The sequence below is a fragment of the Pristiophorus japonicus genome, chromosome 26, assembly GCF_044704955.1.
Source record: "Pristiophorus japonicus isolate sPriJap1 chromosome 26, sPriJap1.hap1, whole genome shotgun sequence".
NCBI lineage: Eukaryota > Metazoa > Chordata > Chondrichthyes > Pristiophoridae > Pristiophorus > Pristiophorus japonicus.
The window spans coordinates 5394733-5538911 of record NC_092002.1 but is presented as its reverse complement, the minus strand read 5'-3'; the positions used below and the strand labels follow the sequence as shown (position 1 = coordinate 5538911).

General features: G+C 50.7%; 2 protein-coding genes across 2 annotated transcripts; one reads left to right on the top strand and one right to left on the bottom strand.

Annotated features, from left to right (window-relative positions):
* Positions 1-23450: 23450 nt before the first annotated feature.
* map3k10 (mitogen-activated protein kinase kinase kinase 10) lies at positions 23451-100620 on the top strand. Its single transcript, XM_070867571.1, has 10 exons — positions 23451-24371; positions 72796-72976; positions 74062-74210; positions 76172-76347; positions 85311-85551; positions 86475-86597; positions 90098-90236; positions 93183-93295; positions 95823-96557; positions 99561-100620. The coding sequence occupies exons 1-10, from the start codon at positions 23582-23584 to the stop codon at positions 99959-99961; spliced, it is 3048 nt and encodes a 1015-aa protein (XP_070723672.1). The 5' UTR covers positions 23451-23581; the 3' UTR covers positions 99962-100620.
* Positions 100621-119072: 18452 nt separating this feature from the next.
* On the bottom strand, positions 119073-140806 carry ttc9b (tetratricopeptide repeat domain 9B). The gene is made up of 3 exons (XM_070867570.1): positions 140308-140806; positions 124194-124376; positions 119073-119167 (listed from the first exon to the last, which is right to left on the bottom strand). Exons 1-3 carry the CDS (start codon positions 140804-140806, stop codon positions 119073-119075), a joined length of 777 nt encoding a protein of 258 aa, XP_070723671.1.
* Positions 140807-144179: the final 3373 nt, after the last annotated feature.

The window sequence follows — 144179 nt, the reverse complement described above, 5'->3', positions numbered from 1 at the left end:
TGCCCTCTAGTTCTAGTCTCCCCCATCAGTGGAAACATCCTCTCTGCATCCACCTTGTCAAGCCCCCTCATAATCTTATACGTTTCAATAAGATCACCTCTCATTCTTCTGAATTCCAATGAGTAGAGGCCCAACCTATTCAACCTTTCCTCATAAGTCAATCCCCTCATCCCCGGAATCAACCTGGTGAACCTTCACTGAACTGCCTCCAAAGCAAGTATATCCTTTCGTAAATATGGAAACCAAAACTGCACGCAGTATTACAGGTGTGGCCTCATCAATACCCTGCATAGCTGTAGCAAGACTTCCCTGCTTTTATACTCCATCCCCTTTGCAATAAAGGTCAAGATACCATTGGCCTTTCTGATCACTTGCTGTACCTGCATACTATCCTTTTGTGTTTCATGCACAAGTATCCCCAGGTCCCGCTGTACTGCGGCACTTTGCAATCTTTCTCCATTTAAATAACAACTTGCTCTTTGATTTTTTTCTGCCAAAGTGCATGACCTCACACTTTCCAACATTGTACTCCATCTGCCAAATTTTTGCTCACTTACTTAGCCTGTCTCTGTCCTTTTGCAGATTTTGTGTGTTCTCCTCACACATTGCTTTTCCTCCCATCTTTGTATCATCAGCAAACTTGGCTACGTTACACTCAGTCCCTTCTTCCAAGTTGTTAATATAGATTGTAAATAGATGGGGTCCCAGCACTGATCCCTGCGGCACCCCATTCATTTCCAACCAGAGAATGAACCATTTATCCCGACTCTCTGTTCTCTGTTCGTTAGCCAATCCTCTATCCATGCTAATATATTACCCCCAACCCCGTGAACTTTTATCTTGTGCAGTAACCTTTTATGTGGCACCTTGTCAAATGCAAGAATCCGCCCGGCCGTGTTACAGCAACGTTTCCAGCCACGCTGCCATCGAGGCCAGGCTTGTGGAGAATGCTGCCCCACTGCTGCCATTGAGCACCGGGGAGTTTTCCCTCTCATCATTCAACACAGCCATGAAAGCTTGCGATGCGGTGGACACAGAGAAGATGTTTCCAGCTACAGACATGTCCAGAACTAGGGGGCCATCAATATAATAGATAATCACTAATCAATCCAATGGGAAAACCTCTTTACCCAGAGAGCGGTGAGAATGTGGAACTCGCTGCCACAGGGAGGGGTTGAGGTGAATAGTATCGATGCATTTAAGGGGAGGCTGGATAAACACATGAGGGAGAAAGGAATAGAAGGATATGGTGATGTGGTGAGATGGAGAGGGATGGGAGGGGGCTGGTGTGCAGCATAAACACCAGGCTACCTGTATTTATATAGCGCCTTTAACGTAGTGAAACGTCCCAAAGCGCTTCACAGGAGTATTATGCGATAAAAATTTGACACCGAGCCGCATAATTGGAATTAGCGCAGGTGACCCAAAGCTTGGTCAAAGAGGTGGGTTTTAAGGAGCGCCTTGAAGTAGAGAGGCGGAGAGGTTTAGGCAGGGCCTGTTGGGCTGAATGGTCTGTTTGCGTGCTGGAACACAAGGCAGAAGGGAAGAGCTGAGCTGAGCTGAGCTGGCCTGAATTCTAGTCACAGGTTGCAGAGCAAAAGAATGTGTTTCGAACATTTTACACCTACAAAGACCATAAAGTGCAACTTGTTACATCCCAGAACGGCAGAGCCAGAGGACAGGCCAGCGTTTGAAGGGGAGGGTAAATCCAAAACAAATCAAGCTGAAGCTGTGGCTCAGTGGGTAACACGCTCGCCTTCTACATCAGATTAGATCGTGGGTTCAACTCCCACTCCAGAGACCTGAGCCTATAATCCAGGCTGACACTCCCACTGCAGTGCTGAGGGAGCGCCGCACTGTCGGAGGGGCAGTGCTGAGGGAGCGCCGCACTGTCGGAGGGGCAGTGCTGAGGGAGCACTGCACTGTCGGAGGGGCAGTTCTGAGGGAGCGCCGCACTGTCGGAGGGGCAGTGCTGAGGGAGCACTGCACTGTCGGAGGAGCAGTACTGATGGAGTGCCGCACTGTCGGAGGGACAGTACTGAGGGAGTGCCGCACTGTCGGCGGGCAGTACTGAGGGAGCACCGCACTGTCGGAGGGGCAGTACTGTCGGAGGGGCAGTACTGAACGAGCACCGCACTGTCGGAGCGGCAGTACTAAGGGAGTGCTGCACTGTCGGAGGGGCAGTACTGAGGGAGCGCCGCCCTGTCAGAGAGGCCGCCTTTCGGATGAGACATTGAACCGAGGCCCCGTCTGCCCTCTCAGGTGGACATAAAAGATTCCACGGCCACTATTTCGAAGAAGAGCAGGAGAGTTCTCCCCGGTGTCCTGGCCAATATTTATCCCTCAATCAACATTACTAAAACAGATTATCTGGGACATTATCACATTGCTGTTTGTGGGAACATAAGAACATAAGAATTAGGAACAGGAGTAGGCCATCTAGCCCCTCGAGCCTGCTCCGCCATTCAACAAGATCATGGCTGATCTGGCCGTGGACTCAGCTCCACTTACCCGCCCGCTCCCCATAACCCTTAATTCCCTTATTGGTTCAAAATCTATCTATCTGTGACTTGAATACATTCAATGAGCTAGTCTCAACTGCTTCCTTGGGCAGAGAATTCCACAGATTCACAACCCTCTGGGAGAAGAAATACCTTCTCAACTCGGTTTTAAATTGGCTCCCCCGTATTTTGAGGCTGTTCCCCCTAGTTCTAGTCTCCCCAACCAGTGGAAACAACCTCTCTGCCTCTATCTTGTCTATCCCTTTCATTATTTTAAATGTTTCTATAAGATCACCCCTCATCCTTTGGAACTCCAACGAGTAAAGACCCAGTCTACTCAATCTATCATCATAAGGTAACCCCCTCATCTCCGGAATCAGCCTAGTGAATCGTCTCTGTACCCCCTCCAAAGCTAGTATATCCTTCCTTAAGTAAAGTGACCAAAACTGCACGCAGTATTCCAAGTGCGGCCTCACCAATACCCTGTACAGTTGCAGCAGGACCTCCCTGCTTTTGTACTCCATCCCTCTCGCAATGAAGGCCAACATTCCATTCACCTTCCTGATTACCTGCTGCACCAGCAAACTAACTTTTTGGGATTCATGCACAAGGACCCCCAGGTCCCTCTGCACCTCAGCATGTTGTAATTTCTCCCCATTCAAATAATATTCCCTTTTACTGTTTTTTTTCCCCAAGGTGGATGACCTCACATTTTCCGACATTGTATTCCATCTGCCAAACCTTAGCCCATTCGCTTAACCTATCTAAATCTCTTTGCAGCCTCTCTGTGTCCTCGACACAACCCGCTTTCCCACTAATCTTTGTGTCATCTGCAAATTTTGTTACACTACACTCTGTCCCCTCTTCCAGGTCATTTATGTATATTGTAAACAGTTGTGGTCCCAGCACCGATCCCTGTGGCACACCACTAACCACCGATTTCCAACCCAAACAGGACCCATTTATCCCGACTCACTGCTTTCTGTTAGCCAGCCAATTCTCGATCCATGCCAATACATTTCCTCTGACTCCGCGTACCTTTATTTTCTGTGCGCAAATTGGCTGCCGTGTTTCCCACATTACAACAGTGACTACACTCCAAAAGTACTTAATTGGCTGCAAAGCGCTTTGGGATGTCCTGAGAATGCGAACGGTGCTATATAAATGCAAGTCTTTCTATTTAGATTAATCATGGTACAAAGAATGCAGCATTCAACCGTCACCTTCCTCGGTAACTTTGAACGTGCTGTGGTTAATCGTAGGGTGGCTGGGTCAAGCGCCACTTGCAGGATGGAGGGTGTCTTGTGATTCTGTTTGGGAAATACTCCCGTTAACTAAGGCTGCCCTCTGGTGGTTCTCTTGCTTATTACCGTCACGTTTTCCCTCATTTGTGCTGAAGCTCAGAAAGAAGCCATTTCATGTTGATTAAAATCAATAAAATCATCCAAAAATGCAACTTTCGCAGTCAGCCTTAAACTCTCAGGCAGCAGAATGAGTACCAGTATTAAGGGTTACGGAAACAAGGTGAGATACAGATCAGCCATGATCTAAGTGATGTGCAGCCATTCAGCCCCTCTTCTGCACATCACTTAGATCATGGCTGATCTGTATCTCACCTTGTTTCCGTAACCCTTAATACCGAACGAAAATCTATCAATTTCAGTTTTGAAATTTCCAATTGACCCCCCCACATCCCCAGCCTCGACAGCTTTTTGGGGGAGAGAGTTCCAGATTCCCACCGCCCTTTGTGTGAAGAAATGCTTCCTAATATCACCTCCTGAACTGCCTGGCTCGAATTTTAAGCTTCTGCCCCCTTGTTCGTGACTCCCCCCCACCAGAGGAAACAGTTTCTCTCTATCTACCCTAACATCTTCAACACTTCAATGAGAACACCCCTTAATCTGCTGTACTCCAGGAAATACAAGTCCTGTCTTCACAAAGAAAGAACGGACATTTCTGTCTGAAAAATGACCAAAAGGCCAAGATCAGCTCTGTAATGGGAAGTAGGCATGCCGATACAGTAGGCAGTAAAGGCAGCAAATGATATGTTGGCCTTCATAGCGAGAGGATTTGAGTATAGGAGCAGGGAGGTCTTACTGCAGTTGTACAGGGCCTTGGTGAGACCTCACCTTGAGTATTGTGTGCAGTTTTTGTCTCCTAATCTGAGGAAGGACATTCTTGCTATTGAGGGAGTGCAGCAAAGATTCACCAGACTGATTCCCGGGATGGCAGGACTGACATATGAAGAAAGACTGGATCAACTAGGCTTATATTCACTGGAATTTAGAAGAATAGAGGGGATCTCATAGAAACATATAAAATTCTGATGGGATTGGACAGGTTAGATGCAGGAAGAATGTTCCCGATGTTGGGGAAGTCCAGAACCAGGGGTCACAGTCTAAGGATAAGGGGTAAGCCATTTAGGACCGAGATGAGGAGAAACTTCTTCACTCAGAGAATTGTGAACCTGTGGAATTCTCTACCACAGAAAGTTGTTGAGGCCAGTTCGTTAGATATATTCAAAAGGGAGTTAGAAGTGGCCCTTACGGCTAAAGGGATCAAGGGGTATGGAGAGAAAGCAGGAATGGGGTATTGAAGTTGCATGATCAGCCATGATCATATTGACTGGTGATGCAGGCTCGAAGGGCCGAATGGCCTGCTCCTGCACCTATTTTCTATGCTTCTATGTAACACCGTCACCTCCAAGTAAAATAACATCCCTGTCGCTGGGTCAAAATCCCAGAACTCCTCCCTAACAGCCCTGTAGGAGCACTTTCACCACACATTCGCGCCACACAAGTGCCAGGCAATGACTGTCTCCAACAAGCGAGAGTCTAACCACCGCCTCCTGACATTCAACGGCATTACCATCACTGAATCTCCCACCATCAACATCCTGGGTTCACCATTGACTAGAAACTTAACTGGACCAGCCACATAAATACTGTGGCTACAAGAGCAGGTCAGAGGCTGGGTATTCTGTGGCAAGTGTCTCACCTCCTGACTCCCCAAAGCCTTTCCACCATCTACAAGACACGAGTCAGGAGTGTGATGGAACAATCCCCACTTGCCTGGATGAGTGCAGCTCCAACAACACTCAAGAAACTCGACACCATCCAGGACAAAGCAGCCGCTTGATCGACACGCTACCCACCACCTTAAACACTCACTCCCTCCACCACCGGCGCACCGTGGCTGCAGTGAGCACCGTCTACAAGATGCACTGCAGCAACTCGCCAAGGCTTCTTCGGCAGCACCTCCCAAACCCCGCGACCTCTACCTCCTAGAACGTCAAGGGCAGCAGGCGCATGGGAACACCACCACCTCCACGTTCCCCTCCCAGTCACACACCATCCCGACTTGGAAATATATCGGCCGTTCCTTCATCGTCGCTGGGTCACAATCCTGGAACTCCCTCCCTAACAGCACTGTGGGAGCACCTTCACCACACGGACTGCAGCGGTTCAAGAAGGCGGCTCACCACCACCTTCTCAAGGGGCAATTAGGGACGGGCAATAAATGCCGGCCTTGTCAGCGATGCCCACATCCCGAGAAATTATTTTTTAAAAACATGGCTGAGTGATACAGGCTTGACGGAACCTGCTGGTCTTTTGTTGCCTGTCTTTTTGTACGTTTGTTTTACTGCTCGGAACCTCCTTTAAATGGCGGGAGAGGAGGTGAAGACTTGTACCAGTCACTCTACGTGCGATATCTCCGCAAGATCCTGCAAATTCCCTGGGAGGTCAGACGCACCAACGTTAGCGCCCTCGACCAGGAGGCCACATTGTTCGTATGCCAGACACGAGACTCTCAAAGCAAGCGCTCTACTCGGAACCTGGGGCTTCACCTCTGACCCTGGGGCCTCACCTCCGAACTTGGGGCCTCACCTTTAACCCTGGGGACTCACCCCTAACCTTAGAACCTCACCTCTAACCCTGGGGACTTACCTTTGACCCTAGGGCCTCATCTTTAACCCTGGCTAACTGCAGTGATGTGCCTTCCCTACAATAGCCGGCCATTTTGACAGTGTCGGTACATTTTCCCCTCCAGCTCCCCCTCAGTCTGACCAGGCCATGGTCCTCACTGTAGTCGAGGCTCAAGGGCTGTCATGTTACAAGGCCTCTGATGTGTCTCTGTCTTTGACTCCTCCCCAACTGTTATGTCACCAAATGTGCAAAAATCTCGAAAGCAAGGAAAGTCCAGCCTGGCTGTGACTCTTTCATTCACATTCGCTCAGCTCTGGCGTGGGAACAGAACCAGAAGGACTGCAGGAGCAACAAGTGGGTTTAAAGTGAAGTTTCTGATATGGAGGCTGCTCCTCTCGGAAATCTTTAGAAAATTTACTGGATTATCCTCAATCCCTGAGTGTTGGTCAATGCCTGTCAGTCATCCCATGTAACCGTAGCTACGCTGATGACAGATGCTTTGTGTAGATTGAAAGGACATTTGACAGAGGTGTTCAAAATCACGAGGGGGGTCTGGACAGAGTAGACAGAGAGAAACTGTTCCCATTGGCGGAAGGGTTGAGAACCAGAGGATACGGATTTAAGGTGATTGGCAGAAGAACCAAAGGTGACACGAGGTAAAATCTTTTTATGCAACGAGTGGTTAGGATCTGGAATGGGTGGTGGAGGCTGATTCAATCATGGATTTCAAAAGGGAATTGGATAGGTACCTGAAGGACAAAAAAATGCAGGGCGAGGGGGAAAGGGCGGGGGGAGTGGGACTGGCTGAGATGCTCTTGCAGAGAGCCGGCACGGGCTCGACGGGCCGAATGGCCTCCTTCTGTGCTGTAACCGTTCTATTTCTATGTGAGACTTGTTCAGCCCCAGCGACATCGTGGATGAGAGTGGTGGGCACGGGTTGGCTGCGATCTCCTAGACTGATTCCCATCGCAGAGGAATTTTCCAGAGTAGTTTTCCCTTATTTTTCCTGGGATTTGTTTGCCTCTCCCAGGAGATCACGCGACTGCGGACGAGTGTTTAATGAGCAAGTTCCAGCCATCACGTTGCAGGGCAGCCATGATGGACCAGGTGGTCTTTTCCTGCCTATTCATTCCATATGTATGTTTGTTAAGCGCCCCCCCATCCCAGGTAACAGTTCATGCAGAAGTCCCTTCCCTTTGTTAGACCCTCAAACAGTGCAGGTCTGATACCATTCGTGCTTACAATGTGGTCTCGGACAATGCAATGTGCTGTATACATACATTATTTAAAATGGTCTCAGCCATGTTTTCTTTCTTCCTTCCAAGTTAAAATTAAACTAGCTCAAGACATTCAAAAGAAGGCACCCATTAACAAAGATACCAAATTGCCTGAAGGCCGGGATTGAAGAGGTCTGAGGCAACTTCTACAAAAGAATCTCCTTCAACTCCAAAATTGTCATCTGCGGAGAGTCCAAAGGAGAGTGCCATGGATGGTCGAAAGGAAAGTTCCGTGGATGGTCTAAAGGAAAGTTCCGTGGATGGTCTAAAGGAAAGTTCCTTGGATGGTCTTAAGGAGGGTCCAAGGGATGGTTCGAGGAAGAGTTCAATGGATACAAATTCCACGGATAGTTCTACGGAGGGTTCAAGGGATGGTCCGAGGAAGAGTTCAATGGATGGGTTGAGGAAGGGTTCAATGGATGGGTTGAGGAAGAGTTCAAGGGATAGTCTGAGGAAGAGTTCAATGGATGGGTTGAGGAAGAGTTCAAGGGATAGTCCGAGGAAGAGTTCAATGGATGGGTTGAGGAAGGGTTCAAGGGATAGTCCGAGGAAGAGTTCAATGGATGGGTTGAGGAAGAGTTCAAGGGATGGGTTGAGGAAGAGTTCAAGGGATAGTCCGAGGAAGAGTTCAATGGATGGGTTGAGGAAGAGTTCAAGGGATAGTCCGAGGAAGAGTTCAATGGATGGGTTGAGGAAGAGTACAAGGGATGGGTTGAGGAAGAGTTCAAGGGATGGGTTGAGGAAGAGTTCAAGGGATGGGTTGAGGAAGAGTTCAAGGGATGGGTTGAGGAAGAGTTCAAGGGATGGGTTGAGGAAGAGTTCAAGGGATGGGTTGAGGAAGAGTTCAAGGGATGGGTTGAGGAAGAGTTCAAGGGATAGTCCGAGGAAGAGTTCAAGGGATGGGTTGAGGAAGAGTTCAAGGGATGGGTTGAGGAAGAGTTCAAGGGATGGGTTGAGGAAGAGTTCAATGGATGGGTTGAGGAAGAGTTCAAGGGATAGTCCGAGGAAGAGTTCAATGGATGGGTTGAGGAAGGGTTCAAGGGATATTCCGAGGAAGAGTTCAATGGATGGGTTGAGGAAGAGTTCAAGGGATGGGTTGAGGAAGAGTTCAATGGATGGGTTGAGGAAGAGTTCAAGGGATAGTCTGAGGAAAAGTTCAATGGATGGGTTGAGGAAGAGTTCAAGGGATAGTCCGAGGAAGAGTTCAATGGATGGGTTGAGGAAGGGTTCAATGGATGGGTTGAGGAAGAGTTCAAGGGATAGTCTGAGGAAGAGTTCAATGGATGGGTTGAGGAAGAGTTCAAGGGATAGTCCGAGGAAGAGTTCAATGGATGGGTTGAGGAAGGGTTCAAGGGATAGTCCGAGGAAGAGTTCAATGGATGGGTTGAGGAAGAGTTCAAGGGATGGGTTGAGGAAGAGTTCAAGGGATAGTCCGAGGAAGAGTTCAATGGATGGGTTGAGGAAGAGTTCAAGGGATGGGTTGAGGAAGAGTTCATGGGATAGTCCGAGGAAGAGTTCAATGGATGGGTTGAGGAAGAGTACAAGAGATGGGTTGAGGAAGAGTTCAAGGGATGGATTGAGGAAGAGTTCAAGGGATGGGTTGAGGAAGAGTTCAAGGGATGGATTGAGGAAGAGTTCAAGGGATAGTCCGAGGAAGAGTTCAAGGGATGGGTTGAGGAAGAGTTCAAGGGATGGGTTGAGGAAGAGTTCAAGGGATGGGTTGAGGAAGAGTTCAAGGGATAATCTGAGGAAGAGTTTAAGGGATAGTCCGAGGAAGAGTTCAGGGGATATTCTAAAAGAGGATTCAACGGATGGTTCGAGGAAGAGTTCAAAAGATAGTCCGAGGAAGAGTTCAGGGGATATTCTAAAAGAGGATTCAAGGAATGGTTCGAGGAAGAGTTCAATGGATACTTTAAAGGAGGGTTCAAGGGATAGTCCGAGGAAGAATTTGATGAAGGAGAGAAGGAACAATTCACCAAAGGATGAGTGGGAAGCAGGTGCAGTTTTACCTCAGAAAGTCGAATTGCCTCATATGATTAGCCCAGTTGAATCAAGACCTCATATAATCAGTTTCGAGAACCAAGATGACACAATTGGTGGTGACATCCTGAGTAACATCGAGGAGCTTTCAGTGTGTTCGCAAATCAATCCAGACCAATATTATGCTGCGCTCCAAGGCAACTGGAGAGAGAGTCTGCACACCCTAATCAGATGTTATGGATTCAAGTCACACAAAGAGACTAATGTGACAGAGTGCACGGCCGCCACGAGACCCTTAGTGCTGCTCAAAAATCCCCCGAATAACCAAGTCCATCGGATATCACACGGCCAAAGAGTCGTGAACAAGATTGCTTTGGGGAGCACCAAGAAGCGGCCAGATACAAAGTTCCGACTTGTATACCCAATGCCGTGGCAACAAAGCTTCTTCACTGTGACACAAGGTGGTACCAGTCAGTTTGGTGCTTTAGAACTGAACTGGCTGTCGGCCAAATTGGATGACGGCACCCTGAGTCCCAAGCACTGCGGTTATCAAACTCCTTGCCACTGTCACAGAGGACGTTGAAAAACAAACAAATCGTTAATAGAACATGTACATTTAAACCACGGTAGCGCGTTAAAATAATTTCCCACTGTAATGTCTTTGCTTCATGGGTTCTTTGCTTAAGAAATCATAGGAACACATTGCTACTGAGAACTAGCTGGTTTATTAGCAAAAGATTTAAATCACACTACACATTACCAGTTTATCCACCAGGCTCACAACTACCTGCCGAATCGTGGATTCCCCGAACCCAACTGGCTGGGGTTTTAGTGAGTCTTGTGAACATCACATGACTGGCGAAGCCACTTCACTCAACAGCTCTACAACTATTTTAAGTAGAACTTTAAATCAAGTGCCCCCTTTTGGCAAGGGCACTAGAACCCACACATTTCCAAATAAAGCTCTAACGAAAACTTAAATCACATTAAAATTTGGATGCCGGGGTGGGAGGTGGTGATGCACTCCGGTCCCCCGGTGCCCACCTCTCGCGGAAGGCCGCGAGCGTACCGGTGGACACCGCGTGCTCCATCTCTAAGGACACCCTGGCGCGAACGTAGCCGCGGAAGAGAGGCAGGCAGTCGGGCTGAACGACCCCCTCGACCGCCCGCTGCCTGGACCGGTTAATGGCCACCTTGGCCAGGCCCAGGAGCAATCCCACAAGGAGGCCCTCCGACCTGCCCGCTCCCCTCTGCCCCAGGTGCCCAAAAATCAGCAGCGTGGGACTGGGGCTGTAGCCCAGAAATTGAGGAGCAGCCCCTTCAAATAATGGAAGAGGGGCTGCAACCTCACACACTGAACATACACGTGGAACACGGACTCCTCCAGACCGCAGAAATTGCAGGCGGCCTGGGAGTCCGTGAACCGACTTAAAAAATCTATTACACGGGACTGCTCCGTGCAACACCCTCCAGGCCAAGTCCCCAATAAATAGAGGGAGGACTCACGCGTAGAGAGCACTCCATTGGGGACCCCCGCCTCCTCCGGACGGCAAAATGGTGCGCCAAGGCGTGTCCGGACGGCAGATGAGGATGGAGAGTGCGCTAGAGCAGCCCGTACAGGAATCCCCTCCGCGCAGAACTGAAAGGCACGGAGGGGATTTCCCCGAGGAGGCTCAAGTTGTGAGGCGGCGGCTCCCGAGGGAGGTGTCGGGGCTTGGCCACAGGTGCGTACATTACACCCACCGACGGTTCAAATACACGATGCTTGTCCTCGCTTGGAGAATTGAGGCTCAGGTGCGGGTGCCCTCTCTCTCTCCGAATTAAACAAAAGTGTTTCATTCGCCGTGTCTTCTACCCCACTGCAACAACAACTTGCATTTATACAGCGCCTTTAACAAAGTAAAATATTCCAAGGTGTCATCAGGAGTGATTATCAGAAAAGCTTTGACAGCGAGCCATATAAGGAAAGGTCAGGACAGGTGACCAAAAACTTGGTCAAAGAGGTAGGTTATAAGGAGCTTCTTAAAGGAGGAGAGAGAGGTAGAGAGTTATAAGAACTTAAGAATTAGGAGCAGGAGTAGGACTTTCGGACCCTTGAGCCTTCTCCACCATTCAATAAGATCATGGCTGATCTTCTACCTCAAATCCATTTTCCTGCACTATCCCCATGTCCCTTGATTCCCTTAATATCCAAAAACCTATCGCTCTCAGCCGTAAATATACTCAAAGACTGAGCCTCCACAGCCCTCTAGGGCAGAGAATTCCAAAGATTCACCACCCTCTGAGTGAAGACGTTTCTCCTCATCTCAGTCTTAAATGGCCGATGCCTTAGGGCAACAATTCCAGAGCTTGGGGCTCAAGCAGCTGAAGTCACGGCCGCCAGTGATGGAGCGATTAAAATCAGGGGGGTGGTGCGCAGAAGCCAGAATTGGAGGAGCGCAGAGATCTCCGTGGGGGGGGGTTTGTAGGGCTGGAGGAGGTTACAGAGACAGGGAGGGGCGAGGCCATGGAGAGATTTGAACAAAAAGGGATGAGAATTTTTTAATCGTGGCATTGCCGGACCGGGAGCCAAAGTAGGTCAGCGAGCACAGGGTGTGATAGGATGATGTCTGACATCAAGGGCTTTGTTCCCTCACCCGGGCTACTCGATTTTAAAAAGCAGTAAGGTTCTCAATTTGCAAAGTTTTGCCTGATGATCACCAGATTACATTTCATTTCATATCCTCATAGCTGGCAGTCAGAAGACATTCTCGTCTGTTTAACATGTGTTGGATTCACATCCAGTGCTACAGGTGAAAGAACACAGCTATGATACGCTCTGCTACTCAGTGCCAGATGTGCAGCCTGTAGAGATTGGTTGGGCTGGAGTTGTTTTCTTTGGAACAGAGGGGAGTGACGGGAGATTTAATTGATGTGTATAAAATTATAAGGGGCCTCGATAGAGTGGATAGGAAGGACCAATTTCCCGTCTGCCAGATGAGACATTAAACCGAGGCCCCGTGTGCTCGCTCACGTGGACGTAAAAGATCCCATGGCACTATTTCGAAGAAGAGCAGGGGATTATTCCCGGTGTCCCGGTCAATATTTATCCCTCAATCAATAATTTAAAAAAAAAACAAGATCTGGTCATAATCACAGTGCAGCGTTCCCTCAGTATTGCACTGAGAGAGTGAGAGCGCGAGCCACTGAGCCCACACTGACACACACAGGGAGAGGGAGAGAGAACCAGAGATGCACACATCTTCAACAGTGCAGAACCTCTGCACTGGGCTGCCAGCCAGGATTCTTCACGCAAGCCTAGGAATGCAGGCTGACCCCACAACCTCCTGGCTTCAAGGCAAAGACAGGGCTATTGACCGAGCCAAGCTACCACCATGTCCATCAGTCCCTGGCAACCCGACAACATTGGCCATTGTTGATTTAGTTGGAGGACAAGGCTGACCTCTGTTACCAGGCCTGCGATACAACTGAATACTTTGCATAGTGATGGCTGGGGGCAGTTTCATCCATCAGTGGAACGCTTTTACAGCGCCACATGAATGCACTGATGCGACGTCAGGCCTGCAGCTTAAAAGTGAAGAGGATTTTGAATGTTTGGGACAATCTGGCTCCCATCACAGAAACAATAATCTGCACTGTGCGTCTCTGAAATGTTACACGCGTGTTAAATATGCTCTTGTGTTTCACAGAGATTAGCCAATAATGAGTGATTCATAGCGCAGTTCATGGGCTGGCCACAAGGCGGAGCCACACCATACATTTTTAGGGGCATTTTAAAAAAGATATATTTATTAACCTTCTGGGGAGATGGAATGTTTCTTTTGTCTATATCTGCAGTTTGACACCCTCCAGCCCCGAAGACTGGGATTCCATTCCAGCAGCCAATGGTCGTTCCTCCTCCTGTGAGAGTGTCAGTGGGCTATCCGACTGTGGAAGGCAGCACAGCCGCATTCAAATTTGACCTCACCCCGCATCTACACACGTATGGCAGGGATCAGCGCGCTGGGGGAGGAACCCGGCAGGGCACTGAGTCCAACTGCAACACCCACCCTATACCTGGATGAAATTAAGGGAACTGTGTATATCTCTGTCTCCCTCTCCCTCCCCCCTGTGTGTCTCTCTGTCTGTCTGACTCTCCCGCTCTCGCCCCTACCCGTGTATATATATTTCTCTCCCTCCCTGTGTATGTCTCTGTCTCTCTCTATCCCTGTGTATTTGTCTGTCTGTCTCTCTCACTCTTCTCTCCCCCCACCCCTCCTCCCGTGTATATATCTCTCCCTGCCTGTGTATATCTGTCTCTGTATCTCTCTCTCGCTCTCTCTCTCTGTATCTCTGTCTCTCTCTCTCTCTCTCTCCCTGTGTATATCTCTGTCTCTCTCCATGTCCCTCTCTCTCTCTGTATCTCTCTCTCGCTCTCTCTCTCTGTATCTCTGTCTCTCTCTCTCTCTCTCCCTGTGTATATCTCTGTCTCTCTCCATGTCCCTCTCTCTCTCTGTATCTCTCTCTCGCTCTCTCTCTCTGTATCTCTGTCTCTCTCTCTCTCTACCTGTGTATATCTCTGTCTCACTCTTTCTCCCTGTGTATATCTCTGGTTGTCTCTGTGTATAACAAGTTGGTACTTTGGGCTCCAGAGAGTTTGTGTCAGGCAAAATTAATGATGTGCTCTACTCCTGAAATCAAGACTCCTGTCAATGCCCCACCTTCGTCTACAGCTCAATATTCTGTGCATGCCTCAAGGCCCAAACAGCCCCACGTTGGGTTCACTTATAGAATAACAAGCCTTATTCCAGCTCTCCACTCAGCTGAATCTTTTGACCAAGCACATTAATCTCCGACAACGCTTTCTTGCTGACTACTCATTTTCCGCTCCTTGCATCAGTTTGGGAGAATCTCAGTCTGTTTACCCAGACGTTTCGAAACTCAATAACAGACAATTAAATTACAATAGTGATGTTGATGAATGAAGACGATAAATCCAGTTTCGTTACATTCTGTAATATATTCACCAACAATTATTCATTGTGTATTTTTGCTATTCAAATTCCTGATTCACAATCTATTGATTTCCTGTCCTTATATTTCTGCTAACTTTTTGATCCAGCTGTTCATCTTTTTGGGATCTTTCTTATTGATTTATAAAATTTTCATTTCCGTTCACTGGCTCTCGATTCAGACTCCCCCCTTTCCCCATCCTGACTCTTCAACCATCTTTCAGTTTATCCCCATCCCATAATATTCCCAGACTCCTGTTCAGCATGCTGTTGTTACAGCAGCGTTGGCAAGATCATATTTGTTGCCAGTCTCCTTGAACCACTGCAGTCCTCGTCGGAGTTTAGAAGAATGAGAGGTGATCTTATTGAAAGTTGCATGATCAGCCATGATCATATTGAATGGTGGTGCAGGCTCGAAGGGCCAAATGGCCTGCTCCTGCACCTATTTTCTATGTTTCTATGAAACATATAAGATTCTGAGGGGGCTGGACAGGGTAGATGCAGAGAGGATGTTTCCCCTCGTGGGGGAATCTAGAACTAGGAGGCATAGTCTCAGAATAAGGGGTCGCCCATTTAAAACGGAGATGAGGAGGAATTTATTCTCTCAGAGGGTGGTGAATCTGTGGAATTCTCTGCCCCAGAGAGCTGTGGGGGCTGGGTCATTGAATATATTTAAGGTGGGGATAGACAGATTTTTGAACGATAAGGGAGTCGAGGGTTACGGGGAGCGGGGCAGGGAAGTGGGGCTGAGGTCAAGATCAGATCAGCCGTGATCTTATTGAATGGCGGAGCAGGCTCGAGGGGCCGAATGGCCGACTCCTGCTCCTATTTCTTATGTTCCTTGTGGTGATGGTGCTCCCATGATGGTTTTAGGTGGGGAATTCCAGGAATTGACCCGGTGACGATTCAGGAGCAGAGCTACAGGGAGGGGAATTTTGGAAGTGCTGGTGTTGCCATCACCTTGCTGCTCTTGGTCCTCTGGGCAGTGGAGGCCATGGTGGAGGGAGGTGCTGCCGAAGAAGCCACGGCGAGTTGCTGCAGTGCCCACGGTGTGCCGGTGGTGGAGGGAGCGGGTATTGTAATGTATTTGCTTCATGGGCTCTTTGCTTAAGAATTCATAGCAACACATCGCTATTAACATAGAAACATAGAAATTAGGTGCAGGACTAGGCCATTCGGCTCCTCGAGCCTGCACCACCATTCAATATGATCATGGCTGATCATTCACCTCAGTACCCCATTCCTGCTTTCTCTCCATACCCCTTGATCCCTTTAGCCGTAAGGGCCACATCTAACTCCCTTTTGAATATATCCAACGAATTAGCCTCAACAACTTTCTGTGGTAGAGAATTCCACAGGTTCACCACTCTCTGGGTGAAGAAGTTTCTCCTCATCTCGGTCCCAAATGGCTTACCCCTTTATCCTTAGACTGTGACCCCTGGTTCTGGACTTTCGGGAACATTCTTCCTGCATCTAACCTGTCAGAATCCCGTCAGAATTTTATATGTTTCTATGAGATCTTTTCTCATTCTTCTAAATTCCAGTGAATATAAGCCTAGCCGATCCAGTCTTTCTTCATAGAGAGAGAGAGAGAGAGAAAGGATGAACTAATTGGTTTATTAACAAAGGTTTAACAATCACATTGCACATTACCAGTTTATCCACCAGGCTCACAACCACCTGCCCCATCGTGGATCCCACAAATCTTGTGAACATCATGTGACTGGCTGAGCCACTCACAATGCAACAGCTGCACAAACCTGTGAGCATGCTCATGGGTGCATATATTACAGGCGTTGAGTCCACTGACAGGGGTGCCGATCAAGACAACAGGCTTGTCCTGGATGTTGTCGAGCTTCTCGAGCGTTGTGTGTGGTATATCTTCGAGCATGCTCCCAACTTGAGATCTGTAGACAGTGGAGAGGCTTTGAGGGGATCAGGAGGTGAGCCACCCAGTGTAGAATACCCAGTCCCTGACCCGCTCTTGTGGCCACAGTTATTTATGTGGCTGGTCCAGTTCAGCTTCTGGTCAATGGTGACCCCCAAGATGCTGATGGTCAAGGACTCGGTGATGGTGGTGCTGGTAAAGTCACGGGGAGGTAGCTGGGTTTTCTCTTGTTTGAGGTGTTCATTACTTGACATTTACGTGGTGTGAATATTGTCAGCTCAATTCTAGATGTTGCCCAGGTCCTGCTGTAGGCTGGCGTGGGCTACTTCTAACTCCTGCCATTACCATTTCAATTTGGCCCATCATCCCTTTTGTCTCTCTAATCTCTCCTGCTTTCCACCCTGTCACAGACCTTCCCTTTTGTTCTTTCTTCCCCTCCCCCTTTCAGTGCTGGTTAAGAATCTGCTCTTTCCGAACACTCCCCAGTTCTGACGAAGGGTCAACGACCCGAAACATTAACTCTGTTTCTCTCTTCACAGATGCTTCCTGGCCCGCTGAGATTTCCAGCATTTCCTGATTTTATTCCGGATTCCAGCATTCCACGGTATTTTGCTTCTGTATGTGTGTGGAGGAGTTATGAGTGGAACTGAAAACTGTGTAATCATCAGCGAATGGTCCTAACCCTGACCTTATGATGGAGGCAAGGTCATTGACCAAGGAGCTGAAATGGTTGGGCCCAGGAAGCTTCTCTGAGGAACTCTTGCACCCATGTCCTGGAGCTATGATGATGGGCCTCCAACAACCACCATCACCTTCCTTTGCCTCAGGTATGCCTCCAACCCTGGAGCATTTCCCCTTTGATCCGCATTGACTTCCGTTTTGCTCGGGGTCCTTCATGTCATACTCAGCCGCCTTGGCATCAAATGACAGCTACACTCATCTTGATTACCACATTACAAGCGACGACTTCAAAAGCACTCCATTGGCTGTAAAGCGCTTTGGGCCGTCCTGAGGTCGTGAAAGGCGCTATTTAAATGTAAGTCTTTCTTTCTTTGTCTCCTCTGGCATCCAGCTCTTGGTTTCACATCTAGATCAAGGCCGGGGTGGGGTCTGGAGAGGAGTGGTTCTGCGGAACTCAAACTGAGCACCAGCGAGCAGGTTTTTGGCGAGTAGGTGTCACTTGATGGCTCTGTCAATAACTTCTTCCATCACTTTATTGACGATGTGTGTTATGTCTGTAATGCACTTATGAATGACTCCACGAGGCAATGTGTTGTGCTCAAACTGTAGTGACCTTGGTCCTTTATTCGTAACTCCAGAGTGAGGCACAGGTATGGTGGGCAGCCTTTTATACTGGGCCCTGCACACCTATACAGGTGACCCTCAGGTCTCCCACTGCAGTGCCCTCTAGTGGACAGCCTCTGCCTCAGGGGCAGGAACCCCCTGTCTCCACCAGTTGCACCCTCTAGTGGTGCCAGCAAAGTATATACACAGTGTAAACCTTATTGATAATACATCAGGTAACAAGTCTCCATCTTATGCAACTATACAGTTACTACACAGAGAGTATATCTATAGTCTGTATATATAACTATGTGCTTGGAAGGACTGTGACACACGGAATGGGTTCCTTATAGAGGAGCCCACGGTGCAACCTGAAGGATCAAAGCTTCCTCGCAAACAGTGGACAACCATCGACCGCCTCAGAACTGGGCACGGTCGATGCTGCCACCTTCTCCATAGGTGGAAGATTAAAGCCACCCCGTCATGTGACTGCGGAGCCCTAATCAGACCCTGGAGCACATCATCGAGCACTGCCCTCAGAGGAAGCTTTGGCCTGGATATCCAACTTGGATATCTGTAACAGTGACACTTATGTGGTACCAATGTTGTCAGCTCAAGTCGAGATGTTGCCCAAGTCCTGCTGTAGGCTGCTTCATTATTGGAGTAACCTTTTCATAGAACAGCACGGCACAGAAGGAGACCAATCAGCCCATCGAATCTGCGCCGGCTCTTTCGAAGAGCAACCCAGTCAGTCCCACTCCCCGCTCTTTCCCCATATCCCGGCAATTTTTCTCCTTCAAGTATTTATCTAATTTTCTTTTGAAGGCTGCTATTGAATCTGTATCCACCGCCCTATCAGTGCTAACCATCCTAACCACTTGTTGCATAAAAAGGTTTTTGTTATATATGTAAACTTGTATTTACACTGTACAGCCACCAGAGGGCTCATCCCCTGGAGTCCCAAGGGATCCCACAATCCCTTGGGAGCACAGGTATTTAAGGAGGCCTCACAGGTTGGAGAGGCACTTTGGAGACCTGCAATAAAAGACTAAGGTCACATTTAACTTTGAGCTCACAGTGTTCAGTCTGACTCTTTCTCCATACATAACAGTTTTTCCTCGTGTTGCCTCTGGTTCTTTTGCTGATCACCTTAAATCTGTGCCTTCTGGTTACCGACCCTTCAGCCACTGAGAACTGTTTCTCATTATTTACTCTATCTAAATCATTCATGGTTTTAAACACCTCTCTCAAATTTCCTCGGCCTTCTTTGGTCTAAGGAGTAGTTATAATGCCTCTCCTCATTCTTCCTACCAAAATGCATCACCTCACACTTGTATGCATTAAATTTAATCTGCCACGTGTCCGCCCATTCCACCAGCCTGCCTCTGTCGTCCTGAAGCCTATAATTTCCTCCTCACTGTAAACTCCACTTCCAAGTTTTGTATCATCTGCAGATTTTGAAATGGTGCCCTGTAGCCCCAAGTCCATGTCAATAATGTACATCAAAATCAGCAGTGGTTCAAGTACTGAACCTTGGGGAACACCACTGTGTGCCTTCCTCCAGTCCAAACAACAGCCATTCACCACAACTCTCTGTTTCCTAACCCTTCGCCAATTTTATGTGGCACCTTATCAAATACCTTGTGGAAATCCAAATACACCACATCCACTGGTTCCCCCTTATCCACCCTGCTCATTAAATCCTCAAAGAACTCCAGCAAATTTGTCAAACATGATTTCCCTTTCATAAAACCATGCTGACTCTGCCTGACTGAATTATGCTTTTCCAAATGACCCGCACTAATTTCTCCTTATGTGGCTCTGTGTCAAATTTTGTGTCTTATAAAACCTTGGGACGTTAAATACAAGTTGTAGTTGTTGATTGAGGAAGGAATGTTGGCCCACACTCCGGGAGAATTCCCTTTCTTCTTTGACGGGAAACTTTACAACCAGGTAAATCGGGGCCTCGGTTTAATGTCTCACCGGAAAGATGGTACCTCCGACAATGCAGAACTCCCTCAGTATTGCCCCTCCAACACTCCCTCAGTACTGCCCCTCCGACAGTGTGGCACTCCCTCAGCACTGCCCCTCCGACTGTACGGCGCTCCCTCAGTACTGCCCCTCCGACAGTGCGGCGCTCCCTCAGCACTGCCCCTCCGACAGTGCGGCGCTCCCTCAGCACTGCCCCTCCGACAGTGCGGCGCTCCCTCAGCACTGCCCCTCCGACAGTGCGGCGCTCCCTCAGCACTGCCCCTCCGACAGTGCGGCGCTCCCTCAGCACTGCCCCTCCGACAGTGCGGCGCTCCCTCAGCACTGCCCCTCCGACAGTGCGGCGCTCCCTCAGCACTGCCCCTCCGACAGTGCGGCGCTCCCTCAGCACTGCCCCTCCGACAGTGCGGCGCTCCCTCAGCACTGCCCCTCCGACAGTGCGGCGCTCCCTCAGCACTGCCCCTCCGACAGTGCGGCGCTCCCTCAGTTACTGCACTGCCATCATTTTAATGAGATGTTAAACTGAGGCCCCGTCTACTCTCTCAGATGCACGTAAAAGATGACCTTTGGAGTTCTCCCCAATGTCCTGGTCAATATTTATTCTTCTTCTTGGGCAGTCCTCCGGAGTCGAGGATGACTTGCTTCCACATTAATATGAGTTCTCGGGTGACTGATGAGTCCAATGCGGGACCTACAGTCTCTGTCACAGGTGGGGCAGACGGTGGCTGGGTTGTTGTGAGCTCCTTTCGCTGTTTGCGCTTGGCCTCCGCGTGCTCCCGGCGACGAGACTCGAGGTGTTCATAGAAACATAGAAAATAGGTGCAGGAGTAGGCCATCCGGCCCTTCGAGCCTGCACCATCATTCAATAATATCATAGCTTCAGTACCCCGTTCCTGCTTTCTCTCCATACCCCTTGATCCCTTTAGCCGCAAGGGCTATATCTAACTCCCTCTTGAATATATCCAATGAACTGTCCTCAACAACTCTCTGCGGCAGGGAATTCCACAGGTTAACAACTCTCTGAGTGAAGAAGTTCCTCCTCATCTCAGTCCTAAATGGCTTACCCCTTATCCTTAGACTGTGACCCCTGGTTCTGGACTTCCCCAACATCAGGAACATTCTTCCTGCCTCTAACCTGTCCAGTCCCGTCAGAATTTTATATGTTCCTATGAGTTCCCCTCTCATCCTTCTAAACTCCAGTGAATACAGGCCCAGTCGATCCAGTCTCTCCTCATATGTCAGTCCTGCCATCCCGGGAATCAGTCTGGTGAACCTTCGCTGCACTCCCTCAATAGCAAAAACGTCCTTCCTCAGATTAGGAGACCAAAACTGAACACAATATTCCAGGTGGGGCCTCACGAAGGCCCTGTACAACTGCAGTAAGACTTCCCTGCTCCTATACTCAAATCCCCTCGCTATGAAGGCCAACATACCATTTGCCTTCTTCACCGCCTGCTGTATCTGCATGCCAACCTTCAATGACTGATGAACCATGACACCCAGGTCTCGCTGCACCTTCCCTTTTCCGGATGCTTCTCCTCCACTGAGCGGTATTGGGCCAGGGATTCCCAGGTGCCGGTGGGGATGTTGCACTTTTTCAAGGAGGCTTTGAGGGTGGTCCTTGAAACGTTTCCTCTGCCCACCTGGGACTCGCTTGCCGTGTTGAAGCTCTGAGTAGAGCGCTTGTTTTGGGTTTCAAATTCGGCTGCTGTCAAAAGTTTGTCACCATCATCCGCCTGCTCCACGATGACATGCAAATCGTGATCCTGACCAACGGTTCCAGCACAGCCTCAGTTCATGTATGGTCAATATTTATCCCTCAATTAACATCTAAAAAACAGCTTATCTGGGTCATGATCACATTACTGTTTGTGGGATCTTGCTGTGCACAATCGGCTGCTGCTTTCCCCACATTACAACAGTGACTACACTGAATAAAGCACTTTGGGAAGTCCTGAAGTCATGAAAGGTGCTATAAAAATGCAAACCCTTCTTTTTTCAATTCTGATGAAGGGTTACAGGCCTGAAACATCAGGAACCCCTCTTTCCTCTTTACAGATGCTGACTTGCTGCATAATTCCTACATTTTCTGTTTTTAGTTCAGAGGGAATTTTTCCAACAGATTCCAGTCCCGGGGTAGCCAATTCCACCTGGAAGGGATGTGAAAAGAGAAGGCTGAGAGGTGACCTGACAGAGGTCTTAAAAATGATGAAGGGGTTCGACCTGGTAGATGTAGAGAAAATGTTTTCAATTGTAGGCGAATCTTAAACCAGGGACCATCGATATAAGACAGTCACTAATAAATCCAATGGGGAATTCAGGAGAAACTTCTTTACCCAGAGAGTGGTGAGAATGTGGAACTCGCTGAGGGGTGGTTGAGGCGAATAGTATAGTTGCATTTAAGGGGAAGCATTTAAGAGTATCCCTGATTATAAATCGCTCAAGCAGTGGTGGCTGTGCCTTCTGTTGCCTGGGCCCTAAGCTCTGGAATTTGCTGCCTAAACCTCTCTGCCTCTCTACCTCTCTTTCAGATCAGCCATGGTCTTATTGAATGGCGGAGCAGGCTCGAGAGGCCGAATGGCTGACTCCTGCTCCTATTTCTTATGTTCCTCCTTCAAGACGTGTCTCTCTTTGACCAAGCTTTTGGTCGCCTGCCCTAATTTCTCCTTATGCGGCTCGGTGTCTAATTGTTTTAATCTCATAATACTCCTGTGAAGTGCCTAGGGATGTTTCACCACGTTAAAGGCGCTATATAAATACAGGTTGTTGTTGAAGCTAGGTAAGTACATGAGGGAGAAAGGAATAGGTTATGGTGATGGGGTGGGAGGAGGCTGGTGTGGAGCATAAACCCCGGCACGGAGCGGTTGGGCCGAATGGCTTGTGTCTGTGCTGTAAATTCGATGTCATGTCTGCCACAATTCTTGCAATGTAATATCTCGCAGTGTTGTGCTGTTGTTTTAGACATTTTAAAATGCATCCTCAACAAGGCCGCACGCTGCCAAACGCCCTTTCACTGTCGCCAGCCCAATTTTAAATTGCAAATGCTGTGCTGGGGAAGAAATTCCAAAGCCAGCCTACACCACCCCTAGGTTGAGGCGACTTTAAATAGACCTTATGCAAAAATGCAACACTTTTTGCAACGTGGAGAATTAAATCATTATAATGCACGCATATTTCCTACACACATATATATGTATATTTATATAATTAAATGCATGCACAACCAATAGATCCAATAACTTAAAAGTTTCCACCGCAGCAGCGATTGGCCAGCCCGCACGCCCATCAAAAGCTGACATGTCCCCGCCGGTCCCGGGGCCAAGCTGGAAGGCTGCCCGCGCGCGGCACGCTGGGAGTTGTAGTCTTCGCCGGGCCGCTGACAGTGGCGGCGGCGGGGGGCGGGGACTACAAGTCCCGGCGGGCGCCGCGGCTCTCCCCTGCGCATGTATCCACTTTGCCTGTAACAGCTGAGAGCCGGAGCGGTGACAATCCAGCCAGGGAGCCCTTGTTTATTTCAACGCGGAAGTGATGGCCCTTTAAATAGGGTTTTTGTGTTTTTTTTAAAGGGAGGGGAAGGGGGGAAGAATATTTTAGGAAAAAAATGCAAGCCAAAGCAAAGATTGAACGTGCAATTCCATAAAATGATCGCCCCCTTTTTGCACTGGGCTCTGCTGGAGATGCTTGCCAGAGAGATGGGGCGACAGCCCTGTGCTTAAGTACACTCAATGGCAAGCCCGATCTATGGATGCACAATCCAGCATTTTCTGCAATGGAGCCGTCGGGAATGAGTTGGACCCGATCCCCGGCAGCACAGGCTGCCACTTGCAATGGGGACCACCGACAGCCCGGCTCCGTTCCCCCTCCCCTTGCCCCGGGCAAGCTGCCTCTCCAGCCGCAGCCCCCTGCTCCCCCCGGCGCCCCCAGCCTGTGGACGGCGGTGTTCGACTACGAGTCGACGGCGGACGAGGAGCTGACCCTGCGGCGGGGCGAGCCGGTGGAGCTGCTGTCGCAGGACGCCACCGTGTCGGGCGACGAGGGCTGGTGGACGGGCAAGGTGCAGGGCAAGGTGGGCATCTTCCCCAGCAACTATGTCAGCAGCCGGCCGGATTGCAGCCCCCTGCCGCCGCTCATCGACTTCAGGGAGCTGCTGCTGGAGGAGATTATCGGGGTGGGAGGCTTCGGCAAGGTCTACAAGGGCATCTGGCGGAGGGACGAGGTGGCGGTCAAGGCGGCCAGGCAGGACCCTGACGAGGACGTCAGCGTCACCGCCGACAACGTGCGCAAAGAGGCCAAGCTCTTCGGCATGCTGAGGCATCCCAACATCATCTCGCTGAAGGGCGTCTGCCTCAAAGAGCCCAACCTGTGCCTGGTGATGGAGTACGCCCGAGGTGGGGCTCTGAACCGTGCCCTCTCCGGCAGGAAGGTCCCCCCACATGTCCTGGTCAACTGGGCGGTGCAGATCGCCAGAGGGATGAACTACCTCCACAATGAGGCGATCGTCCCGGTCATCCACCGGGACCTTAAATCCAGCAACAGTAAGTAGAGACAGTAGCAGTACCCTGGTTCAGTGATGGGCAAGGCGGCGATTTTAAGGACTTGCATTTCTATAGCGCCTTTCACGATCACCGGACGTCTCAAAGCGCCTTACAGCCAATGAAGTACTTTTGGAGTGTAGTCACTGTTGTAATGTGCGAAACGCGGCAGCCAATTTGCGCACAGCAAGCTCCCACACACAGCAACGTGATAATGACCAGATCATCTGTTTTAGTGATGTTGATTGAGGGATAAATATTGGCCCCAGGACACCGGGGAGAACTCCCCTGCTCTTCTTCGAAATAGTGCCGTGGGATATTGTGGACCTGAAAGGGCAGACGGGGCCTCGGTTTAACGTCTCACCCTAAAGACGGCACCTCCAACAGTGCAGCGCTCCCTCACTACTGCACCGGAGTGTCAGCCTGAATTTTTGTGCTCAAGTTCCAGGAGTGGAACTTGAACCCACAACCTGACTCAGAGGCGAGGGTGCTACACACTGAGTCACAGCTGACACAATAACTACAGAGACAAGGTATTTCTACCACAAGGTATTTCATTCAGCAGAGAGGTCAATAACCAGGGGGCACAGATTTAAAGTAATTGGGGGAGGTTTGGGGGGATTTGAGGGGAACTTTTTTTTATCCAGAGGGTGGTGGGGGTCTGGAACTCACTGCCTGAAAGGGTGGTAAAGGTAGAAACCTTCACTACATTTAAAAAGTAATTGGATCTGCACCTGAAGTGCCGTAACCTACAGGGCTACGGACCGAGAGCTGGAAAGTGGGATTGGGCTGGGTAGCTGTCTGTCGGTCGACGCGGACACGATGGGCCGAATGGCCTCCTTCCATGCTGTAAATTTCTCTGATTCTATACCAGTGTCCATCAGGCATTTCAAAAGGGACAACTTTAATATACCCAACTAACGGCCGGTGCGGACACGATGGGCCGAATGGCCTCCTTCCGTGCTGTAAATTTCTATGTTTAAGATTTAACAGTTTAGAAGTATAAGATAATTGGCAAAAGAACCAGAGGGAGAGATGAGGAGAAAGACTTTCACGCAGCGAGTTGCTGAGATCGGGAACGCGCTGCCTGAAAGGGCGGTGGAAGCTGATTCGATAGTAACTTTCAAACAGGGAATTGGATAAATACTTGTAAAGGAAAATATTGCAGGGCTGTGGGGGAAAGAGCAGGGGCAGCGGGACTAATGGGATAGTTCTTCATTGGAATAGTGGCCATGGGATCTTTTACGTCCACCTGAGAGAGCAGTTGGGACCTCGGTTTAACGTCTCATTCGAAAGACGGCACCTTGGCCAGAATTCTCTGCTGGAGAGATGAGCAATGGTGACTCTCCCTCAGCCTCAACAATGACCACATCACAAGCCGGAGTTCAGAGTCGCATCAGGCTGGCCTGTGAGGTCCTCTGAGTGTTGCGTTGAATTTTTCCATTTTTAAAGCGTTTGGAAGCAGATTCAATAGTAACTTTTAAAAAAGGAATTGGATAACTACTTAAAAAAGAAAAAATGTTCAGGGCTACGGGGAAAGAGCAGGGGGAGTGGGTCTAATTGGATTGCTCTCTCACCGAGCCGGCACAGGCAAGATGGGCCGAATGGCCTCCTCTGTGCTGCAACATTCCAGGATGTATTGAATTAATTTTCAAAACATTGTCCTGATGGCATTTGAACTCAAGACCTTTGCATTGCTAACCTACTACCATAACCACAACACTGCTACATATATCATATTACTCCTGCTGTAACCATTCTATCCCACCGCAGTCAACGAAAGTTCCAGTTCTGATCCTAGGCACGGCCAAAGCCGCTCTCTCACTGTCCAGTTACGCAGTAGGAATGCCCGAGAATGATCACCCTTCCCTGAAGGGGAACTAACTGACCTCCATTCCGAGCATCTTGTGCGCGATCTTGAAATAAACCCACATCCTAGCATATCGGAGTTCTGTGCAACTAGAAAGGAAATAGCACCTTTCACAGCCACCAGACGTCTCAAAGCGTTTTCCAGCCAATTAAGTACTTTTGGAATGTAGGAAACGCGGCAGCGCAACTTGTGCACAGTAAGCTCCCACAAACAGCAATGTGATAATGATCCAGATAATCTGTTTTAGTGATGTTGATTGATGGATAAATATTGGCCCCAGGACACCGGAGAGAACTCCCTGCTCTTCTTTGAATTAGTGGCCGTGGGGTCTTTTACATCCACCTGAGAGAGCAGACGGGGCCTCGGTTTAATGTCTCATCCGAAAGACGGCACCTCCGACAGTGCGGCGCTCCCTCAGCACTGCCCCTCCCGACAGTGCGGGGCTCCCTCAGCACTGCCCCTCCCGACAGTGCGGGGCTCCCTCAGCACTGCCCCTCCCGACAGTGCGGGGCTCCCTCAGCACTGCCCCTCCGACAGTGCGGCGCTCCCTCAGCACTGCCCCTCCGACAGTGCGGGGCTCCCTCAGCACTGCCCCTCCCGACAGTGCGGGGCTCCCTCAGCACTGCCCCTCCCGACAGTGCGGGGCTCCCTCAGCACTGCCCCTCCCGACAGTGCGGCGCTCCCTCAGCACTGCCCCTCCGACAGTCCGGTACTCCCTCAGCACTGCCCCTCCGACAGTGCGGGGCTCCCTCAGCACTGCCCCTCCGACAGTGTGGGGCTCCCTCAGCACTGCACTGGGAGCGTCAGCCTAGATTTTTTTGGGGCTCAAGTCCCTGGAGTGGGACTTGAACCCACAACTTTCTGACTCTGAGGCGTGTGTGCTGCCCACTGAACCATGGCTGAAGCTTTATAGTAGTTTCAAAACTAAATGATTTAGGCAGTTGGGTAGCTTGGTGTGTCAAGCGAGGAACTCGAGGCCTGAAAGACCAGGGCTGCAATCAAACCTGGTTTGGATCCCCCAGTGCTTCATGGTTCCAAGGAGGTGAAAATGATTTCCTGGAATGTAGAAGTTTACGGAGTGATTCAATTGAAGTTTTTTCAGATTTGAAACTGGATAGAAACTTTTTCCGCTGGTGGGGAACGTCTCGGACGAGGGGACATAATCAGAGCCAGGCCGTTCAGCAGACAAGTTAGCAAACACTTCTTCACACAAAGGGTGGTAAAAGTGTGGAACTCTCTCCCACAGAAAGCAGTCGATGCCAGTGCAATTAATAATGTTAAATCTGAGAGAAATTTTTTTTCTAGACCAGGAAATGGAGCCAAGGACGGAGTTAGGATCAGCCCTGATATCATTGAATGGCGGAACAGGCTCGAGGGACTGCATGGCCTCCTCCTGTTCCGATGTGGGGTGCGGTGGGGGGGGTGTGTGGGGAGAAGAAGCAGAAGGAGGAAGGGATTTTGCCCAGTGACACTCTTGACTTCAATAGAAATGAGGTTGAGCACTCCACCCAGTGGGAAGACATCTGACTGTAACAGCGGGCATTCAGACAGACGTCTGACCATACCATTGGGCATTCAGACAGACATCTCGTGGTACTCTACAGCTTTCTCTGTAGTTTTCATAAGAACATAAGAAATAGGAGCAGGAGTCGGCCATAAGGCCCCTCGAGCCTGCTCCGCCATTTAATAAGACCATGGCTGATCCGATCATGGACTCAGCTCCACTTCCCTGCCTGCTCCCCATAACTCTTTACGCCCTTATCGCTCAAAAATCTATCGACCTCCGCCTTAAATATATTCAATGACCCAGCCTCCACGGTTCTCTGGGGCAGAGAATTCCACAGATTTACAACCCTCTGAGAGAAGAAATTCCTCCTCATTTCCATTTTAAATGGGCGGCCCCTTATTCTGAGACTATGCCCCCCTAGTTTTAGTTTCCCCTATGAGTGGAAATATCGTGTCTGCATCCACCTTGTCGAGCCCCCTCATAATCTTGTAAGTTTCGATAAGATCACCTTTCATTCTTCTGAACTCCAATGAGTATAGGCCCAACCGATCTTCATAAGTCAACCCCCTCATCTCCGGAATCAATCGATTTCAGCACATTCGAATTTGCTTTGAAACACTGACAGAAGTGGCTTCCCGACTTGCTGCTCCGCGGGGTGTAAACCCCTGCTGGCTGCGTCCCCCAGGGTTTGTGTCGAGAGCTCCTGGATCCGATCAGGAACCTTAACCCTGACCCTAGCAGAGCGCCTCTACTCAGTTGCCATATTGCGAGCAATCCTGTTCTTCGGGTGATGGATCCGAGCCACTGGGTTAACAGAATCCCAAACTCACTCCGCACAGCATCCTGAGACAAGACATTCATCCTACCCATTCCAGCGGGATTCAAATACAGGTCTGAGTTAATGTAAAGTCCTATATATATATATATATATATATATATATATATATTCTTGGAATTATAATCAGATTGCATTGTATGTATGCAAGTTCTGAAATTCCTGCATTTTATGTCAAGGTATAGGCTCCCCTCATAGCCTCATCCTTCATCTGTACGGGAGATGTCTGGGGAAATAAGCTCGGATTGGTCACTCAACAAATTGTATTTGTACAGCACATTTACAAAGTATCACATCGAGTGTTACAGCCCAGGAACAGGCCACTGGGCCCCACCGCTCCGTGCCGGGGTTTATGCTCCACACCAACCCCCTCCCACCCCTCTCCATCTTCCGCCCCCGCCCCCCCCATCACCATATCCCTCTATTCTTTTCTCCCTCATGTGTTTATCCAGCTTCCCCTTAAATGCTTCGATACTATTCCCCTCAACCCCTCCCTGTGGCAGCGAGTTCCACATTCTCATCACTCTCTGGATAATGAAGTTTCTCCTGAATTCCCCATTGGGTTTATTAGTGATTGTCTGATATTTATAGTTCCTATTTCTGGTCTCCCCCACAAGTGGAAACATCTTCTCTATGTCCACCCTGTCAAACCCTTTCATAAGACTCTATCAGGTCGCCCCTCAGCCTTCCCTTTTCTAGAGACAAGAGTCCCAGACTGTTCAATCATTCCTGATGGGTATAACCTCACAGTTCTGGTATCTTTCCACTAAATCTTTTTTGCACCTCCTTTTTTAATAATACGGAGACCAGAACTGTTCACAGTCGTGTTGAAAAACATCTCCAGGGGCTTTACACAGGCTCATGAATAAAATGGATGCTGAGCAAAAAACTGAGAGGGGTGAATTTTGATTAGAGATAGGGAGGATAGAGGAACTGGAGAGGCTTAGGGAGGGAATTCCTGGGAGTGAGACCAAGGTGGAACATCAGTGAAAATATCCTCTCTGCATCCACCTTGTCGAGCCCCCTCATAATCTTATACGTTTCGATAAGATCACCTCTCATTCTTCTGAATTCCAATGAGTAGAGGCCCAACCTACTCAACCTTTCCTCATAAGTCAACCCCCTCGTCCCCAGAATCAACCGAGTGAACCTTCTCTGAACTGCCTGCAAAGCAAGTATATCCTTTCGTAAATATGGAAACCAAAACTGCACGCAGTATTACAGGTGTGGCCTCACCTTATATAGCTGTAGCAAGACTTCCCTGCTTTTATACTCCATCCCCTTTGCAATAAAGGCCAAGATACCATTGGCCTTCCTGATCACTTGCTGTACCTGCATACTATCCTTTTGTGTTTCATGCACAAGTACCCCCAGGTCCCGCTGTACTGCAGCACTTTGCAATCTTTCCCCATTTAAATAATAACTTGCTCTTTGATTTTTTTCTGCTAATGTGCATGACCTCACACTTTCCAACATTGTACTCCATCTGCTAAATTTTTGCCCACTTAGCCTGTCTATGTCATTTTGCAGACTTTTTGTGTCCTCCTCACATATTGCTTTTCTTCCCATCTTTGTATCGTCAGCAAACTTGGCTACGTTACACTCAGTCCCTTCGTCCAAGTCGTTAATATAGATTGTAAATAGTTGGGGTCCCAGCACTGATCCCTGCGGCACCCCACTAGTTACTGGTTGCCAACAAGAGAATGAACCATTTATCCCGACTCTCTGTTTTCTGTTAGTTAGCCAATCCTCTATCCATGCTAATATATTACCCCCAAACCCCTGAACTTTTAGCTTGTGCAGTAACCTTTTATGCGGCACCTTGTCAAATGCCTTCTGGAAATCCAAATATACCACATCCACTGGTTCCCCTTTATCCACCCTGTTCGTTACATCCTCAAAGAACTCCAGCAAATTTGTCAAACATGACTTCCCCTTCAGAAATCCATGCTGAATCTGCCTGACCAAATTTTGCTTTTCCAAATGTCCTGCTACTGTTTCTTTAATAATGGACTCCAACATTTTCCCAAACACAGATATTAGGCTAACTGGTCTATAGTTTCCTGCTTTTTGTCTGCCTCCTTTTTTAAGTAGGGGCGTTACATTTGCAGTTTTCCAATCTGCTGGGACCTCCCCAGAATCCAGTGTATTTTGGTAAATTACAACCAATGCATCCACTATCCCTGCCGATGTATAGTACACAATAATATATTGACTCAGTAAAAGCTGAATTTTTATATAATATTGAAATATAACCAAATCAACAATTGCATTGCTACAGCACCTTCAATGCAGTAAAATGTGCAAAGGTGCTTCACAAGAGTATTTTCAGACAAAATTTCACACGGAGTCACACAAGGAGATATCAGGACAGGTGGCCAAAAGCTTGGTAGGTTTAAAGGAGCGTCTTAAAGGAGGAAAGAGTGGTAGAGAGGCAGAGAGGTTTAGGGAGGGAGTTCCAGAGCTTGGGGCCCAGGCAACAGAAGGTATGGCCACCAATGGAGGAATGATGGAAATCAGGGATGTGGAAGAGGCCAGAATTGGAGGAGCGCAGACATCTCGGGGAGTTGTGAGGCTGGAGGAGATTACAGAGATAGGGAGGGGCGAGGCCATGGAGGGATTTGAAGATAAGGATGAGAATTTTGAAATCGAGGCATTGCTGAACTGGGAGCCAATGTAGGTCAGCGAACACAGGGGGTGATGGGTGAGCGGGACTCGGTGCAAGTTAGGACACGGGGCAGTGAGCACAGGGGGTGATGGGTGAGCGGGACTTGGTGCGAGTTAGGACACGGGGCAGTGAGCACAGGGGGTGATGGGTGAGCAGGACTCGGTGCGAGTTAGGACACGGGGCAGCGAGCACAAGGGGGCGATGGGTGAACGGGACTCGGTGCGAGTTAGGACACAGGGCAGTGAGCACAGGGGGTGATGGGTGAGTGGGACTTGGTGCGAGTTAGGACACGGGGCAGTGAGCACAGGGGGTGATGGGTGAGCGGGACTCGGTGCGAGTTAGGACACGGGGCAGTGAGCACAGGGGACGATGGGTGAGCGGGACTCGGTGCGAGTTAGGACACGGGGCAGTGAGCACAGGGGGTGATGGGTGAGTGGGACTTGGTGCGAGCTTGGACACGGGACAGCGAGCACAGGGAGCGATGGGTGAGCGGGACTCGGTGCGAGTTAGGACACGGGGCAGTGAGCACAGGGGGCGATGGGTGAGCGGGACTCGGTGCGAGTTAGGACATGGGGTAGCCAGCACACGGGGCGATGGGTGAGCGGGACTCAATGCGAGTTAGGACATGGGGTAGCCAGCACACGGGGCGATGGGTGAGCGGGACTCAATGCGAGTTAGGACATGTGGAAGCGAGCACAGGGGGTGATGGGTGAGTGGGACATGGGGCAGCAAGCACAGGGGGCGATGGGTGAGCGGGACTCGGTGCGAGTTAGGACACGGGGCAGTAAGCACAGGGGGTGATGGGTGAGCGAGACTCGGTGCGAGTGTATGTGTTAAAAATACACAGCAGAATTAATAGCCCAGTAAATGAGTGTGTTTTTAGTGACTATTTCCTGCCTTTCAGCTGATGCCATTAGGTGGGTCTCAGCCCCCTTCATCCCAGACTCTGCAGTGTCGAATCCAGGCCGGTGTCTGGGGCAAGGGTATCGTTTCCTGTTGTATAACAGCACATTGTTTGATCTTACTGGCCTGGAAACCTCACGTGCCTGTCCCGTAGTGCCGCTGACTATCGGGACATACAGAACAGAAGGAGGCCATTCGGCCCATCGTGCCTGTGCCGGCTCTGTGACAGAGCGATCCAATCAGTCCCACTCCCCCCATAGCCCTGCAAATATTTCCTTTTCAAGTATTGACCAAATCCCTTCTGAAAGTTACTATTGAATCTGCTCCCACCGCCCTTTCAGGCAGCGCGTTCCCGATCACAACAACTTGCTGCTTTATAATAAAAAGGTCTCCTCATTTTCCCCTCTGGTTCTTTTGACAATTAACTCAAATCTGTGTCTTCTGGTTACCAATGCTCCAGCCAGTGGAAAGGGTTTCTTTAATTTCTTTAACATGCCAATTAAAATTGGCTAACTCTGAGGTATTCTACTTCCTGGCAAACCTCAGTGCAGACACAGTCTTGGGTCCAACAGTGACTGGCGACAAACTGAAGGTGGACAAGTCCAATATCGAAACAGACATGATAAAAATCTCAGAATTGGGGAATCGTGTACCCATACTATATTGTGGCTCAGTGGGCTGCACACTCGCCTGAGTCCGAAGGTTGTGGGTTCAAGTCCCACTCTAGGGACTTGAGCACGTAAATCTAGGCTGACACTCCCAGTGCAGTGCTGAGGGAGCGCCGCACTGTCGGAAGGGCAGTACTGAGGGAAGTGCCGCACTGTCGGAGGGGCAGTAATGAGGGAGCGCCGCACTGTCGCAGGGGCAGTGCTGAGGGAGCGCCGCACTGTTGGAGGTGCCGTCATTCGGATGAAACATTAAACCGAGGCCCTGTATGCCCTCTCAGGTGAATGTAAAAGATCCCATGGCACTATTTTGAAGAAGAGCAGGGGAGTTATCCCCGGTGTCCTGGGGCCAATATTTATCCCTCAATCAACATAACAAAAACAGATGATCGGGTCATTATCACATTGCTGTTTGTGGGAGCTTGCTGTGCACAAAGTGGTTGCCGTGTTTCCCACATTACAAGTGACTGCACTCCATTGTAAAGCGATTTGGGATACCTGTGGCTGTGAAAGGCACTATGTAAATGCAAATCTTTCATTCTAATAGGAAACGAATTGTCCAGCAATGCTTTGAATGTTTGCACACAGTCTCCACTTGAAATATGCCCTCATGGAATCTCCGAGCCCTTTTGTTGCAGGGCAATCATCTTTAATTCTCAATGCAAGAGACCCAAGCCACACATTAGCCAGTTTTATTGTCTTGTTTTTATAAGCTTTCATCATTTGCAGCATCATTTGCCCTGCAGGTAGCTACAGAACGTTTCAGGGGAGCTGTGTTTGGTTCTATATGGACGATAATTTATCCCCCAAATTTTTTAAATTTTCTTTAAATGGAACACTTGACAGTGATCTCCCTCTCGCACAGCTTGAAACCCGATATTTCAAATGTTTACACACAAGCAATTGCCTCCTGCCAAATGTCCCGAGCTACAACACTGCTCATCGCCATCTCGTTCATTGGCCCCTACTGCAGTGCTCTCACAAAATAAAAGACTTGCATTTCTATAGCGCCTGTCACGATCACTGGACATCGCAAAGCTCTTTACAGCCAATGAAGTATTTTTGGAGTGTAGTCACTTGGAATGTGGGAAATGCGGCAGCCAATTTGCACACAGCAATGTGATAATGACCTGATCATCGGTTTTTTAGTGATGTTGTTTGAGGGATAAATATTGGCCCCAGAACACCGGGGAGAACGCCTCTGCTCTCTGTCGAAATAGTGCCATGGAATCTTTTACATCCACCTGAGGGAGCAGACGGGGCCTCAGTTTAACGTTTCATCCGAAAGATGGCACCTCTGACAGTGCGGCACTCCCTCGGCACCACCCCTCCGCCAGTGCGGCGCTCCCTCGGCACCGCCCCTCCGACAGTGCAGCGCTCCCTCGGCACCGCCCCTCCGACAGTGCGGCGCTCCCTCGGCACTGCACTGGGAGTGTTAGCCAAGATTTATGTGCTCAAGTCCCTGGAGTGGGACTTGAACCCACAACCTCCTGACTCAGAGGCGAGAGTGCTGCCCACTGAGCCACGGCTGACACTCTGGATCTGACGACATCTCTTCATTTGTGATGGTTGCCGCAGTTCATTGGCTGATGCAGAACAACCTTCCACCAGGCACACTTATCGCACGATTGGCTTTAATGTTTGTCAGAAAACAGAAACACACCGCAACTGAGCTTCCCACAGCAACAATAATTAACGTCTAATTGCTAATTAGCTGGGGAACAGTTTCCCATGAGGAATGCACCTTGGTAAGAGTTGAAGGTCAGGTTAAACACTTCTCCTTAATGCAGGACAGTTTTACATAAGACAGTTCCTTTATGCTTAATACTTCCCTGGTTATTATCGCGCATGGTGCATTACATGGTATATAATGGCATCTTCTTTGACTTACCATCAGCAAATGGGCAGCACTCTCGTCTCTGAGTCAGAAGGTCATGGGTTCAAGTCCCACTGTAGAGACTTGAGCACAAATTCCAGGCCAACGCTCCCCAGTGCAGTGCTGAGGGAGCGCCGCACTGCCAGAGGTGCTCTGATGAGACATTAAACCGAGGCCCCGTCTGCCCTCTCAGGTGGACGTACAATATTCTAGGGCACTATGCGAAGAAGAGCAGGGGATTTATCCCCGGTGTCCTGAGGCCAATATTTATCCCTCAACCAACATCATTAAAAGGTAGATTATTTGGTCATTATCTCTTTGCTGTTTGTGGGAGCTTGCTGTGCGCAAATTGGCTGCTGCATTTCCTGCACTTCAAAAGTACTTCATTGGTTATAAATACCTTTGGGACGTCTGGTGCTCATGAAACAGGACGCATCACTACAAAACAAAGCACATGATTTTGTCCTTGTACAAGACCCGGGTTAGACCTCAGTTGGGAGACTGTGTCCAGTATTGGTCTCCTCATGTGACGGGAAATATTGAGGCTTTGGAAAGAACATAAGAATTAGGAGCAGGAGTTGGCCATTCGGCCCCTCGAGCCTGCTCCGCCATTCAGTGAGATCGCGGCTGATCTTCGACCTCAACTCCACTTTCCTGCCCGATCCCCATATCCCTCGATTCCCTTAATATCCAAAAACCTATCGATCTCAGCCTTGAATATACTCAACGACTGAGTCTCCACAGCCCTCTGGGGCAGAGAATTCCAAAGATTCACCACCCTCTGAGTGAAGAGATTTCTCCTCATCTCAGTCCTAAATGGACGACCCCTTATCCTGAGACTGTGACCCCTGGTTCTAGACTCCCCAGCCCGGGGGAAACAACCTCCCTGCATCTACCCTGTCAAGCCCCCTCAGAATCTTATATGTTTCAATGAGATCACCTCTCATTCTTCGAAACTCCAGAGAATATCGGCCTAGTCTACTCAATCTCTCCTCATAGGACAATCCCCCCCCATCCCAGGAATCAGTCTGATGAACCTTCGTTGCACTCCCTCCATGGCAAGTATATCCTTCCTTAGGTAAGGAGACCAGAACTGTACACAATACTCCAGGTGAGGTCTCACCAGGGCCTTGTATAATTGCTGTAAACGACTTTACTCTTATACTCAAATCTTAGTTACCCAGATAGGCTCAAAGAGCTGGGTTTGTATATTTTAGAAAAATATAGACTCTGCAGATGATGTGATTGAGGTTTATAAAGTTAAGAAGGGACTGGATTGTGTTAATGTGGATGAACTGGCTGGGTTTGGAAGGACCAGGGGGTCACGGTTACAGCTAATGTAAGGTCAGGACCAGGTGAGATGTAAGGAGGTGGGTCTTTTCCTAGAGAATAGGATCTCTGGAACGGTCTGCCGTCTCGGGCGGTGGACGCAGACTCGCTGAATTCCTTCGAGCGAGAGCTAGACCTGTTTCTGCCTGAGTCCATGATCGGATCAGCCACGATCGTATTAAATGGCGGAGCAGGCTCGAGGAGCCGTATGGCCTACTTCTGCTCCTATTTCTTATGTTCTTATGTACTGCAGGGAATTCAGGGGCAGAGTGATTTCCTGGACTAGTTTCCATTGCCTAAAGGGGGTCGGAGAGGGATTTTCCAGATATTTCTACCCCCCCCCCCCCCCGCCCCAAATTGGTGTCACGCCAGAGCACAAAAATCTAGGCTGACACTCCCAGTGCAGTACTGAGGGAGTGCCGCGCTGTCGGAGGGGCTGTGCTGAGGGAGCGCCGCACTGTCGGAGGGGCAGTGCTGAGGGAGTGCCGCACTGTCGGAGGGGCAGTACTGAGGGAGTGCCGCACTGTCGGAGGGGCAGTGCTGATGGAGTGCCGCACTGTCGGAGGGGCAGTGCTGAGGGAGTGCCACACTGTCGGAGGGGCCGTACTGAGGGAGTGCCGCACTGCCAGATACACCGCTTTGAGTACTATTGAGGGGGATGACTCATCAGGGGAGGGCAGCAGCAGCCAAGTTCATGGCACCGTGGCTGGCTCTGCTGCACAGGAGGGCAGGAAAAAGAGTGGGAGAGCGATAGTGATAGGGGATTCAAATGTAAGGGGAATAGATAGACGTTTCTGTGGCCGCAACCGAGACTCCAGGATGGTATGTTGCCTCCCTGGTGCAAGGGTCAAGGATGTCTCGGAGCGGGTGCAGGACATTCTGAAATGGGAGGGAGAACAGCCAGTTGTCGTGGTGCATATAGGTACCAACGACATAGGTAAAAAAAGGGATGAGGTACTACGAGACGAATTTAAGGAGCTAGGAGCGAAATTAAAAAGTAGGACCTCAAAAGTAGTAATCTCGGGATTGCTACCAGTGCCACGTGCTAGTCAGAGTAGGAATCGCAGGATAGCTCAGATGAATACGTGGCTTGAACAGTGGTGCAGCAGGGAGGGATTCAAATTCCTGGGGCATTGGAACTGGTCCTGGGGGAGGTGGGACCAGTACAAACTGGATGGTCTGCACCTAGGCAGGTCCGGAACCAATGTCTGAGGAGGAGTGTTTGCTAGTGCTGTTGGGGAGGAGTTAAACTAATATGGCAGGGGAATGGGAACCAATGCAGGGAGACGGAGGGAAACAGAATGGAGACAAAAGCAAAATACAGAAAGGAGATGAGTAAAAGAGAAACCCAAGGCAAAAAAGAAAAAGGGCCATTTTGCAGCAAAATTCTAAAGGGTAAAAGTGTATTAAAAAGACAAACCTGAAGGCTCTATGCCTCAATGTGAGGAGTATCCGGAATAAGGTGGACGAATTAACTGTGCAGATAGCAGTTAACGGGTATGATGTGATTGGCATCACGGAGCCATGGCTCCAGGGTGACCAAGGCTGGAAACTCAACATCCAGGGGTATTCAACATTTAGGAAGGATAGACAGAAAGGAAAAGGAGGCGGGGTGGCGTTGCTGGTTAAAGAGGAAATTAATGCAATTGTAAGGAAAGACATTAGTTTGGATGATGTGGAATCTGTATGGGTGGAGCTACGGAACACCAAAGGGCAGAAAACGCTAGTGGGAGTTGTGTACAGGCCACCAAATAATAGTAGTGATGTTGGGGAGGGCAACAAGTAGACAAGTCCCCTGGTCCTGATGAAATGCATCCCAGGGTAGACAAGTCCCCATGTCCTAATGAAATGCATCCCAGGGTATTAAAAGAGATGGCGGAAGTTATAGCAGATGCATTTGTTATAATCTACCAAAATTCTCTGGACTCTGGGGAGGTACCATTGGATTGGAAAGCAGCTAATGTAACGCCTCTGTTTAAAAAAGGGGGCAGACAAAAGGCAGGTAACTATAGGCTGGTTAGTTTAACATCTGTAATGGGGAAAATGCTTGAAGCTATCATTAAGGAAGAAATAGCGGGACATCTAGATAGGAATAGTGCAATCAATAGTGCAAGCAACATGGATTCATGAAAGGGAAATCATGTTTAACTAATTTACTGGAATTCTTTGAGGATATAACGTGCATGGTGGATAGAGGTGTACCGATGGATGTGGTGTATTTAGATTTCCAAAAGGCATTCGATAAGGTGCCACACAAAAGATTAATGCTGAAGATAAAGGTACGTGGAGTCAGAGGAAATGTATTAGCATGGATAGAGAATTGGCTGGCGAACAGAAGGCAGAGAGTCGGGATAAATGGGTCTTTTTCGGGTTGGAAATCAGTGGTCAGTAGTGTGCCACAGGGATCGGTGCTGGGACCACAACTGTTTACAATATACATAGATGATCTGGAAGTGGGGACAGAGTGTAGTGTAAAAAAATTTGCAGATGACACAAAGATTAGTGGGAAAGCGGGTTGTGTAGAGGACACAGAGGCTGTAAAGAGATTTAGATAGGTTAAGCGAATGGGCTAAGGTTTGGCAGATGGAATACAATGTCAGAAAGTGTGAGGTCATCCACCTTGGGGGGAAAAAAAAACAGTAAAAGGGAATATTATTTGAATGGGGAGAAATTATAACATGCTGCGGTGCAGAGGGACCTGGGGGTCCTTGTGCATGAAACTCTTTGAGTCTACCTACAAAACATAAAACATTAAACCGTGCCACCCGACCTGGGTGACACACCAGACATTTACAAGGCCCTTTTTTTCCTTTTTTCCCAAAAAGTTAGTTTGCAGGTGCAACAGGTAATCAGGAAGGCGAATGGAATGTTGGCCTTCATTGCGAGAGGGATGGAGTACAAAAGCAGGGAGGTCCTGCTGCAACTGTACAGGGTATTGGTGAGGCCGCACCTGGAGTACTGCGTGCAGTTTTGGTCACCTTTCTTAAGGAAGGATATACTAGCTTTGGAGGGGGTACAGAGACAATTCACTAGGCTGATTCTGGAGATGAGGGGGTTACCTTATGATGATAGATTGAGCAGATTGGGTCTTTACTCGTTGGAGTTCAGAAGGATGAGGGGTGATCTTATAGAAACATTTAAAATAATGAAAGAGATAGACAAGATAGAGGCAGAGAGATTGTTTCCACTGGTCGGGGAGACTAGAACTAGGGGGCACAGCCTCAAAATACGGGGGAGCCAATTTAAAACTGAGTTGAGAAGGAATTTCTTCTCCCAGAGGGTTGTGAATCTGTGGAATTCTCTGCCCAAGGAAGCAGTTGAGGCTAGCTCATTGAATGTAGTCAAATCACAGATAGATAGATTTTTAACCAAGAAGGGAATTGAGGGTTACGGGGAGCGGGCGGGTAAGTGGAGCTGAGTCCACGGCCAGATCAGCCATGATCTTGTTGAATGGCGGAGCAGGCTCGAGGGGCTAGATGGCCTACTCCTGTTCCTAATTCTTATTATGTTCTTATCAAACAGGAAATTAGGGGTGCATGCAATAAAAGTGCTGCAGTTATCATGGGTGACTTTAATATGCATATAGATTGGGCTAACCAAACTGGAAACAATACGGTGGAGGAGGATTTCCTGGAGTGAAAAAGAGATGGTTTTCTACACCAATATGTCGAGGAACCAACTAGAGGGGAGGCCATCTTAGATTGGGTGTTGTGTAATGAGAGAGGATTAATTAGCAATCTCGTTGTGCGAGGCCCCTTGGGGAAGAGTGACCATAATATGGTGGAATTCTACATTAGGATGGAGAATGAAACAGTTAATTCAGAGACCATGGTCCAGAACTTAAAGAAGGGTAACCTTTTGAAGGTATGAGGCATGAATTGGCTTGGATAGATTGGTGAATGATTCTTAAGGGGTTGACAGTGGATGGGCAATGACAGACATTTAGAGACCGCATGGATGAACTACAGCAATTGTACATCCCTGTCTGGCGTAAAAATAAAAAAGGGAAGGTGGCTCAACCGTGGCTATCGAGGGAAATCAGGGATAGTATTAAAGCCAAGGAAGTGCATATAAATTGGCCAGAAATAGCAGCGAACCCGGAGACAGGGAGAAATTTAGAACTCAGCAGAGGAAGACAAAGGGTTTGATTAGGGCAGGGAAAATAGAGTACGAGAGGAAGCTTGCAGGGAACATTAAGACGGACTGCAAAAGCTTCTATAGATATGTAAAGAGAAAAAGGGTAGTAAAGACAAATGTAGGTCCCCTGCAGTCAGAATCAGGGGAAGTCATAACTGGGAACAAAGAAATGGCAGACCAATTGAACAAGTACTTTGGTTCGGTATTCACTAAGGAGGACACAAACAACCTTCCGGATATAAAAAGGGGTCAGAGGGTCTAGTAAGAAGGAGGAACTGAGGGAAATCTTTATTAGTCGGGAAATTGTGTTGGGGAAATTGATGGGATTGAAGGCCGATAAATCCCCAGGGCCTGATGGTCTGCATCCCAGAGTACTTAAAGAGGTGGCCTTGGAAATAGCGGATGCATTGACAGTCATTTTCCAACATTCCATAGACTCTGGATCAGTTCCTATGGAGTGGAGGGTAGCCAATGTAACCCCACTTTTTAAAAACGAGGGAGAGAGAAAACAGGGAATTATAGACCGGTCAGCCTGACATCGGTAGTGGGTGAAATGATGGAATCAATTATTAAGGATGTCATAGCAGCGCATTTGGAAAGAGGTGACATGATAGGTCCAAGTCAGCATGGATTTGTGAAAGGGAAATCATGCTGGACAAATCTTCTGGAATTTTTTGAGGCTGTTTCCAGTAGAGTAGACAAGGGGAAACCAGTTGATGTGGTGTATTTGGACTTTCAGAAGGCTTTCGACAAGGTCCCACACAAGAGATTAATGTGCAAAGTTAAAGCACATGAGATTGGGGGTAGTGTGCTGACGTGGATTGAGAACTGGTTGGGAGACAGGAAGCAAAGAGTAGGAGTAAATGGGTACTTTTCAGAATGGCAGGCAGTGACTAGTGGGGTACCGCAAGGTTCTGTGCTGGGGCCCCAGCTGTTTACATTGTACATGATTGATTTAGACGAGGGGATTAAATGTAGTATCTCCAAATTTGCGGATGACACTAAGTTGGCTGGCAGTGTGAGCTGCGAGGAGGATGCTATGAGGCTGCAGAGTGACTTGGATAGGTTAGGTGAGTTGTACAGGGCTTTGGTGAGGCCACACCTGGAGTATTGTGTACAGTTTTGATCTCCTAACTTGATGAAGGACATTCTTGCTATTGAGGGAGTGCAGCGAAGGTTCACCAGACTGATTTCCGGGATGGTGGGACTGACATATCAAGAAAGACTGGATCAACTGGGCTTGTATTCACTGGAATTCAGAAGAATGAGAGGGGATCTCATAGAAACGTTTAAAATTCTGACGGGTTTAGACAGGTTAGATGCAGGAAGAATGTTCCCAATGTTGGGGAAGTCCAGAACCAGGGGTCACAGTCTAAGGATAAGGGGTAAGCCATTTAGGACCGAGTTGAGGAGAAACTTCTTCACCCAGAGAGTGGTGAACCTGTGGAATTCTCTACCACAGAAAGTTGTTGAGGCCAATTCACTAAATATATTCAAAAAGGAGTTGGATGTAGTCCTTACTACTAGGGGGATCAAGGGGTATGGCGAGAAAGCAGGAATGGGGTACTGAAGTTGCATGTTCAGCCATGAACTCATTGAATGGCGGTGCAGGCTCAAAGGGCCAAATGGCCTACTCCTGCACCTATTTTCTATGTTTCTAATTGCTGAGGGAGCGCTGCATTGTCGGAGGTGCCGTCTTTCGGATGAGACGTTAAACCGAGGACCTGTCTGCCCTCTTACGTGGACAAATAATATTCCACGGCACTATTTGAAGAAGAGCAGGGGAATTCTCCCTGGTGTCCTGGGGCCAATATTCATCCCTCAACCAGCATCACTAAAAAGCAGATTATCTGGGTCATTATCACATTGCTGTTAATGGGAGCTTGCTGTGCGCAAATTGGCTGCTGCGTTTCCTACATTACCAAAGTGACTACACTCCAAAAAGTACTTCATTGGCTGTAAAGCGCTTTGGGACGTCCGGTGGTCATGACAGGCGCTATAGAAATGCAAATCTTTCATTCTGATGTTTTGCCTCTCCCAGGAGATCGCGTGTGTGGGTTAGACGTGTCTGTATTTTGATGCACAAGGATACGGGACACTGGAGGGACCATCATTTTCACGTTCATATGCTGCAGGAGATAGGCTACTAGCCAGACAAATGTTTGTGGAGAGTTGTAAATGGCAGCTACGGAACGCATACTGGCCATGCAGTGGGTTAAAATAATTAGACATGCATTTGTATAGCGCCTTCACGACCTCCGGATGCCTCACAGCGCATTACAGCCAGTGAAGTACTTTTGGAGTGTAGTCACTGTTGTAGTGTGGGAAACGCGGCAGCCAACTTGCGCACAGCAAGCTCCCACACACAGCAATATGGTAATAACATAAGAACATAAGAAATAGGAGCAGGAGTCGGCCATACGGCCCCTCGAGCTTGCTCCGCCATTTAATACGATCGTGGCTGATCCAATCATGGACTCGGGTCCACTTCCCTGCCCGCTCCCCATAACCCCTTACCCCCTTATCGGTTAAGAAACTGTCTATCTCTGTCTTAAATATATTCAATGTCCCAGCTTCCACAGCTCTCTGAGGCAGCGAATTCCACAGATTTACAACCCTCCGAGAGAAGAAATTTCTCCTCATCTCAGTTTTAAATGAGCGGCCCCTTATTCTAAGATTACGCCCCCTAGTTCTAGTCTCCCCCATCAGTGGAAACATCCTCTCTGCATCCCCCTCATAATCTTACATGATTCGATGACCCAGATCATCTGTTTTAGTGATGTTGATTGAGGGATAAATATTGGCTCCAGAACACCGGGGAGAACTCCCCTGCTCTTCTTCGAAATAGTGCCATGGGATCTTTTACATCCACCTGAGAGCCCTCGGTTTGACATCACATCCGAAAGACGTGACCTTGACCAGAATTCTCTGCAGGAGAGACGAGCAAATGGTGACTCTCCCTCGGCCCCAACAATGACCACATTACCCGCCGAGTTCAGCGTAGGAACACGCGGGCGGTGAGGTCAGACACCTGCGAGGCTCAACATTATATTTCCCGAGCATTCCGCTGAATTGTTCCATTTTTGAAGAGTTTTGCGTTCGCGCAAAGTGATAAGTTGACTCAATTCCATGGGGGAGAGTGCGAATTTCACAGTGGGGGCAGGCTGGTATTCACGTAAATTAAAACTGTTAATTCAATGCATCATGAATTAATATTCCCCCCCCCCCCTCCCCCCCAGAAAGTGATGACAGTGTGTGACTGAATCCCGCATGTGCTCATACTCCGACCTGTGAGAGAAGGTTTTCACACATGTGGTGGATGCATCCAAACACACACACTGTCTCTGCTGTTCATGAATATCCAGTGCAGCCCCTGGTGCGATTCACAGATTCAGGAAGGGTGTTGCATCTCTCCTTGCTTTCAGTTTTTCTCTTCTGTCTCTTCCCCCGCACGGCTGGGGTGGAGCCGTTGACCCGAGTTACAGACACAACCACTGATCCCAGAACTCAGTCCCACCATGTACAACAGCGCCATGTGGTAGCAGATTTGCTACACGCTTAGTTAGTGAGGGACTGCGTGCGAGTGTGTGTCCATGTGTGTCTGCGAGTGTGTGTGTGTGTGTGCGCGTGCCTGTCTGTGTCTGTGCCAGTGCATGCGTGCGCGTGTGTCTGTGTTCATGTGCGTCTGCGAGTGTGTGTGTGTGTGTGTGTGTGTGCGCGTGCCTGTCTGTGTCTGTGCCAGTGCATGCGTGCGCGTGTGTCTGTGTTCATGTGCGTCTGCGAGTGTGCCCGTGTGTGTGTCAGCGAGCGTGCCTCTCTGTGTGTGCCAGTGTGTGTGTGTGTGCGTGTGCGCATGTATGTGCGCATGTATGTGCCTGTGCGCGTACCTGTGTGTGCATGTACGCATGTGTGCATCTGTGCGCCTATGTCCATGTGTCATGTACGCGTGTGTGTCTTGTACGTGTGTATGTCCACCTAAGAACTAATTTTAAGAGTGGAAGCAAGTCTTCCTCGATTCCGAGGGACTGCCTATAATGACGATGTATCTGTCGCGCACACGCAAGTGAAACCAACGGGGAGAACAACAGCAATTAGCGGTGGGCGGGTGAGAATATTACCCCTGAACAGTAAATGCTCGGGACGGTTTGATGAATCCCAATGGTTCAGGCAGCTGCCGCGCTCCAGGGTTTCGGCCACTGGTCTGTGAGCTGGGAGAGGACCCAGAGTTAATGTACACGTTCGGCACTCCCTTAAAAACATATTTCAAAGTTGAATGTGACACTGTGACTGTGCTTAATGACATTGGGTTTCAGATTATGGCCATTCTGCGGTTAGTAAATGAACCCTGAATCGGTGACAGAGAGTTGAAACTCAGACCACTGTTTAGATGAGACGTTAAACCGAGGCCCCGTCTGCTCTATCAGATGGACATAAAAGATCCCTTGGCTGCTATCTCGAAGGGCAGGGGAGTTCTCCCCGGTGTCCTGGCCAGTATTCATCACTTGATCAACAGCAAAAGTACAAGAACTGGTCATTAATCTCCATGCTGTCTGTGGGACCCTGCCCGTGCAGACTGGCTGACACAGAAGAGATGATGCACACCGAACGTGGGTCCCCATGTGGAGCAAGCACATGTTCTCCTGTGTCAGCCATGGCCCAGTGGGCAGCACTATCGCCTCTGGGTCAGAAGGTCGTGGGTTCAAGTCCCACTCCAGAGACTCAAACTCCATATCCAGGCGAACACTCCCAGTACAGTGCTGAGGGAGCGCTGCACTGTTGGAGGTGCCTTCTTCCAGATGAGATGTTAAACCGAGTCCCCGTCTGCCCTCTCAGGTGGACGTAAAAGATCCCATGGTCACTATTTTGCAGGGGAGTTCTCTTCGGTGTCCTAAGGTCAATATTTATCCCTCAATTAATATCACTGTTAGAGGGGCAGAACTGAGGGAGTGCCGCACTGTCGGAGGGGCAGTACTGAGGGAGTGCCGCACTGTCGGAGTGGCAGCGCTGAGGGAGTGCCGCACTGTCGGAGGGGCAGCGCTGAGGGAGTGCCGCACTGTCGGAGTGGCAGTGCTGAGAGAGCGCCGCACTGTCATCTTTCAGATGAGGTGTTAAACCGAGGCCCCGTCTGCCCCCTCAGGTGGGCATAAAATATTCCATGGAACTATTTTGAAGAGCAGGGGAGTTATCCGCAATATTTATCCCTAATGAACAATCGCTAAAAAACAGATGATCTGGCCATTATCACATTGCTGTTTGTGGGAGCTTGCTGTGCGCAAATTGGCTGCTGCGTTTCCCACATTACAACAGTGACTACACTCCAAAAGTACCTCATTGGCTGTAATGCGCTTTGGGTCAACCCGAGGTCGTGAAAGGCACTATGTAAATGCAGTCTTTTAGATACAGACGCCATTTATTAATATAAGGCCGGGTATTAATATTTCTACCTTATTTTAATCCTTACGTAACTGAATAAACAACAACAAACTGTATTTATATAGCGCCTTTAACATAGTGAAACGTCCCAAGGTGCTTCACAGGAGTATTATGCGATAAAAAATTTGACACCGAGCCGCATAAGTAGAAATTAGGGCAGGTGACCAAAAGCTTGGTCAAAGAGGGAGGTTTTAAGGAGCATCTTGAAGGAGGAGAGAGGCGGAGAGGTTTAGGGAGGGAGTTCCAGAGCTTGGGGCCCAGGCAACAGAAGGCACGGCCACCGATGGTGGAGCGATTATAATCAGGGATTCTCAGGAGGGCAGAATTGGAGGAGCGCAGACATCTCGGGGGGTGGGGGGGGGGGGGGGGGAAGCGGCTGGAAACAGGCACAGCGAGGGTTTAAAATGTTATCTAACTTAATTTGCTGGCTTACAGCTGTATTGATTTTGATCAGCTAAGTGAGTAATGTCAATGGAGCTGCCTGCGATACTGACACTTGTAACTTCATATTAATAATGAAACATTAAACAGCTCGCTCACTCATCAGGCTGAAATCCAGACCCATCGCTCCATCTCCGACTGTAACACATTCCTTCCCAGGACCTGAGAGCTGTGAAACCATCCCTAACCCTGTTGGGTAAGGGTATTGAGGGATAAGGAGTAAAGGCCCGAAAATGGTGTTGAAATACAGAACAGCCATGATCTGATTGAATGGTGGAACATAAGAAATAGGAGCAGGAGTCGGCCATTCGGCCCCTCGAGCCTGCTCCGCCATTCAATAAGATCATGGCTGATCTGATCTTGGCCTCAGCTCCACTTCCCCGCCTGCTCCCCATAATCCTCGACTCTCTTATCGCTCAAAAATCTGTCTATCTCCACCTTGAATATATTCAATGACCCAGCCTCCACAGCTCTCTGGGGCAGAGAATTCCACAGATTCACAACCCTCAGAGAGAAGAAATTCCTCCTCATTTCAGTCTGAAATGGACGACCCCTTATTCTGAAACTATGCCCCCTCGTTCTAGATTCCCCCACGAGGGGAAACATCCTCTCTGCATCTACCTTGTCCAGCCCCTTCAGTATCTTATATGTTTCAATAAGATCACCTCTCATTCTTTTAAACTCCAATGAGTACAGACCCAACCTGCTCAACCTTTCCTCATAAGATAACCCCTTCATCTCAGGAACGGACACACTGTCTTTCGGATGAGACATTAAACCGAGGCCCCGTCTGCGCTTTCAGGTGGACGTAAAAGATCCCACAGCACTATTTCGAAGAAGAAGAGCAGGGGAATTATCCCCGGTGTCCTGGGGCCAATATTTATCCCTCAATCAACATAACAAAAAACAGATGATCTGGTCATTATCACATTGCTGTGTGTGGGAGCTTGCTGTGCGCAAATTGGCTGCCACGTTTCCCACATTACAACAGTGACTACACTCCAAAAGTACTTCATTGGCTGTGAAGCTCTTTGGGACGTCCAGTGGTCGTGAAAGGCGCTATAGAAATGCAAGTCTTCCTTTTTTTTTGAGGGGCTGAATGGTCTCCTCCTGTTCCTTGTTAAAATCAGTAGATTTTTAAAACCCAAGGTTAGTTTCCCATCATTGCTACTTGGGTAATTTATCTCACCCTCCCTGCTACCTTTTCATAGAACCATAGAAATTTACAGCACGGAAGGAGGCCATTCGGCCCATCATGCCCGTGCCGGCCGACCAATCCCACTTTCCAGCTCTGGGTCCGTAGCCCTGTAGGTTACAGCACTTCAGGTGCACATCCAGGTACTTTTTAAATGTGGTGAGGGTTTCTGCCTCTACCACCCTTTCAGGCAGTGAGTTCCAGACCCCCACCACCCTCTGGGTGACAAAATATCCCCTCAAATCCCCTCTAAACTGTCTACCAATTACTTTAAATCTATGCCCCCTGGTTGTTGACCCCTCTGCTCATGGAAATAGGTCCTTCCTATCCACTCTGTCCAGGCCCTTCATAATTTTATACACCTCAATAAGATCTCCCCTCAGCCTCCTCCATTCGAAAGAAAAACAACCCCAGCCTGTCCAATCTTTCCTCATAGCTAAAAGTCTCCAGTCCAGGCAACATCAACGTAAATCTCCTCTGTACCCTCTCTAGTGCAATCACATCTTTCCTGTAATGTGGTGACCAGAACTGCACACAGTTTCAGTGTGGAAGGGGAGGATGTATCAGTGGGTCTACCGACCCACACATTTGCAGGCATGGTGTAGCAGAGATTGGAAAAGACCGGGGGAATATTAATAAGAGTTGGAATCAGTTGTACAATGAAAGGATGTGTGCGATAAGAGCTTAGGGCCTGTCTATAAACACGGTGTTGTATAATGATGTGTAACGTACATTGTTCATGGTAGTTCCTGACCTCTGACTGAAGTTGAGAGAGGATAATGTGTGACTGTCACAACATGGAAAGGCAATCGATGAGAGAAATTAAAGAGATGTTATCTGTGAAAAGATATATTGCCTAATAGGCGGTGCAACGAAGGTTCACTAGACTGATCCCTGGGATGAGAGGGCTGTCCTCTGAGGAGAGATTGAGTAGATTGGGCCTATACTCTCAGGAGTTTGGAAGACTGAGAGGTGATCGCATTGAAACAGACAAAATTCTGAGGGGGATTGACAGGGTAGATGCAGGGAGGATGTTTCCCCCCCGGGCTGGGGAGTCTAGAACCAGGGGTCACACAGTCTCAGGATAAGGGGTCGGCCATTTAGGACTGAGATGAGGAGAAGTTTCTTCACTCAGAGGGGGGTGAATCTTTGGAATTCTCTGCCCCAGAGGGCTGTGAGGGCTCAGTCCTTGAGTATATTCAAGGCTGTGATCGAGAGATTTTTGGTGTCAAGGGGAGTCGAAGGTTATGGGGATCGGGCGGGAAAGTGGAGTTGAGGTCGAAGATCAGCCATGATCTCATTGAATGGCGGAGCAGGCTTGAGGGGCCGAATGGCCGACTCCTGCTCCTAATTCTTATGTTGTCATATAGAATGACCTACCGGAAAACAGTGATTGAAGCAAAATCGGCAATAGTGGGAAGAGTCTGGAGAAATTGGAGGAGAATGGGGCAAAGTGGTTTCTCAGAGTTGGCACAGGTGCAGTTGGGCTGAATGGCCTCCTGCTCTGCTGCTAAAGTCGATGAGGGATTCAGATGGTATAAATAGAACCAGTAGTTTATTTTATTGCTGTTCCCCTCCCGAGCATCTGTCTGAGGCTAAACCAGACTGCTCGCAACCTAGGTGTCATATTTGACCCTGAAATGAGTTTCCGGCCACATATCCACGGCATAACTACAACCGCCTATTTCCACCTCCGTAACATCACCCGCCTCCACCCACTGCCTCAGCTCATCCGCTGCTGAAGCCCTCATCCGTGCTTTTTTTTACCTCTAGACTTGACTACTCCAACACACTCTTGGCTGGCCTCCCACATTCCACCCTACGTAAACTTGGTGATCCAAAACTTGGCTGCCCCGTATCCTAACTCGCACCGAGTCCCGCTCACCCATCACCCCCTGTGCTCACTGCCCCGTATCCTAACTCGCACCGAGTCCCGCTCACCCATCACCCCCTATGCTCACTGCCCCGTGTCCTAACTCGCACCGAGTCCCGCTCACCCATCACCCCCTGTGCTCACTGCCCCGTGTCCTAACTCGCACCGAGTCCCGCTCACCCATCGCCCCCTGTGCTCGCTGCCTCATGTCCTAACTCACACCGAGTCCCGCTCACCCATCACCCCCTGTGCTCGCTGCCCCGTGTCCTAACTCGCACCGAGTCCCGCTCACCCATCGCCCCCTGTGCTCGCTGCCTCATGTCCTAACTCACACCGAGTCCCGCTCACCCATCACCCCCTATGCTCACTGCCCCGTGTCCTAACTCGCACCGAGTCCCGCTCACCCATCACCCCCTGTGCTCGCTGCCTCATGTCCTAACTCACACCGCGTCCCGCTCGCCCATCACCTCCTGTGCTCGCTGCCCCGTGTCCTAACTCGCACCGAGTCCCGCTCACCCATCACCCCCTATGCTCACTGCCCCGTGTCCTAACTCGCACTGAGTCCCGCTCGCCCATCACACTCTGTGCTCGCTGACCGACAGTTAAGCAACACCTCGATTTAAAAATTCTCATCCTTGTTTACAAATCCCTCCATGGCCCTCGCCCCTCCCTATCTCTGTAATCTCCTCCAGCCCCACAACCCCCTGAGATGTCTGCGCTCCTCTAATTCTGCCCTCTTCAGCATCCCTGATTATAATCGCTCAACCATCGTTGGCCGTGCCTTCTGCTGCCTGGGCCCCAAGCTCTGGAACTCCCTCCCTAAACCTTCCACCTCTCTATCTCTCTCTCCTCCTTCAAGATGCACCTTAAAGCCCACCTCTTTCATTTGCCCTAATTTCTTCTTATCTGGCTCGGTGTCAAATTAATTTTCTTTGTTTCCTGTAACAAGCACCGTGGGACATTTTACTAGGTACACGCTGTCTGAATACGACTAGTTTTGTTGCTGAAGACACCGGCACTTTAATTGCCCCCAGAACCTTTGGAGTAAAAGTGCAGCAATGGGGAAAGAAATAACGTTCTGCACAGTAAATCCGTGTGGTGTCAGGTCAATAGCACGAGCTACAATCAGAGCAAACATTGCTATGTTGGACACCTGCGATTTGATAACCCTCTCGGCTGTAATTTATTTACAGGAGTCGTATGTGTGTAATTTGTTACGTCGCTCACTCCTTTTTTGGGCAGCGCCATTGTGTGACACGCTGTCACGCCCGCGTTTACACACGCCTGCCACTAGATGGAGCTTCCCAAGCTCCAGATCCCCATACCTCTGCCCACAGAGTCATTAACGCACTTTGACCTGACTTTCCATGGGCGGGAGATTCACTTGAATGGGTTTCGCAGCATTCGTAAATTTTAGATACTAAAGGAAAAAAAAGAAAGAACTTGCATTTCTTTAGCGCCTTTCACAACCCAAAGCGCTTTACTGCCAATGAAGCACTTTTTGGCGTGTAGTCTCTGTTGTAATGCAGCTCAATTTGCACACAGCAAGCTCCCACAAACAGCAATGTGATGAGGACCAGATAACTTGTTTTTAGTTATGTTGCTCTTCCCCCGCTCTTCTTCGAAATAGTGGCCGTGGGATCTTTTACATCCACCTGAGAGCCCAGACGGGGCCTCGGTTTAATGTCTCATCCGAAATACGGCACCTCCGACAGTGCGGCGCTCCCTCAGCACTGCCCCTCCGACAGTGCGGCGCTCCCTCAGCACTGCCCCTCCGACAGTGCGGCGCTCCCTCAGCACTGCCCCTCCGACAGTGCGGCGCTCCCTCAGTGGAGTTTCGGCCTAGATTTTTGTGCTCTGGAGTGGGACTTGACCCCATAGCCTTCTGACTCGGAGGCGAGGATGAAAACCATATAAAAATCGCAGTGTTCAAAAGCCTCACTAATCTTCTTGTAATTTATCATTACATTTATGCCGGTACCCTTTTCTGAATGGACTTGTCCGCTGAGGCCTCCGGCGTGAATGTTTCCATTCCTGGTATGATCCGACTAAGGAAAAGGCCTTTCACTGTGGGTGTTGGCTTGGGGTCTTCAGGTCTGTTCCACTTGAAAGGAAGGGTGTGTGTTTGTCCAATGCATCCGCCACTCGCCACGTGAGGTCAACTGGGAAATCCAGATGTGGCGAATTACATTTCCGATATTAGTAAATTTAACAGAAATGAGTAATAAGCAACATCGTTGGGTCATTGATCCCAATTGTTATAATCACACGATGTGTGTGTGTGCGAACTTTAACCTTTTTCTGTGCGTTTGTTGGTAAAATGGGAAGTTGAAAAGCAAAGTGAGTTTTGGTTGTTGTGTGTGCTTTACTTCCTTGGTTACTGAATGGTGGATGTTTGCTAAGTAAATATAGACATTTGCCCGCACTCAGTGTAAGCAAACTACACCACTGGCCAGATCGGTATCGCCATAGTCTTGCCTGCGGCACACCGGTGATATCTATTGCATGTATCAAAGGATTACAACTGGGGTCTCCTGGCAACATTTAAAGAGCCCAGCTTCCAGTGAATCAGTGGCTCTGCTGCCGGTCGATGATTCTGCCGTTGGATCGAGTCCTCACGATGCAGAAAGTTAACTGCATGCGCTATAAAGAAAGACTTGCATTTATATAGCCCCTTTCACAACCACCGGATGTCTCATAGAAACATAGAAACATAGAAAATAGGTGCAGGAGTAGGCCATTCGGCCCTTCTAGCCTGCACCGCCATTCAATGAGTTCATGGCTGAACATGAAACTTCAGTACCCACTTCCTGCTTTCTCGCCATACCCCTTGATCCCCCTAGTAGTAAGGACTTCATCTAACTACCTTTTGAATATATTTAGTGAATTGGCATCAACTACTTTCTGTGGTAGAGAATTCCACAGGTTCACCACTCTCTGGGTGAAGAAGTTTCTCCTCATCTCGGTCCTAAATGGCTTACCCCTTTATCCTTATACTGTGACCCCTGGTTCTGGACTTCCCCAACATTGGGAACATTCTTCCTGCATCCAACCTGTCCAAACCCGTCAGAATTTTAAACGTTTCTATGAGGTCCCCTCTCACTCTTCTGAACTCCAGTGAATACGAGCCCAGTTGATCCAGTCTTTCTTGATAGGTCAGTCCCACCATCCCGGGAATCAGTCTGGTAAATCTTTGCTGCACTCCCTCAATAGCAAGAATGTCCTTCCTCAAGTTAGGAGACCAAAACTGTACACAATACTCCAGGTGTGGCCTCACCAAGGCCCTGTACAACTGTAGCAACACCTCCCTGCCTCTGTACTCAAATCCCCTCGCTATGAAGGCCAACATGCCATTTGCTTTCTTAACCGCCTGCTGTACCTGCATGCCAACCTTCAATGACTGATGTACCATGACACCCAGGTCTCGTTGCACCTTCCCTTTTCCTAATCTGTCACCATTCAGATAATAGTCTGTCTCTCTGTTTTTACCACCAAAGTGGATAACCTCACATTTATCCACATTATACTTCATCTGCCATGCATTTGCCCACTCACCTAACCTATCCAAGTCACTCTGCAGCCTCATAGCATCCTCCTCGCAGCTCACACTGCCACCCAATTTAGTGTCATCCGCAAATTTGGAGATACTACATTTAATCCCCTCGTCTAAATCATTAATGTATAATGTAAACAGCTGAGGCCCCAGCACAGAACCTTGCGGTACCCCACTAGTCACTGCCTGCCATTCTGAAAAGTACCCATTTACTTCTGCTCTTTGCTTCCTGTCTACCAACCAGTTCTCAATCCACGTCAGCACACTGCCCCCAATCCCATGTGCTTTAACTTTGCACATTAATCTCTTGTGTGGGACCTTGTCGAAAGCCTTCTGAAAGTCCAAATACACCACATCAACTGGTTCTCCTTTGTCCACTTTACTGGAAACATCCTCAAAAAATTCCAGAAGATTTGTCAAGCATGATTTCCCTTTCACAAATCCATGCTGACTTGGACCTATCATGTCACCATTTTCCAAATGCGCTGCTATGACATCCTTAATAATTAATTCCATCATTTTATCCACTCCCGATATCAGGCTGACCGGTCTATAATTCCCTGTTTTCCCTCTCCCTCCTTTTTTAAAAAGTGAGGTTACATTGGCTACCCTCCACTCCATAGGAACTGATCCAGAGTCAATGGAATGTTGGAAAATTACTATCAATGCATCCGCTATTTCCAAGGCCAGCTCCTTAAGTACTCTGGGATGCAGTCCATCAGGTTCTGGGGATTTATCGGCCTTCAATCCCATCAATTTCCCCAACACAATTTCCCGACTAATAAGGATTTCCCTCAGTTCCTCCTTCTTACTAGACCCTCTGACCCCTTTTATATCCGGAAGGTTGTTTGTGTCCTCCTTAGTGAATACCGAACCAAAGTACTTGTTCAATTGGTCTGCCATTTCTTTGTTCCCCGTTATGACTTCCCCTGATTCTGACTGCAGGGGACCTACGTTTGTCTTTACTAACCTTTTTCTCTTTACATATCTATAGAAACTTTTGAAATCCGCCTTAATGTTCCCTGCAAGCTTCTTCTCGTACTCCATTTTCCCTGCCCTATTCAAACCCTTTGTCCTCCTCTGCTGAGTTCTAAATTTCTCCCAGTCCCCAGGTTCGCTGCTATTTCTGGCCAATTTGTAGGCCACTTCCTTGGCTTTAATACTATCCCTGATTTCCCTAGATAGCCACAGTTGAGCCACCTTCCCTTTTTTATTTTTACGCCAGACAGGGATGTACAATTGTTGTAATTCATCCATGCGGTCTCTAAATGTCTGCCATTGCCCATCCACAGACAACCCCTTAAGTATCATTCGCCAATCTATCTTAGCCAATTCACGCCTCATACCTTCAAAGTTACCCTTCTTTAAGTTCTGGACCATGGTCTCTGAATTAACTGTTTCATTCTCCATCCTAATGCAGAATTCCACCATATTATGGTCACTCTTCCCCAAGGGGCCTCGCACAATGAGATTGCTAATTAATCCTCTCTCATTACACAACACCCAGTCTAAGATGGCCTCCCCCCTAGTTGGTTCCTCGACATATTGGTCTAGAAAACCATCCCTTATGCACTCCAGGAAATCCTCCTCCACCGTATTGTTTCCAGTTTGGCTAGCCCAATCTATGTGCATATTAAAGTCACCCATTATAACTGCTGCACCTTTATTGCATGCATCCCTAATTTTCTGTTTGATGCCCTCCCCAACATCACTACTACTGTTTGGAGGTCTGTACACAACTCCCACTAACGTTTTTTGCCCTTTGGTGTTCTGCAGCTCTACCCATATAGATTCCACATCATCCAAGCTAATGTCTTTCCTAACTATTGCATTAATCTCCTCTTTAACCAGAAATGCTACCCCACCTCCTTTTCCTTTTATTCTATCCTTCCTGAATGTTGAATATCCCTGGATGTTGAGTTCCCAGCCCTGATCATCCTGGAGCCATGTCTCCGTAATCCCAATCACATCATATTTGTTAACATCTATTTGCACAGTTAATTCATCCACCTTATTGCGGATACTCCTTGCATTAAGACACAAAGCCTTCAGGCTTGTTTTTTTAACACCCTTTGTCCTTTTTAGAATTTTGCTGTACAGTGGCCCTTTTTGTTCTTTGCCTTGGGTTTCTCTGCCCTCCACTTTTCCTCATCTCCTTTCTGTCTTTTGCTTTTGCCTCCTTTTTGTCTCCCTCTGTCTCCCTGCATAGGTTCCCATCCCCCTGCCATATTAGTTTAAATCCTCCCCAACAGCACTAGCAAACATTCCCCCTAGGACATTGGTTACGGTCCTGCCCAGGTGCAGACCGTCCGGTTTATACTGGTCCCACCTCCCCCAGAACCGGTTCCAATGCCCCAGGAATTTGAATCCCTCCCTGCTGCACCACTGCTCAAGCCACGTATTAATCTGCACTATCCTGCGATTCCTACTCTGACCAGCACATGGCACTGGTAGCAATCCCGAGATTACTACTTTTGAGGTCCTACTTTTTAATTTAGCTCCTAGCTCCTTAAATTCGTTTCGTAGGACCTCATCCCTTTTTTTACCTATGTCGTTGGTACCAATGTGCACCACGACAACTGGCTGTTCTCCCTCCCATTTCAGAATGTCCTGCACCCGCTCCGAGACATCCTTGACCCTTGCACCAGGGAGGCAACATACCATCCTGGAGTCTCGGTTGCGGCCGCAGAAACGCCTATCTATTCCCCTCACCATTGAATCCCCTATCACTATCGCTCTCCCACTCTTTTTCCTGCTCTCCTGTGCAGCAAAGCCAGCCACGGTGCCATGAACTTGGCTGCTGCTGCCCTCCCCTGATGAGTCATCCCCCCCAACAGTACTCAAAGCGGTGTATCTGTTTTGCAGGGGGATGACCACAGGGGACCCCTGCACTACCTTTCTTGCACTGCTCTTCCTGCTGGTCTTCCATTCCCTATCTGGCTGTGGACCCTTCTCCTGCGGTAAGACCAACTCACTACACGTGATACTCACGTCATTCTCAGCATCGTGGATGCTCCAGAGTGAATCCACCCTCAGCTCCAATTCCGCAACGCGGACCGTCAGGAGCTCGAGGCGGATACACTTCCCACACACGTAGTCCCCAGGGACAGCGGAAGTGTCCCTGAGTTCCCACATGGTACAGGAGGAGCATATCACGTGACTGACCTCTCCTGCCATGCCTTAACCCTTAGATACCCTTAAATTGGTAATAACAATGTTACAGTTCACTTACTGATATAAAAATAAAAAGAAAAGCTACTCACCAATCACCAGCCAATCACTTACCCCATTGGCTGTGACGTCACTTTTTGATTCCTTTCTACTTCTATTTTGCTTTCTCTCCCGCTGTAGCTGCACTGGTCGCCTTTTATAGGCCGCTCCGACGCTGCTCCCACCTCTCGCCAACTGCCGCTGGCTCTCGAGCTCCCGCTGGGCCTTTATAGGCCGCTCCGACGCTGCTCCCACCTCTCACCGACTGCCGCTGGTACTCGAGCTCCCGCTGGGCCTTTTATAGACCGCTCCGACGCTGCTCCCACCTCTCGCCAACTGCCGCTGGCTCTCGAGCTCCCGCTGGGCCTTTTATAGGCCGCTCCGACACTGCTCCCACCTCTCGCCAACTGCCGCTGGTACTCGAGCTCCCGTGCTTTATCTCCACTTGAGAAAGCAAACGGAGTCTTGGTTTAATGTCTCATCCGAAAGACAGCACCTCCGACAGTGCGGCGCTCCCTCAGTACCGCCCCTCCGACAGTGCGGCGCTCCCTCAGTACTGCACTCAGAGTGTCGGCCTAAATTTTGTGCTCAAGTCTGGAGTGGGAGCAAATTTGGGGGGGGGGGGGGGGGCGAAATATCTGGAAAATCCTCTCCAACTCCTTTGAGGCGATGGAAAGTTGTCCAGGAGATCACATTGACCCCGATGAACATTACCAGGCCCCTCCCTTCTGTGCATGGTGATCCCTGCCTAAGCCAGAACCTTGTGCATGGGGCAGCTCCTGGGCATGTGTGTTGCCTGGGCAACCGGGGGTAAGTCGTCATCATCATAGGCAGTTCCTCGAAATTGAGAAAGACTTGCTTCCACTCTAAAAATGAGTTCTCAGGTGGCTGAACAGTCCAATATGGGAATTACAGTCTCTGTCACAGGTGGGATAGACAGTGGTTGAGGGAAGGGGTGGGTGGGACTGGTTTGCTGCACGCTCCTTCCGCTGCCTGCACTTGCTTTCTGCACGCTCTCGGTGACGAGACTCGAGGTGCTCAGCGCCCTCCCGGATGCACTTCCTCCACTTAGGGCAGTCTTGGGCCAGGGACTCCCAGGTGTCGGTGGGGATGTTGCACTTTAACAGGGAGGCTTTGAGGGTGTCCTTGAAACGTTTCCTCTGCCCACCTTGGGCTTGCTTGCCGTGTAGGAGTTAGAAACATAGAAACATAGAAAATAGGTGCCGGAGTAGGCCATTCGGCCCTTCGAGCCTGCACCGCCATTCAATGAGTTCATGGCTGATCATGCAACTTCAGTACCCCACTCCTGCTTTCTCGCCATACCCCTTGATTCCCCTAGTAGTAAGGACTACATCTAACTCATTTTTGAATATATTTAGTGAATTGGCCTCAACAACTTTCTGTGGTAGAGAATTCCACAGGTTCACCACTCTCTGGGTGAAGAAGTTTCTCCTCATCTCGGTCCTAAATGGCTTACCCCTTATCCTTAGACTGTGACCCCTGGTTCTGGACTTCCCCAACATTGGGAACATTCTTCCTGCATCTAACCTGTCCAAACCCGTCAGAATTTTAAACGTTTCTATGAGGTCCCCTCTCACTCTTCTGAACTCCAGTGAATACAAGCCCAGTTGATCCAGTCTTTCTTGATATGTCAGTCCCGCCATCCCGGGAATCAGTCTGGTGAACCTTCGCTGCACTCCCTCAATAGCAAGAATGTCCTTCCTCAAGTTAGGAGGCCAAAACTGTACACAAAATACTCCAGGTGTGGCCTCACCAAGGCTCTGTACAACTGTAGTAACACCTCCCTGCCCCTGTACTCAAATCCCCTCGCTACGAAGGTCATTTGCTTTCTTAACCGCCTGCTGTACCTGCATGCCAACCTTCAATGACTGATGTACCATGACACCCAGGTCTCGTTGCACCTCTCCTTTTCCTAATCTTCACCATTCAGATAATAGTCTGTCTCTCTGTTTTTACCACCAAAGTGGATAACCTCACATTTTATCCACATTATACTTCATCTGCCATGCATTTGCCCACTCACCTAACCTATCCAAGTCACTCTGCAGCCTCATAGCATCCTCCTCGCAGCTCACACTGCCACCCAACTTAGTGTCATCCGCAAATTTGAAGATACTACATTTAATCCCCTCGTCTAAATCATTAAGGTACAATGTAAACAGCTGGGGCCCCAGCACAGAACCTTGCGGTACCCCACTAGTCACTGCCTGCCATTCTGAAAAGTACCCATTTACTCCTACTCTTTGCTTCCTGTCTGCCAACCAGTTCTCAATCCACGTCAGCACACTACCCCCAATCCCATGTGCTTTAACTTTGCACATTAATCTCTTGTGTGGGACCTTGTCGAAAGCCTTCTGAAAGTCCAAATACACCACATCAACTGGTTCTCCCTTGTCCACTCTACTGGAAACATCCTCAAAAAATTCCAGAAGATTTGTCAAGCATGATTTCCCTTTCACAAATCCATGCTGACTTGGACCTATTATGTCACCTCTTTTCAAATGCGCTGCTATGACATCCTTAATAATTGATTCCATCATTTTATCCACTCCCGATATCAGGCTGACCGGTCTATAATTCCCTGTTTTCCCTCTCCCTCCATTTTTAAAAAGTGAGGTTACATTGGCTACCCTCCACTCCATAGGAACTGATCCAGAGTCAATGGAATGTTGGAAAATTACTATCAATGCATCCGCTATTTCCAAGGCCAGCTCCTTAAGTACTCTGGGATGCAGTCCATCAGGTTCTGGGGATTTATCGGCCTTCAATCCCATCAATTTCCCCAACACAATTTCCCGACTAATAAGGATTTCCCTCCTTCTTACTAGACCCTCTGACCCCTTTTATATCCGGAAGGTTGTTTGTGTCCTCCTTAGTGAATACCGAACCAAAGTACTTGTTCAATTGGTCTGCCATTTCTTTGTTCGCAGCTATGACTTCCCCTGATTCTGACTGCAGGGGACCTACGTTTGTCTTTACTAACCTTTTTCTCTTTACATATCTATAGAAGCTTTTGTAGTACATTTTAATGTTCCCTGCAAGCTTCCTCTTGTACTCTATTTTCCCTGCCCTAATCAAACCCTTTGTCCTCCTCTGCTGAGTTCTAAATTTCTCCCAGTTCCCGGGTTCGCTGCTATTTCTGGCCAATTTGTATGCCACTTCCTTGGCTTTAATACTATCTCTGATTTCCCTTGATAGCCACGGTTGAGCCACCTTCCCTTTTTTATTTTTATGCCAGACAGGGATGTACAATTGTTGTAGTTCATCCATGCGGTCTCTAAATGTCTGCCATTGCCCATCCACAGTCAACCCCTTAAGTATCATTCGCCAATCTATCCTAGCCAATTCACGCCTCATACCTTCAAAGTTATCCTTCTTTAAGTTCTGGACCATGGTCTCTGAATTAACTGTTTCATTCTCCATCCTAATGTAGAATTCCACCATATTATGGTCACTCTTCCCCAAGGGGCCTCACACAACGAGATTGCTAATTAATCCTCTCTCATTACACAACACCCAGTCTAAGATGGCCTCTCCCCTAGTTGGTTCCTCGACATATTGGTCTAGAAAACCATCCCTTTTGCACTCCAGGAAATCCTCCTCCACCGTATTGTTTCCAGTTTGGTTGGCCCAATCTATATGCATATTAAAGTCACCCATGATAACTGCTGCACTTTTATTGCATGCACCCCTAATTTCCTGTTTGATGCCCTCCCCAACATCACTACTACTGTTTGGAGGTCTGTACACAGCTCCCACTAGCATTTTCTGCCCTTTGGTTCAGAGTAGAGCGCTTGCTTTGGGAGTCTCGTGTCGGACATGCGGACGATGTGGCCTGCCCAACGGAGCTGGTCAGTGCTTCAATGCTGGGAATGTTGGCCTGAGTGAGAACACTGATGTTGGTGCGCCAATGGATTTGGAGTACTTGTGGAGCCAGCGTTGGTGGTATTTCTCCAGCATTTTGAGGTGTCTACTGTATATAGTCCATATCTCAGCCATATAGGAAGGCGGGTATCACTACTGCCTTGTATACCATGAGCTTGGTGCTGGGTTTGAGGTCCTGGTCTTTGAACACTCTCTTCCTCAGACGACCGAAGGCACACTGAAGGCGGTGTTCGATCTCGTCGTCAATGTCTTCCCTTGCTGACGGTAGGCTCCCGAGGTATGGAAAATGGTCCACATTGTCCAAGGCCTTGTCGTGGATTTTGATGACTGGGGGGCAGTGCTGTGTGGCGCGATCAGGTTGGTGGAGGACCTTTGCTTTACGGATGTTTAGCGGAAGGCCCATGCCCTCGTACGCCTCGGTGTATTGCAGGGGGTTTGCCGGATCTTGCGGAGACATTGTTGGTGGTAATTGGTAAGCGGGCACCCGACAACAGAACTGAAGCAGCTGTAGGGCACAGGGCAGCTGTGCGAAGAGAACAGCAATTGGTGCAGTCACCATCATCATAGGCGGCCCATTGGACGAGGACGATTTGCTTCCACAAGAGTTCACAGATGTTTCAACGAAGGACCCGATATTCCAGCCCTGAACTCCAGTGGAAGATGCCTGTGCGTGAATATTTTCAACGTGTGGTGCCTAGTGGAACCCGCAACGAGGGGTGTGGGGGTGTGGGTACGTCGCGCACACACACACACACACACACACACACTGTGGATCAGTGCATCAGACAGGCACAGAGAGCGGGACAGCCTGGGGCAAGTCACACCCTGCTTCAGACAATTCATCAAAAGAGCGCCTTAAACATACAAAGGGCTCCTTGCATGTGTTATGTGTGGAACGAGGAGGGACTGGATTGACTGGCTGGTTGCTCACATTCCATCGAGGCTGCTGGTGCCCTGCCCACCGTCATGTCTTAAGCCAACCAATCAGATCCCGGCCAGCACTGGCTTGTAAATCCTGCTCCGTCACATCAAATCCAACCCCCTTTCTCTGGGTGCCTCTCTCATTTATTTTTCAAGTCCCAATTACTACTAATTGACGTCTTCAGCCCCTGCCTCCGCTCATCTATTGTTGATTCGCTCATCCGTGCCTCCGATACCTCCGGACTCGACTATTCCAACCGTTCTCCTGGCCGGTCTCCTACCTTACACCCTCGGCTGCCCCAGTGTCCTAACTCGCACCGAGTCCCGCTCACCAATCACCCCCTGTGCTCGCTGTCCCGTGTCCTAACTCGCACCGAGTCCCGCTCACCCATCACCCCCTGTGCTCGCTGCCCCGTGTCCTAACTCGCACCGAGTCCCGCTCACCCATCACCCCCTGTGCTCGCTGTCCCGTGTCCTAACTCGCACCAAGTCTCGCTGCCCCATGTCCTAACTCGCACCGAGTCCCGCTCACCCATCACCCCCCTGTGCTCGCTGCCCCGTGTCCTAACTCACACCGAGTCCCGCTCACCCATCACCCACTATGCTCGCTGCCCCGTGTCCTAACTCACACCGGGTCCCACTCACCCATCACCTCCTGTGCTCACTGCCCCGTGTCCTAACTCGCACCGAGTCCCACTCAACCATCACTCCCTGTGCTCGCTGCCCCGTGTCCTAACTTGCACCGAGTCCCACTCACCCATCACCCCCTGTGCTCGCTGCCCCGTGTCCTAACTCGCACCGAGTCCCACTCACCCATCACCCATCACCCCCTGTGCTCACTGCCCCGTGTCCTAACTCGCACCGAATCCCGCTCACCATCACCCACTGTGCTCGCTGCCCCATGTCCTAACTCGCACCGAGTCCCGCTCACCCATCACCCCTTGTGCTCACTGCCCCGTGTCCTAACTCGCACCGAGTCCCGCTCACCCATCGCCCCCTGTGCTCACTGCCCCGTGTCCTAACTCGCACCAAGTCCCACTCACCCATCACCCCCTGTGCTCACTGCCCCGTGTCCTAATTTGCACCGAGTCCCGCTCACCCATCACCTCCTGTGCTCACTGCCCCGTGTCCTAACTCGCACCAAGTCCCACTCACCCATCACCTCCTCTGCTCACTGCCCCGTGTCCTAACTCGCACCAAGTCCTACTCACTCATCACCCCTTGTGCTCACTGACCTACACCTGGCTCTCGGTCCGGCAGTGCCTCGATTTTAAAATTTCGTGCCCTCATCTCCCAATCCCTCCACAGCCCTCGCCCCTCCCTATCTCTGTAACCTCCTCCAGACCCACAACACCCCCCCCCCCCCCCCCCATCGAGACCTCCGTGCTCCTCCAATTCCGGCCTCTTGCCCATCCCCCAATTTCCATCGCTCCACCATCGGTGGCCGTGCCTTCAGCTGCCTGGGCCCCAAGCTCTGGAACTCCCTGCCTAAACCTCTTCGCCCCTCTCCTCCTTTAAGACGCTCCTTAAAACCGACTTCCTGATCAAGCTTTTGGTCACCTGTCCCCAATATCTCCTTATGGTCAAATTTTAGACCACTGCTTATTTCTTGCAGTAGGGCAGCAGTTAATCACCGTCTCGCCTGCTCCGCCCAGACCAGATGCCCCCTCACTCTCCCCCGCACCCCCCACACAGCCCAGTCAAAGTGATCCCTCCCCCGCTCCGCCCAGACCAGGTGACCCCCTCCCCCACACTGCCCAGACAAAGTGACCCCTCCCCCGCTCCGCCCAGACCAGGTGACCCCCTCCCCCGCTCTGCCCAGACCAGGTGACCCCCTCCCCCGCTCCGCCCAGACCAGGTGACCCCCTCCCCCACACTGCCCAGACCAGGTGACCCTTTCCCCCACACTGCCCAGACCAGGAGACCCCTCCCTCGCTCCACCCAGACCAGGAGACCCCTCCCTCGCTCTGCCCAGACCAGGAGACCCCTCCCTTGCCCAGACCAGGAGACCCCCTCCCTCGCTCCGCCCAGACCAGGAGACCTCCTCCCTCGCTCCGCCCAGACCAGGTGACCCCTCCCCCGCTCCGCCCAGACCAGGTGACCCCCTCCCTCGCTCCGCCCAGACCAGGAGACCCCTCCCCCCACACAGCCCAGACCAGGTGACCCCTCCCCTGCTCACCCCAGACCAGATGACCCCTCCGCCACACTGCCCAGATGACCCCTCCCCCACACTGCCCAGATGACTCCTCCCCCATACTGCCCAGACCAAGTGACCCCTCCCCCGCTCCGCATAGACCAGATGACCTCCCTCCCCCGCTCCGCCCAGACAAAGTGACCCCTCCCCCGCTCCGCCCAGACCAGGTTAACCCCTCCCCTGCTCTGCACTGGTCCAAATCTCTCCCACATTCTCCGTCACTTCGCACGGAGCCCCCCGCACAGACTCTCATTGGCTCTTACTCTCCATTCAAAATCGATATGCCGTGTCTCACCCAACAGCCCACACAGTGCCATACAATAGCCTCGAGAGTGTAACACAAACATATTTGTGCACATAATCCGAACTGGCAGCACGCCAAGCTGCCTCATGACCTGGCTGGCTGCCAAACTCAGTGCAGATCCCAGGACTATTCGGGATTCACAGCCCCCTGTCTGCATGAACAGCGTGGGGCTTCCAGGTCCCTCCACAATGTCGTGGGTTCAAGTCCCTCTCCGGACACTTGGGCATTTGTGGTCCTAGGTTTTTTTGTGGGACCTTGCTGTGTGCAAATGGGACACTTTGGGACATTGCGAGGTCGTGAAAGGCGTTATATAAATGCAATGCTTCTGTTCCTACTACCAGTTTTCTCCCAACAAAAACAATTCCGCCATTCAATTAGAGCAACAACAACCTGTATTTATATAGCGCCTTTAACGTAGTGAAACGTCCCAAGTCATTTCACAGGACCATGATGAGACAAAACAAATGGTCACTGAGCCACATAAGTAGAAATTAGTGCAGGTGACCAAAAGCTTGGTCAAAGGTCGGTTTTGAGGAGCGTCTTGAAGGAGGAAAGAGAGGCGGAGAGGTTTAGGGAGGTAGTTCCAGAGCTTGGGGCCCAGGCAACAGAAGGCACGGCCACCAATGGTGGAGCGATTATAATCAGGGATACGCGAGGGCAGAATTAGAGGAGCGCAGACATCTCGGGGGGGGGCACCGACTCCACTCGGGGGGGGGCACCGACTCCACCCTGGGGGGTGTATGGTCACACGTGCCAGTCGCTCCTGGGTACCTTGCCCAGGTGCCCATTTATCATATCGGAAGCCAAGCGTCAGCAGGATATTCGACCGTGGAGGCACCACATACAAGCTCGATCCAGGCCCCTGCCCACTATCCCGGCCAGTAGTGGCATCCCGGCTATCCTGGTGAGATCAGTTAACACCGGGGGCAGCTAGCTGCACCGGCACCCATCGGTAATGCGTGGAGAAACCGGGAGCAATCCATCAAATGTTGGCAGCAAGTGAACAAAGGCCCAAGATCGAAGCTGGGCCAACTCTTGGCTTCGGTAACTTTTCAGGAGGATTATACAGCATGCGTTGCAACCACCTAAATTAGTTAAAACCAAACTGTGTCGAGACAACTCCGTTATTGCCCACGGTGGACTGAAATGGCCAAGTTTAAGCGATTCCATTTCTTCCTATATTGCTCAGGCGGTCGTGTCAAAGTCCACAGGCTGTGTTTACAGTTTCGGTTGAGGGTTTGAAGTGCAACAAAGATCAGATATTCCTTATCGCAGGGACGGCCAACCTGTCCCTTTGCAACAGACCCCCATTCATCCAGAATATCCGGTATTTATGGCCTGTCTGCGGGCCAAGCAAATCGGCAAAAAAAAAAAGATAGGTTGTAAAGGAGGGGGAAGTTGTAAATTTTGTTCAGGGTGGAGATTTTCACACAAGAATACCTAAACAACAACAACTTGTATTTATGTAGCGTCTTTAACGCAGTGAAACGTCCCCAGGCACTTCACAGGAGCATTATGGCATAAAAATTTGACTCTAAGGAGAAATTAGCGCAGGTGACCAAAAGTTTGCTCAAAAAGGTGTTTTAAGGACTACCCCTCCGACAGCACGGCGCTCCCTCAGCACTGCCCCTCCGACAGTGCGGCACTCCCTCAGCACTGCCCCTCCGACAGTGCGGCGCTCCCTCAGCACTGCCCCTCCGACAGCGCGGCGCTCCCTCAGCACTGCCCCTCCGACAGCGCGGCGCTCCCTCAGCACTACCCCTCCGACAGCGCGGCGCTCCCTCAGCACTGCCCCTCCGACAGTGCGGCGCTCCCTCAGCACTGCCCCTCCGACAGTGCGGCGCTCCCTCAGCACTGCCCCTCCGACAGCGCGGCGCTCCCTCAGCACTGCCTCTCCGACAGAGCGGCGCTCCCTCAGCACTGCCCCTCCGACAGTGCGGTGCTCCTTCAGCACTGCCCCTCCGACAGCGCGGCGCTCCCTCAGCACTGCCCCTCCGACAGTGCGGCGCTCCTTCAGCACTGCCCCTCCGACAGTGCGGCGCTCCTTCAGCACTGCCTCTCCGATAGCGCGGCGCTCCCTCAGCACTGCCCCTCCGACAGTGCTGCGCTCCCTCAGCACTGCCTCTCCGACAGCGCGGCGCTCCCTCAGCACTGCCCCTCCGACAGTGCAGGGTTCCCTCAGCGCCGCCCCTTACTACTAGGGGGATCAAGGGGTATGGCGAGAAAGCAGGAATGGGGTACTAAAGTTGCATGTTCAGCCATGAACTCATTGAATGGCAGTGCAGGCTCGAAGGGCCGAATGGCCTACTCCTGCACCTATTTTCTATGTTTCTATGTTTCAAGACGCTCCTTAAAACATACCACCTTGTATGGCTCGGGGCAAATTTTTTAATCTCATAACACTCCTGTGAAGCTCCTTGGGACATTTCACTATGTTAAAGGCGCTATATCAACACAGGTTGTTGCTGTTGATCTAATTGAATGGCAGAACAGGCTCGAGGGGCCGAATGGACTTCTCTTCCTAATAACAACCCGCCAAATTTTAAAAGCTTGGGGGAAAAGGGTAACCAAATTCTCGGGTGCAAATTGCAGCTCGACTTTGCATCTCAAAAACGCAAAAGTGATTGGAAACCAAAGCCACAGGCGAGCCGGCCGGGGAGTTTGTAACGAGGAACTCGGGGCCCGATTTGCAGTGATCCAGGCATTTTCATACCTCCTGGAACCGGTCCAGCTCGCCTGAATGAGACATTTGATCCCCGAATCACTATTTGCATAAATACAAACAGCCGGAGTTCTTTACTAGACAAACATGGTATTTGTTTAGTGCAGTATGGGTTTTTTTGTAGCTGAGTATTATTCACAAACAAACAAACACACACACACACACACACACACACAAAAGCAGCTTAACCCTTCCTCCGCGGCCTCTCTCAGCCCAGCATCGCCCCAGGTTCTGGCAGCGATAGTTTCACCGTCCCTGGAGCGAAGCCTGAAACTTCGGTACCCTGGCACCGAAACCAGGATCTAACGTCCTGTGTGTGCACCCAACCAGGAGTCAGTCGCACGATATACAGGAGCAAGAGTGATCGTCTGATAGATAACCGGCATTGGGATGTTTTTGGTATGCAAAGCTGGCAGTCAGTGGCTCAGTGGGCAGCACTCTCTCTCTCGCCTCTGGGTCAGAAGGTTGTGGGTTCAAGTCCCACTCCAGGAACTTGAGCACATAAATCTCGGAGGAGCAGCGCTGAGGGAACCCTGCACTGTCGGAGGGGCGGCGCTGAGGGAACCCTGCACTGTCGGAGGGGCGGCACTGAGGGAGCGCCGCGCTGTCGGAGGGGCGGCGCTGAGGGAACCCTGCACTGTCGGAGGGGCGGCGCTGAGGGAACCCTGCACTGTCGGAGGGGCGGCACTGAGGGAACCCTGCACTGTCGGAGGGGCGGCACTGAGGGAGCGCCGCGCTGTCGGAGGGGCGGCACTGAGGGAACCCTGCACTGTCGGAGGGACGGCACTGAGGGAGCGCCGCGCTGTCGGAGGGGCAGTGCAGATGTAAAAGATCCCATGGCCATTATTTTGAAGATGAGCAGGGGAGTTCTCCTCTGTGTCCTGTGGTGGGTTGGTGTGCAACGGCCACCACACGTTTAATAAAATCCACGCACAGGCATCTTCCACCCTTCAATATGTAATTCAGGACCTAGAATGTCAGGTCCCTCATTGAAACGCCTGTGAACTCATTCCTTTATGGTGTGGAAGCAGGTCATCCTCGATACAAGGGACTGCCTAATACTATACCTGGGGCCAATATTTGTCCCTCAACCAACATAACAAAAACAGATTATCCAGTCATTATCACATTGCTGTGTGTGGGAGCTTGCTGTGCGCAAATTGGCTGCCGCGTTTCCCACATTACAACAGTGTCTACACATCAAAAAAGTGCTTCATTGCCTGCAAAGCGCTTTGGGATGCTGAGGTTGTGAAAGGCGCTATATAAATGCAAGTCTTTCTTTTCTTTGATTGATTTTCGCTGGGGGGGAGGGGTTGGTGGGGTGGGAGGGGGCGGGAGAGCAGTCAGTCAGCGGGAGGCAGAACTGAAAGCAGAGCAGCTGCATCGGGGAACAGCACAACCAGTCGCTGCTTTGACAGGGAACGCGAGCAGCGTGTGCGATGCCACTGTAGCCGAATAGCCCGCTGATCAAGGGTGGCCGCTTGGGAGCGTGGTGCCTGCCGCCTGCGGAATCGCACACCCGGCTGAGGGGGGGGAGGGGGGGGAGTGAACACCTTCGACGACGGAGGGCAGAAAATGGGAGCTGGCAAAAGCTGGTGGGTGAAGAGTTAATCCTACCCTGGCTTCAGACACAAGCTGAACAATGGAGAGTTTCTTTCGCTTTCCTGTATTTGGTTTCAGGGGAGGGATTGATCCTTATCGGGTGACCTTGACATTTGTCAGCCTCTCTCTCGCCAGGGTTGGTTTAATGTTGCAATTTCCCTCCCCATCTCCCTCCCTCGCTCCACTCCCAAATAAACAAACCCTTTGAAACCTGCCGACAGCCAGTTTTCCAGGACCGGCACAGCTGTTACTGCCGCCAACATGGGCAGCCAAGGTCACACCCCTACCCTCCTCAAGGTCATTGCTGTAATGTATTTGCTTCATGGGTTCTTTGCTTAGGAATTCATAGCAACACATTGCTATTAAGAACTAGTTGGTTTATTGGCAAAAGGTTTAACAATCACACGACACATTACCGGTTCATCCACCAGGCTCACAACCACCTGCTCCATCGTGGATCCCCTGAACCCAACGGGCCGGGGTTTTATTGAGTCTTGTGAACATCACGTGACTGGCTAAGCCACTCCCAACTCAACAGCTCTACACCTATTTTAAAGTAACATTCAATCAAGTGCCCCCTTTTAGCGAAGGGCACTAGAACCCACAAATCTCCAAATAAAACTTTACAGGAAACTTAAATCAAATTAAAATTTGGTTGCCGGGTTCAGGGACTGGAGCACAAAAATCTAGGCTGACACTCCCAGTGCAGTGCTGAGGGAGCGCCGCACTGTCGGAGGGGCAGTACTGAGGGAGCACCGCACTGTCGAAGGGGCAGTGCTGAGGGAGTGCCGCACTGTCGGAGGGGCAGTGCTGAGGGAGCGCCGCACTGTCGGAGGGGCAGTACTGAGGGAGCCCCGCACTGTCGGAGGGGCGGTACTGAGGGAGCGCCGCACTGTCGGAGGGGCAGTGCTGAGGGAGCGCCGCACTGTCGGAGGGGCAGTGCTGAGGGAGCGCCGCACTGTCGGAGGGGCAGTGCTGAGGGAGCGCCGCACTGTCGGAGGGGCAGTGTTGAGGGAGCGCCGCACTGTCGGAGGGGCAGTACTGAGGGAGTGCTGCACTGTCGGAGGGGCAGTGCTGAGGGAGCGCCGCACTGTCGGAGGGGCAGTGCTGAGGGAGCGCCGCACTGTCAAACCGAGGCCCCACCTGCTCCCTCAGCTGGACTTAAAAGATCACTGTGCGTTGGTGAAAGGCACGAGGTATTAATGAAAGGCATTCATGGGCACCATTCGGCTGTCAATACCTTGCTCAAGTGGCCATTGTTCCTGTGCAAACTTGACAGCGGTGTCAAAAGACAGTCATCTGTGAAAGATCGGGCCTGACCTCTGGACTCGAGCGTGACCCCCATTTGGTCTGTAATTATGAGAAGGAAAAAAAAAGAAAGTCTTGCATTTATATAGCGCCTTTCACGACCGCCGGAAGTCCCAAAGCGCTTTGCAGCCAATGAAGTACTTTTGGAGTGTAGTCACTGTTGTAATGTGGGCAACGTGGCAGCCAATTTGCGCACAGCAAGCTCCCACAAACAGCAATGTGATAATGGCCAGATAATCCGTTTTTGTTATGTTGATTAGGGGATAAATTTTGACCCCAGGTCACCGGGGAGAACCCCCCTGCTCTTCTTCAAAATAGTGCCATGGGATCTTTTACATCCACCTGAGAGCGCAGACAGGGCCTCGGTTTAATGTCTCATCCGAAAGACGGCACCTCCGACAGTGCGGCGCTCCCTCAGCACTGCCCCTCCGGTGCGCCGCTCCCTCAGCACTGCCCCTCCGACAGTGCGCCGCTCCCTCAGCACTGCCCCTCCGACAGTGCGGCGCTCCCTCAGCACTGCCCCTCCGACAGTGCGGCACTCCCTCAGCACTGCCCCTCCGACAGTGCGCCGCTCCCTCAGAACTGCCCCTTCGACAGTGTGGCACTCTCTCAGCACTGCCCCTCCGACAGTGTGGCACTCCCTCAGTACTGCACTGGGAGAATCAGGCTAGATTTTTTTTTGTGCTCAAGCCCCTGGAATGGGACTTAAAGCAACAACGCTTCTGGCTCAGAGGCGAGTGTGCTGTCCACTGAGCCACAGCTGGCACACAATGGCTTTGCAGCACACAATTACAGCACAGAAACAGGCCAATGGCCAGTGTTCATGCTCCACACCAGCTGCCTCCCACCCCTCCTCGTCCTTTAAATGCATCGATACTATTCGCCTCAACCCCTCCCTGTGGCAGCGAGTTCCACATTCTCACCGCTCTCTGGGTAAAGAAGTTTCTCCTGAATTCCCCATTGGATTTATTGGTGACTGTCTTACATTGATGGCCCCCAGTTTTGGATTCCCCTTAAAAAGGTTAATGGAATAGAATCTAATGGAACCAGACCCTCGAATCCACCACCAAGCTCATGGTCTACAGGGCTGTAGTAATACCCGCCCTCCTGTATGGCTCAGAGACGTGGACCATGTACAGCAGACACCTCAAGTCGCTGGAGAAATACCACCAACGATGTCTCCACAAGATCCTACAAATCCCCTGGGAGGACAGACGCACCAACGTTGGCGTCCTCATCCAGGCCAACATCCCCAGCATCAAAGCACTGACCACACTTGATCAGCTCCGCTGGGCAGGCGACACTGTCCACATGCCAGACACGAGAATCCCAAAGCAAGCGCTCTACTTGGAACTCCTTCATGGCAAGCGAGCCAAAGGTGGACAGAGGAAATGTTACAAGGACACCCTCAAAGCCTCCCTGATAAAGTGCAACATTCCCACCGACACCTGGGAGTCCCTGGCCAAAGACCGCTCTAAGTGGAGGACGTGCATCCGGGAGGGCGCTGAGCACCTCGAGTCTCGTCGCCGAGAGCATGCCGAAACCAAGCGCAGGCAGCGGAAGGAGCATGCGGCAAACCAGTCCCACCCAACCTTCCCTCAACCACTGTCTGTCCCACCTGTGACAGGGACTGTGGCTCTCGTATTGGACTGTTCAGCCACCGAAGGACTCATTCTAAGAGTGGAAGCAAGTCTTCCTCGATTCCGAGGGCCTGCCTATGATGATGATGAATGGAATAGAAGGCCACTTAGCCCATTGTGGCAGCAGACACGATGGGCCGAATGGGCCTCCTATGCTATAAACCTCTATATGACTATGAATATACGATACAGGCCATTCGGCCCAACCAGTCCATGCCGGCGTTTATGCTCCACTCGAGCCTCCTCCCGTCTTTCCTCATCTAAATCTAATCAGCATAACCCTCTATTCCCTTCTCCATCATACACTTGTCCAGCCTCCCCTTAAATCTGTGCTATTCACCTCAACTGCTCCTTTAAGACACTCCTTAAAACTTACCTCTTTGACCAATCTTCTGTGGCTCAGTGGCAAAATTATTTATTTTGTCTTATAACACTAATGTGAAGCACCTTGGGACATTTTACTACGTTAAAGGCGCTATATAAATGCAAACTGTTGTTATTGTGGCAGCGAGTTCCACATTCTCACTACTCTCTGGGTAAAGAAGTTTCTCCTGAATTCCCCATTGGTGACCGTCTTATTTTGATGGCCCCTAGTTACGCTCTTCCCCACAAATTCTCTCTGTATCCACTCTATCAAAACCTTTCATAATTGTAAAGACCTCTATCGGGTCACCCTTCTCTTTTCAAGAGGCGAGAGACCCAGCCTGTTCATCCTTTGCTGTGTGCTATTCACAAGGGGTTAATTAGAGGGAAATTAGCCAGCGAGACCGAGGCTAGGCCCAGTGTGCCGGGGAAATCGGACCTGGGCCCGATCTGGTTACCGGCCTTTCAGATTCAGATCGAGATCAAAACGTCTGCTCAGGATCACGTCAGTCCCTTTGTCCGGAGCGATACAGAGGACACACTTGGCACCAGCCAACATTCTGCGGGGACTGCCCTTTTACTGTTTTTATAAACTTCCTTTCTCTGATTTTTAGTAAACAATATCTCCGCCCGCCCCTTGCCCCCCCCCGCCACTCCAAATAAAACCCCACAAAGCTCCGCCTTACTCAACTAGCAATTGGGGCTTTACCCCCAACCAGACTTCACTAAAAACAGGTTATCAGGGGGTCAATGTCCCATTGCTGTCTGTGGGAGCTTGCTGTGCGCAGAATGGTTGCCGCACTCCCTCACATTACAACAGGTGACCACACTTCAAAAGTCATTCATTGGCTGTGAAGCGCTTTGGGACGTCCAGAGGTCGTGAAAGGCGCTATAGAAATGCAAGTCTTTCATGCTTTAGTTTGACAATCCTCGGTTTGTCACACTCAATTAATTGCTCCCTGCGCCTTGGGACTTTTCACCACGTTAAAGGCACTATTTAGGCAGCACTCCCTCAGTACCGCCCCAACAGTGCGGCGCTCCCTTGGTACCGCCCCTCCGACAGTGCGGCGCTCCCTCAGTACTGCCCCTCCGACAGTGCAGCGCTCCCTCAATACCGCCCCTCCGACAGTGCGGCGCTCCCTCAATACCGCCCCTCCGACAGTGCAGCGCTCCCTCAGTACTGCCCCTCCGACAGTGCGGCGCTCCCTCGGTACTGCCCCTCCGACAGTGCGGCACTCCCTCAGTACTGCCCCTCCGACAGTGCGGCGCTCCCTCAGTACTGCCCCTCCGACAGTGCAGCACTCCCTCAGTACTATCCCTTCGACAGTGCGGCGCTCCCTCAGTACTGCCCCTCCGACAGTGCGGCACTCCCTCAGTACTGCCCCTCTGACAGTGCGACACTCCCTCAGCACTGCCCCTCCGACAGTGCGGCACTCCCTCAGTACTGCCCCTCCGACAGTGCGACGCTCCCTCAGCACTGCCCCTCCGACAGCGCGGCACTCCCTCAGTACTGCCCCTCCGACAGCGCGGCACTCCCTCAGTACTGCCCCTCCGACAGCGCGGCACTCCCTCAGTACTGCCCCTCCGACAGTGCGGCGCTCCCTCAGCACTGCCCCTCCGACAGTGCGGCACTCCCTCAGCACTGCCCCTCCACAGTGTGCGCTCCCTCAGCACTGCCCCTCCGACAGTGCGGCACTCCCTCAGCACTGCCCCTCCGACAGTGCGGGGCTCCCTCAGCACTGCCCCTCCGACAGTGCGGCGCTCCCTCAGCACTGCACTGGGATTTTTGTGAACCCACAACCTTCTGACTCAGAAGTGAGCATGCTTCCCACTGAGCCACGGCTAACGCATAGGGAGCATGAAGACTGTGGAGGACGGAACCATCAGTGTCAGGAGAAACGAGGGGGAAGTGGGGAGGTGTGTGCGTGTTTTTTGTTTCCTACATTAATTTTTCTGTTGTGGTATTTTTCAGTATTGATTCTGGAGAAGACAGAAGACGACGACCTCTCCAACAAAACGTTGAAGATCACGGACTTTGGGTTGGCACGGGAGTGGCATCGAACGACCAAAATGAGCGCGGCCGGTACCTACGCCTGGATGGCCCCTGAAGTCATCAAACTCTCGTTGTTCTCCAAGAGCAGTGATGTGTGGAGGTAACGGGGGGCCTCTGCACACCCGAACTGGACTCCCGGCATAAATATTCCCCCCTCTCCCTCATCAAGATCACCTACTTCCACCTCAGTAACCTCGCCCGCCTCCGCCTCACTCCATCCGCTGCCGAAACCCTCAGCTCTCGACTCGCCTACTCCAGTGCTCTCAACGCCCGCCCCCGTGTCCTATCCCCCACCGAGTCCTGCTCACCCCCTGTGCTCACCGACCCACACTGGCTCCCAGTCCAGCAGCACCTCGATTTTAAAATTGTCATCCTAGTTTCCAAATCCCTCCATGGCCCTCACCCCCTCCCTATCTCTGTAATCACCTCCAGTCCCCCCCCCACCCCGAGATCTCTGCGCTCCTCAAATTCTGGCCTCTTGTGCACCATCTGATTTTAAATCGCTCCACCATCGGCGGCCGTCCCTTCAGCTGCCTGGGCTCCGAGCTCTGGAATTCCCTCCTGTAATGTATTCGCTTCATGGGTTCTTTGCTTAGGAATTCATCATAGCAACACATCACTATTGAGAACTAGTTGGTTTATTAGCAAAACAATCACACGACACATTACCAGTTCATCCACCAGGCTCGCAACCGCCTGCCCCATCGTGGATCCCCCGAACCCAACTGGCTGGGGTTTTATTGAGTCTTGTGAACATCACGTGACTGGCTAAGCCACTCCCAACTCAACAGCTCTACAACTATTTTGGTAGAAACTTTAAATCAAGTGACCTCTTATTAAAAGGGGCACTTCAACAGCTCGACAAATCTGTGAGCATACTCATTGGTTCATACAGTACAACTCCCTAAACCTCTCCGCCTCTCTCCTCCTTTAGGATGCTCTTTATAACCCACCACTGACCAACCCGTCCTAATGTCTCCTCCTTTGGCTCGGTGTCAGTTTTTGTATGAAGCGCCATGGGATGTTTTCCTATGTTACGGGCGCTATACAAACGCAGGTTGCTGCTGTTGCAGCTCAGTTAGTACCGGCGGCGCCCAGCGTGGGGCCAAAACGTTCAGGGCCGGAAGCCCTTCCCGTGTTCTCCCAGGGTTTTGATTCTTTTTTTCACTCGCTCTCTTCCCTCAGTTTCGGAGTCTTGCTGTGGGAGTTGCTGACTGGAGAGGTCCCGTACCGGGAGATCGACGGGCTGGCTGTCGCTTACGGAGTGGCCGTCAACAAACTGACCCTTCCCATCCCGTCCACCTGCCCCGAGCCCTTTGGCAAACTCATGGAAGGTAGGAAGCCCCGAGCGTCTCGCGTCTCAAACCTGGTCACAGAACGGTGACGGCACAGCAGGAGGCCATTGGGCCCGTCGAGCCTGTGCCGGTTCTCCGCAAGTCCCCCTTCCCTGCCCTTTCCCCACATTTTATCCTTTAGCTGAATATCCGCAGACAGAGCGAAAGATTCCCCCGTCTGTCATTTTAGCGAAATAGCCAAGAATAACCCCGTGCTGACCTCTCACCCCGCGGGTCACAAAGTTCACGGACAGTTGTTCGCGGGGCGCTGTTTAACGGGGAGGCCGGCAGCGCCGTGGGCCGACTCCCGTGTTGGACCGACCATGGCGGCCCTGGCGTGGATTGGCCGCCATCGTACGGTCTGGCGCTCCGTCTCGTGCCGGGCCGCTGGCCCGATCTCACGAGTCTCCGAAGCGGCCGCCAAAGGGGCTACGTGGAGCGCGCAGCGGCCCTCCCCGTTAACTGAAGGGAAGGCGCGTTGTAGCTCGTCAGCGCTATGCAGAGCAATCTGCGTCACGCTGGACTGTGCACGGCGCTGCTGCCCCGGGAGCCCCCCTCGAAAAACGCGGAGCCCCCGAGACAGAGACCCGGAGCCCCCCAAGACAGCGCCCCGCTTCATTTGAGGGGCGCACGGCCCAATTCCACGTCAGGGAGCGGGACCTCCAGGCCAGGCGATAAAAGTCCCGGCCCCAAAAAAGTTAGCGCCCCCCCCCCCAATCGGGGCGAGGGGCAATTTCGCCCCCTGTAGATTGACGGAGGAAACATCAGACCGATGGAGGAAAGGAGTTTCAAGGTCGTGCAAAGGAGCGAGTTAGAGTCAGCGAGAGGGCGGTGAGTTGGTGATGATGATGAGGGTGGCCATATCGGGTGGTGAACTCACCGTGAAGGGCCATAACCCTGTCAGTGTCAATAAAACACAGACTGGCGAGACAGCGCTATCGAGAAAGGTTTGAAGTGAGCAGTGACTGAAAGGCCAGACAACAAAAAGGTTTCCCCTTGCATCCTGTCCCGGGAATGAGATGCTGGAATAGACTAGTGGAAGGACATCAACGGGTTGGGTCTAATTTGGACAACTTCTGTCCCTTCTCCAATTGGGATGTCCAACAGTCTGCTGGACATTGGCTACAAACCGTACTGAACACTATACAAGCAGCTCGTGGGTATCTCCAAATTCTTGCATTACTTGCTGGTTAGCGAAGTCAAATTGCAAAGTGCCGCAGTACAGCGGGACCTGGGGGTCCTTGTGCATGAAACACAAAAGGATAGTATGCAGTTACAGCAAGTGATCAGGAAGGCCAATGGTATCTTGACCTTTATTGCAAAGGGGATGGAGTATAAAAGCATGGAAGTATTGCTACAGCTATACAGGGTATTGGTGAGGCCACACCTGGAGTACAGCGTGCAGTTCTGGTTTCCATATTTACGAAAGAATATACTTGCTTTGGAGGCAGTTCAGAGAAGGTTCACTAGCTTGATTCCGGAGATGAGGGGGTTGACTTATGAGGAAAGGTTGAGTAGGTTGGGCCTCTACTCATTGGAATTCAGAAGAATGAGAGGTGATCTTAACAAAACGTACAAGATTATGAGGGGGCTTGACAAGGTGGATGCAGGGAGGATGTTTCCACTAATGGGGGAGATTAGAACTAGGGGGCATGGTCTTAGAATAAGGGGCCGCCCATTTAAAACTGAGATGAGGAGAAATTTCTTATCGGGGGTTGTAAATCTGTGGAATTCGCTGCCTCAGAGAGCTATGGAGACTGGGACATTGAATGGATTTAAGACAGAGATAGACAGTTTCTTAACTGATAAGGGAATAAGGGGTTCTGGGGAGCGGGTGGGAAAGTGGAGCTGAGCCCCTGATCGGATCAGCCATGATCCTATTGAATGACGGAGCAGGCTCAAGGGGCCGAATGGCCTACTCCTTTGTTCTTATAGCTCACTGTGACCGTTTTTGTTGACAGATTGCTGGAGCTCAGACGCGCACAGCAGACCATCGTTCACGGTGATCCTGGCGCAACTGGTGGCCATCGAGCGCTCTTCACTCTTCGAGATGCCGCTGGAGTCATTCCACTCCCTGCAGGAGGACTGGAAGCTGGAGATCCAGCAGATGTTTGATGAGCTACGGATGAAGGAGAAGGTAAATGGAACTCACGAGACTGGGCCGGGCCGGGTTGGGGGGGGGGGGTGGGTCGCACAGGACCGCTTCCACCGTCCTTGGCGGGGGCCGGGAGTTAGATGGTCCATCAGGCTTGATATGTCCTTACTATATACAGTATAAATAATGCACACGAGGCCCATACTTGAGAGAAGGTCACTCTGTGACCAGTTACCTTTATTACCAAGACCTCGAGTGATGAAGGTGGGTGGAGCTTCCCCTTTTATACCTGAAAGTCCAGGTTCGGAGTGTCTCCCACAAGTTCACCGCCTAGTGGTCAGTGTTCTCACAGTGTACATCTTAGGTCAGCTTATACATGGGTTACAATGATAGTTGAATACCTCCCCTCCAAAGTCTTATTGGGATCATAGGTTGAGTCTCTCTGGTGGTTTACGCTCCCTTGTAGAGCGCCTGAGTTGGGGCTCCGGTTGTTGGGCGCTGGCCTGAGTGTCTGCTGTTTGCGGTGCCTCAGGCCTGTCCGGACTGCCCACAGTGACTGGGCTCTCCTCCCTTTGGTTCCGGTGTTCGGTCACCTGTGGTGGAGTAAACTCTACGTCGTGTTCTTCCTCTGCTTCTTCTATGGGGTTGCTGAACCTCTTTAGTTTGATCCACGTGTTTGCGGCAGATTTGTCCATTGATAAGTTTAACTACCAAAACCCTATTCCCTTCTTGGCAATCACAGTGCCTGCGAGCCATTTGGGCCCTGCAGCGTAATTAAGGACAAAAACAGGGTCATTGACATCAGTACATCGTGCCCTCGCATTCCCGTCATGGTAGTCACATTGTGACGGATTTTTTTAATTTCAAAATATACTTTATTCATAAAAAAATCTGTACAGTACATTCAGGGGCATTTCAGTACATTTAGCTGCGGTCAGCAATCCCATACACTGTATCTGGGTGCTGACGGCAGTTCTGTTCGTTACATTCCTTGTTTTCCAATTCAAGTGCAATTCGGTACAATAAACGGGATACATTGTGGTACATTCACACAAATTACGTTTCATGTGTCACGATACAGTACACGGAATGGGTGACGGTACATTTACATTTTTCTTTTCAAACATGCATTTCGCAACAGACTTTGCATTGTACATGGCACGACATTGGTGTTTACAGATTTGGTGCTCTATGTACACAAAAAGTAAATTACAAATACTGCCCGAGGGGGGGGGTTTTGTACTGATTCCTGCCCCTGGGTTTATCGTGGCGGAAGGGCTTTAAACTGTGGCCCTTCCCCACCCTGCCTTTGCGGCGACTGCACCAATTTTAAGTGCGTCCCTCAGCACGTAATCCTGGATCTTGGATTGCGCCAGTCTGCAACACGCAGACGTGGACATCTCCTTGCTCTGGAAGACCAGCAAGTTTCGGCAAGACCAAAGTGCGTCTTTGACCGGGTTGATGACCCTCCAGCAGCAGGTGATGTCTGTCTCGGTGTGTGTCCCTGGGAACAGCCCGTAGAGCACAGAGTCCTGTGTTACGGAGCTGCTCGGGATGAACCTCGACAGCAACCACTGCATCTCTTTCCAGACCTGCCTTGCGAAGGGGCAATCCTGAAGGAGGTGGGTGACAGTCTCATCCGCCCCGCAGCCAGCCCGGGGGCACCGTGCCGTGTTGCTGAGACGTCGGCTGTGCATGAAAGCTCTGACAGGTAAGGCCCTCCTCACCGCCAACCAAGCTACGTCTTGGTGCTTGTGTGAAAGCTCGGGCGATGAGACGTTCTGCCAAACGAGTTCGACAGTTTGCTCGGGGAACCAGCCGACAGGGTCCACCCTCTCCTTCTTTCACAGGGCGTCCAGGACCTTACGTGCTGACCACTGTTTTATGGCTTTGTGGTCAAAGGGGTTTCTTGTGAGGAACTTTTCCACGAAGGACAGGTGGACAGGCATGGTCCAACTGGTGGGGGTGTTTCGCAACACCGGGGACAGGTAGAACCTCAGCACGTAGTGACACTTGGTGTTTGCGTATCGGGGGTCTGTGCACAGCTTGAGGCAGCCGCACACAAAGGTGGCCATCAGGATGAGGGCCACGTTCGGAACATCCTTTCCTCCACTGTCCAGAGATTAGTACATTGTGTCTCTGCGGACACGGTCCATTTTGGACCTCCAGGCAAAGTGGAAGACGGCCCGGGTGACTGCCGCGGCACAGGAGCGAGGAATGGGCCAGACCTGTGCCACATGCAGCAACCCCGAGGGCACCTCACTCCTGATGACCAGGTTCTTTCCTGCCATGGAGAGGGAGCGCTGCTCCCACAATGCCAGTTTTTGTTTGACCTTGGCGATACGCTCGTCCCAGTTTTTGGCGCACCCCCCGTCCGCTCCGAACCATATTCCCAACACCTTCAGGAAGTCTGGCTTAACGGTGAAGGGAATGGAGGCTCGGTCGGCCCAGTTGCCAAAGAACACGGCCTCGCTCTTGCTGCGATTGACCTTTGCTCCCGAGGCCAGTTCAAACTGGTCGCAGATTGTGAGCAATCTGCGGATCCGAGAAAAAGATGGCCACGCCGTCCATATACAGGGAGGTCTTGACCTGAGCGCCTCCGCTGCCTGGGATCGTCACCCCTCTAATGCCCGCATCCTTCCTAATGGACCCGGCAAAGGGCTCGATACAACCCACAAACAAGAGAGACGAGAGAGGACAGCCTTGCCTGACTCCAGATCTGATCGGAAAGCTTTCAGTTTCCCACCCGTTGATTAGAACTGCACTACTGATGTCTGTGTAGAGCAGTTGGATCCAATTGCAGATACCCTCCCCAAACCCCATTTTGGAGAGCACGTCCATCAGGTACGTGTGCGATATCCTGTCAAAGGCCTTCTCCTGGTCTAAGCTGATTAAGCAGGTGTCCACCCTCCTGTCCCGCACGTAGGCGATCGTATCCCTGAGTAGCGTCAGGCTATCAGAGATCTTCCTGCCGGGGACAGCGCAGGTCTGGTCCGGGTGAATCACCAGCTCAAGAGCAGGCTTGACCCTGTTGGCGATGACCTTTGACAGGATCTTGTAGTCCACATTGAGCAGTGAAATGGGCCGCCAGATTTTGATTTCCTCCCTCTTCCCCCTTCTGCTTGTAGATGAGGGTGATGATGCCTTTCCTTATCGATTCTGACATGCTGCCGGCCAGAAGCATACCTCTCAACACACTTCCAGCAGGTCTGGGCCCATCCAGTCCCACAGAGCCGAATACAACTCGACCGGTAAACCGTCGCTTCCGGGAGTTTTATTCGTCTTGAAGGACTGGACGGCCTTTGTCAGCTCGTCCAGAGTTAGCGGGTGGTCCAGACTCTCCCGCTTGCTGTCGTCTAAGACATCCGAGATAGACGACAGGAAAGACTGGGAGGCCGCGCGGTCTGTGGGCTTGACGTGACTGATGCCTGCTCTCAACAATTTCTTTCATGGTGGGGTGTATAAGGGATAACCTGGTTTTGAGCGTCCTTTTCATTAGCAGCTCTGCAGGTGGAACCCCTGTGAGCGAGTGTGGTCGGGATCTGTAGGCCAACAGGAGGCGTGATAAGCGGCATTGTAGGGAACCCCCTTGGATTCTGAGCATCCCCTGTTTGATTATCTGCACTGCTCGTTCCACCTGGCCGTTTGAGGCCGGCTTGAACGGTGCCGTTCTGCCATAGTTGATTCCATTGCCTGCCATGAAGTCCTGGAATTCAGTGCTTGTGAAGCACGGGCCATTGTCGCTGACCAAGACATCCGGCAGCGAACATTGCCCGTAGACTTTCTACCGTGGCAGAGGATGTGCTTGAACTTAAAATGTCACACTCGATCCATTTGGGGTAGGCGGCTACTACAACCAAAAACATTTTTCCCATGAAAGGACCTGCGTAGTCCACATGGCTCGGCGGGCCAGGACCAGGGGCTAAGGGGGGCTTCCCTGGGTGCATTGCCCAGCTGAGCACACGTGTTGCACCTGTGAACACAAAGTTCCAGGTCTGCATCTATCCCTGGCCACCAAACGTGTGACCTGGCTATTGCCTTCATCATGACAATGACCGAGTGCTCATTGTGAAGTTCTCTGATAAACACCTCTCTGCCCATCTGGGGCATGACTACTCAGTTTCCCCACAGTAGGCAATTGGCCTGAATCGAGAGTCCATCCTTGCGCCTATGAAACGGTTTAGATTCCTCAGGGCATGCCCCGTATGTGGCTGCCCAGTCCCCATTCAGGACACATTTCTTAACTAAAGACAGTAGCAGGTCTTTTTGTCCAGACTTTAATCTGACGGTCTGTCACAGGTGAGCCTTTGCTTTCGAAAGCTTCAACAGCCATGACCATCTCAGCACCATGCTCGGTAGCCCCCTCAGTGGTGGCTAGTGGGAGCCTGCTGAGTGCATCGGCGCAGTTTTCAGTGCCCGGTCTGTGCCAAATTGTGCAGTCATAGACGGCTAACGCGAGTGCCCACCTCTGTATGTGGGCCGATGCATTCGCATTTATGGCCTTGTTGTCGGCCAAAAGGGACGTTAGGGGTTTGTGATCTGTCTCCAGCTCAAATTTCCTGCCAAACAGGTACTGATGCATTTTTTTTACTGCATATACACATGCTAGCGCTTCCTTTTCTACCATCCCGTAGCCCCTTTCTGCCTGGGACAGACTTCTGGAGGCATAAGCTACCGGCTGTAACTGACCCTTGGCATTCACATGCTGCAACACACACCCGACCCCATAGGACGATGCATCGCACATTAAAACAAGTTTCTTACACGGGTCATATAATGTTAACAGTTTGTTGGAGCATAACAAGTTGCGTGCTCTATTAAAAGCCCTTTCCTGGCTGTCCCCCCAGACCCATTCGCGACCTTTGTGTAGGAGCACATGTAGCGGCTCTAACAGCGTGCTCAATTTGGGAAGAAAGTTACCAAAATAGTTCAGGAGCCCCAGGAACGAACGCAGCTCTGTCGTGTTACGGGGTCTGGGTGCTCTCTGGATCGCTTCCGTTTTGGGCGCAGTAGGTCTGATCCCGTCTGCTGCTACCCTCCTCCCCAGGAATTCTATCTCTGGAGCTAAGAAGATGCACTTTGCCTTTTTCAGTCACAGCCCTACCCGGTCCAATCTGCGTAGCACCTCCTCCAGGTTGTGGAGGTGTTCTTCAGTATCGCAACCCATGATGAGGATGTCATCTTGAAAAACCACCGTCCTTGGAATCGACTTGAGGAGGCTTTCCATATTTCGTAGAAAGATCGCGGCGGCCGAACGAATCCTGAACGGACATCGGTTATACTCAAACGACCCCTTGTGTGTCGTGATGGTGGTCAGCTTCTTCGACTCACTCGCCAGCTCCTGGGTCATGTAAGCTGAGGTCAGGTCCAATTTTGAAAAAAGTTTGCCACCGAATAACGTTGCAAAGAGGTCCTCCGCTCTCGGTAGCGGGTACTGGTCTTGGAGTGACACCCGATTGATGGTGGCCTTGTAATCGCCACATATCCTGACCGACCCATCTGCCTTGAGCAATGGCACAATCGGGCTCGCCCAGTCACTGAATTCGACTGGCGAGATGATGCCTTCCCTCAGCAGGCGATCCAATTCGCCTTCTATCTTTTCCCGCATCACATACAGCACCGCTCTGGCCTGGTGGTGTACTGGTCTGGCGTCCGGGTTTATGTGAATCACTACCTTGGCCCCCATGAAAGTGCCGATGCCGGGTTGGAATAATGAGTCAAATTTGTCCAGGACCTGTGAGCATGATACTCACCCCACAGAAGAAATTGCATTGACATCGCCCCATTTCCAGTTCATGACAGCAAGCCAACTCCTCCCCAGTAGTGCGGGACCGACCCCCGGGACAATCCAGAGTGGCAACCTGTTCTCCGAATCTTTGTGGGTCACGACTACCGTGGCGCTGCCTAGCACCGGAATGATCTGCTTTGTGTATGTCCATAGCTGTGAGTCAGTCGGCAATAATTTTGGCCTCCTGGCCTTGGACACCCACAACCATTTGATACTCATCAGGGACTGGCTGGCCCCTGTGTCTAGCTCCATTAATACTGGGATGCCATTGAGGAGCACTTTCATAATTATCGGTAGCGTCCTGGAATATGAACTGTGTTGTGCTCCACATGAACTCGCTGAACTTTAGCTTCCAACGATTTCCCCCAGTATTCATTTGGCCTCGAAAGGGCTGACATCGAGCCCGTCCTCCGCGTACATCAACCCGGCTGCTGGCTTCCTGTGCATACGTGCCAAGTGACCGCTGACGTTGCAGTTTCTGCAGGTATATTGCTGGTACCTGCAGCTCTGGCTGGGTGTTTGCCTCCACACCTCCAGCATGGAAACAAAAGGTCCATTACCAGTCGATCGTCTCTGACTGTCTCTGTAACTGTCCTTAAGTGCACCATTAGCAGGTGTTGATGGCCCCATTACTGGCCGCATTGTCCATTGCGATGGCATGAATCACCGTTCAGCTAGCCATTGTCTCTGTTGAATTCCCCCTTTGGGTTCGACTACATGCTGGGGCATGTCCGATTGCCCTTGTCTGCCTAGAGAACTGTGTGCCGCGTTAGCAATGTTGACTCCCTGGTCGTTTGCCGCATTTGAGCCAAGATTTTTGTCATACATCATTCTGGTCTCTTCCTCCCCTGAGATAAATCTCTGGGCTATCAAAGCCGCCGCTTCCAAGGTCAAGTCTTTGGTCTCAATCAGTTTCCTGAAAAGCCCAGCGTGCCCGATGCCCTCAATAAAAAAAGTCTCCCAGCATCTCCGCTCTGCATGCATCTGGGAACTTACATTGGCTCACCAGTCGCCGGAGATCTGCCACGAAGTCTGGAACGCTTTGCCCTTCTCGCCGCCGGTGCGTGTAAAACCGGTGTCTCACCATGTGCATGCTGCTCGCCGGTTTAAGGTGTTCCCTGATCAACTTACGGAGCTCTTCGAAAGTCTTGTCCGCCGGTTTCTCTGGTGCTAGAAGGTCCTTCATCAGGGAGTACGTTCTGGATCCACAAACCGTCAGGAGATGAGCCCTGCGTTTGTCGGCCGAATCCTGTCCCAACCATTCCTTAGTGACAAAACTTTGCTGTAGTCTCTCAATAAAGTCATCCCAATCATCACCAACACAGTACCTCTCGTCTGTGCTGCTAGTGGCCATGCTCGCGTGGTTTAAATCCCAGTTTCTCGTCGCCAATGATATGTCCTTACTATACAGTATAAATACACACGAGACCCATACTCGAGAGAAGGTCACTCTGTGACCAGTTACCTTTATTACCAAGACCTCAAGTGATGAAGGTGGGTGGAGCTTCCCCTTTTATACCGGAAAGTCCAGGTTAGCAGTGTCTCCCACAAGTTCGCCCCCTTGTGGTCAATGTTCTCAAGGTGTACAACTTAGGTCAGTTTATACATGGGTTACAATGATAGTTGACATCACCTCCCCCCCCACTCGGTTGGCCAACCAGGAATATGGCTCGTGGTCCGTGTGATGTCAACTGGCTGGACTCCTGAGGAAGGCCGGAGTGTGGGAACAATGGGGGGGGCCGAGAAAAGAGAGATAAACACAATCAGAGTCGAGGTGTATCCGACTGCTACTATTTTTTGTTTATTCATTCATCAAGGTCAGCGTTTATTGCCCATCCCGAATTGCCCTTCTTGAACTGATGCAATCCCGTCTTATATAAGAACATAAGAAATAGGAGCAGGAGTCGGCCATTCGGCCCCTCGAGCCTGCTCCGCCATTCAATAAGATCATGGCTGATCTGATCATGGACTCAGCTCCACTTCCCTGCCCGCTCCCCATAACCCTTGACTCCCTTATCGCTCAAAATCTGCCTATCTCCACCTTAAATATATTCAATGACCCAGCCTCCACAGCTCTCTGGGGCAGAGAATTCCACAGATTCATGACCCTCTGAGAGAAGAAATTCCTCCTCATCTCAGTTTTAAATGGGCGACCCCTTATTCTGAAACTATGCGCCCTAGTTCTAGATTCCCCCACGAGGGGAAACATCCTCTCTGCATCTACCCTGTCCAGCCCCCTCAGAATCTTATATGATTCAATAAGATCACCCCTCAGTCTTCTAAACTCCAGTGAGTACAGGCCCAACCTGCTCAACCTTTCCTCTTAAGACAACCCCTTCATCTCAGGAATCAACCGAGTGAACCTTCTCTGAACAGCCTCCAATGCAAGTATATCCCTCCTTAAATACAGAGACCAAAACTGCACGCAGTACTCCAGGTGTGGCCTTACCTACTCCCTGTACAGTTGTAGCAGGCAATACAAGAGCAGGGAGATTATGTTTGAATTGTATAAAACACTGGTTAGGCTACAGCTGGAGTACTGCGTGCAGTTCTGGTCACCACATTACAGGAAAGATGTGATTGCACTGGAGAGGGTACAGAGGGGATTTACCAGGATGTTGCCTGGACTGGAGAATTTTAGCTATGAGGAAAGATTGGATAGGCTGGGTCTGTTTTCTTTGGAACGGAGGAGGCTGAGGGGAGACCTTATTGAGGTGTATAAAATTATGAGGGGCCTGGATAGAGTGGGTAGGAAGGACCTGTTTCCCTTCGCAGAGGGGTCAACAACCAGGGGGTATAGATTTAACGTAATTGGGGGGAGGTTTAGAGGGGATTTGAGGGGAAATGTCTGAAAGAGTGGTAGAGGCAGAAACCCTCACCACATTTAAAAAGTATTTGGATGTGCACTTGAAGTGCCGTAACCTACAGGGCTACGGACCCAGAGCTGGAAAGTGGGATTAGGCTGGGTAGCTCTTGGGTCAGCCGGCGCGGACACGATGGGCCGAATGGCGGCCTCCTGTGCTGTAAATGTCTCCAATTCTATAACATCCTCTCTCCCTCTCCCTCTCCCTCTCTTCCCCCCACCCCACCTCCTCACCCCCCTCCTCCTCCTCTCTCCCCCCCTTCCCCTTTCTCCTCCTCTCCCCCCCTCCCCTTCTCCCTTCTCCCCCCTCCCCCCCCCTTCCCCCTTATCCACCCTGCCCCCCCTCCCCTGCAGGAGTTGCGGAGCTGGGAGGAGGAGTTGAGTCGGGCCGCGGTGCAGCAGAGGAACCAGGAGGAGGTGCTGCGACGGAGGGAGCAGGAGCTGGCGGAGAGGGAGATCGACATTGTGGAGCGGGAGCTGAACATCATCATGCGTCAGCTGTACCAGGAGAAGCCCAAGGTCAAGAAACGCAAAGGGAACTTCAAGAGGAGTCGCTTGAAGCTGAAGGACGGGAACCGGATCAGTTTACCGTCGGGTGCGTGCCGCGTTCCCGCGGGGGCCACACGGCCTCCCGCCGGTTAGAGCATCAGTTAGTTCAAATAAAGACTGTCATTTCTATAGCGCCTATCACCCCCTCAGGGTATCCCAAAGCGGTTTACAGCCAATGAAGTTCTTTTGGGTAGTCACTGCTGTAATGTGGGAAATGTGGCAGTCAATTTGCGCACAGCAAGCTCCCACAAACAGCAATGTGATAATGACCCAGATCATCCGTTTTAGTGATGCTGATTGCGGGATAAATATTGACCAGGACACCGGGGAGAACTCCCCTGCTCTTCTTCAAAATAGTGGCCGCGGGATCTTTTGCATCCACCCGGAGAGAGCAGTTTTTCCGTTTCTTTCTCTCTCTCTCTCTCCCCCCTCCAACACACCCTCCTTTATTCCCTCCAACACACTCGCCCTCCCTCCCTCTGACCCAGAGCCCATTCTTCATGTACCGAGACAATGAAGCCGAGATTTTGCAAACGGCCTTATTTTAAATAACACCGAAATGCCAGTCGGCTATTCAACCAAGGGTGGGTCGCTGTAGCCGAGTCCAATTTCTCCGAGGTGCACTGGCCAGCACTCTCTGTAACCCAGGCCAGCAGAGGCAAAGGAGCAATCCTGGGATCTTGCTGGTCTGGGTAGACCAGTTCAACACTGGGGAGAGAATTGAGTTGTGGGCAGAGAGAAGGGGGGGGGAAGTTGGGGGCGGAAGAGAGAGGGGAATGAGGGGGCGCGAGGGGGGTGGAGGTAAGTGGGAGGGGGGGGAGGGAGCGGAGGGGAGGGAAGCGGGGTGGGATGTGAAGGGAGGGGGTTGAGGGGTGCAGAGAAGCCACCTTTATTCTAATCACACGGCGGAGTGAGACTGCGATGTACCTGGTGCGGGACAGTGATGTGAAGCTTGTGCCTCTCCGACAGGGTTTGAGCACAAGATCACGGTGCAGGCCTCCCCGACTGTCGACAAGAGGAAGGGTCAGTCGGCCGACGGTTCCAGCCCCCCTGGAAGCCCCATGGTCATCCCCCGTCTACGAGCAATCCGCTGTGAGTATCGCTCCTCCCCTCCACCCGCTCAGCCAATCCGCTGTGAGTATCGCTCCTCCCCTCCACCCGCTCAGCCAATCCGCTGTGAGTATCGCTCCTCCCCTCCGCCCGCTCAGCCAATCCGCTGTGAGTATCGCTCCTCCCCTCCACCCGCCGCTCAGCCAATCCGCTGTGAATATCGCTCCTCCCCTCCACCCGCCGCTCAGCCAATCCGCTGTGAGTATCGCTGCACACCCCCACCCGCTCAGCCAATCCGCTGTGAGTATCGCTGCACACCCCCACCCGCTCAGCCAATCCGCTGTGAATATCGCTCCTCCCCTCCACCCGCCGCTCAGCCAATCCGCTGTATCGCATCGCTGCACACCCCCACCCGCCCAGCCAATCCGCTGTGAGGATCGCTGCAAACCCCCCCACCCGCTCAACCAATCCGCTGTATCGCTTCCCCCCCCCCGCCCCCGCCCCCACTCGCTCAGCCAATCCGCTGTGAGTATCGCTCCCACTCGCGTAAGCCCAGCCAATTCGGGGCCTTCACGTTAATCAGAAGCCTTCAGACAGTAACAGGTCCAAATGAGATCATAACATGAGAAATAGCAGCAGGAGTTGGCCATTCGGCCCCTCGAACCCTTCAAGATCACGGCTGATCTTCGACCTCAACTCCACTTTCCTGCCCGATCCCCATATCCCTCGATTTCCCTAGACTCCAAAAATCTATCAATCTCACAGAAGACTTGCATTTATATAGCGCCTTTCCCGACCACTGGACGTCCCAAAGCGCTTTACAGCCAATGAAGTACTTTTGGAGTGTAGTCACTGTTGTAATGTGGGAAACCAATTTACACACAGCAAGCTCCCACAAACAGCGCTGTGATAATGACTAGAAAATCTGTTTTATGTTGATTGAGTGACGATATACTCAATGACTCAGCATTCACTTTCTCCTCACCTCAGTCCTAACTGGCCGACCCCTTATCCAGAGTCTGTGACCCCTGGTTGGAGCCTGAAGCCGAGTGCACCCTGATGGTTTGGGAGCATATTTTCCAATCCGGAGTGCAAGTGTATTCGACTATTCTCAGACTTACAGCTGATTAATAAGCTGTCTACTCTGCTGCTTACGCTGGACTATGATTACACCAGCAGTCCTCAAACAATGTCTTCGCAAGATCCTGCAAATCCCCTGGGAGAACAGACGCACTCCGACCAGGCCAACATCGAAGCACTGACCACACTCGATCAGCTCCGCTGGGCAGGGCCACATTGTCCGCATACCCGACACGAGACTCCCCAAAGCAAGCGCTCTACTCGGAACTCCTTCACGGCAAGCGAGCCAAAGGTGGGCAGAGGTAACATTACAGAGACCGCCCTCAAAGCCTCCCTGATAAAGTGCAACATCCCCACCGGCACCTGGGAGTCCCTGGCCCAAAGACTGCCCTAAGTGGAGGAAGTGCATCCGGGAGGGCGCTGAGCACCTGAGTCTCGTCGCCGAGAGCGTGCAGAAACCAAGCGCAGGCAGCGGAAGGAGCGTGCGGCAAACCAGTCCCACCCTCCCCCTCCCTCAACCACTGTCTGTCCCACTTGTGACAGGGACTGTGGTTCTCGTATTGGACTGTTCAGCCACCTAAGGACCCATTTTTAGAGTGGAAGCAAGTCTTTCTCGATTCCAAGGGACTGTCTATGATGGTGATTACCTCAAATAGCCCCAAGACTATCAGAAGGCTAATCAACCTTGGAGGGCATCACATTTGAGCCCGTTCGGAGACCACCTTTTCCGGGGAGGTGCTGGGAAGCAGTACCGCGGCTTATGTTTTGTAGGTTCTGAGCCCAGGGACGCGGACCAGTCATTGTTGCCCCCCTCCCCACGCATCTGTGCCTCACCCGCCATTCACACATGCCGCTTTTCAGCTGGGTCATCAGGAGCAGGATCGCAGGATGACCTGTGCCTTCTGACCCCAGTTACCGTACCCCATCACCCCGGGCGACGATCAGCGGCCAGCCCAGGGGTCGGTCAGCCCTGCACGGAGGGAGGTTCTGCCTCGTGTTATCGCCAACCACTGTTGGGAAATTGTAGCATTAATCGACGTTACATCCTGTGTTTCATCGCAGTGGAGTATGCTACGTACAGATGTTACCTCAACGTGATTCCGAGCCTGTCTGGGGCGCCTTTACAGTCGCCCGTCGGTACCTCACCCAAGACCCAGCCTCCAGGAGCGGGCAATTCAACTCGGGAGGGCATCACAGTCCAGCCTAAATCTGCCCGCAACCCAACATCTGAACCGATGCACCTGCCACTGGGGGGCGGTCACGAGCCGGACTGCGAATCCCCCGGTGTAAAATGCAGCAATGCCGCCCTCTGCTGGCCTCTACATGCGTGTGCCTGAATTCCAAACCTGCCGTTTTACAGACACACTCCGAAAGAGCTCAGGAAAAGCGCTTTACAGCCAATGAAGTACTTTTGGACTGTGGTCACTGTTGTAATGTGGGAAACGCGGCAGCTAATTTGCGCACAGCAAGCTCCCACAAACATCAATGTGATAATGACCAGATCATCTGTTTTTTAGTGATGTTCATTGAGGGATAAATATTGCGGAGAACTCCCCTGCTATTCTTCAAAATAGTGCCATGGGATGTTTTATGCCCACCTGAGAGGGCAGACGTTTAATGTCTCATCTGAAAGATGGAAAATCCGACAGTGCAGCGCTCAGTCAGTACTGTCCCTCCGACAGTGCGGCGCTCCCTCAGTACTGCCCCTCCGACAGTGCGGCGCTCCCTCAGTACTGCCCCTCCGACAGTGTGGCGCTCCCTCAGTACTGCCCCTCCGACAGTGCGGCGCTCCCTCAGTACTGCCCCTCCGACAGTGCGGCGCTCCCTCAGTACTGCCCCTCCGACAGTGCGGCGCTCCCTCAGTACTGCCCCTCCGACAGTGTGGCGCTCCCTCAGTACTGCCCCTCCGACAGTGTGGCGCTCCCTCAGTACTGCCCCTCCGACAGTGCGGCGCTCCCTCAGTACCGCCCCTCCGACAGTGCGGCGCTCCCTCAGTACTGCCCCTCCGACAGTGCGGCACTCCCTCAGTACTGCCCCTCCGACAGTGCGGCGCTCCCTCAGCACTGCCCCTCCGACAGTGCGGCGCTCCCTCAGCACCGCCCCTCCGACAGTGCGGCACTCCCTCAGCACTGCCCCTCCGACAGTGCGGCACTCCCTCAGCACTGCCCCTCCGACAGTGCGGTACTCCCTCAGTACTGCCCCTCCGACAGTGCGGCACTCCCTCAGCACTGCCCCTCCGACAGTGCGGCGCTCCCTCAGCACTGCCCCTCCGACAGTGCAGCACTCCCTCAGCACTGCCCCTCCGACAGTGCGGCACTCCCTCAGTACTGCCCCTCTGAGGGTGCTGCCGAGCCTGTGCCGATCGGCACGGTGTTGGTTGGGACAGTGCGGTGCAGCCGCTGGTTGTGAGGTGGCGGTGTGAGAGAGCGCAGACGGTAATCGGGATTGTTTCTCTCTGGCAGTGACTCCCGGCGAAGGCAGCCAGACCTGGGGCCGGAGTGCCGTGTACAAGCGGGAGGAGTTCGAGGGCCACAAGAAGAAAGGCCGGACCTGGGGCCCCAGCTCCACACAGCAGAAGGAGCGGCTGGGCGGGGAGGACAGGTGAGAGACGCGGTCCGGGTGCCCCATGGTGACTTTACCCTGGTCGCCTGGCAACCCTTCTGTCCAGTCAGTCCCTGCCTCTGCCGGCAGCCAATGGCAACCGTCCCAATCAATTGCCCGTCTCCGCCCTCTGCCTCAGCTCATCCGCTGCTGAAGCCCTCATCCATGTCTTTGATACCTCTACACTTGCCTATTCCAACTCACTCCTGGCTGGCCTCCCACATTCTACCCTACGTAAACTAGAGGTGATCCAAAACTCGGTTGCCCGTATCCTAACTTGCACCGAGTCCCACTCACCCATCACCCCCTGTGCTCGCTGACCCGTGTCCTAACTCGCACCAAGTCCCACTCACCCATCACCCCCTGTGCTCGCTGACCCGTGTCCTAACTCGCACCAAGTCCCGCTCACCCATCACCCCCTGTGCTCGCTGCCCCCGTGTCCTAACTCGCACCGAGTCCCGCTCACCCATCACCCCCTGTGCTCGCTGACCCGTGTCCTAACTCGCACCAAGTCCCGCTCACCCATCACCCCCTGTGCTCGCTGACCCGTGTCCTAACTCGCACCAAGTCCCGCTCACCCACAGTGGCTCCCGGTTAAGCAACGCCTCGATTTCAAAATTCCTATCCTTGTTTACAAATCCCTCCATGACCCTCGCCCCTCCCTATCTCTAATCTCCTCCAGCCCCACAACTCCCCGGGGTGTCTGCACTCCTCCAATTCTGCCCTCTTGATTATAATCGCTCCACCATTGGTGGCCGTGCCTTCTGTTGCCTGGGCCCCAAGCTCTGGAACTCCTTCCCTAAACCTCTCCGCCTCTCTTTCCTCTTTCAAGACGCTCCTTAAAACCAACCTCTTTAACCAAGCATTTGATCAACGGTCCTAATTTGTCCTATGTGGCTCAGTGTCAAATGTATCAGTTTTGTCTTATAACACTGCTGTGAAGCACCTTGGGACGTTTTACTATGTTAAAAGGTGCTATATAAATACAAGTTGTTGTTGTTGCCCATAGATCGGAGGTCAAATGTGGACCGACATCCCATTGGCCCTCTAACAGTGCCAGCAGTGACAGGCGGCTGGGAGAGCAGGCAGGAGCCCGAGGGCTCTGCTCCTCCAGCATCCTGAGCTACTCAAACCTGCAACACAGAATATCGGGGCTAAAGGGTTAAATAACAAGGGCAGGTTGCAGAGACTGGGCTGTGTTCCCTCGAGTGTGATGGTGATTTAAATCAGGGGACGATTAAAGGAAGGGGGGGATAGAGAGAAATGATTCCCTCTGGTGGGTAGGGGGGGGGTTGGGGAGAGTCCAGAACAAGGGAGCATAACCTTCAAATGAGAGCCCGGCCGTTCGGGGGCGATGTCAGGAAGCACTTCTTCACACAACAGGCAGTGGGAATCTGGAATTATCTCCCCCAAAAAGCAGTGGAGGCTGGGCAGGGGGGGGTTCAATTGCAAATTTCATAATGAAGATTGGTAGATTTTTATTATGCTCGATATGGAAGCGAGGTGGGTGGGGTTATGATGCAGATCAGCCGTGATCTAATTGAGTGGCGGAACAGACTCGAGGGGCAGAATGGCCTCCTCCTGTTCCCATCTACAGTAAAACCACCTTCAAACTACTTATAGACTTCACGGTGAACTGAAGAAAAGACAGACTTGGATTTATATAGCGCCTTTCACGACCACCGGACGTCCTAAAGCTCCCAGGGCAGGTACAGCACGGGGTTAGATACAGAGTAAAACTCCCTCTACACTGTCCCATCAAACACTCCCAGGGCAGGTACAGGGGGTTAGATACAGAGTAAAGCTCCCTCTACACTGTCCCATCAAACATTCCTAGGGCAGGTACAGCACGGGGTTAGATACAGAGTAAAGCTCCCTCTACACTGTCCCATCAAACACTCCCAGGGCAGGTACAGGGGGTTAGATACAGAGTAAAGCTCCCTCTACACTGTCCCATCAAACACTCCCAGGGCAGGTACAGCACGGGGTTAGATACAGAGTAAAGCTCCCTTTACACTGTCCCATCAAACACTCCCAGGGCAGGTACAGGGGGTTAGATACAGAGTAAAGCTCCCTCTACACTGTCCCATCAAACACTCCCAGGGCATACAGCACGGGGTTAGATACAGAGTAAAGCTCCCTCTACACTGTCCCATCAAACATTCCCAGGGCAGGTACAGCACGGGGTTAGATACAGAGTAAAGCTCCCTCTACACTGTCCCATCAAACACTCCCACGGCAGGTACAGCATGGGGTTAGATGCAGAGTAAAGCTCCCTCTACACTGTCCCATCAAACACTCCCAGGGCAGGTACAGCAGTATGGCATTGTTAATTGCACGCCAACCAAGCGGTTGCCTTTGGGGAAGATTGCCAGTGTCGGGGCTGTTTGTGTATCGTGACCCATGTTTACTAGGACCTGGATGGTGTCTCAATCCTGTCCCAAATGAACATGGGCCCATATGTCAGATACACAAACATTACCTAGAAAAGCAAGTGGGGCCGGAAAACATAAATTTAACTTAACAAAAACTAAATTAAAACAGATACAAGGGAGATCTTTTTAATAATCAGAGTAAGAAATGTTTGGAATAGTTGGGCCAGGCAAAGATTTCAGGAGACGGTTAAATTGCAGTTGGGAAACACAGCCGCCAGTTTGCGCACAGCAAGCTCCCACACACAGCAATGTCCATTGAGCCAGTCCCACACAATCGTGATTCCTAGTGTATCACAACATAGACTGCACCTCAGCCCAAACCCTGTGGTCTCCTGGGAGAGGCAAAATGCCAGATCAAACACCCCAGGCCAATTTGGGGCAATCTGGGATAGGCTGCAGTAGTTGAGGTGCCAAGGAGCGAGTTTTGATGGGCCAAATAGCCATTTCACACGGACTTTAACCCAATCCTCTGCCGATCTCTCACCGTTACTCTGCCCTATTGGGTCCACAGGTTGAAGTCTCTCGGGGATGGCAGTCGGTTTTGGTCTTCGAGCGCGCCCAGTCTGGGCAAAACCCCCCGGAACATTCCGATCACCATGGGCTTTGCCAGCCTCACCGAGATGGGTAGGTGCTCAACATTGATTGGGTATTGAGAGAGCGAGCGAGCGAGCGAGCTGTGCCCCCCCCCAGTGCCCTGGGCACATGCCGGGAATTCTCGCAGTTAACCTCACCATCCCCGGACGAGGGAGGGTGGGTAGAAAACAATTTGACCCGAGCTCCTCGTAGTTCCCAGCCTTGAAGTGCGGGTGTCTGTAGTGTAGTCACTGTTGTAATGTGGGAAACGCGGCAGCCAATTTGCGCACAGCAAGCTCCCACAAACAGCAATGTGATAATGACCAGATCATCTGTTTTAGTGATGTTGATTGGGGGATAAATATTGGCCCCAGGACACCGGGGAGAACTCCCCTGCTATTCTTCAAATAGTGGCCTGAGAGGACCTCGGTTTAACGTCTCATCCGACAGTGCAGCGCTCCCTCAGCACTGCCCCTCCGACAGTGCGGCGCTCCCTCAGCACTGCCCCTCCGACAGTGCGGCGCTCCCTCAGCACTGCCCCTCCGACAGTGCGCCGCTCCCTCAGCACTGCCCCTCCGACAGTGCGCCGCTCCCTCAGCACTGCCCCTCCGACAGTGCGGCGCTCCCTCAGCACTGCCCCTCCGACAGTGCGCCGCTCCCTCAGCACTGCCCCTCCGACAGTGCGCCGCTCCCTCAGCACTGCCCCTCCGACAGTGCGGCGCTCCCTCAGCACTGCACTGGGAGTGTCGGCCTGGATTTATGTGCTCACGTCTCTGGAGTGGGACTTGAACCCACAGCCTTCTGACCGAGAGGCGAGAGTGCTGCCCACTGAGCCACGGCTGACTACGTCACAAACCCTTCATTGGCTGTAAAGCACTTTGGGACGTATTGAAAGGTGCGATAGAAATACACCCCTCCCTATCTCTGTAATCTCCTCCAGCCCCACAACCCCCCGCGCGCGATGTCTGCGCTCCTCTAATTCTGCCCTCCTGAGCATCCCTGATTATAATCGCTCCACCATTGGCGGCCGTGCCTTCTGTTGCCTGGGCCCCAAGCTCTGGAACTCCCTCCCTAAACCTCTCCGCCTCTCTTTCCTCCTTCAAGACGCTCCTCAAAACCTACCTCTTTGACCGAGCTTTTGGTCACCTGCGCTAATTTCTCCTTATGTGGCTCAGTGTCAAATTTTTAATCTCATAATACTCCTGTGAAGCGCCTTGGGGCGTTTCACTACGTTAAAGGTGCTATATAAATACAAGTTGTTGTTGTTGTCTCTCCCTCCCCCCCCCCGGACCACCGTGTATATATCTCCCTCTCTCTCCCCCCTGTTTGTGTATCTCTCTCTCTCCTCCCTGTGTATCTCTCTCTCTCTCTCTCTCTCCCCCGTGTACCTCTCCCTCTCTCCTCCCAGTGTATCTCTCTCTCTCTCTCTCTCTCTCTTTCTCTCCCCCCCCCTGTGTGTGTATCTCTCTCTCTCTCTCTCTTCCCAGTGTATCTCTCTCTCTCTCTCTTTCTCTCTCCCCCCCCTGTGTATCCCTCTCTCTCTCCCCCCCTGTATATCTCTCTCTCTCACTCTCTCCCCCTGTGTATCTCTCTCTCTCTTCCTCCCCCCTGTGTATATCTCTCTCTCTCTTCCCCCTGTGTATCTCTCTCTCTCTCTCTCTCTCTCTTCCCCGTGTATCTCTCTCTCTCTCCCTCTCTCTCCCCCCCTGTGTACCTCTCCCTTTCTCTCTCTCTCTCTCTCTCTCTCCCCTGTGTGTGTATCTCTCTCTCTCTCCCCCCTGTGTACCTCTCCCTTTCTCTCTCTCTCCCCAGTGTATCTCTCTCTCTCTCTCTCTCTCTCTCTTCCCCCCCCCCTGTGTATCTCTCTCTCTCTCTCTCTCCCCCCCTGTGTATATCTCTCTCTCTCTCTTCCCCCCCCCCCCCGGTGTATATCTCTCTCTCTCTCTTTCCCCCCCCCCCCCCGTGTATCTCTCTCTCTCTCTCTGCACTTTGTATATCTCGGTCTCCCCTCCCCCACCGTGTATATATCTCTCTCTCTCTCTCTCTCTCTCTCTTCCCCCTGTGTATCTCTCTCTCTCTCTCTCTCTCTCTCTCCTCTCCCTGTGTATCTCTCTCTCCCCCCTGTGTATCTCTCTCTCTCTCTCTCTCTCTCTGCACTTTGTATATCTCGGTCTCCCCTCCCCCCACCGTGTATATATCTCCCTCTCCCCCCTGTGTATCTCTCTCTCTCTCTCTCTCTCTCTCCCCCCCCCCCCCCCCCCGTGTATCTCTCCCTCCCCCTGTGTATCTCTCTCTCTCTCTCTCTTTCCCCCCCGTGTATCTCTCTCTCTCCCTCCCTCCCTCCCTCCCCCTGTGTATCTCTCTCTCTCTCTCTCCCCCCACCGTGTATATCTCTAGTTGTCTCTCTCTGTAGAATAAGTTGGTACTTTGTGCTCTAGAAAGTTTGCGTCCGGCAAAATTGATGCCTTACTTATGCGGCTCGGTGTCAAACGTTAAATCCCCTGACACTGCATTAGCGGCGCTATATAAATTCTTTGTTGTTGCGTGGCCCCTCACACTGAACCATCTCTCCCCACAGAGGGCCAGAGTCCGAGTGACCGGGGAGACCAGCACGGGAACCTGTCGTACCTGGGGCCGGAGAGCGAGGGCAGTGCTCCGGAGGATAACTCGCCCGTGGGCTACGCAGCGAGCGAGGGGCCCCGGCGCTGCCCCCAGCGCAGGAGGAGCGAGCTGGCGTTGCTGGGCTGCGCCAGCGTGCTGGGCTTGGTGGGGCTGGGGGCCGGCCTGCTGGACCTGTTGCAGGAGGAGCCCGAGACCAGGGAGGAGCGGCGGCAGTGGGAGGGGCTTTTCCCGAGGGCCGGCCGCTTCCGCAGCCCCTCCGCCGGCCGGCCGGCCCGCCGGCGGGACGAGCCGCCCTCCGTCCTCCCCTCCCTGGAGGGCTCCCCCTCCGTCACCCTGCTCTCGCTCGCCGCCCTCACCCCGACCTCGCTCTCCTCCGCCTCCGACTGCAGCTCCGTCCGCTCCCTCCTGCGGCCGGACGGCGACGATCCCGCCGAGGGGCTGGGGGAGGCCCACAGCCTCCCGGGGACCCCCCCGCAACCCCCCACCCACAACCCGCTGGTGGACCTGGCCGTGGAGAGCTTCAAGAAGGACCCCAGGCAGTCGCTCACCCCGACGCACGTCAGCGCTACCTCGGCCGTCAAGCGGGGGCACAGGAGGATCCCGTCGGACAGCGCCATCCGGCAGCAGACCCCGACCCCGACGCACAGGAGGACTCCATCAGACAGCAGTACAGAGAAGCTAACGGACGCAGGTAAAAGCTCCCCCCCCCCACAATCCACCTTCTCCCAGCTGCCTTCCAGGTCTCGCCCCTCCCTATCCCTCATCTTCTCCAGCCCCAAAACTAACCTCCTCCTCCTCCTCCGAAATAGGAGTCGGCCATTCGGCCCCTCGAGCCTGCTCCGCCATTCAATAAGACCATGGCTGATCTGATCATGGACTCAGCTCCACTTCCCTGCCCCGCTCCCCGTAACCCTCGACTCCCTTAAATCGCTCAAAAATCTGTCCATCTCCACCTTAAATATACTCAATGACCCAGCCTCCACAGCTCTCAGGGGCAGAGAATTCCACAGATTCACCCCCCTCTATGAAATTCATCCTCAGCTCAGTTTTAAATGGGTGGCCCCTTATTCTGAGACTATGCCTCCTCCTGCTGCTGCTGAAGCCCTCATCCGTGCCTTTGTTACCTCCAAACTTGACTATTCCTGGCCGGCCTCCTACGTAAACCAGAGGTGATCCAAAACTCGGCTGCCCCGTGTCCTAACTCGCACCGAGTCCCGTTCACCCATCACCCCCTGTGCTCGCTGCCCCGTGTCCTAACTCGCACCGAGTTCCACTCACCCATCACCCCCTGTGCTCGCTGCCCCGTGTCCTAACTCGCACCAAGTCCCGCTCACCCATCACCCCCTGTGCTCACTGACCTACATTGGCTCCCGGTTAAGCAACGCCTCGATTTCAAAATTCTCATCTCCGTTTACAAATCCCTCCATGGCCCTCGCCCCTCCCTATCTCTGTAATCTTCTCCAGCCCCTCAACCCCCCCAGAGATCTCTGCGCTCCTCTAATTCTGCCCTCCTGAGCATCCCTGATTATAATCGCTCCACCATCGGTGGCCGTGCCTTCTGTTGCCTGGGCCCCAAGCTCTGGAACTCCCTCCCTAAACCTCTCCGCCTCGCTTTCCTCCTTCAAGACGCTCCTTAAAACCTGCCTCTTTGACCGAGCTTTTGGTCACCTGCCCTAATTTCTCCTTCTGTGGCTCGGTGTCAAATTTTTGTCTCATAGCCCTCCTGTGAAGCACCTTGGGACGTTTCACTATGTTACAGGCGCTATATAAATCCAGGTTGTTGTTAATGGGAGCGTGTCACCCCTGGAAAAGGTCACCAAGGGGTGGTTCCGGATGAGGGACTGAGGCACACGGATCAGGAAACCCTCGGGCTCTGTCCTCGGCCTGCGCTGTGACAACTGATCTTGGCTCATCCAGCAGCAGGGCTTTAAGACGGGCCTCAGCATCTTTGTTTAGGCTTCTGAGCCGTTGGGGGGGGGGGGGGGTGGGCAGTGGGGACTCCCCCTAGGGTTCCGATTCCAGCAGGGCCTCTGGACAGGCCAGGAAAGGGAATGTGGGCGTAGAGAAGGAATTTCCAGTTGTCGAGCCAAGTCCAAAACTCGGGGTCAATAAGACAGTCACCAATAAATCCAATGGGGAATTCAGGAGAAACTTCTTTACCCAGAGAGCGGTGAGAATGTGGAACTCGCTGCCACAGGGAGGGGTTGAGGTGAATAGTATCGATGCATTTAAGGGGAAGCCAGATATACACACGAGGGGGAAAAGAATAGAACATAAGAAACAGGAGCAGGAGTGGGCCATTCGGCCCCTCGAGCCTGCTCCACCATTCAATGAGATCACGGCTGGTCTTCGACCTCAACTCCACTTTCCCGCCCGATCCCCATATCCCTCTATTACCCTAGAAAAAGAAAAGAAAGGAAGACTTGAATTCATATAGCGCCTTTCACAACCACCGGACGTCTCAAAGCGCTTTACAGCCCATGAATGTATAATGTAGCCACTATTGTAATGTGGGAAACGCGGCAGCCAATTTGCGCACAGCAAGCTCCCACAAACAGCAACGTGATAATGACCCAGATCATCTGTTTTTGTTATATTGATTGAGGGATAAATATTGGCCCCAGGACACCGGGGAGAACTCCCCTGCTCTTCTTCAAAATAATGCCATGGGATCTTTTAGGTCCACTTGAGAGAGCAGACGGGGCCTCGGTTTAACGTCTCATCTGAAAGACGGCACCTCCGACAGTGCGGCGCTCCCTCAGCACTGCCCCTCCGACAGTGCGGCGCTCCCTCAGCACTGCCCCTCCGACAGTGCGGCGCTCCCTCAGCACTGCCCCTCAGACAGTGCGGCACTCCCTCAGTACTGCCCCTCCGACAGTGCGGCGCTCCCTCAGCATTGCCCCTCCGACAGTGCGGCGCTCCCTCAGCACTGCCCCTCCGACAGTGCAGCGCTCCCTCAGCACTGCCCCTCCGACAGTGCGGCGCTCCCTCAGTACTGCCCCTCCGACAGTGCGGCGCTCCCTCAGCACTGCCTCTCCGACAGTGCGGCGCTCCCTCAGCACTGCCCCCTCCGACAGTGCGGCGCTCCCTCAGTACTGCCTCTCCGACAGTGCGGCGCTCCCTCAGCACTGCCCCTCCGACAGTGCGGCGCTCCTTCAGTACTGCCTCTCCGACAGTGCGGCGCTCCCTCAGCACTACCCCTCCGACAGTGCGGCGCTCCCTCAGCACTGCCCCTCCGACAGTGCGGCGCTCCCTCAGCACTGCCCCTCCGACAGTGCGGCGCTCCCTCAGCACTGCACTGGGAGTGTCAGCCTGGATTTTTCTGCTCAACTGCCTGGAGTGGGACTTGAACCCACAACCTTCTGACTCGGAGGCGAGGGTGCTGCCCACTGAACCACAGCTGACACACAAGAGTCCAAAAATCTAGCGAGCTCAGCCTTGAATATACTCGACTCCAAGGCTATGTTGATGGGGTGAGATGAAGAGGGGTGGGAGGTAGCTGGTGTGGAACATAAACACCGGCACGGTCCTGCTGGGCCCAATGGCCGGTTTCTGTGCCGTGCATTCGGTGTAACCTCTCCTCTGGTTACTTTGCCATTGACCTTCAGCCGTGTTACCGAGCCACGAATAATTCTGGCCCCCTCCCGCCAACCTCCTGCCCCATCACTGACATTTCTTTCCATTCGCTCCCCAGGCATTTGCAAGGATTTGGCCGAGATCCCGCGACTGCCGGACCCCGCCTCCTTCCTGCCCCCGATCCTGCGGCGGAAAGCCTCGGAGAAGGACGCGGCGCTGGAACGACCCAAGACCCTGGAGTTTGCGCCCAGGCCCCGCCCCTCGGCCGCCCGACCCCGCATCGACCCCTGGCGCTTCGTCTCCTTCGGCCGCACCCGCAGCTGCTCGCCGGCCAGCGGCGGCGAGACCCCCGGCAACACCGACTCCGGGGGCAGCGCGACCGACACAGGCGGCAGCCGGAGCCTGCTGGACATGGACATCGAGGGGCAGACGGCAGACGGCACCGTGCCGCTGTGCCGGGCCGACCTGGCCCTCCGCAAGGACTCCATTTACAGCCTGGAGGGCGGCCACATGCGCTGAGACCACTAGGCCGCAAACCCATCGCCCTTGGCAACCAGCCGCCTGACCCGTGACACCCCGGGGGGGCCCTTTGACCTCAGCTTTGTCAAGATCCGGCGTTCTGATTGGACGGTTTTAAAAACCTGAACCGTCCGATCTGTCGGCAAGGCCGTGGAATCCAACCCCCTGATTGGATGGGAGAGTCGCCCAATGGCAGGAGCTTAGCCTGGGTGCTCATGTCTTCGGCCCCCAAAGTTGCAGAAATGGCCTCGGGCATGCAATAATAAACATTCTGTTCCCCCTCTCCACAGGGAAAAAAAGCAGTTTAATAATAGTGTGGTGTACCTGGGGTTGCCAACTCTCGTTGGGCCTATTCCTGGAGGTTTCATCAGGTGACCCACCGCGTCAAAGAGCCCCTCCCCCGACCCCCCCCACCCACCGTCTCCAATATTTTTATAAGCAAACCAGAGTTCAAAGAAAAAAAATCACAATTTGTGATGCGCCCGAGCATCGACTGCAATTCCTGGATACTCCAGGGCAATCCTGGAGGGTTGGCAACCCCTCGATCAATTTTCCGTGGGTGTGAAGGTTTTGTTCCCCCCCCGTGCTCTGCCTTTCTGCACCCACCAGGGCGGTGAGGACGGGAGGCTGGTCAATGCAGAGCTTGAGGGGGGGGGGCTTGTGCCGTTGGTGTTTTATCGACAAGAAGCCAATCTCGCCAGAGTGATCCCGTCCCGCGGGCTTCCGTCGCCATTGGTCCATTCTGGGTTAGCCCATCTCCGGTGGGAAATGGGGGGGGCGGGGGTCGAAGGGCGCTGTAGTCGGTCGCAGTGACTGTGTGTGTGGGAGATTGTGGGATTGTGTCGATGCAGGTTGGTGTGTCGCCCATCGTGGTGAGGGGCAGGGGGGGGAGCGCCATTATCTGAGCAACACACGTCGCGGGAGAGCGCGCCTTTCGACGGGCACAGAATCGGGGCCTTGGGATCTGTTGGGGCCGAGAGGATTCAGGCCATCTTTCCAAGTGTGTGTGAGAGGGAGGGGGGGGGGGGGGGGTAGAATGGTGAGAGAGAGGGGGTGGGAAGAGGGGTAGGAGGGAGAGAGAGAGAGCAGAGGACAGGTGAGGGAAGAGGAGAGTGGAGGGGAGGGGAGGGAGGTTGAGGAGGGGTGGGGAGCCGAGGGCCCAGAATTTAACAAGCCACAATAATCCCGTGTGCATTCGTTAAGTGCCAAGCCTTTCGCAAGCTCAGGATTAGACCATCTGCACGCACGCGCGTTTCATCTTGTCCATTTTGGTTTAGATCCCAGATACGTTGGAGAAAAAGTTGAACAAAAGTCGCAGAGACTCGAGCGAATTGGGCTGCCAAGATCAAAAGGGAAGGGTGGCGTTCATCCTCGCCCATTAGGAAGGGACGAGCTCCTGCAAAGAACCTGGCACCTCTCTGCCCACGTTGGTCAGAGGCTGGTTGGAGGTGGCAGAGTTTGCCCCTCAGCGAAATCAGGAGCTGCCAATCTCCGAGATTAAGATGAAACAGAAAAGGTAGAGAAAGCGTGCAGTAGCAAATCGAGCAGGAAGTGCAGAGGAGAGCTGGAAAAGGAAATGGGCGGGGCAAAGAGAATAGATTGGCGGCTAACATAAAAGGGAACACTTTTTTTAAAAAAAAGCATTTTATAACCATGTAACGAATTAAAAGTTAGGGCGAGGCTGATTCGGGACCAAAAGGGAGATGATCTTGTGGAGATAGCGGGCGCGGCTGAGGGAATGAATGAGGATTTTGTATCTGTCTTCACGAAAGAGGATTCTGCCAATGTCACAGTAAAAGAGGAGGGGACGGTAACTCAGTTGTTATGTCACAGGTCCAGTAATCCAGAGACCTGGACTGATGATCCTGAGGACCAGAGTTCCAATCCCACCACAGCAGCTGGGGAATTTAACTTCAGTTAATTGAATAAAAAAGGAAAAAGCTCGTGTCCGTAACGTTGACCATGAAACTACCGGATTGTCGTAAAAACCCATCGGGTTCACTAATGTCCCGTTAGGGAAGGAAATCTGCCGCCCTTACCTGGTTTGGCCGATATGTGACTCCAGACCCACAGCAATGTGGTTGACTTGTAACTGCCCCTCTGAAATGGCCCAGCGAGACACTCAAGGGCAATTAGGAATGGGCAGTAAAATGCTGGCGATGCCCACATCCCAAAAACAATTTTTTTTTTTTTTTAAAAAGAAGTAGTAGAGAAATTGGATGGGCTAAAAATAGATAGAGGTATTTAAAAGTTTGGCAGCGCTCAAAGTAGAACGAAGTCACCCGGATGGCATGTGTCCCTCGGTTGCAGAGGGAAGTATTGGTGGAAATAGCTGAGGCTGCAATCTTCCAATCCTTGAATATTGGAGTGGTGTCAGAGGGTTGTAAATGTTATACCTGCGCTCAAGAAAAGGAGAGAGAGGGATTAAACCCGGTAACTACAAGCCCCAATCAGCCCAACATTGCTCGTGGGGGAAACCAAAATTAATTTTCACTTGGAGAAACACGGCTTAATTAATGACCAGGACAATTCATTTCTGACGAGCATGATCCGAGTTCGTTGATGAAGTAAGAGAGAGGAGCGATAAGGGCAGTGTGGCTGATGTTATGTACATGGACTTTCAAAAGACAAAGTGTCACATAGTAGACTTGTTAGTACAATTGAAGCCTGTGGGATTAAAGGGGCTGTGTGGTTACAAAATTGGCCCCCGAGGCAGAAAGCAGAGAGCGGTGATGAACGGTTGTTTTTTGGACAGGAGGGGCGTATACATTGGTATCCCACCAGGGGTCAGTATTAAGACCACTGCTCTTTTTGAAGTATATTAATGACCTGGACTCACTCACAGGACATCATTTCAAAGTTTTCAGATGACAAAGCTCGGAAGTGTGCTAAACAAAGAGAAGGAAAGTGATCGACTTCAGGAGGATATAGACAGACTGGTGAAATGGGCAGACACATGGCAGCCGAAGTTTAATGCAGAGAAGTATAAAGTGATGCATTTTGGTAGGAAGAATAAGTAGAGGCAATACAAACTAAATGGGATAATATTGTAGAGGGTGCAGGAACAGAGAGACCGGGGGTGTTTGTACACAAACCTTTGAAGGTGGCAAGACTAGTTGAGTAAGCTGTTAAAAAGGTTTACAGAATCCTGGGCCTTCTAAATAAATAAATAAATAAATAAAATAAATATAGAGGCAGAGTACAAAACCTGTATAAAAGACTGGGTTGGCTTCAGCTGGAGTAGTGTGTCCAATTCTGGGCACCACACTTTAGGAAGGACATCAAGGCCATGGAGAGGGTGCGGAGAAGATTTACCAGCACAGTTCCAGTGATGAGGGACTTCAGTTATGTGGAAAAGCTGGGGTAGAGAAGGTTAAGAGGAGATTTGATGGAGGCGTTCAAAATCAGGGTTTGGATAGAAGGAACTGTGTCCACTGGTCAGTAACCAGAGGACACAGGTTTAAGATAATCGGCCAAAGAATCAGAGGGGGAGATAAGAATGTTATTTTTACGCAGCGAGTTGTTGTGATCGGGAACACGCTGCCTGAAAGGGCGATGGGAGCAGACGCAAGAGTAACTTTCAAAAGGGAATTGGATATCATAGAAATTTACAGGGTAGAAGGAGGCGATTCCGGCCCATCGTGTCCGCGCCGGCCGACAAAGAGCCGCACGGCCCTCGGTCAGCAGCCCTGAAGGTTACATATAAACCCGTGAACAATGGCGGAAAGGCAAAGAGCACCCGGCCCAACCAGTCCGCCCCACCCCTTACACTGAAATATTCTACACTCCACCCCAACTGGAGCCATGTGATCTCCTGGGAGAGGCAAAAAAAAACATTAAAAAACCAGGCCAATTGGGGAAAACAAAATCTGGGAAAATTCCGCTCCGACGCATCCAGGCGATGGAAACTTGTGCTTCCTATAGTATGGAGAACAGACCTGCACGCAGTCCTCCAGCTGTGGCCTAACCTAAACATTTGTGGGACAATGGGGCTGGGCAGTGAGGAGTGGGATGAATTGGATAAGTCACTCGGGAAAGGTGGGATGGCGGGAGAAGAGGGCAGCTGAATTCAAGGCAATGTTTAAAAAAAAGGCAAAAAAATATATAAAAATCATGTTAATTTTCACAAGGCGAACCCATTGGAGCTGTTCTGGAGCGGGGTCATGACAGCACTTCCTGCTGGTCAGTGACAGCATTGCGACTCTGTACAGGAAAGGGGAAGAGGTTGACGGTGAGAATATGAAGGATTTTTCGTTCCAAGCTGGGACGGCCAGCTCCTGCTACTTGTGCAATCTCAGTCAGGAAACAGTCAATAATTGTGTAAATTATGTAAATAGCGGTAAATAGTATGTGACCATCCACACAGAGCAAGGACACATTTTGTCGTGGATGCAGAGAATCTAACATGTAATAAACTGCTCAAGAAAGGATGTTTAAACTTTTATCTCTCTGTAAATACTTGTAAATTATATAAAGAATTTGCCAGGTTTGAATGGCTGATTTATCCTTAAGTTATGCTGTGAGGAGAATGGTGATTCTGTGATTTGTAGAGGAAATTAAACCCATTTGTCAATGTCTGACTCTTATTTTTAATTCTGCCACCCCCTGCACAGTTTATGAATGATTGAGTCACTGCCCCTAATCCTGCAGGCAATCAGCCTGCACCGCCCCCGCCCCCTATTCGAGTGGCTCCACAGATTAACAAGGACGAATTTCACCAATGCAGGTGAGCGGTGGAGAATCCTCCATATCCACAAGGTGGCAGCGTGGAGCCGGCGCTGCGGATCTGTTCAGGAACAGGAAATAAAGACTTGCATTTCTATAGCGCCTTTCAGAACCTCTGGATGTCCCAAAGTACTTCACAGCCAACGAAGTACTTAAAAAAGAAAAAAAGTGTAGTGACTGTTGTAATGTGGGAAACACGGCAGCCAATTTGCGCACAGCAAGCTCCCACGAACTGCATTGCAGTAATGACCCAAATCATCTGCCTTTAGTGATGTTGGTTGAGGGATAAATATTGGCCCAGGACATAAGGGAGAACTCCTCTGCTCTTCTTCAAAATAGTGCCATGAGATCCTTTACGTCCACTTGAGGGGGCAGACGGGGGCCTCGGTTTAACGTCTCATCCGAAGGACGGCACCTCTGACAGTGCTGCCCCTCCGACAGTGCGGCGCTCCCTCAGCACTGCACCTCCGACAGTGTGGAACTCCCTCAGCACCGCCCCTCAGACAGTGCGGCGCTCCCTCAGCACCGCCCCTCCCCCTCAGCACTGCCCCTCCGACAGTGCGGCGCTCCCTCAGCACTGCACTGGGAGCGTCAGCCTGGACTCTGTGCTCAAGTTCCCCCCCCCCCCCCCCCCCCAGGAGATTAAATCTGGGAGTACATCTTGGTCCTACACCAGGCAAAACTACAGAACTTGTCACCAGCTGTGGAAATTAAAATTTGGGGTGTCTTATTGCATTAGCCGTGTCTCAGTGGGCAGCACTCTCGCCTCTGAGCCAGAAGGTTGTGGGTTCAAGTCCCAATTCAGGGACTGAGCACATAATCCAGGATGACACTCCCAGTGCAGTGCTGAGGGAGTGCTGCACTGTCAGAGGGGCAGTACTGAGGGAGCGCCGCACTGTTGGAGGTGCTGTCTTTCCAATGAGACGTTAAATGCCTACCCTCTCAGGTGGACGTAAGAGATCCCACAGCTATTATTTCAAAGAAGAGCATGGGAGTTCTCCCCGGTGCCCTGGGGCCAATATTTATCCATCAACCAACATCACTAAAACAGGTCATCTCGTCATTATTGCATTGCTGTTTGTGGGAGCTTGCTGTGTGTAAATTGGCTGCTGCGTTTCCCACATTACAACAGTCACTACACTCCAAAAGTACTTAATTGGCTGTAAAGCGCTTTGGGACGTCTCGAGGTTGTGAAAGGCGCTATAGAAATGCAAGTTCTTCTCTCTCTACTCTTTAAAACCATGGCAGTGGTGTGGAGTATAGCCCTTAACCGAGACTTCCCAAAACAACACCAGCCACTCCACGGGGAAGGTGTGAACACAGGATTTCCTGGGAATGCCCAGCGCCCGAGGCTGATGTCACCGGCGGAGAGTATGGAGGAAGATCGAACAATCCTGGGCTGCGCTGCACCACACTCTGGGATGACTGAGAGTCTTTGACACCAACCAATCAAGCGGACCGTTCAGCCAGTTAGTAACCTAGCAACACACCCTGAGCTATTTTTGGACAGAATCACAAAATGCTGCCGACTTTTAAAAAAAATGATATGAACAGAGAGGCTTGTGATGCTGTGCGGTGAGGAGAGATGGCACAGCACGTCCAACACAGAGTCTTCTGGCTCGAAATCAACGGGCACCGCAACTGTTTTTCCGGGAGCAGAAGGGATGCTAAGTTTACCGATTTAGCAGTGGGAGGGGCTGCACTCAATCTGCACGGGATGGTCCCACTGCTAAATTCGGGGGCGGGACCCTAAATTTGTATCCCTGGAGTTGGGTACCTTTAAATATGTAAATTAGCGGCCCGACTCCTGTTAAAGGGCATCTTTTGAAAATTTAGGAGCCGGGCAGCTGTTGGTCGTCAAGAGATTCTTCAGCCAGCGCCCCCCACCCCCCCACCCAACTCCCTCAACACCGCGCCCCACCCGGCTCCACAACAGTCCTGAAGTCTCTTGCCATCTCCACTTGGTCTTCTTCCCCTCCCATCATTAGCACCTCCCTATCTCCCACCCTGCCCCCCCCCCTAATCGCCCGCCCCCACCGATTGCCTCCTGGATCTTTACGCTCCTCCAACTCCAACCTCTTGAGCATCCCCCGATTTCAATCGCTCCATCATTGGCGGCTGTGCCTTCAGCTACCTGGGCTCCAAGCTCTGGAATTCCCTCCCCAAACTTCTCTCTTCAAGATGTTCCGTTTATAACCGACCTCTTTGACCAAGCTTTTGGTCACCTGTCCTGATATCTTCTTATGTGGTACGGCATCAATTTTTGTCTTGATAACGCTCCTTTGAAGCATCTTGGGATGTTTTACTGTATTAAAAGTATTATATAAATGCAATTAGTTGTCTGGAACTCCCTCCCTAAACCTCTCCGCCTCTCTCTCCTCCTTGAAGATGCTCCTTAAAACCGACCTCCTTGTTCAAGCTTCCGGTCCCTGTCCCAATATGTCGCTTGGTGTCAGATTGTGCTTTTGATGTACATCCTTCCCCCATCACCCAGTCCACCTTCTTCCTACTCCGTAACATCACTGTCTCCGCCCACCTCAGATCATCCGCCGCAGAAACCCTCATCAGTACCTTTGTTACCTCCAGACTTGACAGTTCCAACGCTCTCCTGGCTGGCCACCCACATTCTACCCTTCATATACATGGTCATCCAAAACTCCGCTGTCCGTGTCCTAACTTGCACCTCGCTGACCGACATTGGCTCCCGGTCCAGCAATGCCTCGAGTTTTAAAATTCTCATCTAGATTTTCAAATTCCTCCATGGCCTCACCCCCTCCCGATCTTTGTTTGATTACCCTCCTGTGAAGCGCCTTGGGACGTTTTACTCCGTAAAAGGCGCTACAAAAATGCAAGTTGTTGATGATTTATTCCCCGAATCTCCGAAGGAGAACATAACCGTAATAAGCCTCATGAGGGAGTAGTCAGTGGTTCAGCGAGTAGCACTCTCGTCACTGAGTCAGAAGGTTGTGGGTTCAAGTCCCACTCCAGAGACTTGAGCACATAAATCCAGGCTGACACTCCCAGTGCAGTGCTGAGGAGTGCCGCACTGTCAGAGGGGCAGTGCTGAGGGAGTGCCACACTGTCGGAGGGGCAGTGCTGAGGGAGTGCTGCACTGTCGGAGGGGCAGTGCTGAGGGAGTGCCGCACTGTCAGAGGTGCCATCTTTCGGATGAGATGTTAAACCAAGGCCCCGTCTGCTCTCTCAGGTGAACGTAAAAGATCCCAAGGCCACTATTTTGAAGAATTTCTCCCCGGTGTCCTGGGGCCAATATTTATCCCTCAAATCAACTTCACTAAAAAATTATCTGGTAATTATCACATTTATGTTTGTGGGAGCTTGCTGTGCGCAAATTGGCTGCCACATTTCCCACATTACAACAGTGACTACACTCGAAAAACATAGAAACATAGAAATTTACAGGGCAGAAAGAGACCATTCCGGCCCATCGTGTCCGTGCCGGCCGACAAAGAGCCGCACAGCCCTCGGTCAGCAGCCCTGAAGGTTACATATAAACCCATGAACAATGAACAATGGTGGACAGGTAAAGAGCACCCAGCCCAACCAGTCCACCTCACACAACTGTGACACCCCTCACACTGAAACATTCTACACTCCACCCCAACCGGAGCCATGTGATCTCCTGGGAGAGGCAAAAACCAGATAAAAACCCAGGCCAATTGGGGGGAAAAAAATCTGGGAAAATTCCTCTCCGACCCATCCAGGCGATCGACACTAGTCCAGGAGATCACCCTGGCCGTATTCGATTCCCTGCAGTACTTACCATTATATCTGCACCGGCCAACAAAAGGTCATCCAGTCTAATCCCAATGACCAGCTCTAGGTCTGTAACCCTGCAGGTTACTGCACTTTAAGTGTCCATCCAATCATCTCTTAAAAGTGGTGAGGGTTTCTGCATCCACCACTCTTCCAAACAGCGAGTTCCAGACCCCCACAACCCTCTGCGTAAAGAAGCCCCCCCTCGAATCCCCTCTAAACCTTCCACCAACCACCTTAAAACTATGCCCCCTCGTTATTGACCCCTCCACCAATGGAAATAGACCCTTACTATCCACTATGTCCAGGCCCCTCAATATTTTTTACACCTCATTGAGGTCTCCTCTCAACCTCCTCTGTTCCAATGAGAACAAACCCAGCCTATCCAATCTGTCCTCATAATAAGATTCTCCATTCCAGGCAGCATCCCAGTAAATCTCCTCTGCACCCTCTCTCGTGCAATCACGTCCTTCCTATAATACAGCGACCAGAACTGCACGCAGTACTCCAGCTGTGGACAAACCAAAGTATTATACAATTTAAGCATAACCTCCCTCCTCTTATAGTCGATGCCTCGGCCAATAAAGGCAAGCATTCCGTATGCCTTCTTAACCACCTTATCCACCTGGCCTGCTACTTTCAGGTGTCTGCGGACAAGCACTCCAAGGTCCCTTTGTTCATCTACTCTATTAAGTGACCTACCGCTTAATGTGTATTTTTCCTTATTAGCCCTCCCAAAGTGCATCACCTCACACTTCTCTGAATTAAATTCCATTTGCCACTGCTCTGCCCACCTGACCAGTAGATTGATATCCTCCTGCAGCCCATGACTTTCCTCTTTATCAACCACACAGCCAAATTTTAGTGTCGTCTGCAAACTTCTTAATCATACTCCCTATATTCAAATCTAAATCGTTGATATATACCACAAAAAGCAAAAGTACTTCATTGGCCGTAAAGTGCTTTGGGACGTCCGGTGGTCGTGAAAGGCACTATATAAATGCAAGTCTTTCTGTCTGGAAGAAACAGCCAGCAACCCTTCCTTTGTGCCAGACAAGTGGATGAGGATCCGCAGAAAACGTCAACATTCCACATACCTGCCCGACCGGCCACACGATGCCAGCCCGGACTGCCGCTGCCCAGATTCCGGGGTGGTGGGGGGGACCCTGGGGTTGCTCAAACAATAAATGAGATCCACTGTTGAGGAAATGGAAAGGACCCTGGTTTGGGCAGATCACGATTATAGATGAGCCAAGCTGCCTGAAAGGGTGGTAGAGGCAGAAACCCTCACCTCATTTAGATGTGCATTTCAAGTGCTGTAACCTGCAGGGCTACGGACCGAGAGCTGGAAAGTGGGATTAGGCTGGGTAGCTCTTGGTCGGCCGGCACGGACATGATGGGTCAAAATGGCCTCCTTCCGTGCTGTAAATTTCTGTGATTCTATAAGCTCCCTTTGCTCTGCTCAATATTTCAACTTGAGAGCACCTTTCAGCACAGGAAGCCATTCGGCCCATCGAACCTGTGCCGGCTCTGTGACAGAGCGATCCAATCAGTCCCACTCCCCCGGTCCCTCCCCACAGCCCCGCACATTTCTCCTTTTCCAGTATTTATCCAATTCCCTTTGGAAAGTTACTATTGAATGTGTTTCCAGTCTTATAATACTCCTGTGAAGCACCTTGCGATGTTTCACTACGTTAAAGGCGCTATATAAATACAAGGTGTTGTTGTAAGGACTATGTTCGAGGCGCTGTGTGACATTAAGGAACATTCTAGAATGTGCTTAACATTAAATGGAGCTGATAACAGATCACCCACGTTATATCCTCAGTATCTCCCACCTTCGCTCCTCCAATTTATTGCTCTTATATTTGGCTCTGATTCAAGTCTAGGAAAGCAGGTGCCTATGTTACCGTGCACAATTACCATGGTGACTGTCCCTATGGTTACTGGTAAACAACACATAAATTCCCCACGGACTGATGTTGATTTGGTTCAATATTATCAGGTGGGTTTTTCTCCCCCCCATGATATTATGGAAGGTCTAAAAACAAAATCCATGCATTAAATTTGGTTCTGCGTTGATACTTTTTGCTTATCGAGGTTAGGTGGGTAGGCCAGTGTTAGGAATAAAATGATGTGCTGTTTGCCCCCAGTGTCAGGGTGACCTCAGGGCAGGTACAGTTTGGTTGGGTACGGACTAAAACTCAGATCATCGTCATAGGCGGTCCCTCATATCGAGGATGACTTGTTTCCACGCCGAAAAAGGGATGATCTAACAGGTGTTTCAATGAAGGACCTAATATCCCGGATCCCGAACTACATCCTGAAGGGTGGAAGATGCCTGTGGGTGGATTGTTTTAAGGTGGGGTGACCGTTACACACCAGCCACCACACGGGGCTTGACAGAGCGAGGTCTTGGTCCAGGGGCAAGGGTTAACCAGGACGACTGGAGACCTGCTCTGCTGCACGGGCCTAGTGCGCGCACATATCGCACAGTGTGGGCTGGGCCCGTGCTGCCCCTGGGGCCCTCGCCTCTCCTGGGCCCTGAACTCGCGCCTCTCCCGGGCCCCGATCTCGTCCCTCTACGAACTCTCGCCGCTCCTTCGCCCTGACCGCGCCGCTCCTGCTGTACCTGCCCACGCTCCAATCACCGACCTGGACCTTGATGACGTCACTTGTCACCCTCCTGCACCAGCTCGCGCTGTACCTTGCCGTGGTACACCGCCACGCTGCCCATGGTCGCCGCTCCTTTTATGGCCCCGCCCTGCCGCTGATGGGTCTCTCGCAGGTTGGGGCTGCCACGCTGCCCATTTTATCACTGGCTTGATGTCCCCCCATTTCCAGATACAGCGCAGCAAATACACGTCCTCTCCCTGAGCCAAAGACTCAGGGCTGGAATTTTCGATCATTTACCATCAGCGGTAAAAAATACCGATCTTATTTTTTTTGCCGTTTTTAATGACATTAAGTATGCAACACTGAAACTCCACCGAAAATTACCACCAGCGGTAAATTCATCAATACTACCATTTTCACCACTGGCCTAAATTACCGAGAAAAGTGCAATCTTATCTGATCTTATCGAGACCAGTGCGACGCACGCCATTAAAAAAATTCAGAGCTGCAGTCCATTCCACGTGAGACAAGGCTGGGATTTGCACATCTTTATGTGAGTTCAGAGTTAGATTTTAAGGTTATTTGGGGCTTTTAGTGGATTATTTGAGAAAATTTGAGATCAACGCTTTGCTTGAACAGCGAGAGTTACGTTTTACCTTTATCACCCATTCTTTCATTGAGTTTTACCCTTCATTTTCTAAAAGTTAGACAGTACAAGAAGGGTTAGGTTTAACAAAATGTTATAAACTGTTGTAAACTTTGAAAAGTGGAACAGTCAATAAATAAATAATTTTTTAACTTCAAACATTTTTGCAACAACACAAGAACGATAACAACAGCGAGAACAAAACCAGCACTAAAACCATCAGTCCCCATGCTGCACTTCGTTAACCTGTGGCCAAGACTCCAACACCGAAATACCACCGAAAATTACCAGCAGTAAATTCAGCGCACAACCATTTTCACCACCCGCAAAAATACCACCCATTTAACTTTGAATGTTGCACGATCAAAAATAAGAACGAAATACAGTTAGACCGGTCATATTTCATGAAAATAGCGTTCTTGAGTGAAAGTGGTATTTCGGTGGTTTAAAAAAACCGCAATTTTTATATATACCACCGGGAAACTATTGGTGGGGCTAAATTATGAAAATCCAGCCCTCGAATTGCACTCAGATTTACACCAACATTGCACCCAGATTGCACTCGAATGCGCATCAATAACAGTTTAAACTAACACGTGAAATAATTCACTGTATGTGAAGCACTTTCAGGCGACATTCCAAGGCGCCCTATAAATGTAACACGTTCTCCCATTTCTCGTATCAGCCAATCTTTTGGAATCACTTCCCAACTTAATGCCAATTAGAATCAAATTATGAGCAGTTCTGTGCCAATTAGGAATTGGATTCAGATGTAAATGGCACACATTACAGCCCCATTACTATTATCCCACAGCCCTCGGTCTTAATCTAATTCAGCACCGAGACAGATGCAATGCTGCCTGCCCGAGAACTTGGCCGCCCTTCGATTCAGCGAGCGCTTCCGCACGGAGCACCGAGATGGTTCTGGTTAGCGGGAGCCGCCTGACTGACGAGAATGGGAGCGGGTTCGGCTGCATTGCTCTCCAGGCGTGTTCACCTGGGAGAGGCTTTGGTTTCCTTCCGTTCACACTTAAAAATTGGACATTAGCGGCACCCAGATAGCACCAATATTACACCCAGATAGCACCAATATTACACTCCGATTGCACCGAAATTGCACCAATATTACACTCAGATTGCACTGAAATTGCACCAATATTACACTCAGATTGCACCAGTATTGCACTCTGATTGCACCAGTATTACACTCTGATTGCACGGAAATTGCACCAATATTACACTCAGATTGCACGCATATTGCAGTGCGGTCCTGCTTGTAAAAGTCGGCCAGCCAGACGGTGAAGGACAGGGTACTGGAGCCTAGTCTTTAGTTGCCTTTATTTACAGAGATACCTTACATACCGTGCACCAATGTTGTCTTCCAGTCTCGGGAACAGCTTTTCCAAAGTGGAAATTTCGCGTAACTTTTAAATGGGCCACGTTGAAGGGACCACGCACCCCAAAAGATGAGGAGGAACATTGCTGTACACAGACACCCTTCCCCAGCCCTCTCCCACGTGTAAAGATGTGCATGGGAGTCCCCAATTAATTGCCACTACTTGACCACAATTAACACTAATCGTTCCCATTTTAAGACAGGACCTTGATCCTATAAGCCCGATCCCCACTCACCTCTCCTTGCCGGAAATACTTGCATTTATATAGCGCCTTTCATAACCTTGGGACGCCTCAAAGCGCTTTACAGCCAATGAAGTACTTGTTGAAGTGCGGTCACTGTTGTAATGTGGGAAACGCGGCAGCCAATTTGCACAGGTTTTCCAGTTCTGAGGAAGGGTCACAGACCTGAAACGTTAACTCTGTTTCTCTCTCCACAGATGCTGCCCGACCCGCTGAGATTTCCAGCATTCTCTATTTTTATTTCAGATTCCAGCATCCCCGGTGTTTTGCTTTTGTCTCAGAGAGAGGTGGAGGGGTTTAGGGAGGGAATATCAGAGCTTGGGGCCCAGGCAGCAGGCAGCTGGAGGCACGGCCGCCGATGGTGGAGCGATGGAAATCGGGGGGATGCTCGAGGGAGCAGAATTGGAGGATGCAGAGATATCGGGGGCTAGTGGGGCTCTGGAGGAGATTACAGAGATAGGGAAGGGTATGTGTGGTTGGGGGGGGGAACGAGGCCATGGATGGGATTTGAAAACCAAAATGAGAATTTTAAAATTGAAGTGTTGCCGGACCGGGAGCCAATGGAGGTCAGCGAGTGACCGAGGAACGGGACTTGGTGCAAGTTAAGATACTGACAGCAGAGTTTTGATACCAGCCCAACAGCAGCATTGCAGGGCAGGTCGAGAACATTCATCCACCCAACATCTTCGATGCACATTGTAAGCGGCACAGGGGGAGCCAAGTGTTTTCTCGATAGCCCAGTTGCAAAGGAGCCTCAGTGTGAGGCCAACCAGCCACAGCATGTTGCTGAGTCTTAATCTACCAAACACTGCCTCTATTCCAACTGCGATTCAGGGCAGAAGACCTCTTTTGGTGCTGGAGGGGAATTTAAATTCCGCTAATTAAATAAATCTGGAATAAAAAGCTAGTGTCAGTAATGGTGACCGCGAAACTACCGGATTGTCGTAAAAACCCATCGGGTTCACTACTGTCCTTTAGGGAAAGAAATCTGCCGCCCTTACCTGGTCTGGGCCTACATGTGACTCCAGACCCACAGCAATGTGATTGACCATTAACTGTCCTCTGAAATGGCGCAGCAAAACACCCACATCCCGTGAATTAATAATGTTTTAGAAACATAGAAAATAGGTGCAGGAGTAGGCCATTCGGCCCTTCGAGCCTGCACCACCATTCAATAAGATCATAGCTGATCATTCCTTCAGTACCCCTTTACGGCTGGTAGAGGCCGGAGGGCGGTCTGATACCACGGTGTGCATCACTGGCAGTGTTTGCTCTCCTGCCCGCTTCTCCTGAAGATGCTGACAGCAGCAGTACCAAACACAGCAGCGAGTGCACAGAAAGATCCCACACACAGCACGGGAGATGAACAAACCAGTTAATCTGGGGGCGGGGGTGTTGATGTTGTAAGTGCAAGAGGAATATTGGCCAGGACACCCGCAGATCTCCCTAGAATAGCGGCCACGGGATCTCCTGCATCCACCTATACCGATTTAACGTCCCTTCGAAAAGACGGCACCTCCGGCAGTGCAGCTCTCCCTCAGCGCAGCACTTGGAGAGCCGGCCTGGAAGAGTCAGCGGGGGGGGAGAAGAGTGTGTGGGAAAAATCGAAGTCAATATCAGTTATCCTTGAAAATGTCAGGTTGTTTGTTGATTTAAAATTTCTGAAGACGGATTTGGCACTGGGCTGAAACCCAGTCACTCATTTCATCTCCGCTCCAATTCTCGAGCATGATTACTGAGGGAATGGAGTGTTTGTCAAGTCAATTTACTCTCAGTGCTGAGGCAACACTTCATGTTTTTCCAGCTCGGTGAATCAGGTTGGGAAAAGCAGCGGCAGCGATTTGCAAACTGCGACAGTCTCATTCGACCATCAGCAGGAGAGAACAGCTGATTGGCAGAGAGTAACTCTCTTACTCTCAGTTACACCAGGGGGGTAACTCACTCAGTCCCACACTCCTGAGCTTCGGGCACCCAGTGCAGGGTGGTGGGGGGGTGGGCAGGTCAGAGGGGCCTCCTCGCGGCACTGCTCCTGGGCTTGGCCAAGGGGGCCATCAGCCGGTCCAGACAGCGGGCGGTCGAGGGAGTCGTTCAGCCCGACTGCCCGCCTCTCTTCTGCGGCGACATTCGCGCCCGGGGTGTCCCTGGAGATGGAGCACACGGTGACCCCTGGCGGGCACCAGAGGGACTGAAGTTCATCATCACTCCCGGCAACCAAATTTTAATTTGATTTATTAAGGTTCCTTTCAGTTTAAGAAAACACAGCGTTAGTTTCCACATGTACGCTGACGATACCCAGCTCTATCTCACCACCACTTCAGTACTGGATGAGTAGAAATTTTCTCCAATTGAATATTGGGAAGATCAAAGCCATTGTTTTTGGTCCCCACCACAAACTCTGTTCCCTAGCCACTGACTCCATCTCTCTCCCTAGCATCTGTCTGAGGCTGAACCAGACTGTTCGCAACCTAGGTGTCACATTTGACCTTGAAATGAGCTCCCGGCCACATATCCACTTCATAACTAAGACCGCCTTTTTCCACCTCCGTAACATCGCCCATCTCCACCCCTGCCTCAGCTCATCTGCTGCTGAAACCCTCATCCATGCCTTTGTTAACTCCAGTCTTGACTACTCCAATGCACTCCTGGCTGGCCTCCTACATTCTACCCTACGTAAACTACAGGTGATCCAAAACTCAGCTGCCCCCGTGTCCTAACTCGCACCAAGTCCCGCTCACCCATCACCCCCTGTGCTCGCTGCCCCGTGTCCTAACTCGCACCAAGTCCCGCTCACCCATCACCCCCTGTGCTCGCTGCCCCGTGTCCTAACTCGCACCAAGTCCCACTCACCCATCACCCCCTGTGCTCGCTGACCATCATTGGCTCCCGGTTAAGCAATGCCTCGATTTCAAAATTCTCATCCTGGTTTTCAAATGCCTCCATGACCCTCACCCCTCCCTATCTCTGTAATCTCCTCCGGCCCCACAACCCGCCCCCCCCCACCGAGATGTCTGCATACCTCAAATTCTGCCCTCTTGAGCATCCCTGATTATAATCGCTCAACCACTGTTGGCCGTACCTTCTGTTGCCTGGGCCCCAAGCTCTGGAACTCCCTGCCTAAACCTCTCTGCCTCTCTACATCTCTTTCCTCCTTCAAGACGCTCCTTAAAACGTCCTTCCCAGAATGACACCAATTACACAATCCTGCTTACACTTGTCAAAAAAAAATCAAAGCGCAAACCTAAATTATCAACACGAAATCTTTAATTCTGATAATTTTTTGGATCGTTTATTAAAAGTATAACATTCTAGGATATCACATTTTAAATATAAACCTTCAAATCTACGTTTCACCCTTTCCTCAATGGATTGCTGCAGTGATGTTAGTTTCCTCCTTTGCATTTATATAGCACCTTTCACGACCACCGGACGTCTCAAAGAAGCTTCACAACCAATGAAGTACTTTTAAAGTGTAGTCACTGTTGTAATGTGGAAAACGCAGCTTGCGCACAGCAAGCTCACACAAACAGCAATGTGATAATGACCAGATAATCTGTTTTAGTGATGTTGATTGAGGGATAAATATTGGCCCCAGGACACCGGGGAGAACTCCCCTGCTCTTCTTCAAAATAGTGGTTGTGGGATCTTTTACATCCACCTGAGAGGGCAGACAGGGCCTCGGTTTAACGTCTCATCCGAAAGACGACACCTCCGACAGTGCGGCGCTCCCTCAGCACTGCCCCTCCGACAGTGCGGCGCTCCCTCAGCACTGCCCCTCCGACAGTGCGGCGCTCCCTCAGCACTGCCCCTCCGACAGTGCGGCGCTCCCTCAGCACTGCCCCTCCGACAGTGCGGCGCTCCCTCAGCACTGCCCCTCCGACAGTGCGGCGCTCCCTCAGCACTGCCCCTCCGACAGTGCGGCGCTCCCTCAGCACTGCACTGGGAGTGTCAGCCTGGATTCTTGAGCTCAGGTCCCTGGGGTAGGACTCTGAACCCACAATCTTCTGACTCAGAGGTGAGAGTGCTGCTCACTGAGCCACGCCTGACATCATTTAGAGAGGTGGTTGGAGTAATCTTGGCCATCCGGAGCTTAGCGAAACCCATCAACCTTTAGAATTTTCAAGAATATGGCGGTTCATGTGGGGGCTTTAGTCCAAAAACACGTTCGAGTTCGCTTTGCCAGCTTTTGAGCGGAAATTGTGACTGATTTACAGACACGTCGCAGTTAGACAGGAAATGGCTGATAACAGTTCATTTTGAGGGAGATCTGTTGCGTGTGGCATGCCACTTTAAATTCGCAGCTTTAAAAAAATAAGAGCAGTTTCCCCATCCCCCACCACTGCTCAGTTCTTCTCCCCCTCCCCTCTCGCCACGGTGTAGCATCATTCTGGTCAGGAGACGGAACAGTTCAGAAGGATGCTGACCGTATTGTTACCAGCTTGATAACGCAGGAGGTGTGGTAGGATTGGGGGGGGGGGGTTAGGGGATGGGGATGCGGTGGGGGGGGTTAGGGGTTGGGGATCTGGAGGGCGTGGTAGAGTGCAGAGAAAAATCCACGTTTGCATGTGTGCAATAGACCGACTTTGCTCTTCGAGCCCTCACTGTAGGGGCACAAAAGGTTCCACCCGTCCTCGTGCAGTCCGCTACTAGATCAGGCCATTCCAAGCAATCACGGAGGGCGGGGCAGGGGGGCAGGGGGTTGGAGGCACAGGGTGAGCTGGAGTACGACACTGCATGCGTTACATGCACTGGGGCCAAACATTGCATGGCGAAATCCACGCCTCACACCAAGTCGAATCTCACCGGGAATCATCAGGGGTGGGGCCACTTTTGCGGCGTTTCCTCAATCGGAAAGACTTCCATTTCTATAGCGCCTTTCACGACCACCGGACGTCCTAAAGCGCTTCACAGCCAATGAAGTACTTTTTGAAGAGTAGTCACTGTTGTAATGTGGGAAACGCCGGAGCCAATTTGAGCACAGCAAGCTCCCACACACAGCAATGTGATAATGACCCAGATAATCTGTTTTAGTGATGTTGATTGAGGAATAAATATTGGCCCCAGGACACCGGGGAGAACTCCCCCTGCTCTTCTTCGAAATAGTGGCCATAGGATCTTTTACGTCCACCTGAGAGAGCAGACGGGGCCTCGGTTTAACGTCTCATCCGAAAGACGGCACCTCCGACTGTGCGGTGCTCCCTCAGCACTGCCCCTCCGACTGTGCGGTGCTCCCTCAACACTGCCCCTCCGACAGTGCGGCGCTCCCTCAACACTGCACTGGGAGTGTCGGCCTAGATTTTGTGCTCAAGTCCCTGGAGTGGGACTTGAACCCACGACCTTCAGGTCAGAGTGTCATTTTTGTCTCTCTGCCTTCTCGCACCCAAGAACGAGCGAAAGCTCGACCCCCTGGGGCAAGAGGTTACTGAGCGTGGCACAAGGCCGCAGCCCTTGAAAGGACAAGCATCTGGTCAAGGAACCGGAAGAGAAAGCCTCAAATTCACAGTGACACACCACTCCCGCTCTGTTGGTAGGTTAATAATCTCCGTGTGCAGCCAATCCCCCCCCCACCCCAGGCAGCCCAGACCTCCCCCCATTCCCTAGACACAAAGGTCCATCCGTTGGTTCTGAAAATAATGCCCAAACATTGATGCTGTCGTTAAAGATAGTTCCGCTGTGCATTGGCAGAGAAACTCTCCATGGGTGTCTTGCATGTTGTTAACCAATCATCTCCTTACAGCCCTCTTGCTCCCGCTGGGTGGATCGATTCTTCTTTATCTCGGTCAGTTGGATATATCTGAACACGTTTGTATCTGTGGAGACAACATAAGAAAATAAGAAATAGGAGCAGGAGTCGGCCATTCGGCCCCTCGAGCCTGCTCCGCCATTCAATACGATCATGGCTGATCTGATCTTGGCCTCAACTCCACTTCCCTGCCCACTCCCCATAACCCTTGACTCCCTTATTGTTCAAAAATCTGTCTATCTCCATCTTAAATATATTCAATGTCCCAGCCTCCACAGCTCTCTGGAACAGAGAATTCCAAAGATTCACGACCCTCTGAGAGAAGAAATTCCTCCTCATCTCCTTTTTAAATGGGTGACCCCTTATTCTGAAACGATGCCCCCTAGTTCTAGACTTCCCCACGAGGGGAAACATCCTCTCTGCATCTACCCTGTCGAGCCCCCTCAGAATCTTTTACGTTTCAATAAGATCACCTCTCGTTCTTCTAAACTCCAATGAGTACAGGCCCAACCTGCTCAACCTTTCTTCATTTGACAACCTCGTCATCTCTGGAATCAACCGAGTGAACCTTCTCTGAACTGCCTCCAATGCAAGTATAGCCCTCCTTAAATAAGGAGACCAAACCTGCATGCAGTACTCCAGGTGTGGTCTCACCAATACCCTGTACAGTTGTAGCAGGACTTCCCTACTTTTATACTCCATCCCCCTTGCAATAAAGACCAACATTCCATTTGCCTTCCTAATTATTGCTGTACCTGCATACTAACCTTTTGTGTTTCATGTATGAGGGCCCCCAGATCCCTCTGTACTGTAGCATTTTGTAATCTCTCTCCATTTAAACAATAATTTGCTTTTGTATTTTTCCCACCAAAGTGGATAACCTCACACTTTCCCAGAGGGAAGGAGACACCAGTTCGGCACACTCCAAACCTGACACAGTAACCATCCTGTTTCTTCTTATGTACCATGGTGGCTTTCCTGTCTACATTTTATTTTTAAACACAACCTTTCTCCCCTCCCTCATATTTATCACATTTTGGGATATGGTGTCAGAGTAACTTGAGACATGACATGTGACAAGCCTTGGGAGGTAACACTGGACCTCTGGATCCCCAAAGCCCTCCACCACTGGAGGTTTTCCTCGCCTCATGGCTAGGTCCGTTGTAAACACATTGATCCATTATCATTAAAGGATATCGAGGCACGGGAGAGGGCACACAGAAGATTTACAAGGACGATACCAGAAATGCGAGGGTATGCCTATCAGGAAAGGATGAACAGGCTGGGTCTCTTTCTCTTAGAAAAAAGGAGGCCAAGGGGTGACCTAATAGAGGTCTTTAAAATGATGAAAGGTTTTGATGGAGTGGATACAGAGAGAACGTTTCCACTTGTGGGGAAGAGCAGAACTAGAGGCCATCAATATAAGATAGTCACCAAGAAATCCAATGGGGAATTCAGGAGAAACTTCTTTACCCAGAGAGTGGTGAGAATGTGGAACTCACTGCCACAGGGAGGGGTTGAGGTGAATAGTATCGATGCATTTAAGGGGAAGCTGGACAAGTATATGAGGGAGAAGGGAATAGAGGGTTATGCTGATAGATTTAGATGAGGAAAGACGGGAGGAGGCTCGAGTGGAGCATAAACGCCGGCATGGACTGGTTGGGCAATGGCCTGTTTCTGTGCCATACATCCCGTGTAATCCATTGTATCATGTGCCTACCTGGATGGTAGAAGGTGAACTAGATGGAGCTTGGTCAATGGCATTCTAGGTGGTCGGTCCATTGCACAGATAGTCTCAAGTGTTGCTAATGGAGGAATGCAAGGTTAAGTGGTTGTAGGATGACATTGATTGTTACCTCGTCCACGCACAGACCTGCAGAATGAGGTTTCTGGTTTACCAAGGCCAAGGTACGGGCCACGCTAAGTGGATGAGCATCAAACTGAGGCGATGTTGGGTCCCTACGGGGTTGGCAAGACTTTTGCCTCGCAGTCCTAAGAACTTCCTGTTGGTTTGCTACAGGGGTCACGGGCAACATTGTCAAAAAGCCTGGTGACCCCCCCGTAATGTATTTGCTTCATGGGTTCTTTGTTTAGGAATTCATAGCAACAGATTGCTATTAAGAACGAGTTGGTTTATTAGCAAAGGTTTAACAATCACACTACACATTACCAGTTTATCCACCAGGCTCACAACCACCTGCCCCGTCGTGGATCCCCCGAACCCAACTGGCTGGGGTTTTATTGAGTCTTGTGAACATCACATGACGAGGTGAACCACTCCTGACTCAACAGCTCTACCAAACTGTGAGCATGCTCACAGTGTGCCGACATTATACTCCCGAAAGGTACTGGAGCACAAAATGATGCGCCTCCATTCTGGGGCGTTGCGGGTCGAGAGCGGGGCGGAGGGCGATGCACTGGGCCGTGTAGGAGGGGCTCTTGCCTTCATTACAGGGAAGGGCTCACGCTGCAAACACTGCAGGGAAGAACCGGGCCTCCCTGGATCAGTGGGGTGTGGGGTTGCCGTGCAAACAGCCCAGCACTCAAGCAGATTGCCGGGCTAAATGATCGCGACATGGACCCGCGATCGCGGCGCCAATGGGGCGCCGAAGAAAAATGACAAAATTGTTTTTAACATGGCCTCCACCTGCCCTTTAACGAAGGTCCCGCGAGCCCAGCTCACGTCCCCTGAAACTATCGCTGGCATCGCCCCGCGCAGCACCCAAGCTTTTGTTCCGGGACAAAAGTGGGATGCTGCGCATGGTAATGCGGGGGGCTACGGATTACCACCTGCTGCTAAACTCACGCCAGGCCTGGTTGTTCGAGCTGTAGATCGGCCAAGATGCAGAAGCCAGCATATTGTCCAATGCATTGTATTGTGCCGATACACGCCTTGTGCCAAGCTCTGATTCATCAGCTCAGGTGGATGAACGGGACTTGGTGCAAGTCAGGATACGGGCGACAGAGTTTTGGATGAGCTGAACTAAACCCCATGATCTTCTACCCAAATCAGTCAAAACTCCCAGTCATCATCCGGGGTTAGAGGAGGGTTGAGGATTAATGACATACATCTGGTCTTCTCATGATCATGTCTAAGGTAGGACACGGAGACGTGTAGAGGAACAGAGGGACCTTGGAGTGCAGGTCCACAGATCCCTCAAGGCAGCAGGCCAGGTAGATAAGATGGCTAAGAAGGCATACGGAATGCTTGCCTTTATTAGCCGAGGCATAGAATACAAGAGCAGGGGGTTATGCTTGAACTGTATAAAACACTAGTTCGGCCACAGCTGGAGTACTGCGTGCAGTGCTGGTCGCCACATTACAGGAAGGATGTGATTGGACTGGAGAGGGTACAGAGGAGATTTACGAGGATGTTGCCAGGACTGGAGAATTATAGCTATGAGGAAAGATTGGATCGGCTGGGGTTGTTATCTTTGGAACATCTTATTGAGGTGTATAAAATGATGAGGGGCCAAGATAGAGTGGATGGAAGGACCTATTTCCCTTAGCAGTGGGGCCAATAACCAGGGGGTATAGATTTAAAGTAATTGGTAGGAGGTTTAGAGGGGATTTGAGGAGAATTTCTTCACCCAGAGGGTGGTGGGGGTCTGGAACTCTGCCTGAAAGGGTGGTAGAGGCAGAAACCCTCACCACATTTAAAAAATGCTTGGATGTGCACTTGAAGTGTCATAACCTGCAGGGCTACGGACCGAGAGCTGGAAAGTGGGATTTGGCTGATAGCTCTTTGTCGGCCGACGCAACGAAATGGCGTCCTTCTGTGCTGTAAATGTCTATGTTTGTATGATTAAAGATCAGCGCATTGTAACAATCCTGAAGGAAATCCTAATGGCTTTGTCGTACCTGGATGATCTGCTCTTGCCTTGCGCCCTTCACTCCTCCAACACTGGGTCCCTCGCCATCCCTCAATCCCCCTCAAAGGCAGCCATTCATTCAGGCACCGCGCTCCCATCCTCTGGAATTCTCTTCCCAGTTCATCTCCCTTTGCCACATCTCTTCCCGTTTCCCAAATCCTTCCAATCCATCATGCCTCTCAATCGTCCATCCTAGGGCTGGACTTGTGGTTGCCCAATGCCTCAGTTAGCAGCCAGAGGGGGCATTAATGGGAGCATTAGAGGTTACCGGCCGGGCGCGCAGACATTTAGTGCCCCGATGGAAAATTCATTAGCGGCTCACCGGGGGCGCAAACTGTTAGCGCCCGGCTGCTGACGATCGCTCCGATCCTGACGTATTCCTGGTGCAATGCCCACACTTGCGCTCCAGTCGGTAAATCCGGTGCATGCACCTCATTGAGCGACCGCCAAGAACGTCTGGAAAAACAGTCAGTGTAGGCTTGCAGAGTTGTTAACTGGCGGTTACTTAACGGGATGAGGAAGCGTTTCCCTCGGGAGGTCACAGTCAGTGCAACGTTTACACACAGCACGGTGCGTGAGCCTCCGAGTGTGCAGTGGCAGACACACATAACAGAGCAGGGGGGAAAACAAGTGAATTTGAAAACTTTAATGGGTGCATGACTATGAGCGGCCTTTAGGACTTGGCTGTTGCCGGGGTCTGATTCGGAGTTATGCACAATAGGACCACCAAATCTACCCACCAAAGGCCTCCCCCACTAGCTCTGGTGTGCAACTGCTGATTTAGCAACCCTGTCAACTCCTCGTCCGATTCTGATGGATTTCGGGGCGGCAGGTACAAAGGGAGTGAAGGGTTATGGGGAGAGTTGCAGGGAAGTGGAGTTGCGGCCAGGATCAGATCAGCCATGATCTCATTGAATGGCGGAGCAGGCTTGAGGGGCTGAATGGCCGACTCCTGCTCCTATTTCTTATATAAACTTTTTCAAGGCGCTAAAATTACCGCTCCGCCAGGGTTACCGCCCCAAATGAGGCGCGACCAATTCCTCCCCCACCCCCAGAGTCTCTCCAATCCCCTCCTCCCTTTGCCAAATGCTTGGTGCCATTTCCTTCCTTACTGTAAAGCCCCCGGAGATGCTATCCTGCACTGCAAGGGCCGCTGTCTAAACACAACTTGTTCTTTTACAATTATAACACAAAGTGTAGAAAGTGCCGTGTGTCGCTCACCTGTGGGTTCCCGGTTTTTCGCTTCTTTTAAGTACTGCAGGGCGCTCTCGCAGTCGCCCAAGTGGTAGAATGCAATGCCTGCTCTGTACATGGCTTTAAAATTGTCCTTGTGTTTGCCGAGAATTTTCAAACAGTACTCTTTCACTCGCTCGTAGTTGACCAGCTCTGACTGTAGAAGGCAAGCTGCCAAGGAAGCGGAATGAGAGTCAGATTCTGAGAGATTAGATCAAGAATGAGGGCAGGCTGTCAGTCCCGCACGTGGGCACCGACTACCCCTTCCCTCCAACAATAACACGCATTTAAATAGCGCCTCTCATCTTTATTTTCAAATCCCGCCATGGCCCTCGCCCCCTCCCTATCTCTGTCACCTCCTCCAGCCCCACAACCCCCCCGAGATATCTGCGCTCCTCTAATTCTGCCCTCCTGAGCATCCCTGATTATAATCGCTCCACCATCGGTGGCCGTTTCTTCAGCTGCCTGGGCCCCAAGCTCTGGAACTCCCTCCCTAAACCTCTCCGCCTCTCTACCTCTCTCTCCTCCTTCAAGACGCTTCTTAAAACCGACCTCTTTGACCAAGCTTTTGGTCACCCGCACTAATTTCTCCTTATGTGGCTCAGTGTCAAATTTTATGTCGCTTAATACTCCTGTGAAGCGCCTGGGGACGTTTCACTACGTTAAAGGTGCTATATAAATACAAGTTGTTGTTGTTTTAACATAGTACAACGTCCCAAGGTGCTTCACAGGAATGTTATAAAACAATACTTAATACCGAGCCACATAAGGATATATTAGGGCAGAAAGAGGTAGGTTTTAAGGAGCTTCTTAAAGGAGGAGAGAGAGGCGGAGAGGTTTAGGAAGGGAATTCCAGAGCTTGGGGCCCCAGCAGCTGAAGGCACGGCCACCAATGGCGGAGCGATGGAAATCAGGGGATGCGCAAGAGGCCAGAGTTGGAGGAGCGCGGAGATCTCGGGGGGTTGTGGGGCTGGAGGAGGTTAGAGAGACTTGCAGAGAGACAAGAAATCCAGTGACATGCAGCCAGTCCTCGGTTAGAAAGTGATCTCTGACCCAACATGTGCCATCAGGCGATCCCCAGCCAGACCCAAACCCATCAATTAATATCCAGAACAATTATTCGGGTTCTTGATGTTCTCAGAGCTCAGATTTCTGTTCGTTGTCCCCTTTCTTTAAAGAAAGACTTGCATTTATATATTGCCTTTCACCACCTCAGGTCATCCCACAGCACTTTACAGCCAATGAAGTACTTTTTGAAGTGTAGTCACTGTTGTAATGTAGGAAACGCAGCAGCCAATTTGTGCACAGCAAGCTCCCACAATGACCAGATAATCTGATTTTAGTGATGATGGTTGAGGGATAAATATTGGCCCCAGGATACCGGAGAGAACTCCACTGCTCGTCTTTGAAATAGTGGCTGTGGGCTTTCTTACGACACCTGAGAGGATGGGGCTGGGATTGGGGGAGAGACTTCTTCACTCGGGGAGTTGTTGGCCTGTGGGGTTCCCTGCCGCGGAGAATTGTTGATGCCAGTTCATTGGATGTGTTCGGGAGGGAGTTGGATATGGTCCTTGCGGCTGGGGGGGTCGGGGGGGGGGGGTGTGGAGGGGGTGTGGGGGAGGGAGGTGCTGGGGTGGGTGATCAGCCATGATATTGTTGAATGGTGGTGCAGGCTCGAAGGGCCGAATGGCCTACTCCTGCACCTATTTTATATGTTTCTATGAGAGGGCAGACGGGGTCTCAGTTTAATGTCTCATTCAAAAGACGTTGCCTCCGACAGTGCAGCACTCCCTCGGTACTGCACTGAGCATATCTGCGAGAAGCCACGCAGTGTAGGAAGAAGTTCAACGACCTGACGCGGTTCACGAGGGTGAGTATCTTTTACATGAACCTTAGCATGCAATGCTCTGAGCACAATGTATAGTGTGTGCAGTCTCTCCTCAATCAGTATGTGTCGGACCCCATGCTCTTCATGGGTGAGCACAGATGCAAAGTTGCCATTTTCAGCCTCAGTCACTCCCTGATCCTGCATGTGCACTTAACCTTCCTGTTCCATTGTTGAGACCCACCCCTGGTCTTGTTACCTCCTCAGTCTCCAGATGCATGTGGAAGAAGGCCTGGAATTTGTGCTCAAGTCTTTGGAGTGGGACTTGAACCCACGACATTTTGACTCGGAGGCGAGCGCGTTACTTTAAATGCATCTACGCTTTTTGCCTCAATCACTCCATTCAGTTCCATATTCTCGCCCCTGCTGAATAGAAATCCTATTTATCCCACAAACAATTATTTGTATGATTCTAGATTTCTCGGGATTCAATGTGTTTAAAGGTGAGGATTAAACAGAATCCGTGGTTGCCCCCGACATTATTATTGACTCAGTTTCAGTCGGTGACTCAATCTTCCATTTCTCCAATCTCCCTACATGGCTTAATTACGCTCTCTGTCCCCATAGCAACACGCTGCCTGATCTCGCCTCACACAACCCCTGTGTCGTGTTGCCGAATCCAGTTTGTATTTTGAAAGGTGTCCAAGACGGAGGTTTAAAGTCGCAAGTGTTTCCTGACTGCCTTTTTCCACGATTGCATCTGCAAAGGCAGCTCAGGCATCCTTTAAAATGGAGACCTGCATAAATAAAATAACAGTGCATCTGCAATAAAAACACAAAGATTGTCGGGGGCTGCCAAGGAGCATTGTAGAGCGAAAAGACCCTCGATCAGAACCCGTAACGTTAACCCACCCTCCCTCCTGTAGGCATTGAGTGTCCTCCTGCCAATCTGCGCACAGCAATATCCCACAAACAGCAATGTGACAAAGACCAGATTGTCCGTTTGAACGGTTGAGGGATGAATATTGGTCCCGGGGCACCAGAGAGGATGCCCCCACCCCCATTGCTTTTCTCCGCAGAAGAGCCCCCAGAAACATACAAGATTCTGAGGGGGATTGACAGGGTAGATGCAGGGAGGATATTTTCCCCGGGCTGGGGAGTCTAGAACCAGGGGTCACAGTCTCAGAATAAGGGGTCAGCCATTTAGGACTGAGATGAGGAGGAATTTCCTCACTCAGAGGGTGGTGAATCTTTGGAATTCTCTGCCCCAGAGGGCCTTGGATGCTCAAGGCAGTATATTCAAGACAGAGATCGATAGATCCAGGATTTTGACCCAGCGACGTCGAAGGAACGGCCAATATATTTCCAAGTTAGGATGGTGTGTGACTTGGGAGGGTAACTTGGAGGTGGTGCCAATCAAAGCCAATCGACTCTGTGTATTGGCACAAGCTGTATAAACCCAAAAACAACAAATATCTGGGGGTAAAAGCAAAACACTGCCGATGCTGGAATCTGAAATAAAAACAGAAAGTGCTGGAAATCTCAGTCAGGCAGCATCTGGGAGAGAGAAACGGAGTTAACGTTTTAGGTCAATGATCCTTCGTCAGAACTGGAGACCCCGTATTCCGAAACTACGCCCCCTAGTTCCCACGAAGGGAAACATTCTCTCTGCATCTACCCTGTCCAGTCCTCCTCGGGATCTTATACGTTTCAATAAGATCACCTCTCATTCTTCTAAACTCCAATGAGTACAGGCCCAACCTGCTCAACCTTTCTTCATAAGACAACCCCTTCATCTCAGGAATCAACCTATATGGCTCCAGTCTGTGATCACGCAGCTGGGTGTGTCTCACTGTTCAAATGGTCGCAGTGTGAACACTTCACGCACTGGACTGAAAGCTGCAGTAACGGAAATCCCCGGGGCACACTGGCCTCACCCCGACAGACCCACGATCAGTACAGTGCCACTGTACATCGATCGCAGCCCGCCCGCCCTGGAAACCTACGAAGCTACCATGACACGGCCAGAAAGATGCAGAAAAAAGGCCACATTTAAACCCAATCCTATTCGCCCACACCAGCAGCTGGTAGCTCACCGTGGATGGTTTGTGTACACTGCAGCGATGGCCGATGCCCGGGCAATATTAATGCATTTAGATGAAATTCCGTTGCCAGTTATTTTAATGAAGGTGTCACTACTTTCTTCGCCATAATAGTTTTATTATATTTAGATTAAATACCTCTGTAACTATCGCAGACAAAAGACATTTGTACAATTGTGTTTAAGTGTACATACACGGATCTGACAGAGGGCAATTGCCCCCTCTCCTATAGAATTATAGAATAGCACAGAAGGAGGCCATTCGGCCCATCGAGTCTGCACCGGCTCTTTCGAAGAACAACCCAGTCAGTCCCACTCCCCACTCTTTCCCCGTATCCCTGCAATTCCTTCTGCTTCAGATACTGATCCAATTCCTCACGATTCAGTCTGCCTCCACCAGCCGCTCAGGCAGCGCATTCCAGATCCTAACCACTCGCTGCGTAAAAAGGTTTTTCCTCGTGTTGCCTCTGGTTCTTTTGCCGATCGCCTTAAATCTGTGCCCTCTGGTTACCGACCCTTCAGCCACAGGGAACAGTTTCTCTTCACTTACTCTGTCTAAACCCTTCATGATTTTAAATACCTCGATCAATTTTCTTCTCTACTCTGAGGGGAACAACCCCAGCTTCTCCAGTCTATCCACGTGGCTGTATTCCCTCATCCCTGAAACCATTCTAGTAAATCTCTTTTGTACCCTCTCCAAAGCCTTCACATCGTTCTAAAGTGCGGTGCCCGAACACTGCGTCCCCACCTTGGTCTCTGCTTTCCTCCCATGAGGAATGTTAAAGATGTGATATAAATGTAAGCTGTTGTTGGTGATTTGCATTGTAACTGAGTACATCATACATAAATCTTGCAGCTGGTAATTGGAACTGAATCTGCTGGTACAGTGTGTATTATATGCTCATAACAGAGAGCTTTAATTATAATTAAGCAGGCACAGGGAACATTTGCACTGTTGAAGTGTTGTGAATTTCCATCTATTTCATGCCCACATAAGTTTTAATAGCAGCACTTTCCACCACCATGATCTCATTAAGGCATTAACTTATCGATAAATATTTTGGTCCTTTTATTAGTCAGAGCTGGGCAAGAATCCAACAGAGAGTTACAGTGAGGCTGTTATACATATATACACAGACACACACAGACATATACAGGCACACACACAGACAGTCACACACAGAGACACACACAAATTCACATACACATATACACACACACAGATACATACACAGACATAGCTCTCAGACACACAGTCACACACAGAGACACACCCAAGTTCACATACACATACACACCCACACACAGACACACACACAGGCACAAGCTCTCAGACACACACAGACACACACACAGTCACACACAAACTCACATAGACACAGACATACACACGACTAGGCTTGTAGTCACTGGAATTTAGAAGAATATGAGGGGATCTCATAGAAACATATATAAAATTCTGATGGGATTGGACAGATTAGATGCAGGAAGAATGTTCCTGATGTTGGGGAAGTCCAGAATCAGGGGTCACAGTGTAAGGATAAGGGGTAAGCCATTTAGGACCGAGATGAGTAGAAACTTCTTCACTCAGAGAATTGTGAACCTGTGGAATTCCCTACCACAGAAAGTTGTTGATGCCAGTTCGTTAGATACATTCAAAAGGGAGTTAGATGCGGCCCTTATGGCTAATGGGATCAAAGGGTATGGAGAGAAAGCAGAAATGGGGTACTGAAGTTGTATGATCAGCCATGATCGTATTGAATGATGGTGCAGGCTCAAAGGGCCGAATGGCCGACTCCTGCACCTAGTTTCTGTTTCTATGATATACACACACAGCCATACACACACACAGACACATTCACACACAGAGACACACACAAACTCACATACACACACACACACAGACAGACACATACACAGACACGAGCTCTCAGACACACACAGACAAACACACAGGCACATACACACATGGACACAGACAGATACATACAAACACAGATGCACAGACACATTCACTTACACACACGGACACACACAGAGGCACACAGATACAAACACACTTACACACAGACACATACACACAGACATGAGCTCTCAGACACACACACACAAACTCACACACAAACACACCCACTCACTGACACACCCACACACACAGTCGCACCCACTCACACACAGGCAGACATACCCACACACACAGTCGCACCCACACACAAACACACCCACACACTGACACACACACAGTCGCACCCACTCACACACACAGACCCACACCCGCAGTCGCACCCACTCACACACAGGCAGACATACCCACACCCACACACTGACACACCCACACACACAGTCGCACCCACTCACACACAGACAGACAGACATACCCACACCCACACACTGACACACCCACACACACAGTCACACCCAATCACTCACACAAACACACAGACCCACACCCACACACACAAACTCACACAGACAGACGTACCCACACCCACACACTGACACACCCACACACACAGTCACACCCACTCACACACAGGCAGACATACCCACACCCACACACTGACACACCCACACACAAACACACCCACACACTGACACACACACAGTCGCACCCACTCACACACACAGACCCACACCCGCAGTCGCACCCACTCACACACAGGCAGACATACCCACACCCACACACTGACACACCCACACACACAGTCGCACTCACTCACACACAGACAGACAGACATACCCACACCCACACACTGACACACCCACACACACAGTCACACCCACTCACACACAGGCAGACATACCCACACCCACACACTGACACACCCACACACAAACACACCCACACACTGACACACCCACACACACACAGACAGACAGACATACCCACACACTGGGACACACCCACACACACAGTCGCACCCAATCACTCACACAAACACACAGACCCACACCCACACACACAAGCTCACACAGACAGACGTACCTACACACATAAACAGCCTCATCAGCAGCTGCAGTGCAGCAAGTGGAAAATCCACCTCAGAAGCTGTAATAACAAAAACGCCCCAGGGATGGATCCACAAGCTCTTAGTAAATAAGCAGAGGTCCTGCCTTGAAATGTGAATTCATGCCCACATACACTTTCCATCTCTGAGCAATCCTGAACCGAGAGAAGTATTTACAATTGTGCATTAAGAGCGTGATAGTATAAAGAGGTATCAGAGATTGTGATAATGGATTCATTCTACCTTTCGGAGGATAAACAACCGTTGATGTGTAACTAAATCCTTCAGATTGGCTTTTTAACCCTTACACTGCTGGCAAGAAAATTCCAGTCTCCCGAGCCAGTTGGGGTTTTTTTTCCAGCTGAACCCCAGTTGTGCTGAAATAAACTCTAACAGTACAAAACTACTCAAGTGCGAAGACTAGTTTTACCAATGAACTAAGACAGATGATGCAGCAATTACAACACGGTCAGTCAATATCTGAAAGCGACAGATAGGTTGAGGACTGGGACTCACGTGTTGTATGAATATCATCACGGTTCTGACACCAGGCCACATCGATGTCTTTTCAGACGCTGTCTGACCTGCTGTGCATCTCCAGCAATTATTAGTTTTTATTTAATGACACCAAACAATTACATCTTATTGATGTTGAAGTTCATTAAAGAAAGGACTTGCATTTATATAGACCCTTTCACGACCTCAGGTCATCCCTAAAGCGCTTTACAGCCAATGAAGTACTTTTGAAGCGTAGTCACTGTTGTAATGTGGGAAATGCAGCAGTCAATTTGCACACAGCAAGCTCCCACAAACAGCAATGTGATAATAACCAGATCATCTGTTTTAGTGATGTTGATTGAGGGATAAATATTGGCCCCAGGACACCGGGGAGAACTCCCCTAATCTTTTTATTGATACTTCATTTTTCGATAAGGTAGTCAAAGGTTATGGGGAGCGGGCAGGGAAGTGGAGTTGTGGCCAAGATCAGATCAGCCATGATCTTATTGAATGGCGGAGCAGGCTCGAGGGGCTAAATGGCCGACTCCTGCTGCTAATTCTTATGCTCTTCAAATAGTGCCATGGGATCTTTTACGTCAACCTGAGAGAGCAGTCAGGGCCTCGGTTTAAGATCTCATCTGAAAGACGGCACCTCCGACAGCGTGGCACTCCCTCAGCACTGCACTGGGATACCACACTGGGACGTCCCGTTACCCCTTGACCTACAGGGGGGCGCTGCGATACGAAACCTGGGTGGGTTTGGGGAGGTGTGAGCCTCCAGTTCCTGGGAAAATTCTGGTTCACCTTCACAGTCTCCCATCTATTGCTGCTGTTTCTCTTCTGCATCAATGAGTACTCGGGTCGCAGTTGCCGCATGCAATATCCTGCAACAAATCCAGTCAACCTCTCGGTCTAATAATGGAGCGCTGTTTGCTGTCCAGGGAGCATGTGTTTGGTTTAAAAGTCCTGGGGGCAGGTAGCATCCACTGAGTTCGAGCGAGTGCAGTGTCAAAACGCACTAGAATCATGGAATGATAGAGCACTTGAAGGCCATTAGGCCCATCATGCCTGTGCACTAAATTCCCACTTTGCCGTTATTTTTTTAAAAATTTGTCCCTGGGATGTGGGCGTCGCTGGCAAGGCCGGCATTTATTGCCCATCCCTTGCCCCTCGAGGTGGTGATGGTGAGCCGTCTTCTTGAACCGCTGCAGTCCGTGTGGTGAAGGTGCTCCCACAGTGCTGTTAGGGAGGGAGTTCCAGGATTTTGACCCAGCGACGAGGAAGGAACGGCCGATATATTTCCATGTCAGGCTGGTGTGTGACTGGGAGGGGAACGTGGAGGGGGTGGTGTTCCCATGCGCCTGCTGCCCTTGTCCTTCTAGGCGGTAGAGGTCGCGGGTTTGGGAGGTGCTGCCGAAGAAGCCTTGGCGAGTTGCTGCGGTGCATCTTGTAGACGGTGCACACTGCAGCCAGGGGGCGCCGGTGGTGGAGGGAGTGAGTGTTTAAGGTGGTGGGTAGCGTGCCGATCAAGCGGGCTGCTTTGTCCTGGATGGTGTCGAGTTTCTTGAGTGTTGTTGGAGCTGCACTCATCCAGGCAAGTGGAGAGTATTCCATCACACTCCTGACTTGTGTCTTGTAGATGGTGGAAAGGCTTTGGGGAGTCAGGAGGTGAGACAATCGCTGCAGGATAATATAATGCCATTTTCTTTAATGCATTGGAGTTCTCTCCTCTTCTTTCCAATCATGGGGTTTGCTGCACTATAGACCTACTGCGAGCCTTAATAGCAAGAAAACAATGGAGGCACCATGAATGCAGAATGCAGTGTTGATGGTTTTATTGATTCGAAGGCACTTTGTGATTGATTCACTAACATTCACAGCAGATACCTTGAGAAACACTTCGACACGCAGGAAATTGAACTGCCATTTATCACCTAAAGCCACCTTTATACCAGGCACAAGTATCAGTTTCAATTTCAAAAGAATGTTTTTACAACTGAGTGCACCGGCAACCATCAGGAAGTTGGTTCAAGTATTTAGATAAGTCATGGAAGACAAGACGGTGCCGTCTTTTGGATGAGACGTTAAATCGAGGCCCCGTCTGCCCTCTCAGGTGGACGTAAAAGATCCCATGGCACTATTTCAAAGAAGAGCAGGGGAGTTATCCCCGGTGTCCTGGCCAATATTTATTCCCCCAATCAATATCACAATGACCAGATCATCTGTTTTAATCACATTGCTATTTGTGGGAACTGGTGACAACAACTTGCATTTCTATAGTGCCTTTAACGTTCCAATGCGGTTCAGAGGAGCGAACATTTGACACCGAGCCACATAAGGAGACATTAGGGGCAGGTGACCAAAAGTTTAGTCAAAGAGGTCGGTTTTAAGGAGCGTCTTAAAGGGTGAGAGAGGTGGACATCCCAAAATGCTTTACAGCCAATGAAGTACTTTTGGAGTGTAGTCACTGTTGTAATGTGGGAAATGCGGCAGCCAATTTGCACACAGCAAGCTCCCACAAATAGCAATGTGATTAAAACAGATGATCTGGTCATTGTGATATTGATTGGGGGAATAAATATTGGCCAGGACACCGGGGATAACTCCCCTGCTCTTCTTTGAAATAGTGCCATGGGATCTTTTACGTCCACCTGAGAGGGCAGACGGGGCCTCGATTTAACGTCTCATCCAAAAGACGGCACCCCCGACAGTGCAGCACTCCCTCAGTACTGCATTGGAATGTCAGCCTAGATTTTTGTGCTCAAGTCTCTGGAGTGGGACTTGAAGTATTGAAACGTATAAGATTCTGAGGGGGCTGGACAGGGTAGATGCAAAGAGGATGTTTCCCTTCGTGGGGGAATCTAGAACTAGGGGGCATAGTTTCAGAATAAGGGGCCGCCCATTTAAAACAGAAAAGAGGAGGAATTTCTTCTCTCAGAGGGTCGTAAATCTTTGGAATTCTCTGCCCCAGAGAGCTGTGGAGGCTGGTTCATTGAATATATTTAAGACAGATTATAGAAATAGACAGATTTTTGAACAATAAGGGAGTCAAGGGTTATGGGGAGCGGGTGGGGAAGTGGAGTTGAGGCCAAGATCAGCCATGATCATATTGAATGGCAGAGCAGGCTCAAGGAGCCAAATGGCCGACTCCTGCTCCTATTTCTTATGTTCTTATGAATCTACAACCTTCTGATTCAGAGGCGAGAGTGCTACCTACTGAGTCACAGCCAACTACACAAAGCAACAGGTTGAAGACAGGTGTTGCCAGGAGGAGATTGTCCATCATGTCACATGAAAATTGGTGCATGATGTAAAAGGAGGGGTGGGGGGGTGAATCATAAAACCAGTGGAGTGGGAATATTCAATTTTCCACAATCAGCGTAAGAATTCTTTAAAAAGGTGAAAAACATTTTAGGAATTACTTACGCACTTACAGAATGCTGAGAGCTTGAAAATCCCGAATGCAACTTCCCTGCCCCTAGTAAATGTCCCACCTTTAAATTCCAGATAACTAATCTACTTCTCTGCATTACAATCTCAAGTCTTTCTTCACTTTTGCATGTTTTAAAGAGCTCTGCATATTGGAAAGCAACAGGTAAAAAGGCAATTTCCTCTGTGTCATTGAGACCCATTTAGAATTTTGATTCTAATTATGATTTTCTTGCACACACAGAGACCTTCCCCCAATATATCTGTTCAGTAGAGTGATATAAAGATTACATTAGTGTCTCTTTTTCTTTCCCCTGGTTTTAAGTTGCTTTCTTCCCCCGTTTAGTTTGCCCCGAGCCTGATTATTGGGCTCTGCCAATGTCCCTCTATAACGCCCGATTGGGAGCTGGCTGAAAGCTTCATTGCTGGGTGTAATGTATGCACCTGTGAGTATGCTCACAGGGTTTGTAGAGCTGTTGCTACAAAAATAGTTGTGGAGCTGTTGCTATTATTTGAAGGGGCTGCTCCTCAATTTCTGGCTGCACTTCAGTCCCACGCTCCTTACCTTTGAGCACCCTGTGCAGAGGGGAGCGGGCAGGTCAGAGGGCCTCCTCGTGGGACTGGCCAAGGTGGTATTAACTGGTCCAGGCAGCGGGCGGTCAAGGGGGGGGGCGGTGTTCGGTCCAACTGCCTGCCTCTCTTCCGCGGTTACGTTCATGATAGGGTGTCCATGGAGATGGAGCACGTGGTGTCCACCAGTATGCTCGCGGCCTTCCACGATAGGTGGGCGCCGGAGGGACTGGAGTGCATCATCACAGCAGGGAACAGAATTTTAATTTGATTTGGCAAGGTTCCCTTGAAGTTTATTTGTAAATTTGCGGGTTCTAGTGTCCTGACCAAAAGGGGGCACTTGGCTTAAAGTTATAATTTAAAATAGTTGTAGAGTTGTTGCATTGTAAATGGCTTAGCCAGTCACATGATGTTCACAAGACTCAATAAAACCCCAGCCAGTTGGGTTCGGGGGAGCCACGATGAGGCAGGTGGTTGTGAGCCTGGTGGATGAACCGGTAATGTGTCATGTGATTGTTAAACTTTTGCTAATAAACCAACTAGTTCTTGATAGCAATGTGTTGCTATGAATTCCTAAGCAAAGAACCCATGAAGCAAATACATTACAATGGGAGAAAACCAACCAGGCTTGTTTCTATCCTTGGCCATGAGGAGGTTCCTTCCCCTCACTGGCTGAAATCTGGAATTGACCCACAAAAGGTGAGCGTACGAGAGCTCGGTGGGATAATGTACCCCACAGGTCATTAGCACCTGTTTCTGATCACCTTCAGGAGTCAGAGAGGAATTTACCAGAATTAATTTTTTCCCCGCAACTGGCCCCGGGTTTAAAATTTTGTATTTTGCCCCCCTCTCCCAAGAGATTAAATAGCAGCTGGTGGGTGGGAAACATTGGAGGTCATGATGCTTCATTGCAACACAGCTGAAGAGGTTAGACTGAATGGACCAGCTGGTCTTTTACTGTCAAAATCTAGGCTGACTCTCCCAGTGCAGTGCTGAAGGAGCGCTGCACTGTCAGAGGTGCCGTCTTTTGGATCAGACGTTGAACCGAGTCTCTGTCTGCTCTCTCAGGTGAACGTAAAAGATCCCATGGCACTATTCGTAAAAAAGCAGGGAGGAGAATGTGGATGACAATTGGAGGGGGATGGAATTAGTGCAATTTATAATGGAAATTACACTATTTACACAATAGTGTAGAGGTGAATTAATAATTCAAAAATCAATATCTCTGGCCAATATTTATCCCTCAACCAACACCATCAAAAACAGATTATCTGTTTGTGGGAGCTTGCTGTGCGCAATTTGGTTGCCATGTTTCCTACATTACAACAATGGCTATGCTCCAAAAGTACTTTGTTGGCTGTAAAGTACTTTGGGACATCTTGAGGTCGTGAAAGGCACTATAGAAATGCAAATTATTCTTCTTTTTCAAAGAAAGTCATCTCCTCACATGTGGGAGTATCACGGGTACAAAGTTCTGCTTTAGCATTGTACACCCAAACACCACCCAAGCCAACTCAACCCTCATACCTGTCCGCTAAGTATCAGTCTTTCCTTGTGTGATGATTAGCCAGTTTTCTAAAAGGAGACACACTGATTGTTGCAAGTAAGAATAGAGCTTGTAGCCTCACATTGCTGCATTGTCTACATATCATCACAAAGATGAAATTCAGATCAGATCACAGTTAAATCAATTGGATATTGCAGGACTGTAAAATCTCTGCTACCATTACACAGAACATTGATTTTTGAATTATTAATCCACCTCTACATTATTGTGTAAATGATAGTGTAATTTCCATTATAAAGTAAAGTAAAGATTATCCAGTACCCTGTATAATACTGAACCCTCGGAGTACAAATTCACAAAATGCTAACATTTGTTAGCAAGGCCATAAAAAAAGCAAACCAAGCACTAGGGTTTATTTCTAGAGGTATAGAATTGAAAAGTAGGGAAGTTATTCTAAACCTCTATGGAACCTTGGTTAGACCACACTTGGAGCACTGCATACAGTTTTGGTCACCATATTATAAAAAAGATAGAGGCACTGGAGAGGGTGGAGAAAAGATTTACAAAGATGATACCAGAAATGCGAGGGTGTACATATCAGGAAAGGATGAACAGGCTCGGTCTCTTCTCTCTTGAAAAAGGAAGGATGAGGGGTGACCTAATAGAGGTCTTTAAAATGATGAAAGTTTTTGATAGAGTGGATACAGAGAGAATGTTTCCACTTGTGGGGAAGAGCATAACTAGAGGCCATCATTATAAGATAGTCACCAAGAAATCCGAGAGGGAACTCAGGAGAAACTTCTTTACCCAGAGAGTGGTGAGAATGTGGAACTCGCTGCCACAGGGAGTGGTTGAGGCGAATAGTATCGATGCATTTAAGGGGAGGCTGGACAAGCGTATGAGGGAGAAGGGAATAGAGAGTTATGCTGATAGATTTAGATGAGGAAAGACGGGAGAAGGCTCGAGTGGAGCATAAACACCGTCATGGACTGGTTGGGCCCAATGGCCTGTTTCTGTGCCATATATCCTATGTAATCCTCTGTAGTCCCAAGACCCAACACTTGGTCTGTTCTGAAATAGCTGAGGTGTTAATGGGGACACTACAACTGGCCTCTATTTCCTTGGGATAGGGAAGGGAACAAGTCGGCAGGATTGTCTCTGCAGACCATGGTCGAGTGACCCATTGTGTATGTGAACATTAGCTTTGGCCAAGATTAGGTTCAGCTGTGATGACCCCAGTATCGAACCACCTGTCAGGACTCACTGACTGGGCGAACACATGCAGTATCAGCACTTGGCCACGGTACAGGAGGGCTGCAGCTTGAACTAGAGTCCTCGAGAGAAGGCGAAAGGATTGGCAGCGATTTCAGAACGATACTCCCTGAAGAAGAAAAACTTGCATTTATATAGCGCCTTTCATGACCACCTTTTCTCAAAGCGCTTTACAGCCAATGAAGTACTTTTGGAGTGTAATCACTGTTGTAATGTGGGAAACACGGCAGCCAACTTGCGCACAGCAAGATCCCACACACAGCAACGTGATAATGACCAGATAATTTGTTTTAGTGATGTTGATTGAGGGATAAATATTGGCCCCAGGACACCGGGGAGAACTCCTCTGCTCTTCTTCGAAATAATGCCATGGGATCTTTTACATCCACCTAAGGGGGCAGATGGGGGCCTCAGATTAACGTCTCATTTGAAAGACAGCACCTCGGACAGTGCGGCACTCCCTCAGCACTACACTAAAGTGTCAGCCTAGACACTCTCAAGTGCTCAAGTTCCTAGAGTGGGACATTAAGCCACAACCTTCTGACTCAGAGAGTCTCTGAAGGACATTTACAGTGCTTTGTGACATCATTACTGCAGGTTTATCAGGAAAGGTAAATTACAATGAGATCCCACACATCATATAGGATTATTTACAGGATAACGCATCGGCTGGAATGCATTAGAAGACTGTAACACATCACAACCTACAAGCTCCAGATAATGCTGGTGGGTTATATTTTTGAAACAGACCCAATCCAGATTATTCAATTATAATTTGTACAGGTAGAGACTGTGTCTGGTTTGATACCATTTTCTATTCTTTTCCCCTGCTGGATGTGATAATGAATAACAGTAGATATTTGAGCTCAACAATTGCATCAGGTGATTTGAAATGTTATTGAATTGCATGATTGGATCTGCAGTGATATTAGAATTTATTTAGTTCTATTGTTAAAGGGAACATTATATAACCAAAGCCAATATCGTGTCCTGGTATGACACTCGTGTATCTACAAACTCATAACTCAGGGCAGTGAGTTATTGAAGTCTATTTGATGGCCGGCAGTTATATACAATTAGGGTCGTATAGGTATATTTCACTCCTAACATATTCAGTAGATGATAGACCAATAAGTCTGGGACACTGCAGGATTCTAAAGACAGATGTTGGCCTTTCAAACAGTGGAATCCCTGCCATTCAGTATCCCGGAGGAAGATATCCCACATATCCTGTGTACAAGTCTCCTTGTAGAATCTTCAGAGGAATTCCCAAGCTCTCACAGCTAATTTTGCATTTGTGAAATTCCTTGCAAATGTTAGTTACACAACCAACCCACATAATAAATCCAATTAATTTTGAGAGGGCTGGTGGGATTGGTGTTCAATATAGAGTGAAGCATCTTTTAAACTGATAAATTCTATAAGGGGGTGGCTTATAGTGAATCTAAAACTGATACATTTATAAGGGGGTGGCTTATAGTGAATATAAAACTGATAAATTAATAAGGAGGTGGTTTATAGTGAATATAAAACAGATAAATTTATAAAAGGGGTGGTTTATAGAGAATATAAAACAGATAAATTAATAAGGAGGTGGTTTATAGTGAATATAAAACTGATAAATTTATAAAAGGGTGGTTTATAAAGAATATAAAACTGATACATTAATAAGGGGGTGGTTTATAACGAATACAAACTGATAAATTCATAAAAGGGATGATTTATAGTGAATATAACCTGATTGTGACAGCAATGTCCCCAAATTATTGATATACTCAAATTATGATGGGTAACTAGACGCCTGGCGATGGGGATGAGAATGGAAGGGAGGGTGTGTGTGTGATGTGTGTGACTCACACAGATGGAAGGACATGAAAAATGACAGCACTCACCTGCCAAACTATCGTAACAGTCAATCTCGGTGCTCTCGATCACACGTTTCTGCTCCTCGGTGAGCCGGAGGTGGGCTTTGCTGAGGGCGTGCAGCCCTGCCGTCGACGCCTCGTTGCTCCGGAGCCCCTTGAGCTGCAGCAGCGCCCGGTGATACTTGCCGATCGCCTCGCGGAATTTCTTCTCCCGGTAACACTGGTTGCCCTCGGTCTTGAAGCCCACCGCCCTCTGGATACCGGCCTCCTCCCTCTCTCCTCCTCCTCCTCCTCCTCCTGCACCGTCCCTGGGCTCCGCCGAGCCCGGAACAGCCCGGGCAGGTTCCCGACCGCTGGCTGGAGGAGGGTGCCCGGTTACCCTCGCCCCTGTGCCGGGCTGCCTCTTGGCCGTGACCCCCGGAGCTCTTGGGGCATTTCTGGCTTCCATCTCCCCTACAGGCAGACCATTTCTGGCCAGGTCCGAAAGCTGCCGCCTCTTGATGGTCTGGAGCAGTTTGCTGTGCATATATAGAGGCAGGCAAGGGCGGTATGTCTGACTGCTTTAACCCCAGTGAGCTGCTACCCGAATGCTGAGCTGTCCTTCAGTACCATGGACAGCTCCAGCTCACACACACAGCGCGCAAGCTCACTGCAGACCGCCTCCCCTCCCTCCCGTAACCCCTTCACCGTTTTGGAAGTTAACCCCGCCCTTTACACAAGATAAAATAATTGCAATTGCTGTCACAGTTTGCAATAATGCGCTGGAGTCATGCATAGATTTACAAGGATGATACCAGAAAAGCTAGGGTATACATATCAACAACTTGCATTAACATTAGCTGTTTCTCTCTCCACAAATGCTGCCTGACCTGAAACGTTAACTGTTTCTCTCTCCACAGATGCTGCCTGACCCACTGAGATTTTCAGCATTTTCTGTTTTTATTTCAGATTCCAGCATCCGCGGTATTTTGCTTTTGTACTTGCATTTATATAGCGCCGTTAACGCAGTGAAACATCCCAAGGCGCTTCACAATAGCGTTAGAATCAGAGAAATTTACAGCACGGAAGGAGACCGTTTCGGCCCATCGTGTCCGTGCCGGCCGACCAAGACCCATTCAGCCTAATCCCACTTTCCAGCTCTGGGTCCGTAGCTGGTTACGGTACTTCAGGCGCACATCCAAGTATTTTTTAAATGTGGTGAGGCTTTCTGCCTCTACCACCCTTTCAGGCAGAGTTCCAGACCCCCACCGCCCTCTGGATGAAAAAAATTCCCCTCGTATCACCTCTAACCTCCCCCCCCTCCCCCCCACAATTACTTTAAATATATGCCCCCTGGTGTTATAAGACACAACAAATAAATTTGACACTGAGCCACATAACAAGAAATTAAGCAGATGACCAAATGCTTGGTCAAAGATGCAGTTTTTAAAGGAGGAAAGAGAGGTAGAGAGGTGGAGAGGTTTAGGGAGGGAGCTCCAGAGTTTGGGGCCCAGGCAGCTGAAGGCATGGCCACCGATGGTGCAGCGATTATAATCAGGGATGCTCAAGAGGAGGACAGACATCTCATAGGCTTGCGAGGCTGAAAGAAGTTACAGAGATAGGGAGGGGCGAGGGCCATGGAGGGATTTGTAAACAAGGATGAGAATTTTGAAATTGAGGCTTAACCGGGAGCCAATGTAGGTCGGCGAGCACAGGGGGTGATGGGTGAGCAGCAAAAGACGAACAGGATGGGTCTCTTGTCTCTTAAAAGACTTGCATTTGTATAGTGCCTTTTACGACTACCGAATGTCCCAAAGCACTTTGCAGCCAATGAAGTACTTCTTTTGGAGTGCAGTCATTGCTGCAATGTGGGAAATGCGACAGCCAAATTGTGCACAGCAAACTCCCACAAATAGCAATGTGATAATGACCAGATAATCTATTTTTGTTATGCTGATTGAGGGATAAATATTGGCTGAAAGGATGAACAGGTTAACAGAATAAGGGGTCGCCCATTTAAAACGAAGACGAGGAGGAATTTCTTGCCTCAGAATCTGTGAATCTTTGGAATTCTCTACCCCAGGGAGCTATGGAGGCTGGGTCATAATTGGCTATATATTTAAGAATTGGGAATATATCTAAGGTGGAGATATGCTTTTGAAGGTATTCTGAGCAGCAGGGACGGGGCTGAAGTTCTGCAGTGCCGTTTCGGAGAGCCCTCCAGTGGATGGATGCAACATGTACCAGCTCCAATCATCGTGATGTAATGAGAAAAATTACAGCCACCAAGTGACTAACACACGGGTAATTCAGAAAATGTCCATATCCAAGAGCGGGATTTACAAGACGGATTACAGCAGTTCAAGGCGGCGGCTCACCACCACCTTCTCAAGGGGCTATTAGGGATGGGCAATAAATGCTGGCCTTGCCAGCGACGCCCACATCCCATGAACAAATAAAAAAAGACGTTCATATGACATCGCACACCCCATGACCTGAGCCCCATGACCGTATTCCCTGCACTTATCATAAGATATATAGCATCATCTGCTTATTAATTATATAATTCCCGGTCCTCATTCACTTAAGTGTCAGCCGTGGCTCAGTGGGCAGCACACTCGCCTCTGAGTCAAAAGGTTGTGGGTTTAAGTCCCACTCCAGAGACTTGAGCATATAAATCTAGGCTGACACTCCCATGCAGTACTAAGGAAGCGCCGCACTGTTGGAGGGGCCGTCTTTCAGATGAGACGTTAAACCGAGGCCCCATCTGCACTCTCAGGTGGACGTAAAAGATCTCACGACCACTATTTTGAAGAAGAGCAGAGGAGTTATCCCCGGTGTCCTGGCCAATATTTATCCCTCAATCAACATCACTAAAACAGATTATCCAGTCATTATCACGTTGCTATGTGCAAATTGGCTGCCATGTTTCCCACATTACAACATTGACTACATTCCAAAAGTACTTCATTGGCTGTAAAGCGCTTTGAGACGTCCGGTGGTCGTGAAAGGCGCTATATAAATGCAAGTCTTTCTTTAAGCATCCTATTCAGTTCAGAGTCTTCCACTTAAATAACCCAAGCTGCCCTTCCCATATCACCATCCCTTTCTGGAGCTATTAGAGTAATGTGGTTCATGTTATACATGTCAGTTCGATTTTCCAGGACACATTACAGCAGAAATATTGCTAATATCTGGCTCGGGTATAGATGGGTCTCAGTTGGTAGCACTCCAGCCTTTCCACCATCTACAAGACACAAGTCAGGAGTGTGATGGAACACTCCCCACTTGCCTGGATGAGTGCAGCTCCAACAACACTCGAGAAGCTCGACACCATCCAGGACAAAGCAGCCGCTTGATCAGCAGCCCATCCACCATCTTCAACATTCACTCCCTCCACCACCGGCGCACCGTGGCTGCAGTGTGTACCAGCTACAAGATGCACTGCAGCAACTCACCAAGGTTTCTTCAGCAGCACCTCCCAAACCCATGACCTCTACCACCTAGAAAGACAAGGGCAGCAGGAGCATGGGAACACAACCACCTCCACATTCCCCTCTAAATCACACACCATCCTGATTTGGAAGTATATTGTCGTTGCTTCATCGTCGCTGGGTCAAAATCTTGGAACTCCCTCCCTAACTGTGGGAGTACCATCACCACATGGACTGCAGCGGTTCAAGAAGGTGGCTCACCATCACCTTCTCAAGGGCAATGAGGGATGGGCAATAAATGCTGGTCTTGCCGGCAATGCCCACATCCCATGAAAGAATTTTTAAAAAGTCCCACTCCAGTGACTTTCAGCACAAAGTCTAGGCTGACACTTCAGTAGTAGTATTGAGGGAGTGCTGCCCTGTCAGAGGTGCTGTCTTTTGGATGAGATGTTGAACCTGATGTAAAAGATCCCATGGCACTATTTC

What these genes read in the sequence shown, in the direction of transcription:
- map3k10 (XM_070867571.1), top strand. Translation starts at nt 23,582, where the DNA reads ATGCACAATCCAGCATTTTCTGCAATGGAGCCGTCGGGAATGAGTTGG. An exon ending in AGCTACGGATGAAGGAGAAG is followed by an intron (nt 76,348 to 85,310) that starts GTAAATGGAACT and finishes CCTCCCCTGCAG; the next exon opens with GAGTTGCGGAGCTGGGAGGA. An exon ending in CCGGATCAGTTTACCGTCGG is followed by an intron (nt 85,552 to 86,474) that starts GTGCGTGCCGCG and finishes CCTCTCCGACAG; the next exon opens with GGTTTGAGCACAAGATCACG.
- ttc9b (XM_070867570.1), bottom strand. Translation starts at nt 140,806, where the DNA reads ATGCACAGCAAACTGCTCCAGACCATCAAGAGGCGGCAGCTTTCGGAC. An exon ending in CTGTTACGATAGTTTGGCAG is followed by an intron (nt 124,377 to 140,307) that starts GTGAGTGCTGTC and finishes CTTCCTTGGCAG; the next exon opens with CTTGCCTTCTACAGTCAGAG. An exon ending in GAAAAACCGGGAACCCACAG is followed by an intron (nt 119,168 to 124,193) that starts GTGAGCGACACA and finishes TTGTCTCCACAG; the next exon opens with ATACAAACGTGTTCAGATAT.